The sequence below is a fragment of the Cornus florida genome, unplaced genomic scaffold (genome assembly GCF_030987335.1).
Source record: "Cornus florida cultivar Cherokee Brave unplaced genomic scaffold, ASM3098733v1 CherokeeBrave_3.0.0_Hap2_Chr02, whole genome shotgun sequence".
In the NCBI taxonomy this organism is placed as follows: domain Eukaryota; kingdom Viridiplantae; phylum Streptophyta; class Magnoliopsida; order Cornales; family Cornaceae; genus Cornus; species Cornus florida.
The window spans coordinates 6,578,243-6,721,209 of NW_026775572.1; the positions used below are offsets into that span (position 1 = coordinate 6,578,243).

General features: G+C 35.3%; 12 protein-coding genes, 1 long non-coding RNA gene, 1 other non-coding gene and 1 pseudogene across 19 annotated transcripts in view; 8 read left to right on the forward strand and 7 right to left on the reverse strand.

Moving 5' to 3' along the window:
* Positions 1 to 1,739: 1,739 nt before the first annotated feature.
* LOC132295600 (uncharacterized) lies at positions 1,740 to 2,268 on the forward strand. Its single transcript, XM_059793909.1, has 2 exons — positions 1,740 to 1,951; positions 2,055 to 2,268. The coding sequence occupies exons 1-2, from the start codon at positions 1,740 to 1,742 to the stop codon at positions 2,266 to 2,268; spliced, it is 426 nt and encodes a 141-aa protein (XP_059649892.1).
* A 3,161-nt stretch (positions 2,269 to 5,429) lies between these two features.
* On the reverse strand, positions 5,430 to 7,872 carry LOC132285189 (iridoid oxidase). The gene is made up of 2 exons (XM_059787357.1): positions 6,935 to 7,872; positions 5,430 to 6,362 (listed from the first exon to the last, which is right to left on the reverse strand). Exons 1-2 carry the CDS (start codon positions 7,853 to 7,855, stop codon positions 5,727 to 5,729), a joined length of 1,557 nt encoding a protein of 518 aa, XP_059643340.1. The 5' UTR covers positions 7,856 to 7,872; the 3' UTR covers positions 5,430 to 5,726.
* A 5,345-nt stretch (positions 7,873 to 13,217) lies between these two features.
* Positions 13,218 to 38,620, forward strand: LOC132293336 (probable 3-deoxy-D-manno-octulosonic acid transferase, mitochondrial). 3 transcript variants are annotated; one of them, XM_059790779.1, is made up of 13 exons: positions 13,219 to 13,473; positions 13,734 to 13,827; positions 16,965 to 17,007; positions 17,622 to 17,744; positions 26,704 to 26,823; positions 26,904 to 26,982; positions 27,291 to 27,407; positions 28,514 to 28,611; positions 29,973 to 30,063; positions 32,446 to 32,565; positions 32,673 to 32,743; positions 36,510 to 36,728; positions 38,486 to 38,620. In XM_059790779.1, the coding sequence occupies exons 1-12, from the start codon at positions 13,275 to 13,277 to the stop codon at positions 36,690 to 36,692; spliced, it is 1,338 nt and encodes a 445-aa protein (XP_059646762.1). In that variant the 5' UTR covers positions 13,219 to 13,274; the 3' UTR covers positions 36,693 to 36,728; positions 38,486 to 38,620. The 3 variants fall into 3 exon arrangements, with proteins under 3 accessions (XP_059646763.1, XP_059646762.1, XP_059646761.1); XM_059790778.1 differs by lacking the exon at positions 38,486 to 38,620 and having other exon boundaries at positions 36,510 to 36,894; XM_059790780.1 differs by lacking the exons at positions 26,704 to 26,823; positions 38,486 to 38,620 and having other exon boundaries at positions 13,218 to 13,473; positions 36,510 to 36,894.
* On the forward strand, positions 14,544 to 14,754 carry LOC132298120 (small nucleolar RNA U3). Its single transcript, XR_009479543.1, has one exon. It is a non-coding gene; the product is annotated as a small nucleolar RNA U3 (small nucleolar RNA).
* On the reverse strand, positions 38,581 to 39,385 carry LOC132293337 (auxin-responsive protein SAUR50-like). The gene has a single exon (XM_059790781.1). It carries the CDS (start codon positions 39,007 to 39,009, stop codon positions 38,581 to 38,583), a length of 429 nt encoding a protein of 142 aa, XP_059646764.1. The 5' UTR covers positions 39,010 to 39,385.
* Positions 39,386 to 43,008: 3,623 nt separating this feature from the next.
* LOC132293338 (leucine-rich repeat receptor-like protein kinase PXC1) lies at positions 43,009 to 46,109 on the forward strand. Its single transcript, XM_059790782.1, has 2 exons — positions 43,009 to 44,582; positions 45,149 to 46,109. Exons 1-2 carry the CDS (start codon positions 43,220 to 43,222, stop codon positions 45,826 to 45,828), a joined length of 2,043 nt encoding a protein of 680 aa, XP_059646765.1. The 5' UTR covers positions 43,009 to 43,219; the 3' UTR covers positions 45,829 to 46,109.
* A 2,552-nt stretch (positions 46,110 to 48,661) lies between these two features.
* Positions 48,662 to 52,895, forward strand: LOC132293339 (uncharacterized). Its single transcript, XR_009477821.1, has 2 exons — positions 48,662 to 48,924; positions 52,390 to 52,895. It is a non-coding gene; the product is annotated as an uncharacterized LOC132293339 (long non-coding RNA).
* Positions 52,896 to 54,477: 1,582 nt separating this feature from the next.
* On the forward strand, positions 54,478 to 64,529 carry LOC132293340 (pyruvate kinase 1, cytosolic-like). The gene is made up of 16 exons (XM_059790783.1): positions 54,478 to 54,668; positions 54,834 to 54,930; positions 55,103 to 55,200; positions 55,830 to 55,985; positions 56,470 to 56,547; positions 56,680 to 56,811; positions 59,192 to 59,272; positions 59,401 to 59,472; positions 59,597 to 59,686; positions 61,155 to 61,299; positions 61,587 to 61,675; positions 62,618 to 62,713; positions 62,866 to 62,933; positions 63,218 to 63,317; positions 63,500 to 63,559; positions 64,032 to 64,529. The coding sequence occupies exons 1-16, from the start codon at positions 54,600 to 54,602 to the stop codon at positions 64,182 to 64,184; spliced, it is 1,584 nt and encodes a 527-aa protein (XP_059646766.1). The 5' UTR covers positions 54,478 to 54,599; the 3' UTR covers positions 64,185 to 64,529.
* Positions 64,530 to 65,425: 896 nt separating this feature from the next.
* Positions 65,426 to 67,310, reverse strand: LOC132293342 (uncharacterized). The gene has a single exon (XM_059790784.1). It carries the CDS (start codon positions 67,100 to 67,102, stop codon positions 65,648 to 65,650), a length of 1,455 nt encoding a protein of 484 aa, XP_059646767.1. The 5' UTR covers positions 67,103 to 67,310; the 3' UTR covers positions 65,426 to 65,647.
* An 8,754-nt stretch (positions 67,311 to 76,064) lies between these two features.
* On the forward strand, positions 76,065 to 88,324 carry LOC132293343 (F-box protein PP2-A15-like). The gene is made up of 3 exons (XM_059790785.1): positions 76,065 to 76,580; positions 77,100 to 77,214; positions 87,623 to 88,324. Exons 1-3 carry the CDS (start codon positions 76,262 to 76,264, stop codon positions 88,083 to 88,085), a joined length of 897 nt encoding a protein of 298 aa, XP_059646768.1. The 5' UTR covers positions 76,065 to 76,261; the 3' UTR covers positions 88,086 to 88,324.
* Positions 88,325 to 91,013: 2,689 nt separating this feature from the next.
* LOC132293344 (uncharacterized) lies at positions 91,014 to 97,868 on the forward strand. 4 transcript variants are annotated; one of them, XM_059790789.1, is made up of 5 exons: positions 91,014 to 91,349; positions 91,997 to 92,980; positions 96,415 to 96,484; positions 96,840 to 96,887; positions 96,978 to 97,053. In XM_059790789.1, exons 1-5 carry the CDS (start codon positions 91,137 to 91,139, stop codon positions 97,004 to 97,006), a joined length of 1,344 nt encoding a protein of 447 aa, XP_059646772.1. In that variant the 5' UTR covers positions 91,014 to 91,136; the 3' UTR covers positions 97,007 to 97,053. The 4 variants fall into 4 exon arrangements, with proteins under 4 accessions (XP_059646772.1, XP_059646769.1, XP_059646771.1 ...); XM_059790786.1 differs by lacking the exon at positions 96,415 to 96,484 and having other exon boundaries at positions 96,978 to 97,868; XM_059790788.1 differs by lacking the exons at positions 96,840 to 96,887; positions 96,978 to 97,053 and adding an exon at positions 96,563 to 96,820.
* Positions 97,869 to 99,919: 2,051 nt separating this feature from the next.
* LOC132293345 (sulfite exporter TauE/SafE family protein 4-like) lies at positions 99,920 to 104,193 on the reverse strand. The gene is made up of 12 exons (XM_059790790.1): positions 103,745 to 104,193; positions 103,496 to 103,655; positions 103,044 to 103,244; positions 102,790 to 102,851; positions 102,550 to 102,601; positions 102,371 to 102,426; positions 102,199 to 102,285; positions 102,049 to 102,099; positions 101,593 to 101,832; positions 100,730 to 100,823; positions 100,396 to 100,536; positions 99,920 to 100,294 (listed from the first exon to the last, which is right to left on the reverse strand). The coding sequence occupies exons 1-12, from the start codon at positions 103,916 to 103,918 to the stop codon at positions 100,212 to 100,214; spliced, it is 1,401 nt and encodes a 466-aa protein (XP_059646773.1). The 5' UTR covers positions 103,919 to 104,193; the 3' UTR covers positions 99,920 to 100,211.
* Positions 104,194 to 114,420: 10,227 nt separating this feature from the next.
* On the reverse strand, positions 114,421 to 116,733 carry LOC132295601 (probable glycosyltransferase At5g03795). Its single transcript, XM_059793910.1, has 4 exons — positions 116,485 to 116,733; positions 115,627 to 115,769; positions 115,196 to 115,541; positions 114,421 to 115,110 (listed from the first exon to the last, which is right to left on the reverse strand). The coding sequence occupies exons 1-4, from the start codon at positions 116,731 to 116,733 to the stop codon at positions 114,421 to 114,423; spliced, it is 1,428 nt and encodes a 475-aa protein (XP_059649893.1).
* Positions 116,734 to 123,209: 6,476 nt separating this feature from the next.
* On the reverse strand, positions 123,210 to 125,849 carry LOC132295602 (probable glycosyltransferase At5g03795; annotated as a pseudogene).
* A 15,619-nt stretch (positions 125,850 to 141,468) lies between these two features.
* Positions 141,469 to 142,967, reverse strand: part of LOC132293346 (GDSL esterase/lipase At5g03820-like) — a 2,217-nt gene continuing 718 nt past the window's right edge. The window contains exons 3-5 of the mRNA XM_059790791.1: positions 142,810 to 142,967; positions 142,119 to 142,374; positions 141,469 to 141,845 (exon numbers count right to left, since the gene is read on the reverse strand). The exon at positions 142,810 to 142,967 is cut by the window's right edge and continues 76 nt beyond it. Coding sequence (XP_059646774.1) covers positions 141,652 to 141,845; positions 142,119 to 142,374; positions 142,810 to 142,967 — 608 coding nt within the window. The 3' untranslated portion in view covers positions 141,469 to 141,651. The remainder of the gene's footprint in view (positions 141,846 to 142,118; positions 142,375 to 142,809) is intronic.

Here is a 142,967-nt window from a genome sequence, read left to right on the forward strand (position 1 = left end):
TTCATGGTTATGAGTTATATATAATTTATCTGAGATGTAAGTTAATTACTTAGAATGTAAGTTAACTACATGTTATTTTAATTATTGTATTTGCTTAAATAAATGCAAATTGTTATCTGTATGATTTATATCATGCTATGTATGGATTAATTGATGTACTATTTTATCTGTTGCATCATTTATTGGATTGTATGGTTTAACGCACCGGTATGGAACGGTGGCATTCTAGGAACGGATTAACCAAATAAGTTAAGTCCTACCTATTTATTTATGGATTGTATGGTTTAATACACCGGTATGGGACGATAGCATTCCAGGGACGGATTAACTAAAGAAGTTTAGTCATACCTATTTATTTATAAGGTATTGGTTAACCATAGAATTAAGTCCTCCTTATTCATGTCAGGCTACTGTATCATATGGATGACATTTGTTTTATACTTATACGGATTTGTATATATATGATTATGGTGCAATGATATGAGCTTGAGTCTAAGGATCATGGTTAGGGTGCGTATATCGCCAGGGATGTGTAGCTAGATATAGTGTAGTTGTGTACCTTGATAGGCATATGTACTCATGCCCACTATATGTGCGTTTTGCATGTTGCCTACTATTCAGGTTGAGATAACCTTATAGTATAGTGAGGTTTCTATAGTGTGTATCTATATATATATACGGACTACTAGTTATTGTTGGATTGATTAGGATGTATATGTGTATCGGATCTCTGCTTGAATTATAGTAGAGTAAAACTTGTTTGTTGGCCTAACCCATCATTATTTTTCAGGTGTTCGTCAGGAGTAGAAGTTGTTCGTACTGAACAGGGATCAGTCTACATCATTTTTCCGTTTCTATTTTGGAGATTCGTTTATGTTTCAGTTTTCAGATGCAGTCATTACTATTACTTGTTTAGTTTTGGATTTGGGTCCACACAGTATGGATTCCCAAGTTGTATTAATGGAGGATTAGTTATATCAGAATGATTTTTATTATTAATAAGAATTTATTCTGAGGAGTTATTGGATTATTATTTTAGTTTTATTTCAGCAAATTATTTATTCTTATTATTTTATTCTTTTGTACTTTGTTTTTGATATCCTCGGGTATTCGGGTGTAGGCTGTCCAGTCCGCATTCGAAAATCCGGGGGTCTGACAAAAGCTATATTTTGAGAAGAGTTACAATGTCAAAATGCTATATTTTAGCAATTCTGCTCCAATGGTGCATTTTATCTAAAATGTTATTTTTTGACACAACAACCATTCTTTTTCAACTACCATTCCCAGCTAACATTCTCAACTATTATTTCTCCATCTATAAAAACTATCATCATTTACCTACAAGCTATCTTCCTTTCTTATAACTTTAGTACTACAATGAGAAATTTAAGAAAAGCGATTTTGAGATGAGATTTCAATGATTCTTCGTTTGATGAAGTTCAAAGCCTGTTACGGAACTTATAGCATCAGAGTTTCACAGAAGAAAAATGCAACGAAATAACCAACCAACTATAAGTGGTCGACGATACATCCATCGTGATAGAATCTTCGGCAACGAGTGACTAATTAAAAATTACTTCGGTGAAAATCCTGTTTACCCAGCTAACATCTTTCGAAGACGCTTTCGAATGAATCATTTATTGTTCCTTCGTATATTAAATGCATTTGAACAATATGATGACTACTTTGTCCAAAAGATTGACGCCGTTGGTTTTATCGGATTATCCAGTTTACAGAAAATGACTGCGGCAATTAAGATGCTTGCACATGGTATACCCATTGATGTTGTTGGCGAGTATGTGAGAATTGGTGAAAGCACAACAATTGAGTTTTTGAAGAGATTCTGTGTAGGAATCATTAGCATTTATGGTGAAGAATATCTGAGATTGCCGACTGAGACGGACATTTCCAGACTGCTATGGGAGGGGAAGAAACGTGGATTTCCCAGAATGTTAGGGAGTTTGGATTATATGCATTGAAAATGGAAGAATTGTCCTACTGCATGGTATGGTCAATTCTCTGGGCATGTACATAAACCAATAATTATACTTGAGGCAATGGCTTCGTATGATTTGTGAATATGGCATGCTTTTTTTTGGTATGCCTGGATCATATAATGACATTAACGTTCTTGATCGGTCTTATCTCTTTGCTGAGCTTATTGAAGGACATGCCCCTCATGCCAACTATACCATCAATGGCAACCAATGCACTATGAGATATTATCTTGTTGATGGTATCTATCGTAAATGGGCAACCATTGTCTAAACGATTTCTCAACCTTAAGGATTGAAGAGGCAATTATTTGCAACAAAGCAAGAGTCATATCGGAAGGATGTGGAAAGTTCATTTTGTGCACTACGAGCACGTTTTGCTATAGTGTAGGGGCCGGCAAGATTTTTAAGCCATGAAAATATTGGCTATATCATGAAGACGTGCATAATTTTGCACAACATGATCATTAAAGATGAGTATGATGACTCTCTAGACGACGAGTATGATGCACCCGAAATGGTGCATCCAGTTGAAGTGTCGCGGGAGCCGACACCCTTGTTTTCTGAGTTCCTTACTTGTCATTGTATGATTCGATTTCTGCAATCTATCACGCACTCCGCAATGATCTTGTTGAACATTTGTGGTCACGACAAGAAGATACTCGAAGAAGTGTGTTTCAGATGTCCTTTGTTTGGATCCTTGATTTATTAGTATGTGTGTTTTGTACACTACTATATATTGTACACGTAAGTTTATATATATATATATATATATATTTTTTCAGTGTTTGTATTTTATTTAGCTTGTTTGCCTTGTTAAAAATAAAAATAAAAAATGAATCATCAAATTCATGTTTGGCATTTTCAATACTACAATTCAATAAAATCCATAACAGTGATCCAAAATAAATACATAAGTATAACAAAAAAAAAGTAGATAATCATGGAGATGGGGGAAGATGAACATAATAATCAAGGTTTGTTGAACGTGCTTGTAGTTTGGCAAGAATCTTATCCTTGGGCAGCTAATAATAAACTTTCGCCTAAGGGTCTATGTTGGAGAGGTCCATCATCATAATCTTATCAGCTCCCTCTTTTTTCTTGGCTTCTTTCTCTTCTTGCTCCCTTTAATTCATTTGCTCCATTGCTCTAACTTTTTTTCTTCTATTTCGAAATTCTTCATTTTACTCTCACTTGCATCAGTTACATTTTTGTTAAATTTTTCCATCAAATCACAAAAAATGAGTATATGAAGTATCTGCTATCTTGTTTTTCCTACGTGCTTCTTTTGCAACTTTCCTTCCATTAGGCATTTTGGTTCTTGGGGAGTCAACAACAATTCTGGTTAGATTTTGATCGGAATCGAGAGAAATGGGTGTTTCAGGAATTTGGGATGAGGAAGAGGAATATGGGGTCATTGCAGTAGGCTTTGGCTTTTTGAGGGATGCCCAATCTTCCCACTTAATGCAATGTTTCAAGATCGCCTAACAGTGATCCAAAGAAAAATATTATTCTCATTTTCATAATACATACTTTTTGCTTGAAAAACCTAAAAAATGATATGAAACAAAATTAGATGTATAAAAATTAAAATTAGAACTAACAAGAAAAGTAGAAATCTCACCTTATCTGTTTCATTGATTCCACTTTATTGCATATTTTAGATTTATGTGAGGCCCGCACTATATTTACCACAACACTTCATGATTATGCCCAAACAAGATTATATAGAACCTTGTGTTCGTACATTTTCGTTGTTGCTGTGATCAAGATAATTTTGGAATATTCGACTCCAAAAATTACTTTGTGATTCCGAGTTACCAACAATTGGATATTGGGTAACGCTAAACCAAGCATTGCAAATTGCTACATCTTGATCCGGCGTCACGACTCCAAAAAAGCATAGCCCACAATGCTCGAGCATAACCCTAGTGCTCGAGCACTGTTCATCGAAACAATGTTGTACTCGAACACAACCCTTTATGCTTGAGCACAAAGTCGCGGAACAGTATTCGCAGATCTATGCTTAGCCTGTAAATCCATGATTTTGGTCCTATATGATCACCAATGATTTAGACAACGAATATACAAAAGATCAAACAATTTAAAACAAGTTTTATGCATCAATTCAAAGAATTCATCAGGTTGAAGAATAAATACATATAAAAACGAAATCATTCAATTCAATTCATGCATAACAATTAATTGATTAATTTAATTATCTGATTTAATCCCTAAAATTTAGTGTGTGATGGATAGATCATAGATTCAAAGGGAAAGAGATAGATAAAGAACTTGCTTATCATTTTCGGATTGAAATCAACTATATAAACTTTTCGATTTTCTTCTCCAATTCCGGCAACCTCCAAACTATCTCTGGCTACATTCTTTTTCCTTTTTTCTCTTTCTATCTTTCTCTCTCTAGATCTCTGCCTTTTTTGTAACTCACGTATATGTAAAACCCTCTTCTTCTAACTATTACATGCGCACACACACACACACAAACCCACAAATACTAACCTAAGACTAACTAAAATAAAATAATAATAATAATAATAATATCATTATTAGTCTCCAAACGTATTAATTTACCAAAACAATATCCACATGATATACATATATATGTATAAATAATATACATATTTATGTATGTATTAATATATGTACACCTTCCCATGGGCCATACTTCTATATAACTTAGTTAGGCCTTTTCCAATTAGCCCAAACCCATTCCTTTGGGTCAAGTAATTCCAAGCCCAAATCATGATTAAATTAGAATAAACCCCTGATCTGGCAAGAACTCTCAAACCTTGGACATATATACTACTTTTTTATGGACATACTTTTTCTTATTATATCACATACTAAGTTTTACTAAAAGGTTTTATATTTATATGGCCTATTTGGACTTAAAAGGTTCAAAGCCCAAACATGGCCCCTAAAAAAAATCTCACTCTTTATTAGTCACATTGGGCCTTTGGTTCAAATAAACTTAATACTTTTAGTTTCTTAAGCCCAATACCAATGGTAGTAAATCATATAATATATAGTTGTATACTTGTATATATAATAATAAACTAACTACTTTTCTTTGTTTTTAACTACTCAAAATTCTCAAGCGTCAAATCTGGGAAGAACAAAATAAGAAAACACTTCCTACCATGTTACCTTTCTTTATTTTTAAGTTGATATTTAAACATTTTTTTAATTTAATTTTGTACATATCTATGTCACACTTGACTAGATATACACAAATCTTTTTTATTATTTATTATTATCTATTTTTGAAAGCAAATAAAAAAAAGTATGGTTAAATATGTTTTTGTATACATCTAATTAATAAAAATAGAATATTATTGGCTTATAAATAATCTTGCATTAAATCCTCTCATGTCACTTAGGATTTCGAATATTTGACTTTAGTATTCATTTTTTTTTTAAATTTATTTCATAACTCAGAACTCTCAAATTACAAATCGAGGGTGTTACAACCGGTCCCATAACAATAGCACCGATTAAATCAGAAGTTATAATGGGAATGTTAGAGTTCGAAACTAAGACATATTAAAGCCAGCACCTTACCTTACCACCAACACCAAGCCCCTAGGGGCATAACTATCCTTTAATTTGGAAACATTTAAGATTGGCGCTTGAACTTACATAAATCAAAATGAATAGTTTTACAAAATACAGTAATGCAAGAACACACATGTACAAACTTAACTTCAAGCTTTATTCTGAGAACCGAGTTTGGTACCCTTTGTATGGTATTGGTATGGCCTTCAATGGAACAGCTTTCCTAAGAGTTATCCCCATCCTTTCCTTCATGTCAATATCTGCTGGTTTAATCCCATCAGCCAACACCCAATCAAACTTGTGCAGGAGTGACCCTAAAGCCAATGGAAGCACACGGGAGGCGAGCGGGACGGCCGGGCACATTCTCCTGCCTGATCCAAAAGGTATGAACTCAAAATGGTGTCCCTTGTAGTCCACCATGTTTGGTCCCAGGAACCTTTCTGGCTTGAACTCTAATGGCTCCTTCCACGTCTTGGGGTCGCGTCCGATCGCCCATACATTCACGAGAACTTGTGTTTCTTTGGGGATGTAGTAGCCCATCATGTTGCAGGAGTCCATGGCCATGTGTGGGACCAAGAAAGGGAGAGGTGGGTGAAGTCTTAGAGTCTCCTTGATCACTGCTTGGAGGTATGGTAGGTTTTCAATGTCCTTCTCTTCGAGCTTCTTGTCAGGACCGACGACACTCCTCAGCTCGGCCTGGGCTTTGTGTAGTGTTTTAGGGTTTTTAAGGAGCTCAGCCATTGCCCACTCTAAGGTGCTCGTAGTCGTGTCCGTCCCTGCAGTGAACATCTCCTGATAAACCAATATAATTAGTCTAAATTTAACTAAGACCAATTTTGCTTTATGACATATATGGTATGTCAAAATCAGGATTTCAGTTTTCTTTTCTCATTCTATTACTACGTACTTATTAGAAAACTAAAATTGACCGACAATAATTCCAAATATTATTTTAATGACAGTTTTTTGGAAACTACTAAAAAAAAACATTTCATTTTTCAAATTATAATAATTTTTATTTCAAGTAAATAATTATACATCCTAGGGGTGTTCATTTGATCCATCAATTCGTCAAAAAAAATCCAACCTATGCAAATTGGATTGGTTTTTTATCCTTACGTTTAGTTATATTTGTTCCAAAAAAAAGTTAAGTTTTCAAATTAAGAGTTGAAAATCATAGAGAAATTTATCTTTGACAGGGATTTTATTGCAACTTTACAGTCTATTATTTAAGTGTAATAAAAATATGCAGTCTATTTGTGTGTAATAGACTGTGAATCAAGGTGCAATCAAATCCAACCAGTAAGAAAGGGCAAGTGTGTGAGAGAGATGTTGCAATAGCAAATGAGAAGGAGATGGCTTACAAAGACAATAACATTGATGGTTCTCCAAGAAAACCTAGGAGGCCCCTCAACCCCATCACCACGATATCCCAAAAGCACATCCAAGTAGTCCTTTCTCTTCTCTTTCCCACAACCATTCTCATCACCACTAATTTCCGTCCTTTCTTTGATGAACCCTCCAGCAATTTCAAACGCTCTTTCAACATGAAACTGTGTCTTCTTTCTTATCCCTTGTGGATCCAACCATCTTAAAAATGGCATAAAATCTGCCACATTAGGCTTCCCAGCCAACTCCATCACCTTCCCTGCATGGTGGAAGAACTTAGCCCCTCTCTCCGATTTCGGATCCAAAAGATCTTTCGAAAACATGAGATTGCCAATCAGATTGAAACCCATCAAGAAAAAGAACCTCCCAACGTCGATCCCATTCGTCCCGGCACCACCGGCCTCTTCTATGAACTGCACCATGCGATCAATGCACCTCCCGCGGACATCTCTCATGGCATCAAGGCTGCTAGTGACAAAGAACTCCGTGGTGCACAACCGCCTCAACATGCGCCAATGTGGACCATATTGAGCTGTGATGAGGGACCCTTCGTTGCCATAATCGCCTTTCATGGCCTCGTAGATCTTCCTCCCCGCGAGGACTACGTCGTGGTTCTTGAACATATCTCGAGCCACTTCATTGGAGGAGATTACTACGGTGGACATTGAGCCTAGCCACAGGGTCATGATAGGACCATGCTTGTGAGCTAATTTGGCAAATGACTCGTGGGGGGACCAACCCAATTGGAAGATGTTGCCCACCACCGGCCACCACCTTGGCCCTGGTGGCAGCCGCCCTAGCTCCTCTAGGCGGCGTTGTTGACGTTCGGTCACCATGGCCCACGCAACCCATAGCAGTAAAGCTAGGACCAAGACCATTAGTTCACAGTACTCCATTTTCCCAGGTTGGTTGTTTGAGCTTTGAGTGTTTGGTAATTTGATGGTTTATAGTGGTCTTGATGGAATCAGTTTGTAACACCTCTTTATAGAAGTTTAAGCATAGTAAAGTGCCGAGACCATGCAGACAAAATAGGTATAATATACCAGCCAGGCTCGGTCGTCACAACATTATATGCACTGTACCCTATGTTTTTTTCTCAGTATTAACCCAATCAATTTGATGGAGTCAATAAGTCATTTCAAGACACAGTATTAAAAATATATGATCTATTTTTATCTCAATGAACGATGCAGTAAGAAAACAAACCGAAAAATAGCAGTGTAGTGCAACCGTATGTAAAATAATATACAAAAATTAAGGGGCATTTTGGTAATAAGTACTATTTTGCAATTTTGATTTTGCGTGAAGCAAAAATAGTAAATTTTTTCCTTTTTATGGTATGATTTATTTCGAAATAAATATATATTTGGTAACTAATTTGTTACACAATGTATTATAAAACAATGTTTGAATTATTTTTTAAAATGGTGTTTACAAGATATTGATTTTTTTTTTTTTTTTAAATTCTCATTGTAGTTGTTGAACTACAAGGGGGAAAAAAAAAAGAGTTTAATTAAAAAAAAAAAGGGAATGCAAATTTTTTGAAGAAACAAAATATTACTTAGTAAATATTAACAGCGGAAAGAAAGATATATTTAGAGAATTTTTTATTTAAAAAAAAAATAATTTTAAGGGCCATTATATAATTTTTTTTAAATTACTGTATATGCTTGCGTATAAAAATAGATTAATGGCCCAAGCGGAGGCATGTGCCTTCTGGGCCCATGCTGCGGTGGGGGCCATGCTGGCGTATCAGCAAAGCACGAATTCTTGAGTTTACAATAGACCATTGTGAATTTAAATCTCAATTAAAAACCTTAGTATTTAGTATGGGATTAAAGAGAGTCTTGTATCATTGTGTAAAGATAAGTTTTTGTAATTGATATCATGTTTCGTTAATAATCTAGTCATTTATGCGTTGCACACGAGTAAATATATATGACTAATTAAATTTCATGTCGGTCCATTTATGTGTTGCACATGAGGAATTGTAGGACTAATTAAATTCGATCGTCGGTGAAATTCTCAGACAAGTAGTGGAAAAAAAGAGTAGAATTAAATTCCATGTCGGTGAAGCTCTCGGCCCACAAAGTGTAAGACCAAAACTAAAAAAAACAAAACTTATATAAATTCTTAGATTAATGAGACTTATAAATTCCAAATTTTAAATGTTGCAAACTCTAGAGAGGTAATTTAATGATAAAGATTCTTATCTCATATTTTGAAGGTCGAAAATTTAAATTTCTTTTGAGTTATTCAAAAATAAATAAAAAAATTCAAGTATTATTATGTACACGTGGACACGGATGGTATGTACCCGTAGTAAATTATGATGTATTCAGTATTCTAAAAAGAGTGGCAGTAATATAATAAAAAAATAAAAAGAAAATACTTAGATCTTCACACGCGATGATATTCAAATCAATATTTCTACTTCTCCCTCTCCTTCTCTTCTTTAATTTTGTTCTTTGTTAACAAAATGAGAGAGAAGAAGAAAAAAAAAAAATCAATATACGTATTTAACATCTCTGATTTGGTAATTAAAAAATATATATTTATATATTATTAATATACATCAACAATTAGGATAGAATACATTCTCAAACTAATTATTATTCACAATAAAAATAATAATTGTCTCTAGTAATTTGATCAAGGTAGGCAATCTAGGACATTATCTTCAAGAGCCATAGAATGCAATCAAGAATCAACAATATAGACGAAATAAAATATAGAGCACCGCTTATGTGAACCGACACCAGAGGGGTGTCGGCAATTTTTTTTATTTCCGGAGGGGTGTCATCATTGCAAATAGGTCTTTCATAACACATTTAAGGTGAAATTTATTTAAATTGCCCTTATATACATATTTTATATATAATTTTAAATTACATATTTTGTGAAATGACGAAAATAGATATAAACAAAATGAGGAGTGTTTTTTATACTTTATTCTAAAAATTATTATTCTTTTGAATTCATCCATTCTAAAATTAAATCCCTATAACCAAACACTCACCTTGTTTGTCCATTTTGAAGATGACAACCTGGGCTCCACATCAACGTTTTTAGCCGAAATATTCTTGTAACAACTAATTTGTTTTATTTTGCATTGTTTAAATTCTTAATATTATCATGTTAAAAAAAGAAGAGGAAATTCTGATTTGATTCGCAAGGCATTTATATTATAAGATCATTCTTATCTCTTGTTATAAAATTATAGGGTCATGGGGTCATGGACCATTTTTGAAAATATATATTTTTGTTTGATTGTTCAAACGAATATTCATAGAACGAGGGAATCCCTGGCTCCTAGGAAAAAGTTAAAAAGTAGTCCATTGCATTGAAAAATATTTATTGGTTACGCCTAGCATCAATTAAAAATAAAATAAAATAATGAAATGTTGATTAGGATGACATCAACAAGGATTATTTTTTGTTCTCACTTCCCGCAATTAGTAAAAAAAAATCTGTGGACTCCGGAAAAAATTTAAAATTTGGATACTGTTATTCCGATTTAAGAATCTAACCAAAAGTTTTAAAGGAGATATTTTTATTTATGAGATGAATTGGATTTTAAATGATTAAACTTTTTACATTCCGGAATTACTTTCAAGGTTTTTCAACCTCGCTCTTGAGGATTTGTCACCTCACCAAGTTTGTTTATTTTATTTTATTTTATTTTTTAATTAGCACCAGGAACTCACTTAGGCAGGATCCCTTCGGAACCCACCCTAAGCTACAAACCCGGGGTGTAGAGTTTCACCCCAGGAATATACCGGGTAAGTAGGAAAAATTGGAAGGCTTGGTAGGAGTCGAACACTGGCCGATTGGATGCCAGCCTCGAGCCCCTATCATAACTGCCAAGCCCCTGGGGGCTTCACCTCACCAAGTTCATTACATGATGTGTCCATTTTAATTATGTTCTATATATTCCCTTTTACACTGTTTGGTACTAATTTAGTAATTTAATTTTGGCCTAATCATATGTTATAAGAGTCATTTGTCCCATATCGAATCTTGATGAAAAAGTGATTGGGTATAAATGAGTAGGTATGCAGTATTACCCAATAATTTAAGCTTTTGGGTAAGTAGGCAAACGCCTAACCATTACAGTTGATATTAGAGTCAGACTCAGTTTTTGATTCGGTGTCATGCCAAGCGCCAGGTCCGGAGGGTGTTATCACTACTATATAAATATATATATTTGTGACCTTCTGGTCTCTGTTTTCTTTTCTTTGTCTTAATTTTTGTTTAAACAAAAATAAAAATTGCAATCCCACTTATTCAGGAAAAAGGCAATTGGTCAGTTTTAATATATTTTGTCTTTATTTATTTATAAAATAACACATCTCTTATATTTTTTAAAGGAAAAAACAGAGGGAGTTCTACTATTTAAAATAAATAAATAACCTTAAATGAAGGACGAACATTAGAGTGGCCATTTAACATAATCTATTTTTCCTCGGAGAAAATGTGATGACTCGTAATCCTGGAGTAGATAATTTATGAAATGTGCGTAAAACCCTTTTAAAAATAATAAAATTTCAACTTTTCACTTTAAAAATATTTGTTAGCTCCGTTCTTACTGTCATATAATTGAACATCATGTTCCAATTTGCCAACTTAGGAGCACAACTTGGTTAGATTGGTGCAATTCTTATGATTTGAATTGTTACATATGATGTCTTTAATGAATTAAATAAAAAAAATGAATTTGGATAATAGAGATGAAATTCAACACGCTTATGCTTTTTCTGATTGGTGCAATTATTATAATTAGATTACTTATTTATTTTTGTTTTTTTGACTGAACTTACTAACAATTTACTTTACCAAAATACACCAAAAAAAATTATACTAGAACATTTCAATTTATTTATTTTGAATGGTAACATTTCAATTTATTCAAAAGACGTGTTTAACATATATGTTATGATTGAATTTAGTGTTATTTATCAATATTTTTTTTATTGGTTAAAACCAAATCTTAACATTGACACATCATTTATGTCCCACCTTATAGTAGCATCAGTAGTAATATTATTAGTTTTATTATTATTACATTTTTTTTGTAAGTTTCTTTTTATAATTGAGCAAAGTGAGAAAAATATCCCTAATATTTAAATTTTGGGCAAATATCACTCTTAATGTTTTTTTTTATTTATTTATTTGGATATATAAGTGTTTTAAGTTTGAAAAAATAATTAAACAAAGACATGAGGTCACTATTTCGCTTCAAATTTACATTTTTAAGATATAAAATTTCAAAAATACCTTTTTATTTTACAATAATGTCCTTATAAGATGAAAAAAAGAAAGACACTTTAATCATTTTTCATTTAATTATTTTTTTATTCAGTTATAGAGGGATACTTTAGCCTTTTCAGCATTCATGTTCTTATTTGCTTAAAAAGTAAATGTTAAAATTTTTTCAAAATATATTAAGATTATTCAATTTATATACATGCCATATAAATATTTTTCACTAGCCACTTTTTTGCAATTTAGTATAGTATTTGTGAGTTGGTTGCGACTTGCTAGGACCCATGTCACTGGCCCATACTCAAATAAGGCCCCCATCAACCCGTTCATTTTGTAATTATTTCTTGTGTCAGAACAAAGTTTTTTTTTTTTTTGGAAAGATAATGGCAGAACAAAGTTAGAGGTAATAAATAGTCTATGCTTTATTAACCTTCACATAACAAGATTTTGATAATTTTATATCCCCAAAAAAGTTAAATGTATGTCATTTGAAATTATTGATAAAATTACAGAAACTACAATTATTCGTCATTACTATAAAAAAAAATGTAATGTCAAACCCTTTTTATTTATTTATTATTTATTATTTTATTTTATAATTAAAGTTTTGATTAATAAATTTAATTATAAACTTGAAAAGACATGTTAACTTATTAAAAAGACATGCATACATCTATGATTGAACTTAAATTTGTATTATTTATTAGAACTTTTTCATTGGTTAGAATCAAATCTAATTGTTGATCCATCATTTGTGGCTTCATTATATGTGTGGTAGTAACAATTACGTAGTATATATTTTATTATTATTATCATTATTATATACATTTTTTTGTATGTTTCATTTTGTAATTTAGTATAGCAGTTGTGAGTTGGGTCATGGGTGTGACTTGTGAGGAGGACCCTTCTCAATAGTCCGGGCTCAGGTAAACCCGCCCACACTAACCCTAACTCGACCCGCCCAATACAATCTGAAAAACGGTAAAAACACATTTCAGTTCTCACCGTGCACCGACTGTGTGAGTCTGTCTTGGAGTCCAGGAATCGAAAATGGCGAGAGAGAAAGGAAAGCTATTGTACATGGTGTACAGAGCACTGAGTTACGGCGTATCACCGTTGATATACCTTCACCTACGGTGGCGCAAACTCCGAGGACTCGAACACCCCTCACGGTGGCGCGAGCGTCTCGGCCGCCCTTCTCTCCCTCGCCCTCCCGGCCCTCTCCTCTGGTTCCACGCCGTCTCTTTAGGTTCACTCTTTCTCTCTCTACCATTATGTAATATATATATTTGCTTATGTATGGATATATGTATCTATATATGTGAATTCGGTATGATTAATTTTGGTTTATGAATAATGAAGGACTCACAAATTAAAACAGTGACTTCTAATTAACAGAGATTTATAGTTCCTTTTTACTATTCAAAATCTTTTTAACTCTTGAATTTTCTTGGAAGCCAAACGGAGAATTATTTTGTTTATATAGATCGGTTTGTAATTCTTGATTAGGTGAAGGAATGGCTGCAATTCCTGTGATTAAACACTGTGTTAACCGGAGGCCCGATATAACCATCTTGATGACGACAACCACCTTGTCTGCATTGTAAGTCAAAATCTGATTCTATTGGTTTGGTTTTGTTTTGTTTGTATATGGTTGTTGAGATTATGGTGTTGAGATTTATTTTATGTATATTAAATATCTTTGATTATCCTTTAATAATAGAATATCCTTTCAAAGGACTATGTAATTTTAAAGCTTTGGTTTATTTTAAAAAATTATAAGAATTTCACTATTAGAGATTTAGAGTGAATCTTCAATATATTGAGGTGGTCCTAAGTTTGGGAGATTTTAGAGGTCCACTTTGAGGAGTGAAGTAATGCAGCCGATATGTTTGACAAGTTCAAGGAATAAATTCCATGTACAAAAAACAATGTAGGTTTGAAGCTGTGGTTTATTTTTAAAAATTATAGGACTTCCACTATTAGAGATTTAGAGTGAATCTTATTATAAAGAGGTGGTCCTGTAATTGGGAGACGTTAGAGGTCCACTTTGAGGAGTGAAGTAAATTGCAGCCAATACGTTTGGCAGGTACAAGGAATAAAATCCATGTACAAAAACTACAAGTGAATAAAATCAAAAGAAAAAGAAATAAAAAAGGAAGATGCATATGAAATTAATGGTGTGGGACTTCATGGATTTTGTTCACTATGATTTGTTTTATTTTTGAATGTTTGTGATTGTGTTGTATTTTGGGAAGCATTTACATGTATAGTGACCTCTGATTTAGCTTTTATTATATTAAATAATGTATAAAATTGACGACCTTACTTGAACAGGATCTGTTCTATTGGCTTGTACCTCTGCATCCTTGATTACTAAGGAGACAGGAACCTAAGTCTGGTGGATGAACCATGACTGTGTGACCGGAGTGTGATTAAAAGCGCCGTGGTCCATACCATCGGTGCAGTAGAGGATCATTCTCAGCTAGTTCCATCTCGCTGGGGTGGTCACACAGTCATCTGACAGACTAAATAACTAACCTTTTACTTTTCAAAAAAAAAAGTTAAGTATAAAATTGAAGGTCATGTTCCACACTGATATTGTTGGAAACATTTCGCTGTTAAAGAAGTGGTCCTTATTTGGGAGACAAGTTACGGAGGTTGGTTTGATTGAAAGGTGCAAAAATTATGATTGACATCTACAAGGATTAAAGCAAAGGATACTGGAATTAAGAGCAAGGACAATGGAGATAAGAATTGATAATGTGGGTCTTCCAGCATTTTACCACCTTTTTTTTTCTCCGAGAGGTGGGGAGGGGTGTTCAATGAACTAGAAAAAGACATTAATTTTAAAGTGAAACTCGAGAGAATAAAACACGGTGGTCCTGTGACCTCAATTTTAAAGTGAAACTTGATAGAAGAGTACACGGTGGTCCTGCCTTTGTAGACAAATTAGAGAGGTCCATTTTGAGGGTTGATTGAAAGCTGTATCTGTTACAAATGACATGTACAAGGTGTCAAGGACAATGCTAAGAGAGAAAGAAATAGAAAAAAAAAGAAGAAGAAAAAAAAGGAAGAATAATTGAGTCATGAATTGATAAAACTATGGGAGGTGAACAATAATTGACAATCCCACTTCTATTTTAAAATTTTGGATAGCATCCACTAACATATTTTAGGAAGCCCCCCCTATCAACACTCACCATGAGATTGTGCTTGGCACGTATTGTGTAAGGTGTCAAGCTCACATGATGTGTATGTTACCATTTTTAAAAAAAAAAATTCTGTTTCAGCTTCCACTTTGGCCAAATCAATTAGTTGTTCTTGCTCCTAGTTGTTTGATTTCTCCAAGCATACAATATGTAGTTGTGGTTCTCTGTTAGATTGAGACCCTGCCCAATGTACGTTGATTAATTCGCAAGGCTGCAACTTTTTGCTGAATCATCTGCTGGCAGAGAGAACCCAGTTTAGTTACAGCTCCTTTGAGTTTTTATTTCTAACATATGAATGCCTTTACCTTCTGAAAAAATAAATGATATATGAATGTCTTTGAACAGAAGGTAGCATAGTTTTGCCGAGTTAAATTGTTTCCTTCATTAGATCAAGTTGCTTTAGTGACCAAATATTGCTTCCTTTAAATATTTGGATTGAATATGTTTACTGAGACGTGGGATAAAGGCAAAGATGATGATGTTTGTTGAGATGTCTCATCAACTACCTTCCTTTGATAACTTCATATGAGGATTATATCGGTGTAACTACTAAAAATTAAATCCTAATAATTGTTGAAGGATTACGATCTTATCAACATGATTGCAATTTAACCACTTAGCTATAATTACAATTTACAATAGTAAATTCCTCAAATCACGAACTGGATGTGCACTGCAGTTCATGTATGACTTCTTCAATTTGTATACATTTTTTTTTTGGTGCAGTGATAAAGTGCTTGGGCTATCAAGCGTGAAAACGCGTGTTCGAATCCTACAGAGGCAGTCATGTCTTGTAATCAATGCCAAAAAATTGGACACCCTTGCTTGAGAAATATTATGTTTTTTTATTTTATTTTTATTTTTTATTTCATCTTCCTTCTTAAAGGGGATTTTGTGTTTCCAAGAGATACCGAACTCTTTGTGACCCGGTAGTTAATTTTTTTGGCATGACATAAAAAAATAGGGGTGGGGTTTTGAGTTTGATACTCATCGATCAAACAATAATCTTGGTTAAGAGATCATTATCGTGACCATTATAAATCTTTCTTCCTGGTAATTGCTTGGGCAAATGGAGAGGAAAATTATATTTCCTTTGTGCTACCAGCTTTTGGACTTCAAGTACAAATTTGGTGAATTTATAAGTGGAATTAATTAGCAGAAGTGAATTGAAGCCAAAAACCAAAATTTGATATCACTTTTGTCTATGTTGCTTTGGCAATGGAACTACTTTATGGAAGTTCAACTTTTAGTCCTAGGTGCAGGCATTATACATTTGGATTTTGAGGCAATATATAGTATGTTTTATGTGTTTTTTTTTTTTGACATCTTTATGTTTTGAGAATGCTATTCAGTTATTTAAATTTTCATTTAATGATCATTAACAGTATCAATTACTAATGGATTGAATTAATGAGGATAAAATGAATATTTAACTTTTTTTCTTTCCTTCTTTCCTTTCCTGTTTGTGTGCAGTGAATTAACTTTTTTATTCTTTCTTTCTTTCTTTTCCTTTCGTGTTTGTGTGCAGTGAAGTAATAAAAACACAACTTCCAAGTAGTGTCATATACCAGGTACTTATTCTATTATTGCATGATGTTTTTGTATTGATTGACACTCTAATGTTTTGTTTTTCCCATTCCACTTGATAGGGTACAATTTTTACTCAACTTGCAATTGAGTTTTAAAATTCAACAGCCATGATGGCTGCTAAAGTTGAACCCAGGACTACTTTTGATCCCAATGGATGAATGGATCTTACTGATGACACTGCACAATAGTTTTCGTTTTACTTTTTCTGGTTTTCAGTTTCTCTCTTCTTTTTTTCTTTTCTTTTTTTACTTTACTCCCTCGTGATTTATTTTTTATTTTTCCTTAAAAAAAAAACTGCAAAATCAAATGGATGTAAAAATCATCTAAATGGCTCTGCTAGAAATGACTTTCTGGCCAAGTTGAAAAGATTCAAGTTTAGCTTTGTTGCTACTGTGTCCATGTTATGAACACGTTCCTTTTTTCCTTTGTAATATCTATTTCCACACTAAAAAGGACTAGGATAAAAGTATTCCTTGTGATGATATGCAATTCTTAAATATTGATTTTGAAATTTCTTGGACTGCCTGTGTTCTGATTGGCTTGGGAAATAGATATAAGATTTTTCTCTCATGTATTTGAACTTCTGCGTGCACAGTTTGCACCACTTGATACGCCTGCTGCTATGGATGCTTTCCTTGGCCATTGGAAGCCAAGTTCAATCATTCTAATGGAGAGTGAACTATGGCCAAACTTGATTATGAGTGCCTCCAAAAATAGTGTAAGTAATTCTTCTTTAACGATAAATGTGTTTTTTAATATAGACATGCTTCTGAAATAACCCAGGTTCCAAACAAATTTACCCAGGTTCCAAACAAGTTTAGCCTAATTGCAAATAAACCTGAGGTTTGGCATTTTTTTGCAACGTGTCCCCCTGAGGTTTGTTTTGATTTTGCAAAGACCTCCTTCGTACAAAAAACACCACTTTTTGTCAGAAAATTGGTTTGAAAGGATCAAAATGCCTTTCAACTAAGTTAAAAAGACCCTATTACCCTTATTGTGTCATCAAATTAAAATAAAACCATTTTGTATATAACCATGAATATGTATATACATCATTGCTATCACTAAACCGAATTTCCCTACCAAGGATTGTTTATGACTTCATTATCAATTTGACGCAACTCTGTATAGGAGCCCCCACCATTTTGAGCCACACATCGCTATCAATTCTGTAAGAATCGTTACTAGTAGACACTCCTTTATGAGTTCTCTGAGATTTGCTCTGCCACCAACAACTTCCTGGCCAAATAGTTCGCTTCCGCTTCCTACTCCGTTGTGTGGCAGTGCGTGATTCGTAGCAAGGACGTGATTGTATACCAGAGGAAGCCCCGCCGCCGGAGCTCCGTGAACTGCTATCTCTAATCTGCAAGAGCCACCATAGCATCTTGATCGGTTTTTCCATTGAGCTAACCTTTCGGATTGTCTGCGGAACCCTAAAAGCCTTAATTTCACTGTCCTCTCGAATTGGATGTCTTGAATGCAGATTGCGATCTCTCTCAGGACCTCGATTATATTTGCCACTGATGGTATCGATGAAGAAGATGAAGAGAAGCGGCAAATAATAGGATTGTTACTCGCAATTGGGGCAAAGAGACAACAATATGTCCTCCGCAATAGGGTTGACAAACAACGAATAGAGGGAAGAGAAAAGAGGAAGGAGTGGCTATGGCGGTGGGAGGAGGTGCAATGGCCCATCAACACAAATCTTCTGCTTCCACTCTTCATCCCCAAAATCCACCATTAAATGCGTACTGTGTGCGTATGTGTTTGTATCCCTTAGGTTATTATATATGTGTTTGTATATATACTGTTGGAGAATTACGTGATTTATTAACTGTCTGATTTTGTACTAATTACAGGCTAATATAGCTGGTGTATTAAAGTTTAGGTTGACTTATTTTATTTTCTGATCTTAGGGATTTGATTGTATATTCCTTAATTTATTGGATTCTGATTTGATTGTATTCAGCCTATAAAGGTCAGGCTGTTTTGTATTAGAAAGTCATGAAATATGCTCTAGTTTTTCCCAATTTCTGTGTTATGGTATCAGAGCCCTAGGTACTCTTTCTGGGATAAAATATTTCATCATTTACAGATTTCATAGCAGCTTGGAGTTCAGTTTTTTACAGAAGAAAAAAAGAGATGTCAGAGGTTACACAAACCAGCTCTCAATCGGAGGAACCTACAATCCAACAACAGGTTCCTGGAGATCTACAGAACATTCAAGCTGCGTATAGGCTGAATGGAACGAACTATTTAAAGTGGTCCCAACTTGTTCAAACCTTTTTGAAAGGGAAGGGCAAGCTCAACCATCTTCTTGGAAAAGGGCCTAAGAAAGAAGATCCAAAGTTTGCTGCTTGGGACGAAGAAGACTCAATGGTCATATCATGGCTATGGAATGCTATGGTACCCGAGATAAGTGATACTGTCATGTTTTTGATAACCGCTCAAGAGATATGGGAGGCGATCAAACAAACTTATTCGAAGAAAAATGATGCAGCCCAGGTGTACGAGATCAAGGTGAAGCTAGCTGCCACAAAACAAGGGAACAAGACTGTAACAGAGTATGCCAACACTCTGAAAAATTTGTGGTACGAGTTGGACTATTACCAGGTTCTCGAGATGAAGAACAGCGAGGATGCTGCGTTGTTGAAGGCTTTCATAGAAAAAGACCGAATTTATGATTTCTTAGCAGGCCTTAATCCGGAATTCGATACTGTAAGAGTTCAGACTTTGGGGAAAGGATTATCCTCCCTAAATGAAGCAATTGCAACTATTCGTGCTGAAGAGAGCAGGAGAGGAGTTATGTTGGATTCGCAGCCATTGGAAGGATCGGCACTCCTTACAACCGCTGCTAGTGAGCGAACTTTGGAGAAGAAGTCTTCAGCTACTATTGATTATAAGAAATCTGACCCGAAGAGGACATTCAAAGAGAATCTGGTATGTAACTATTGCAAGAAAACTGGTCATACGAAGGACACCTGCTATAAGCTACATGGAAGGCCACAAAACATGAATCAGTCAAACTGGAATTCCGGAGGAAGAAGCTGGCAGCAAAAGGGAAAAGCCCACGTTGCACAAAATAGCACTAATAATACCAGTGATCAACCGAATTCCAGCAGCAGAGAATTCTGTAAGGAAGACATTGATCGCCTCCGATCCTTTCTTAATTCACTCGAAGAACCTACAGGTGCCTGTTCATTAGCACTTTCTGGTATGTATTCTGGTTCTCATGCTCTTAGTGTCTCAGATAATGTTTTAATCCACCCACACTCTTGGATTGTCGACTCAGGCGCAACCGACCATATGACCAACTTATCCCAATCTTTTTCTTCTTATAAACCATGCCCTAGTAATAAAAAGATTACCATAGCTGATGGGAATTTAGTCACTGTTGCAGGATAGGGGGACATATCCTTAGGACTTTCCTTGTGTCTTAAAAATGTTTTACATGTGCCCAAATTGACAACCAATCTTTTATCTGTCAAACAAATCACCAAGGATATGAACTGCAATCTTATTTTCTAAAAAAATTCATGTGCATTTCAGGACCGAGCTTCGGGGAAGACGATTGGGCATGCTAAAGAAAAGGATGGTCTCTACTGTCTCGAGCCCATGAGTGGAAAAGTGAGTGCTGGAATTGGTTGTTCATCTGTGCTTCTGTCTGATTCCTCCACAAATAAAGACAAAATTCTCCTTCATCATTTTCAGCTTGGTCATCCTTCCTTCAGAACTCTTAGTCTTATGTTTCCTTCTTTGTTTAAAAATGTTGATTTGAAACAACTTCATTGTGATATTTGTGAAATTGCCAAACACAAACGTGTTTCCTTTCCTTTGAGCAATAATAAATCATCAGTTCCTTTTTATTTGATGCACAGTGATGTTTGGGGTCCTTCACGGGTTGCTAATTATTCTGGGGCACGTTGGTTTGTCATTTTTATAGATGATTGTACGCGGGTAACTTGGACTTTTCTCATGAAGCAAAAATCTGATGGAGCCAATATCTTTCCAATATTTCATAACATGATAAAAACACAGTTTGGGGTGAAAATTAAAAGGGTGAGGACAGACAACGGGAGAGAATATTTTAACCAAATTCTTTCACCATATTTGAATCAGGAGGGAATAGTTCATGAGTCCTCATGCATTGACACACCCCAACAAAATGGGGTGGCCGAAAGAAAGAATGGAAATCTTCTTGAAACTACCCGTGCTCTTCTTTTTCAAAGACAAGTTCCAAAATATTTTTGGGGGGAAGCAGTTCTCACAGCCACTCATCTCATCAACCAATTACCTACCAAAGTCTTAGATTTTAGAAGTCCTTGGGAAACACTTTCACATCATTTTCCAGACTTCCTTACTCCAAACAGGTTGTCTCCTCGGGTATTTGGGTGTGTTGTCTTTACTCATGTTCATGCTCACAATCAAAGCAAACTTGATCCCCGAGCACTTAAATGTATTTTTATAGGTTACTCTTCAACTCAAAAAGGTTACAAATGTTACCATCCGCCTACTCGGAAAACCTACATTTCAATTGATGTCACATTTGTTGAACATGAGAGTTTCTTTCATCATCCTTCTCCTCAGGGGGAGGTAACAAGTGATGAAAAGGATGATGATGCAGATGTCCTCGATTTCGATCTTATGCCCAAATTGTCACCACCATCTTTGAGTCCAAGTTCTGCAACCGCTCCTGCCTCGGTTTCCTTTGGTTCCCCTCTTACCGCAGCTTCTCCAAGTCCGGATCACATTCATTTCCAGGTTTCACTACCTACTTCCGATCCCAGTTCTTATATTCCTCCGCTTCAAAATCCAAGTGTGACGTCTCTTGAATCTCAACCACAATCTCCTCCTAAAAATCCAACTCCATCAATCAATCCAGTAGTCACTAAACCACTTCAAGTTTTTTCGAGAAGGAAGGGAGGCAAGATTAATCCGAAGCAAGCCCAAAAGTCAGAACCTATGCTTGGGAAAGAAACCACTCAGGAGAAAAACACTACTCAAGTAAACAATTCCACTCTTGTGTTTGATGAGACTGATTTAGAACTACCCATTGCAGTTCGAAAAGGTACCCGAAGGTGTACACAACATCCACTCTCTCATTTTGTTTCCTTTGAAAAATTATCTCCCTCACATAGAGCCTTCCTTACTCAGCTAAACTCAATAGCCGTTTCTAAAACATTGTCTGAGGCATTAAACAGCAGGGAATGGAAGCAGGCCATGAAAGTTGAGATGGACGCACTGGAAAAGAACAAGACTTGGGAGATGGTCGAATTACCGAAGGGAAAAAAAACTGTGGGATGCAAATGGGTGTTTTCAGTAAAATTCAATGCAGATGGATCTCTTGGAAGGTACAAGGCAAGGCTAGTAGCAAAAGGATATACCCAGACCTTTGGTGTTGATTATCAAGAAACTTTTGCCCCAGTGGCAAAAATGAACACAATAAGAATTTTATTGTCTCTGGCTGCTAACTTTGATTGGACTTTGTAGCAGTTTGATGTAAAAAATGTATTTCTGCATGGAGATCTTGAAGAAGAAATATATATGGAAGCTTCTCCAGGATTTAGTTTTCCGAAGAAGAATAGGGTATACAGACTAAGGAAGGCATTGTATGGACTGAAGCAATCCCCCAGGGCTTGGTTTGGCAGGTTTGCAAGAGCAATGCCAGCAATGGGTTACAAACAAAGTCAAGGTGATCATACTTTGTTCATAAAACACTCTTCTTTAGGGGGAGTTACAGTCCTCATTGTATACGTAGATGATATTATTGTCACTGGCAATGATCAAGCTGAAAGGGAAACTCTTAAAGCTAAACTGGCCACGGAATTTGAAATAAAATACCTAGGCAAGCTGAAATACTTCCTGGGAATTGAAGTTACTCACTCTAAAGAAGGAATTTTCGTCTCACAACAAAAGTATGTTATTGATTTACTGAAAGAAACAGGAAAGATAGGCTGTAAGCCCGTGAAGACTCCCATTGAACCGAATCATAAGCTTGGAGAAGCTGTTGATGATGAGCCAGTTGACAAAGGAATGCATCAAAGACTTGTTGGAAGATTAATCTACCTGTCTCACACCAGGCCTGACATCGCCTATGCAGTTAGTGTAGTGAGTCAATTTATGCACAACCCAAGGGAAGTACATCTCCAAGCAGTATACAGAATCCTGCAATATCTAAAATCTAGTCCAGGTCGAGGCATATTGTTCAAGAGAGGATTGTGCTTGAACTTAGAAGTTTACATAGACTCAGACTATGCAAGTTCAGTGTCAGATAGAAGATCAACCTCGGGTTATTGTGCCTTCCTAGGTGGGAATCTTGTTACATGGAGGAGCAAAAAGCAGCCAGTAGTTGCAAGGTCAAGTGCAGAAGCTGAATTTCGTGCCATGGCTTTAGGAATATGTGAATTATTATGGTTGAAAATAGTCCTGAAGGATCTTGGAGTTTCAGTTAAGAGGCCGATGAAGTTATATTGTGATAACAAGTCAGCCATCAATATTGCACATAATCCAGTGCAACATGACCGCACCAAGCATGTGGAAGTTGATCGCCACTTCATAAAGGAAAAGCTCGATAATGGACTAATTTGCACTCCGTATGTCTCAACAAGAGGACAACTAGCTGATGTACTAACCAAAAGGTTAGCCAGTCCTGCGTTTCAAAGAATTGTCTGCAAGCTGGGGATGGAAGATATTTATTCCCCAGCTTGAGGGGGAGTGTTGGAGAATTACGTGATTTATGTAATTGTTAGATAAATTTGGAAAGTATTAACTGTCTGATTTTGTACTAATTACAGGCTAATATAGCTGGTGGATTAAAGTTTAGGTTGATTTATTTTATTTTCTGATCTTAGGGATTTGATTGTATATTCCTTAATTTACTGGATTCTGATTTGATTGTATTCAGCCTATAAAGGTCAGGCTGTTTTGTATTAGAAAGTCATGAAATATACTCCAGTTTTTCCCAATTTCTGTGTTATATACGTATGTGTGTGTGTGTGTGTGTGTGTGTGTGTGGATATGTGGACCAAGTGTTGTAATTATAAGGGGTAAAATAGTAATTTGACATTCTCAAATATTTTGATCATTTTTAATAAATAATAATGAGGGTAGATAAGGAGGAGTGCTGGATGTTAGGGATTTTCGTCCTATTTGTTTGGTGGGTTGTTTTTACAAGATACTTGCCAAAGTCTTAGCCACTAGGCTGAGGAAGGTTCTGGATGGTGTCATTTCTGATTCTCAAAATGCTTTTGTGGGAGGTCGTCAGATTTTGGATTCGGTTCTTATTGCTAGTGAATGTGTGGACTCCAGGCTGAGTAGTGGGGTTCCGGGTGTTTTGTGTAAGTTGGACATTGAGAAGGCTTACGACCATGTGTGTTGGAGTTTCCTCACCTACTTGATGGAGAGGATGGGTTTCGGGGAGCATTGGAGGAGATGGATTCTGTTTTGTATCTCTAGTGCGCGTTTTTCTGTCCTTGTGAATGGAGCTCCGACGGGGTTTTTCTCTAGTTCGAGGGGCTTGAGACAGGGGAATCCGCTTTCTCCTTTCCTTTTTCTTTTTGTGATGGAGGCTCTTAGTAGGTTGTTGAAAAAGGCTGTTGATCTGGGATTGTTGAGAGGCTTTCGGGTGGGTAGAGATGTCGCTAGTCAGTTAGAGATTTCTCACTTAATGTTTGCTAATGATACCTTGGTTCTTTGTGATGCTGATGCGTCCCAGCTGAGACATTTGAGATGTGTTTTGATTTGGTTCCAAGTCGTCTCTGGGCTTAAAGTGAATGTTGGAAAGAGTGTTTTAGTGCCGGTCGGGGATGTTCCTGATATTGAGATGTTTGCTCAGATCCTCGGATGTGGCACTGGCTCATTTCCTATTTCTTATTTAGGTTTGCCTCTGGGTGCTCCTTCGAGATGTGTGGGGAGTTGGGATCCGGTGGTGGATAGATTTGAGAAGAGACTGGCAGGTTGGAAGAAGTAGTACCTTTCCAAAGGAGGGTGGGTCACTCTAATCAAGAACACTCTCTCTTGCCTTCCCACTTATTTTATCTCCCTTTTTCAGATTCCTTCTTCGGTGGCGGAGAGAATTGAGAGTTTGCAGCGGAATTTTCTTTGGGGAGGGAGAGGAGAGGAGTTCAAATACCATCTGGTTCGTTGGGAGCAAGTGTGTCGTCCCCTTTGGAGTGGAGGATTAGGGATTCGAAGGTTGTTGCCTTTCAATAGGGCTCTTCTTGGGAAATGGCTTTGGAGATTTGGGGTTGAGAGACTTTGGCTTTGGAGGAAAGTTATTGCCAGCAAGTTTGGGGAAATCAGTGGTGGGTGGTGTTCTCTTGAGGGGCGTGGTCCTAGGGGTGTGGGGGTTTGGACTTGCATTCGAAAGGGATGGGACGTTTTTCGTAATCATGTTCGCTTTAGGATCAGGGATGGTAGGAGGATCAGATTTTGGGAGGACCTTTGGTGTGGGGATCTTCCCTTTGCTCTTTCTTTCCCTCGGCTTTACAGGATTGCTTCTGACAGGCAGGCCTTGGTGGTTGACTGTTATCACCTTGATAACGGAAGACTAACTTGGGATGTGCAGTTTAGGAGGCATTTTCAGGATTGGGAAATTGAGGAGGTCACTCGTTTTTTGGAGTTACTGTATCGTCAGGTGATCTCTCATGAGGAGACTGATTGTTGGCTTTGGAGTCCACACTCTCAGGGTCGTTTCGAGGTGAGATCCTTTTTCAGGTGCCTTTCTGATGGGGAGGGTGGCACTCTCCCTTGGAAGGCTATTTGGCGTTCCAAGGCTCCCCTTAAGGTGGCCTTTTTTGCTTGGACGTCTGTCTTGGATAGGATTTTAACCCAGGATAATTTGAGGAGGAGAATGCAGGTGGTTATCAATCGCTGTTACTTGTGTCGTTGTGATGAGGAGACAGTGGATCACCTTCTGTTGCATTGCAGTATGGCCAGAGATTGTTAGGATTTGATGATTGGGTTGTTTGGGGTTCCCTGGGTTATGCCCTGTTCCTCTAGAGGGTTGATTGAGGCTTGGAGAGGTGTCTCTGTTGGGGCGCTCATCCGGGATGCTTGGAGGGCTACCCCTCTCTGTGTTTGGTGGTGCATTTGGCTCGAGAGGAATCGAAGATACTTCGATGGCAAGGAGAAACCCATTTCTATGCTTAAGTTTTCTATTATTTCTCCTCTCTTTTGTTGGGTCTCAGGAAGAGATTTTCGTTCTGTTGAGGAGATTGTTATGTTTTTGGCCTCTTTGAAGGCTTGAAGCCTTTTTGGTTTTTTCTTCTTGTATCCTTGGGTTTCGCTCCCCTTTGAACGCTTTTTTATAAAATTCTTACTCATCAAAAAAAAAAAAAAAAAAGTAAATTCATAGCAAATTCTGACATAGGGAGGTCTTTGCAAAAAAATGACAAACCTCATGTTTATTTGCAATTAGGCCAAACCTCAGGGGAGGTCATTGTAGTTTACTCAATTTACTTTGACTATATAACAGTTGTAGTGTCTTTTTTTTTTTGGGTAGTGAATGGTGGTTGAGTGATTTCTAAAATCAATGACCTTCTACAAAGTGAACTTTTTTGTTGATTTTTGTTTTGTTGCAGGGATCAATGTTATCAATTTCCTTTGTTCATGTATTATGTGTTTGTGTTTATTTTCTTATTGATTCTTTATAATTTATTACATCCAAATTTATTCAGATTTCGCTGGCATTATTGAATGCTCGGATGTCTGCAAAATCCTTTAAGAATTGGTCTAGAGCAGTTGTTCTTCCACTGACTTCATTAATGTTGTCAAAATTTTCCTTGATTATCCCATTGGTATGTCCCTTATTTTTGTATCAAAGCATTTATCTTCTGTCATGTTGTTGATGATTTACTTATTTATTCATTTGGTACAGAGCACCATGCAGGCAATCCATTTTCAGCTGCTGCAAGCCCCACCATTTATCATCAACTTTTCTGGCGACTTGAAATATGGTATGCCTAAGTATGAAACTCTTGATAGATATTTGTATATTGAAACTATAATTGGTTCAAGACAAAAATTCTTTCCCAGAATCAGTATGTTAAAGACCAACTGGCAGGGATAACTTTACTTTCTTACACACAGGAAAAAAAATACAAAATACTTTTGCTTTCATGGTTGTTCAATCCCTTCGACAACTCTTTTGTTAGCACTTAATATGTTATTTATGTTTTCTGTCGCATTAATAATTATATTATACTGGTGTAGAAGAATATAGGTTTGGTCAATCCTTATTTGGAGTTACTATCTTCTCGTACAGCTATTGAAGTATTTAACCTCTCAGAGACGGACATGAGAAATATTGAGGACCTGCAGGTACAGCTTGCCCCTAGACGGGTTTGGATGGCTTCTTCCATACATAGGGGTGAAGAAGAAGGTCAGTTCCCCATACATCCAATCTGCCACTTTCTTTAAGTCTACCAAATTATAGTGTTCCTTGTGCTTAGGGCTGCAAATAACCCAAGCTAAGCCGAATATTAGACTGTCAACTGAGTGTGCTGAAGTTCACTCTCAAGTTTGAAACAAGCTGCGACAAATTTGTTCAACTTTTGCTTGTTTGGCATTGAATGAGCTAGAGGTGGCTCATGACTGAGCAAAATTTTTCCATTTTTCCAAGGGAAATTATATTGCCCTCCTTTCTAGTTCAGTGAAAACATAGCCCCTTGAGGTTTGTTAACTAGTAACAGATTCCCCCTTTGGTTCGGTTAACAGTCAAAGTTGGTCGACTCAATTTTGGTTTTTGTCAACAAATGAAAATTTTATAATACCAACTTTGACTTAGAATGAGTGTAAAGATATTATGATTCTCATTGGTGCCACTATCATGTTCTATTTCATCATGCCAAAATTTTTGCTTCTTTCCCCTATTCATACTTGATCATTTTGTTCTTCTTTTTTCTTTTTATACTTGAACTTCCCCCCACTACTGTAAGCAGTTCACATTGACTTTGCATCCGTGATCTGCCCTGCCCATGTGATGATATAATAGAAGTATAATATTTCTTCTTCTTTTTTTCTGTTTTATTGGTCTAATATCCCAACTCTTTTTTTTTTTGAGATTCCTAGTCTTGGTTTCTTTCTATTATAAAGTTACTATTTAACAGATTCAAACAGTATTGATTTTTCACTACATTGGAGTTAATGCATGCCCTAGATCCAGGATAAAAAAGGTTATGCGTGGATTTGTGGTGTCAAAATTTTGATAGCAAAGAAAATGTTTTACCCTGTTTGGCTTTACTCTCTTCCACCAACAGACCCCAGACCACCACCCCACCCCCACACCACCCCCCCCCCCCCCCCCCCCCCCCCCCCCCCCCCACACACACACACACACACACACAACTCCCTTTCTTTGGGTTCTTTTTATGCAAGCAGATTCAGATTTTTTCATGCTTGAGAAAATAAAATTTCTTCTTTGACTGACTAACGAATACACTTACTGTTATATATACTGATTGACGCATTCCCAAATTTGATTCACAGTAATGCTAGGAGTTCACAAAGAGTTGACACAATTGCATCCTGATTTAGTCACTATTATCGTGCCGCGACATCCGCAGCATGGACAAGAGATTGCTCTAGTATGATTTCCATGCATTCCTTTGCTATATAATAGTACGTTAATAGACTTGAATTGGAGTCAATACTTCATCATGTATGTTTTTGTCCCTGCCTGTTTTCTTTGTTTGATATATATTGATGGCAGTGTTGTGTTTTCCATCCTTTCCTGCTTATTCATAAATTCTCAGTGTCTTATTATTTTTGTAAAAGGTGCAATCCCGCAGGCATGTCTTAACCATCTTAAAGTGCTTGAGTTTGGGACACAGAGCATGCCTTTATAGGAGGCCTTGTTTTTGAGTTACACTGCAGATGGCGTTGAGTTTTTTGAATTATTGTTTAACTTGACGTAGAAGGGGTTGAATAAAACCAATTATAGTTTGTCTTTAATTAAATAAAACTAATTTATTACTTATAAAAAAATAATAATAAAAAATAATAAAACTAATTTACCAGGACAAACTGAAAAATAAATAATCTGTACACCAGAATTTTACGTAAAAATTTCAAACAGGAAAATCCACAAGACCTAGTCCAAAGCGCACAAAGCCACCATCAAGGGAGAAAAAAAACTGTATGAGTCCAGATTCCGATCCTAGAATCCCCCATAGTTGATATACCTATGACATCGTTTCCACAAGAAGTTCAGACTCTAGTCACCTTCGGAATCACCAGCCCGCTGTCATTCACATTAGCGCCATTATCTACTCTGTAATCCGATTTTCTTCACTAGTGATATGCTTCAAACACTCGCAAAGTTATGCTTGACAGAGTCTTCATTCTCCAAAACGAAGAAGAATCGTTGGTTGATATAGCAAACTTCAGTGATGCTTTGGATGTAACTCCATGCTTACTCGAAGATCACACAGTAGAATTATGGTGGCCATGCTTGACTCTTGAAAGCGTTGTTTCCTTAATTGATGATTCCTCCTATAAAAGAAGGTCCTAGGGCTTGGTCCAACATCAATAAGGTTCTACATATTAACAGGCCTAACATGGGATGTGTATCTGTTCTCACCATAAACACATAAAATGGGCTCTACACAGGCCACTTCTAATTGGTTTTGGGTTTCACGTTTCTCCAAGGCTAAATGCATTAATTAAGCTTACAATATTTTAATAGAAGCACTTACCGAAAAGAATATTGTTATAGACGGGCATACTCACTAGGTTTCATTAGCAATATGCTCTTGGCATGTGCAATACAACGTGCACATTTAAGGTTGACCCTCGGGGCACAAACCTCATATACCTGTTAAAATGCTCCACATTTTAACGTGCACATTTAAAGTTTGTTCATTTTTACTCTATGTTTTAACTGAATATTGTCTCTGGCTACAAGGTCTGCGTTTTTATATACCTTTGCCTTAATATTATTATGTAGGGACTGCAGAAAGAAGGGGTGGCTGTAGCACTAAGAACTCGTGGTGAAAAGCTTATTCCAGGAACAAACATATATGTGGTGGACACATTAGGTTTGTATTAATGTTTACATTCTGTTACTTTTTCTTTTTTCTTTTTTTCTTTTTAAAAAAAGTGCAAGTTGTACTTTTACTCTTATATATGAAAAACTTGAGTCCTGAAATCTTCTCTTCTCTCATTAATATTGGCTTCTGCCTCCCACTTTATTTTGATATATAAATTATATTTCTACTCGAACTCAAAATGCCTAATTCCATCTATTTGTGTTTAACAAATAGATTATATTTGTGTTTCGACTCCCCCTCTGGACCACCTCATTCTACATGGTCAGCTTGACTCGCTTTTTGCAACAACGTAGTCATTGAGCCTCTTTGTACTTATCGAAACCATATGCTTCAAAAACACGTGGAGCTTATGCTTAAGATTTTTGCTTTGAGGCGAAAGTTAAAGATAGTTTCAATTTACAATCTAGGAATATTGATTTTTTGAATTCACATTTTGGAGTGCACACTTTTCATCGTGTTTTCAGGATTCTTGGGCCTCTTCTAGTATCTTTTAGTGATCTTATCGTAATTAGTGTTCCTCGGTCCAAGAGGCAAAATGGCGAGGAAATCTTTCATGGTTTGCGTGGTAAAGAAATTTGCCAGTCATTGTAGGTGAATTCGTGGTTATTCATAAAGGATCGAAGTTTCATTAGTTCGGATTTTGTTGGGAATGCTTTGGAGGATGCAAACAAGTTTTATAGAAGTTGGTTTTACAGTTCAAATCATTCTTATTGGGCATGGAGATTTTATAGGCCTTTCTAATCCTGTAAACTTTTCCGGGTCATTTAATTGTTCTTATTAGGCATGGAGATTTTATTGGTTTTACAGTTCAAATCATATTTCTAAGCTGGAGTGCCAATCTGTTCAGAATATGGTCAAGAAACTAGCTTTGCTGCTGGTTTATTTATTTTATTATTATTATTATTATTATTATTATTATTTATTGCATTAGCTTTGAGTAATGCGACAAGGGTAGAGAAGTATGTACCAAGTTCTCTGTGTATAAAGAGTTGAGTGATACTATGTTAATTAAGAGTTGTGTCAAAATTGGGGCTTTTCGGTTGAATGGCATCAATAATGGATACATTTTTTGGGACAGTCTGTAATTGTCTTCTGACTTTATTTATGATTTTTGTATATTGTTTGTCAATTTGCTTTTTTCCCTGGCAGTTGGTGGTTGAGTTAGTTTAGCACTTGTCTTGTAAGTTTTTTGTCTTAGGGTGCATCTTTGACCAGCCTTTTTGCAAGGTATTGGTTGCGCTGTTGTTCTAAGAAACCTTTGCTTGAATGTGCCCCATCATACATGACCTTTGATATGTGAACTTATCTATTTGTGACTCCTTCCACTTCTGCAGGAAAATTATTTATCATTTATGCTATTCCAGACTACCGTAGAAATATGATCCAAAAGAATAAAACATGACTGCTTACTTTCTTTTAATGAATTTATAAAATGAACACCTCACTTATAATGCTATGTCATCTAGAACTTGAAAAATCACTTTTTTCTTAAAAAATAAGTAAATAAATAAATAAAATTGTAAAGGCACTTCTAAGACTCTGTATCATACTAACAATTCCCTACTTTAAAGGAAGTGGACACTCAGAGAAAAATACATAATCTACAACCTACTTTGTTATTTTTATGCTCTATATCTTACAGTTCGGTTTTTTCTCAGTTTTTTAACTGATTGTTGATGTTCTCAGCAGTATAGAGGGTTACCAAGAGTAACTCTTTAATTTAGGAGCCTTTACATAATTTCCAAGGAAAGCGTAAAAGACGAGGTTTGCCATAAACTTCTCTTTTACTCTTGTTTGAAGTACCTAGAAATGAGGTGCATCTTTTTTTCTTTTTATCATTCTTCGATATATTCTTTGCAGTTATGCATAGTATGAATTTTTCAGTATTTTCAAGATTTGGGAAACTTGTGATCAGTGAAATTGAGGGTAGCCCATTGTTAGTTACAATCTGCCAAAAACCTTATGTTAATAAGATTGGAAGCTGGCTTTAGATTTGAAAATAAAAATTTAAAATAATGAAGATAAATGATCAAGTTTGACTGAGGGGAGACCTAAGTTGGACCAACGCATATGCCACCTCCAGAACTCTTTTTAATTAAATTTTTCTAAATTCTACTACTAAGGTTTGACCCATTTTATAGAGTCAAATTCAGAAGTTTGGTTTAACATATTGACATTCTAAAACCTGAGGGGCCTAACTACAAATGAAGTTTCTGTATATGGGATTATCATGTAAAAGACAACTTCTTTGGCAATTGTTGTGCGAACATAAAAAAATTTGGTTGAGCTTGCCTCGTGCTTGCTAATGGGGAGAGTCAGAAGTTTTTCTTCATATATTTTAGTTAATTTCTTTTTTAACTTGATTTGTAGGTGAACTGAGACACATGTATACATTATCTCCGATAGCTGTAATTGGAGGTTCTTTCTTGCCTGGTTTAGCTGGCCATAATATTTCAGAAGCTGCTTCAGCTGGCTGTGCTGTTTTAACCGGTCAGTGTTTATGGCCCTTTTGATTTGCTTCATCTATTTTGCAAATGTATTATTGTTGAGATTTAAACATATTATTGCTGAGATTTTTCTGCTTGGCTAATTTTCAGGTCATTATGTTGGCCACTTTTCACACATGGTATTGGAAATGCAACGGTTAAATCCTTTGTCAGTTCTGCAGGTCTGGGAAACCTCTTCTTGGTTATGCATCATGTCCTTTCAAACTGGATATGATTTGGAGAATCTCTTCTCAATGCTTATCATTTTTTTTTAGTTCTAAATGTTAGAGTAATGTTTATAATTTGATACATTCGCATATTGTTGTCCTTTGGAGTTAAAAATTTAATTGTTTTTGCCAATATGGCGGTGTTCACTGATTTAATCTGTTCTAGAAGGCTAAATTTTGTTATATCTTGGAAACATGAGTTGTGGTTTGAAATTCTAGTATACATAAAAAAAATTTATTACTAAAATTCAAGTGTAAACTAAGTTCTTATTTTCTTCACTCAGTTATGTGCTTAGTTAGTTCAACGGTGCCTTAGTCCATTACTCCTTTTTATCCGAAAACAAGTCAGTCCAGCACTCGCCTGGTTTGTTTCAAGTTTCTATTCATAACACAAAAAAGGCTGTAACCCAGTGCTGGTTCCTCCTATGCAGGAGGCTAGGAGGGAAGACTGGCGACAGACTTAACCAATGGTATTATTTTTATAGAAAGTAACTTCACTCAGACTCAAACCTGCATCATCACCTTTGTGTCCTGAGCTTTGGCCCTGTTCCGGTACCCAAGCAATGGCCCCTTTCTGTGTATATGACTGCTAAAATATTTAAATTATGTTGCCTAATTTGGCATGTCTTGGGTCGACTAGTATGTATGATTTCCTCTTCTTAAAATGCTGGATTGCTGCTTGCTAATGCAGGCAGTGGTTGATATATATGCTTCCGCAGTTATTTAGAAGTTCAACTCAGTGTAAATGAATAATTAACACCACATCACAGGAGGCCTCTTTTTTAATATACACTCATTGGATAGGCTTCTTTTTGGAAACTCCTTGGATAATGATTAAAAGTTATTAATTGTTCAGTACTTATCAGAAAGGGGGAAATGTGTATGGTTATGTATAAATTAGTTTGTCTTTTAAACAAGTTAACTCCAATTTGGGAATTTTATGCCACTCTTATCGTCATTATTGGTTTTGGACAAAGCTCAACCCAACCCTTAAAATCTCTATGGAGCTTAACAATGGCGAATCAAAATCTGAGCAGTGCTCATTCCGAGTTGCGTTCCTGTCCAGTTTGGGCTATATGACAAGTGACCAAATTGGATACCCCAGTAGCTGGTAAGATCATTCAGTAGAAAGTTAACAAAATTCTCACTGTAGGAGCTTTTCTATTAACCAAACTATAGAAAACGTTGCTGATCATTACTAGTTCCTTGTATAATTTGACATTGTTTTTGGGTATTTTTTTCCCCTCTTTTAGTTCTCTCTCTTTCTTTTTTTCTTTTCCTTTTGGTTTTTCCATGAGCGTGATTAGTACAGAAGTTGAAATATCCACCTGGAGGATGTTGGCCTGGTAATCATGTTGTAGTGGTATTAAGGGATACCCTCATCTGTCCAGGTTTCAAGTACATGGTAGTTCAGGTCTTTTCTCAGCATCTATTTCTTCTGGCACTGATTTGCCTGCTCTTTTCCTTGGGTGGCATTCCTGTGACTACTCATTTTTATGTCTTTTTCTCTGTTTAAACATTTAACTAGTCAGCTCATTTTACTGTTTTGCAGTTCCATCACTTTGCATTAGAAGATGTCATTTAAGATATCCTATCAACAATCAACCAGATTGATTTCTCAGATTCCATTAGCAACCAAACCACCTATAAAAATTTGATGATTGTTGGCTTCAGAATCAAAAGATATAGAATACCAGTTCTAGATTTCTTATCAACACTCAACCAGATTAATTTTCCAGATCTCAATAGCAATCCCAAACCACCTATAAGATCCAATAATTGTTAGCTTCAGAATCACATGACTTTTATGGTGTTATTTCCTCAGGGTTCTTCTAGATACATTTATTTGGTTTAGTTTAAATTTGATTTCTGTTGTTAGCGTCTTAGTGAATGAGAAACGAGCTATTTGTAATGAGATACAAATGAACATGATTCCATCAGCATAACTTATATATGAAGTGGTCAGAGAGAAAGGGATGATGTGTTAAAAAAAACCTATACACACCTAAACCAGGTTACTTCTGTTACTTAAAAATGGAAAAATACTTGCTTCCTCCTTAGCTATTGTGGCTGTTGGCCTGCCCTTGGATTCAGCTTGAGCTAGGCCCTAAATAAGCTTCCGCTCAAATTTGAGCTAATCTGTACCTAACGTAAACTAAGGAAGACTCAGACTACCTGAATTTTCACTTTAATTCATGAAGTACTGCGTGTTTTGCATTTACCAGTCAATAAATAGGCTATTTCATGGGAGAAAGTCTCATCTTGGAAAGTAGCGGTGGTAGTCATCAACATCAAACATACCATGCAGTTGTAACAATAAATGACACTTTTCTGGTAGTCAAACATTTAGTGATAGCTGTCAAAATCCCGAGATTAGTAGATTTAGTGGTAGATAAGACTTATCTAGTGGTCAAACTTTAGAGGTAGCACATATTCATATATGCAAGATTTATTACCTAAGCCTTTTGGTTCAAGGTAAAAAGTGACACCTTTAGGTTTCATTTGGATTGAAGGATTTCAAATGAATGGATTTGAGAGAATTATATCTATGGATTCTAGATAACAGAGTGTAAGGAGTTACTTAAAAACCATGCCGTCAAAGATTCAAGTTGCACATGATTGTAATAAAATATTTCTCCTGTACGTCTAATCTTACATCATCTCGAACTTTGAAGTCCAACTTCAATAGCCAACCTTTTTTTTTTAAAACTTGAATCCCTTGATTTCAAATCCATTTCTTTCCCTCGGCTTTACATGATTGCTTCTAACAGGTAGGCCTTGGTGGTTGACTGTTATCACCTTGATAACGGAAGACTAACTTGGGACGTTCAGTTTAGGAAGCATTTTCAGGATTAGGAAATTGAGGAGGTCACTCATTTTTTGGAGTTACTGTATCGTCAGGTGATCTCTCATGAGGAGGCTGATTGTTGGCTTTGGAGTCCACACTCTCAGGATCGTTTCGAGGTGAGATCCTTTTTTAGGTGCCTTTCTGATGGGAAGGGTGGCACTCTCCCTTGGAAGGCTATTTGGCGTTCCAATGCTCCCCTTAAGGTGGCCTTTTTTGCTTGGACGTCTATCTTGGGTAGGATTTTAACCCAGGATAATTTGAGGAGGAGAATGCAGGTGATTATCAATCGCTGTTACTTGTGTCGTTGCGATGAGGAGACAGTGGATCACCTTCTGTTGAATTGCAGTATGGCCAGAGATTGTTGGGATTTGATGATTGGGTTATTTGGGGTTCCCTGGGTTATGCCCTGTTCCTCTAGAGGGTTGATTGAGGCTTGGAGAGGTGTCTCTGTTGAAGCGCTCATCCGGGATGCTTGGAGGGCTACCCCTCTTTGTGTTTGGTGGTGCATTTGGCTCGAGAGGAATCGAAGATACTTCGATGGCAAGGAGAAACCCATTTCTATGCTTAAGTTCTTTATTATTTCTACTCTCTTTTGTTGGATCTCAGGGAGAGATTATCGTTCTGTTGAGGAGATTTTTATTTTTTTGGCCTCTTTGAAGGCTTGAGGCTCTTTGTGGTTTTTTTTCATCTTGTTTCCATGGGTTTTGCTCCCCTTTGAGCGTTTTTTTATAAAATTCTTACTTATCAAAAAAAAAAAAAAAAATCCATTCTTTTATTTAAATGGGCCCTTAATTTTCTACGCAAGGTTTTTGATTTGGTAAGATTTCCTCTATGAATCCAGGTTTTAAATCGTTACTTCTATTGATCCTGCAGATTTCAGGGAAAATGGAACTAAAAGAAGCTCTTAGCGAGCTCTTGAGTAATGCAGAAGTTCTCGAAGCACGCCGTGTGGCTGCAAAACAAGCATTTCAGGCTCTGTCAAGTGGGATTACAGAAGAAATCTGGAGCACACTATATTTTCGTGTTGTAAAGAAAGCATTGTGTTGTGAGAAATGAAGGCTGTTTTGCGACAGATCTAAGAGTGAAGATAAGGTTTGTCTGCATCTTTAGCAATAAAATACTTTATGATTCATTACAATGAATACATCTGAGACCAGTTGCTCTTAAGCTTCGCATCTGGATGATTAGTAATAACTGCACTGTATGAATTTATTTGTTAATATGAAGTTGATGTCCACTGGACCTTTCAGTTTATAAATCATAATGATGCCATATTGTTCCATCACCAAAAAAGAAAAGAAAAAAAAGAGGGTTAACCCAGTGCACTAGGCTCCTGCCATTGCGGGGTCTGCGGAGTGTCATTTGTATGCAATCCTATTTCCTGCAGAGTAATCTTACTGTTATGCAAAGTACTGCCCTCTCATTTCCAAAAGGATAAAGAAAATGAAAATGAAAAGAAAAGAAAAGAAAGACACAGGATCGTCTATGGGTTTAATTCAAAACCCCCTGTAATATATGCTTTCTAATCCTTCAGCCCCAGGCCTTTTGGTCAACAAAGGGCATCATGATGTTACTGGTACTTTTTAATGGTAAACTGATGGCAAGGGGGGATTCTGATTCTAGGTTTTATAGTTTTAAGCATTTATTTGACAAAAAAAAAAATGGTATTAGTGTGGTGGTGTGGAAAAAATATATATAGTTCTGGAGGGTTTTGTGGAGTTAACTCTTCATTTATTTTTTATTTTTTTATTACGGAGTATTATTAATTTTATACTATACTAACTAAAAGCTATGTTCACATGCCCTACCTAGCCTGCTAAATTGATTGTTATGATCTTGGTTGAGTTAGCAGGCACTCGTAACATGCGTCTGAATATTTTAGTAGATATAACTTAATAACTATATAATGTACTTAAGAATATGTTGCCTAATTATTTTATTTCTCTCTCTTAATTCATTGTTTCATATGGTTGGTCATAATTTAATGCATTTTATATTTGTATGCTTCTTGAAGGACTTTGTTACTATAAACCAGCTCTGTTCTTGCGCCTTATCAAGCTGAACTTTATCTTGTTCAAACATGCTTCATTAAGGACTCAAAATCAAAATATGCTCTCAAACTTGGTTTATCTAAAAGGTGAACAAGCTTCTTAACAAGTCGAGCCCGCATAGATTTGGCCTAAAAGATTTGCTATCAGAGGTCCAGAGCAAACCATTATGCCAGTCTGCTTGAATCATGGCTAGTGTGATTCATGCAAACTTCTCAGTATCTAATGCTATAGCATTTCTCCAAAAGTACTTAAAAAAGTCTTTCCCAACTTTTTAGCACTGGCTACATGATACCTGTTGCATTCCACTCAAGGCCATAACTATCATATATTTACTTATTATCTCAACCAGCCCATGTTTCTTTTGGTCTTCCCCTTCCCCTAGCCACAATGTGGCGCACATCACTCTTTGTAGGTTTTTGTGCACATAGCAAACCATTTGAATTGATAATCTCATTTTCTCTTCCCCAATTTAAAAGTAATATAATAAAACTAATACCACAATGTACATTCATTTTTTTCTTTGAAGATACAAAGAAAGAATACATATAAAATATTCATTATTTTTTAAAATTAGTTGTTGGGTGGTAATCTCCAACAACACGTAAAGGGAAGAATGCAGGTTCAGGTTATAGTTAGGACGTGTGTCAGACTACTAAAAATAAATTAATTAATAAATATTGTTATTTTCTAAAGAGAGTATATATTTTCGTAATTAGTATGAATTTTGATGCAATGCATTGTACAGTGCTACTGCTAACTTGATATTCTGACTCTTTGACTCTGCTGCACTCAAAGCAGGATACAGTACTACTACTAACTTGATAGTGCAGTTGGAATAGAAGTATGACAATCACAGCAGCTGCTGCCTTGCTACCACCACTATAGCTGTTGCTCTAGCATGCTGGTCTGTTTGCAAATCCATGAAGAAGTGGTCTCGAGTCCCTCAAAAAGTTTAAATCTGGTTTCTTTTCAGCCACATGGCAAGAAAAATGGTGCGCCCTTGTACCACCTCTGAGGAAATGGATTATGTCTTGGAAGAGAAACTCATCGCAAGGAATAACCAAAGGACCATCTTTTCTGTGGCCGTACTCTTCGTATGCTTGGTCTAGCAGTTGCCGGAAAACTGGATGTTTCAGGTAATCTGCCTTTATGATAAACCTCCTGCCGGCTTCCCCAACAGTCACTGCTAGGTGACCTGGAGGGACATCTGGTGGTGGTTTATTTTCGCCAATTCTGGTTAGCTTGCGCCATGTACAAGCCATTTTTTTTAGCTTTACAATGGTGCGGATGTCACATATTGAATGATCTACAGGGGAAGCCATGAAGAAAGATTTTGAGTGTTTTTGTGCAGGATAATACTGGAACTTAGGCTTGTATTTATCTAACAAACAGACTCCAACAAGACAATTTTTTCAGTTACAAATCACAACCATCCACGTGATAATCAAATTCTTCTGGAATTTTCAGTAAATGACCAAAAACTCCCAAATTTTTGCACATATGGGATTCCTGGTAAGTGCATTAATTGTAAAATTGTGAGGATGCCTTCCAAATTATTCAGCTATTTGACAGTTTGGCCTTTTGTATTACCAAAATGTCTTGCTTGTGAATGGTGATAATGCCTTCTTGAGTTATATGGGCAGTTACTGTTGAACACAGATGGGTGCACTGGGTTTTTACGAGTTGAAGTAACTTGGTTAATGGTTGTACCATTCTGATGGAGTTTCTTAGTTAGTTTCTCAGATCACAAGCTCTAAAAGAGGTTGTATGGCATATGGAAGGGCAGACACATGCTTTTGTCTCCACTCTCCTTATGAAAAAAGAGAATTTAAGTACTTTAATGGGGAAGTGGTCCTAAACTAGTTGTGGTCACAAGAAAGTTCCAGTGTCATTAGATCAGTGGATAGTTTCGCTGTGAAGTCTGTGATACATAGAATTTGAAATTTCCATATTTTTATGGTGTTTGAATGAATTTTTATTTTTGTAAGTATTTGAAATAAGTTTGTAATGTAGTTTCATATAAAAATTTGAGTTTATTTTGTTGCAAGTTTTGGTGTATCTTCTGGGATAGAAATAGAACAGACTTTCAGGATCTTAATCTTATGAAATGATACTATTTTGTAACATATTTGTCATTGGTATTTGTATTGGTGGCTATCTTTTGCCTTTATGGGAGATTAAATTCTCCTTGAGACTTGATCAATATGCATTTTAAGTCACATGTCATTTGAGTGGGTGAAGAAGGGTTTTCAAGGTTCTTTTTGTAAAATGATCTTTGCTTTTAGGTTGCTTTTTATCAAAAAAAAGTACCAAGGAATGCAACATTGGACATTTACGAGGAAAAGGTGTCATGTGATGTTCTCTGTTCAGTGTTCTACAGATAACACAGTTAGACAAACATAATTTTGTAAAAATATTCTCATGGTATTGCCTTGATTTCAAGAATAAGCTTGAATGTTTGGTAGGGAAGAATTGAACAATTGTATTAGATGTTAGGTTTTGTTTCTCCTTTGTCTATTCAACAATTGGGCAGGTGTAAAAGCTCAATTTCAGGTAAAATATGTGATCAACTACTACCATAATTATTCTTCTTTCTCAATTTTTTATTAATTTAAACTGTGTACTAGTCTCCATTCCTGGTTAAAACCCAAGAACCAAGGTTAAGGAGAGAGAGTTTTCCTCGAACAAGGTTACTTTATCAGTGATCACTAGAAGTAAGTTTTTCACAGCCTTCTACTTTTTATGTTACTGTTTCCTTTTAAATCCTTTTACTGAATTAGTAATATTATCATTAACTTGAAATCTGATTTATATTGCCTGGATTTTGTTTGTCTTACAGTTTCAACCCTGAAGACATCATTCTTACAGAATTCTCCACTCCATGCCTGAGGTGTGAGATAGACGCACCTTAGGCATCCATGTAGCGGAGTGTTGGGCATTGAGAAAGCCACAAATACAATGAATTCATGTAGCGAAAATGAAGATGCTACGTAGGATGATGAGAATTATTAAAAGAAATAAGATAAATAACGAATGTGTGAGGGGAACATTATGTATAGGCATTACGCCTATAAATGATAAAATTAGAGAAAGTAGATTTAGGCGGTATGGTCAGATTCAACATAGGTCCAATGATACACCTATAGAAAGAGGAAAAGTTGTTTGTTTAGAAGGTAAATTACAAAGGGTTTACATGGAATGATGTAATTAAAAACGACTTAAAAATTTTACATTTAAGAGAGAACGTGGTGTATAACAGGAAAAAGTTGAAAAAGAAAATTTATGTGATCAATATATCTTTATGAGATAAAGGTATGATGATGATGTTGATGTGTGAGAAGTTATATTTGTTGATTGCATGTCAATATACACGTTCATATTAACAAGAGCAGATTATGCATGTCAATTCACATCCATCCAATTTGGTCACGACTTATCAAATCCAAAAATTGGACAGCTGACAAATCATATTAGTTCTCTGCTAATTTATACAGAATTAGAGGTCATATTAACAGGTGTTGTTACCCATCAATTTCAACATGTCAACACGAGCAGACTACAAGCCCACAATGTCTCTATCCATTTACATCCAAAATTGTGATGCTTCATTATCCTAAAAAGAGATGAATTGTCGCATTCTTATAATTAATGCTTTCCTCACACTATCGCTCTTAGCTCATGTTGGGGATAGGCTAGTTGAGAATTGATTATCAATTGTCTTAAAAGTTTAGACTATCTAATAATGACTCAAACAAAATACTGTATATGAAGCAATTTAGCATCCCTGTAATATTTTCTACAATTATATTTTTAGTTAAATATTCTGTAAGTTAAATAAAAGATTTCGGATCAAAGGGATGAAAGGTCATCATATTCTTCTACTAACTTTGTTAACGACCCAAGTTTCCTAAACCAAGAAATGGCAACTTTTTCAAAGTCCTAGAATAAAGAAACGATATATATATATATATATATATACATACGAATATATGAATGATCAAGTTGATAATAGAGCTTTTTGAACGCCAATCCCGCCTTCAATCTGTGAAGAAAAATAATATAAAAAAGCTGTAACTATTTTCATCACTTTTGCCGACAGTGTTGTTGTGCCCACTGCCCACGAAGGCATTTGTGATTCTTCAATACGACTAGATCTCTCTGTTCCAGTCCTTCAAATTTTGCTATTCCCCTACTATATCATTGAAGAGAGAGAATCGAACTTATCATTTGATGGGTTACGATAAACTAATTACACCTAATTTACAAATTACAGTGTTTGATCTATTCGATTGCCTGAAAGACAAACATAACAGTTCTGTTCAAAACTTACCATTGTTGCAATTATATGAAATTAAATCAAATAGTTTGACTTTTGTTTCTTTTCTTCTCATTTTCATCATTTTAGGACTTGGTGCTGAAATGAATGTAAAATGATGTGTTACTGCATGTTTTTACGGTGACAGTTGGCACAGAGGGAATAAAAACTTAGGGATGGTGATTCAGTCATTTTCAGTGATGGATCTTCCAAGGGTTGGGAAGACAAACTTTGCTTCCATATGACTTAAAGTTTTCAGAACCTTTTCCTTTTTGCTGTACACGAAATGAAAGCTATCAAAATTATGTACTGCTCATTTCAACACTCGGCCCAAAAGTTTGTTAACAAGGAGAATCACGATCATATCTCATTTTTAATATAACAATTGACACTTGCATCTATATGCACTTTATTATGATCATACTCTAATAAATCTATTTTATCATTTCTCTTTATTATTATTACTATTATTATTTTTTGTCACATTTGAGTTTCATTGTAAAAGTTTAATTATATTAGAGTAATATTATGCTCGATCAATTTTTTTTTGTGTACTTTTAATAGATAGTGTCACTATGATCACCTATCTGTATTACATAACATAATCTCACTTTCTAAAGTGTTTATATTTTAAACATAAGTTGATAAAAAAAAAATAATAATAATAATAAAATAACAAATTTATCTTTTACAAATGTGTGAAATAAAAAATAATTTTATATTTCTTATTTGGATGAATATATGTGTGCGTGTATATATATATATATATATTTTACCCAAATTTTGTGATGAATATTAACATGATCCTTCGTGACCTAGATGGGGGTGCCACTTTATTTGCAATGTAGTGCACCCGCAAGGTAAAAGGACTCAAAAGAAAAAGAGAGCCATGCTTTGGTGACCTTTACTCAATTTCGTTGTAAGAGTGGAAAACAGCAATCATTCACACAACCAAACACCTCTCATGCTCATCCACAGCTAATGTCACCTTTAATCATTCCCCTCTTCTTGTATTCTAAATTGTTAGAGAGAGAGAAAATGAACACCCCCCTCTCACTTTAATTATAGTCATACCATGTTCCTTCTTTAAGTATATAGAGAGCGAAAGAAAGTACTTGTTTCTCTCTCTAGAATTCAACTTCTATTTCTTTCTTTATATTTTTAAAACACAGCCCATTTTCCCACTTCCCGCCTATGCTATGCTCTAACTCTGACCTATGGAGGTTTATGCATCCCGTTTTCTCTTTCTCCTCCTTCTCTTACTTTCTCTCTCTACACACTCTCTCTCTACACCCACCAACGACACCGCTGCCCTCTCCCTCTTCCGATCCCAAACCGATGCCCACGGCATCCTTCTCTCCAACTGGACTCTCCCCGCCACAGGCGGCGACGCCTGCTCCTCCTCATGGCGCGGCGTCCGGTGCATCAACGGTCGTGTGACTGCACTTTCTCTCCCCTCCCTCGACCTCCGTGGCCCCCTCATTTCTCTCTCCTCCCTCGACCAGCTCCGCATTGTCGATCTCCACAACAACCGCCTCAACGGCACCGTTGACCCAATTGCCGATTGCTCCAATCTCAAGCTCATATACCTCTCCGGCAACGACTTTTCTGGCGAAATTCCGTCAACGATAGCCTCTCTTGACCGATTGCTCCGATTAGACCTCTCAAACAACAATCTCAAAGGCCCAATTCCCAACGAAATCGCCAACCTCACTCGTCTCCTCACTCTCCGCCTCCAAAACAACGAACTTTCCGGCCCGATTCCACAATTCTTCGACTCGTTTCCGCAACTGAAAGAGTTGAATTTGTCCAACAACGAATTGTACGGACGCTTGTCGGAGGGTATACTGAGAAAATTCAGTGATCGGAGTTTCTCCGGCAATGAAGGGCTTTGTGGGTCGAGCCCATTGCCCAGTTGCTCATTCGTGGAGACCCCTCCGGCGGCTGCTTCGGCGGGGACTGTACAATCGAACCCCAGTTCATTGCCTTCAACAACAATTATAGACGAGAACAAGAAACAGAGAAGAGGTCTTAGTCCTGGTGCTATAGTTGCAATTGTAGTTGCAAATTCAGTTCTATTACTGGTGATCACCTCCTTCGTTGTGGCTTATTATTGCGGGAGGTACTCCAGAGACTCGAATTCGAAATCGGGTAGTGAGAGTGGGAAGAGGAGGAGAAGTGGGAGTAGCTACGGGAGTGAGAAAAAGGTGTATGCAAACAATGGGGGTGGAGATAGTGACGGTACGACGGCAACTGATCGGAGCAGGCTCGTGTTTTTCGATAGGAGGAAGCAGTTTGAGCTGGAGGATTTGCTGCGAGCTTCAGCTGAAATGCTGGGGAAAGGTAGTTTGGGAACTGTGTACAAGGCGGTGCTCGACGACGGCTGTACGGTGGTGGCGGTGAAGAGGCTGAAGGATGCGAACCCATGTGTTAGGAAGGAGTTTGAGCAGTATATGGATGTGATTGGGAAGCTTAAGCACCCCAACATTGTTAGGCTCAGAGCTTACTACTATGCCAAGGAAGAAAAGCTTCTTGTCTATGATTTTCTCCCCAATGGAAGCTTGCATTCACTTCTTCATGGTATGTGCATCTCATTTAATCAATCTTGTGTTTTGTGTTTTTTTTGGTTGTATGTGGGTAAAAAAGTAAATAACCCAACTCAATGCACCCACCCATCATATCAATCATGTTTCTTACAGTGCTTTGAGTTGTTTATAAGCGTCTGCATCTTCTGCTGTTGAAATCTTTGAAGTGTTTTTGTTTATAAACGTCTGGATCTTCTGTTGTAGCGTTAGTGTTGAAATCTCTTGTGTTTTTAGAGTTGTTTATAAATGTTTGGATCTTCTGTTGTAGCGTAAGTGTTGAAATCTCTTGTGTTTTTAGAGTTGTTTATAAGATCTTTTGTTGTAGCATGTTGCTGTAGTGTTTTTGAATTATTTATAAATGTCTGAATCTTTTGTTGTAGCGTGTTACACTGATTTAAGTGTGTTGAAATCTCTAGTGTCTTTGAGTTGTTTATTAACGTCTGGAACTTCTATTGTAACGTGTTGAAGAGTGCTGTAGAGATTTCAGCACAATTAAATTATGACTCTTGTTTCTAAATGTATAATTTTGGTGTATGGTTTTGATCATGTTGATGGTAACAGGGAATAGAGGTCCGGGAAGAATTCCATTGGATTGGACAACAAGGATCAGCTTGGTGCTTGGAGCGGCTCGCGGGCTTGCTCGCATTCATGAAGAGTATGCTGCAACCATGATTCCTCATGGGAATGTGAAATCATCGAATATATTACTAGACAAAAATGGCGTGGCTTGCATTTCTGATTTTGGGTTGGCATTGCTATTGAATCCAGTTCATGCCACAGCTAGATTGGGAGGATACAGGGCACCTGAACAGGCTGAAATCAAGAGGCTGTCTCAGAAGGCAGATGTTTATAGTTTTGGGGTGGTGGTGTTGGAAGTGCTTACTGGAAGAGCTCCATCACAGTACCCTTCACCCACACGTCCTCGCGTGGAGGAAGAAGAACAGGCGGTGGATTTGCCCAAATGGGTTCGATCCGTGGTGAGAGATGAGTGGACTTCAGAAGTGTTTGATCAAGAACTTCTGAGGTACAAGAACATTGAGGAGGAACTTGTGGCAATGCTTCACGTGGGGATGGCTTGTGTGGTGCCAGTGCCCGAAAAGAGGCCTACGATGATGGAAGTGGTGAAGATGATTGAGGACATTAGGGTGGAGCAGTCTCCTTTGGGGGAAGACTACGATGAATCGCGCAATTCGCTCTCGCCTTCGCTTGCCACCACAGAAGATGCACTGGGTGTTTACTGATCTTTCAAAGCCAGTTAAAATATTACAGTGTTTGTTGATGGCTCTTACCATCTCCATTTGCACCATCTTATTGCAAATTGTTGTTGCAACTAATGGATTTTCTTGTGTATTTCCCTCTACTTTGTAATATTTGTATTGCTGCTTTTAAGTTTTTCCAGTGTTGCAGGTAGGAAGATCTGATGATCTAAACTACCAGTCAAGAGATTAGTTTAAGTTAGTCTCTTTTTATGTAATGTAATTTTTAACATTTCAATCAGCTACTAGTATTTTTTCAGAGCAAATTGATCTCAACTTTCAAGCAAACATTTTTTAGATCACTGCAGGTGCCCATGAAGATCATCTTGTTTTATAGTAATGATTTAGGAAACACCAAATAGTGACAGTAATAAAACTGGATATTTTATGGTTTATTAAACCATACTCGGTATCTTTTCTTGGACTTGTACGGGCCGTTATTCTATACTGTGTATACAAAGTGAAAGGTGTCTTATCTCCTCTCTTTTAAAAAATGGGTAAATTCCACAACAACAACCACCAGAGTTGGAAAAAAAAAAAAAAAAAAACAGTAATGGTCAGCCCAGATCCACCATAACAGGGGGAAAAAAAAACAAACAGTCATGCCGGAGATAGGGAAGAGAGAGAGAGAGTGTGTCGGTGGGGGTTAGGTACTTAAAAAAAAAAAAAATTAGAGATTATGGTAGAGAAATAAGCTTAATGATATCATTTCAAAAAAAGGAGCTTTAACGATGATGGTAGTTTCGTTAACTAACAAGCGCTAATATTTCATAAATTAATTAAATTAAATAATTAGAGACAAATATAATATTTGAAACTAAAGGAGTGTTATTATTAAAAAAATCGTTGGCCTAATCTCAAGGGGTTTTAATTTAATTTACCCTTAAAAAATTAACCCTTTTCCTTTTCTTTTCTTTTCTTAACCGAAACAAGAGCCTGACTAACTTTCAAGCTCTTCACAGAACAACCATTAGTTCAACTATAGTCATCTCTTGTTTCACGGTAATTATTTGTCTTTACACCAAACTGTGACAACAATACACTGGAAAACTGGATACTTTTATGATCCAGTAGGCCATATAGCCAGTGTTGGTTACAGCATTGGTTCACATTATGATCTATTTATACAAAGTAATTGTCCACACAATCAAGGCCCGTTTCTTATACAGTTTATACTCAATGGTTGGAAGTTCAGAACATTATCACTCACACAACCGATACCCTTATCACCATTGACCCTCTTTAGCTTTTTAACTTTCAAATAATCATGATATTCATCCATTTTTTTTTTTTTTTGGGCTGTCATCAACACATGACGGATTGAAAAAAGAAAAGAAAAAAAAAGGGGAGACAATTTGATGGCTATTCAAGTATGTTCTCTCAAAAGTTATTATGGTTTCATTTCTAAGGCTTTGTTTGGATAGAAAAGAAAGAAAAGAATAATATTAGTTACAAGAGAAAATAAATGAAATGATAGCAATAATTTACATTCATATTTGGATAAGTAAGAAAAAGAAAGAAAGAAAATGTTAATATTCTTGTTTGGATAAGATAGAAGATAGAAAACAAAAGTACGGATAACAATTGAATTATTATCATGCCTTCCATCTATAATTTTGGAGGTGGTTCTTAAAGCCAATGTTATAATTTTGGCATTATGAAAGTATCACTAACTTACTTTCTTTTTCCACCAAATCTTCTTATTTTTTGAGGGATAATATGAGAGCTATCCCTCCAAATCATTTTCAATAATTTCTTTTCTCCTCAAATTCTCCCTCCAAACACAACATTTTTTTTCTTTTTCTTTTTTTTCCTATCCCCCCAACTCCTCTCATCCAAAGAAGGCCTACAGAAAAGCAAACTAATTGGGCTCAAAACAAGCAGACCTAGTCCTTAGCCCTTAGCCCAAGGATTACCAAATTGGGTTGGATCCAGGTAGGCCGAAACGTGGATCTGGGTTTCAATTCCAGCAGTATACCAATTGTGTGAATCCCCAAAAAAAAAAATCAATGTCTAAGCTAAAGAACGGTAAGTTGTGATTCCAGTAAAACTACACGTTAACTGTGGTATATGTATTTTGAGAACCACTTTTCAATAAATATGGTGTACAAACAAATGACATTTATCTCACAAGACACAATAACAGCAAGTCAATCGCAATTGTTACACACCTAGACCAACACAATTGTACAGCTTATGGTAAAAGCACTGTGAGAAGTTGAGAGGAACTAAATCTGTCTCTCTCGCCTAACTAAAACAAGGTATATATTTTTTTTTTCAAAATATGTAAAACCCTATTTTCTGTTCTTTTTGTTCCATTTTGTCAATACTTGTCTCATTCTCTCCCTAATTTCTTCTTATCATCCTTTTCAATTAGGCCTCTTGTGTCTATAAAATTACTTATAATCACTAAAAGTCTAAGTAAGATATTTCAGATCAAACAATCTTCCTAAAATGTTTTCGAAACTTTTTCAAATATCCTTAAAAAAAATAGTTTTAATCGAATATACATTCGGTCATGTATGGAGTTGCTCTAACATCGCTCCCAAACACGAAATTCTTGTAGATGTCAAAGAACAAGATAAGTACCGAGCATTTTCAACATCCATTAACATAAGTTGTCTGGACTATAGTAATATCATCATTTTTTTTTTTAACCTCATTTATTCTCTTAATTACAACTAGAACTAGTAAGATGTCAATTATGATTTTAAATTAAACTAATAGTTAATATTTGATATTCTTTTAAGTAAACTTTTTATAAAGCTCAAAAGCATCACGTATAAATATTACTTTTTCCTTCTCAAAATAGTTGGGTGTGAGTCAGCTCCCAAAGCGCCCAACTATTCTGGGACATAGGGAGTATTGTGTTTTGCTTGCATACTTTGTTGTTACAACACTTCTGTACCATACCAATTCGGTCTCCTTAAATTGTTCTTGAGTTTATTTCTAGGGTTTAATTGCAGCTTTCAAAAAACCCTAGAATCTGTTCTGTTGATCAACAATGTCGGACTACTTACCCAAGGGAGTGATGATGGATATTCTGGCAAGACTACCGGTTAAAACTCTTCTGCAAATCAGGTGCGTCTGCAAATCCTGGTCTTCTCTCATCGATAGTGATCATTTTGTAACATTTTACCTCAATCGAACAACACAACTGAACAACATCAAAAACACTTACCTACTTCTAATTAAGCACTATGAGAAACAAGATCGTTTTTCCTTATATTTCGATAACGAAGCACTCACTCCGTACCATTTGAATATCGAAAATCTTCCAAGCGCTTCTCCACATTTCGACCTTCTTGGTTCTTGCAATGGCTTGGTATGCCTTATTTAGACTTCAATGAACTTTACTGATGATATATATTTGTGGAACCCCACTATTAGGAAATTTGGTGTACTTCCAAACCTCGCATTACCTTCGATTCACATGGCCTTTATGAGCGTGTAGATCAGTGCACAACTAGGATGACATTTATGGATACGGGTTTGATTCCACAACTAATGACTATAAGGTAGTTAGAAATGTTTACCTTTCTAGTGACGAGGATGACATTTATTCACTTAAGAGATGCTGTTGGAGGGGTAACATACCTTATATCGATATCGAGGTTGACATTTATTCGCTTAAGGAGGGCTGTTGGAGGAGAACCATCAGTGCTTCTGGTCCCATACCTTATATCGATTATGAATTACCTCATGCTTGTGTCAATGGGGCCATCCATTGGATTTCCGGAGGCCCTGATTATCACCCCCATCATTGTGTCACTCAATTTGTGTAGTGAGGTGTTCTTCCAGATGGAGCTACCGACGAGTCTACATTCAGTACCAAAACGTAGGTTATCTCTTGCAGTGTTTCAAGACTCACTCTTTGTGTTCCAAAATTATTCTTGGGAAGGCATTGCGTCAATCTGGGTGATGAAAGAATACGGTGTTGTGGAGTCGTGGACCAATCTCTTATGTCTTGAATTCGATAGTGGAACATCTTTGAAAGTGATTGGCTTGAAGAGGAATGGGGAAGTTCTTTTGACAAAAAGTGATGAGATGTTTTCAGTTGACATAAAGTTTCAAAAACCCAAGTATCTTGGGATCAGTGGATATCATTCGGCAATTTCTGTCAATACTTATACAGAGAGCTTAGTCTTAATTGACAAAGTAAATGGAGTGTTTGGGGAGCAAGCATCGTCTTCTCATTGGAGGAACCAATTGCAAGCATCAATGGAGGAACCGAGAAAATTATAGAAAGAGCAGGCAAGATATATTTATATATATATTCCCACTTGTCCATCACTGTTTTTAAGATTTCTTTTAGTAGTTCCTGTATGACATGTATATAAGTATCAATACCAGACTTGCATCAGAATGCCTCTTTTAAATGCTAGTTTTATGACAACTCTGAGTAATCATGGTCAATATAATTTTGGTGGTCATGTATCTCTACAAGTAAAGAGTAAGATTAAGTTCTCTTAGTGGATTATCAGCTACAATATCAATGTTGATCTTATTTGTTACATATCATTAGTATATCATACAGGGATGCAGTTAACACTTTATTTAGAGTGATGATGTACTTAGCCTGACTAATGGTTCGTTTGTAGCTAACATTCATCTCACATGCGACTTGACCTGAATTCTATTATCTTTTTAATGAGAATGATTTTTTATGATAGAAGTGACTGGCATGGAGAAAGACATTTTGTTTGTTCCATGGCTTCTAATGCCATATTGGAAATGTTTTTTGTTCATACTCTCTTGCTTTTCTTTTTCTTTTCTTAATGCCATTTTCTAGCAGAATTTTTTCTTGAGTGCACTAAATTGTTGCTGATATTTTACCTCTTTATATACTTTGTGTGGACTTGCATTGCTCTTTGACTTTGTTGCTTTTCTTTGAATCAGAAAATAAAATTATGTTTCACCTCATTCTAAAAGCATTAATCAAGATCACAACAAAGGTGTGCAAATTTGTTTCCCAAATCTTGGAAATAAGCTACAATTTTGACCTTTGTACCTTTGAGGAATGGTAGCCCAAGATATATAGGTCCTTTCTTTTAATTATTGCAAAAAAAATGTGAAAATTCTTCCAATATAGAAACTTACGTTTTCCTTTCATAGAGAAAATAAAAAAGCTTAGGGCATATTTACTGACAGGAAGTAATCCCGATTGGCACCCTCAAAAAGCAAAATCAAAACCAAAACCAAAACCAAAATCATGTTACTTTCCTAATTGCTTTTGTTCTTTTTAGGAAGTATTTTCATATTTAAAGAAAGAAAAGGAAAGCAACAAAATGTTACTTTCCATACTCTCACTGTAGCATAGGAATTGCTTTCGTTACTGTAGAACAACTTAATATCCCTGTAGCTCCCCAAAGAAAATGAAATACAGCTCTCCTTACTCCAATCCTTCCTGACTGGCTGGAGTATTATAACATCTGACTGTTCTCTCCCTCGCCATTCTCTCTCTCTCTACCAGTATCACATCCCACCCATTGGTGACCAATGATGGAAGACACCACCCACCACTCTCTCTACCAGTATCAGTGTTACTTTCAACCACCGGTCAATGAATTCCAGCTCATATCTACAACAATGTCATAACAAAATGCCTGGGGCTGAGAATGGCGGTGGAGACTTCGAATCTAATGATATTAAGAGTTTTAGCTCTCGTGTACACACACACACACACACACACATATCTTTGTGTATAATATTTAGGTAGGTTGATTTCTTTTTTCTTTATCTTAGATTGTTCCTGCTTTGTCTTCAATTTACTGTTATTAATTATTTCGATTGACTAAATTCTCTGAGTAGATGGTCCTTACTCCCATTATTTGTGTAGTTGTCTATAGGTTTCTGCTTGGATTTATTGTTTCAAAATGTCTCTCTATCACTGGTTGATAATACTTTTGAGTTTTGTTACTTATAAATAACAATAATTCTTTGAACTTTGAATTGATTTTAGTTTTTGGCTGTGGATTGTCTTAAACTCGGGTTGTCTTTGAATAATGTAAATTGTCTGGTCCTAAATTTGTAATCCTTTCATTTTCTTGTTTCTATGATTTCTTTTTTTCTTTTATTGCTAGTCCAGTGTGTTTCTTTGCAGGTGTGGTTTAAACCATTCATGACACTGCCCTCAATTTTATAGGAGGTTAAGAGGCGACAATTTTCTATTGATTCATTCCGCTGTCATGAACAAGTTCACTTTTAAAAATTGTTTGGGCATTTATATGAGACTATTCTCTCTATTCATTTTCAAATGTGTATCCCTCTTTGTTTTATTCGTGGAACTGGTTCATTCAGATTTATTTGGATTTATAAATCATTTGTACAATTGCTACATTTCCTAATTAGAGCATGGTTTAGCATGATCCTTGCAATAATACAGCAAACAACTTTGTTTGCCCTGTTCTTTAAATTACTATGTACTTTTTTTTGTCGGTGCTTTTTCAATGAATGAATGTGGATATTTTTAAGTGGGAAGAGCTGTGTTCAAATTATGAAATGATTGATTGGGTTGCTAAAGGGTTTACTTTGGATTTTAAACAGGTTACTTCTTTAACCTCAGTGAGAGATTTTAGCCAAAGAGGTGGGTGCAGAGTGTGTGGAATTTACCAGCTTCCATTTTCTCCTCTCAGGGCCAGTAGCAATTTCCTTGATCTTCTTCGGATCCTTCAATCTCTGGAATTTTTTGTCTGGCATTCCTGGATGGGGTTCGCTTTAGTTTGCGGCATGATAAGCCCTGGTTATTTGTGCTGGTTCTTTTGTCTTCGGCAGGGATCTAATTTTATTTTGCTTTTGATACGATGATGGAGCATTGTATCTTTTTATGGTGCTCTGTTTCTTTTGGTTCTGTATATGCCTTGTGCTCTGGTTGATTTTTGTTCATAGCTTCAAGGTTTTATGTTGTTCTTTTGCTTGGTGGATTTGGGGTTTTGTAGACAAGGCACATCCTGGGGTATGGCCATTGAAACATTTACATTGAGTTGCCTTTGTTTACAGTTCAGGGATTATTGCCTAAGAATCATTCATTCTCTATGGAAATTGAAAGTTTATCTCGGCTTTCCTTCTTTACTATAGCTGTGGGCTTGGGTGAGAGATTGAGCAGGTATATAGATTAAACGGGGGCTAAGCCATATCTAAATTCCTGACTTGAGAAAAAGGATCAACGCCATCACGGCTCAGAGCCTTTAGTTGCTCTTTTTTCTACTGGGGATCGTAAGATTGTCTCGTATTTCCTGCAGATTAAGCCTAATTTCCTAAACCTATCTCCGAATTGACCTCCTACTGGGCGAGAGCTTTCCTGTTTGGTCCAGTTACATATCATTCTGCAAATCAATATCCCGATGCAAAAAGAGGCTGTCCTCAGATCAGCATTTCTCATAATTCCGCGATATATGGACATTTAACTTGTCCAAAAAAATAACAAGAGCCGTTGAGGTCAATTTCAGATGAGGTTTGAGTTCTTATGTTCTCATTTATACTAGGCAGCTCAATTTGCAACAGAGCCGATAGTTGATTGGGTCAGTTTTGGGCACTTTTTGGCTTAACACAGTCACTATTGTAGCTCTTTGGAACCTTCATTATAGAATAGTTGCGACTAAAATCTTGTATTTTGGTTTATGTCATGTTTGGCTATGCAATGCAAAAATAGTGTACCAACATCACATTTTGAAACTCTTCTTGGAATTCATTATATATATATATATATATATATAAGTTGCATTAGAGACTATTCAAGTCAATGCAATGAAAAGTATTCAAGTCTCTAATGCAACTTTTAAGTCTTTACCAGTATTCCCTCTAGAATGTTGTTGAATTTCCAATTTCAATACTTTTCATTTTATTGACTTGAATATATTGTCATTTGTCAATGAAATGAGAAGTATTCAAGTCTCTAATGCAACTTTTAAGTCTCAACCAGCATTCCCTCTAAAATGTTGTTGAATTTTCAATTTCACGAAAAAAAAAATAAATAAATAAATAAACCCATTTGGTTAGCATAAACCGGTTCGTTTGAAGATTAGAAACTAGGGAGGGCAATTTGACCTGCCCCGCGGTTACCTGCCCCACCCCGCTCCGTTTTTGGCGATTTTGGAAGACCGTATTGCTTATTTGGACTAGGATGGTTTGGTGTAATAAAAACCCGTACGGGTTTGGTGCGGGGGCGGGAGGAGGTCGTCCCGCCCCACCCCATTTAAATAACAAATTACTTAAGTACTCTTATTTCATTAATATATATATTTCCTACTATATACTAAGAACCCTATATAACAATATTAAAATAAGAAATGAATTTCATTAAAAGGAAAGTTGCAATGGTAAAAAATTAAAGATGAGGGGAAAAAAAAAAAAAAAGAGCAAATCTATCTCAACAATAAATAAATTGTGATCTTAAACGGGGTGGGGCGGATACCCGCAGAGGTAAAATTGTTAAACGGTTACGGGGATGGAATGAAAAGTTCCCCTACTTTTACAATTTTGGGTAAGAACAGAGACACAATTTTTAAACGATTGCGAGTGTGGAGAGGATACACCCGCCCAAACCCGCCCCGTTGCCATCCCTGTTAGAAACCAAAAAGCAAGGATATTCTTTTGGACACGCTTTAAACTCCTTCGGTCCCGCACGCGTGCGCTCTTCCGCACCGAGCCACCTCCCCCTCTCTCTCTCTCTCTCTCTCTCTCTCTCTCTAAGCCTGCAAATATCCGTTCTCTTCCACTCCTGCACGAAGTTCACAGTCACATTTTGATCAGCAAAAATGCATGCGAATCATTTGCTTCTTGAGGAGCCTATCAGGATGGCCTCCATCCTCGAGCCATCAAAACCTGTAAGTCTCAATTTTTCAATTGCTTAATTTTTTTTTCGTTTTCAGTGTGGATCTGTAAATAATGATATACTTTTGCGTGTATATATATGTATCTCTTTGTAAATACATATATTTCTGCATTCTTGAATTTGATTTTATGAATTTCTATGATGTTGGATTCTGCAGAGTTTCTTTCCTGCAATGACGAAGATCGTGGGGACTTTGGGCCCCAGGTCTCGATCCGTGGATGTTATTTCTGGCTGTCTAAAATCTGGAATGTCTGGTATTACATACTTTCTGTGTTTTATATTTGAATTTTTTTCTTAACAAAAATTATAGATGAATTTATTTATATAATGTTTGAATGCATGTGAGTCTTACAGTTGGATTAGGGTTTGATTTTACTATCTAGATGGATTTTGATCTAATGGCTTGTGAATATATCTTTTTGGTAGTGGCACGATTCGATTTTTCGTGGGGAGACCCTGAGTTTCACCAACAGACTCTGGAAAACTTGAAGTTGGCTGTGAAGAGTACTAAGAAGCTATGTGCTGTATGTATCTCTATGTATTGGTCTTTAATGACAAAGATGTAATTTTTAGTAATTCATTTTTATGTGCGTTCAAATTTTTATCCTTTAATTATCAATGCAATTAGGTTCCTATCTATCTTTTACACTGCTTGTTTACTGATTGTATCCACCTGTAGTAGTGGTTTACTGATTGTATCTTTTATTTCCTTTTTTGGTTGGTAAGAACAGTAAAGGGAAGGAAAAAGAAACGGAAAAAATTTGAACCTTATGTATATCACTTTCTTGGTCTGTAATCTGTATAATGGAAAAAGGTCACACTTGTCTAGTGAAACCTTTATATTGTTTGGATGAGCTGGTTTTTAAAGGGGCTATTTGGAAATCTCAAGAAATGATATATGCCAAAATCCCAGCTTATCTTGTTATTTGGTTCAGAGGAAAACCAACATTGTGTTGTTCTGGCAACCAAATGGAAACTAATTATCATTAATTTTTTAAGTTGTTTCTTATTAAATCATCCCATGTTAGTTTAGTCTCTTAATTTATGTTACAACCAAATGGAACTTGTGCTTAGTACATAAGAAGAAAAAAAAAAATAATAATAAAAATAAAAATAAAAGACATTGAGAGTGTAATGTTGTTTACCTTTTCAGGTAATGCTAGACACGGTGGGTCCTGAGTTGCAGGTTATTAATAAAAGTGAGAAAACTATTTCACTTCAGGCGGATGGCATTGTTGTTTTGACACCTAATCAAGATCAGGAAGCCTCGATAGAAGTATTGCCCATCAACTTTTCTGGACTGTCAAAGGTTAGACACTTCCATCTCCCTCCCCATAGTTATGAATTGTTTCCATTAATTACATCTTTTGGTAAAATAGTGGTTCAATTGTACATAACGAATATTTCTTGCCTGTAAATTGACACGATAAACTTACATTTAGATTGACACGATAAACTACCTGTTAACATAATGAATCAGGAAAAACACACTGTTGACTAGTAATTTCCTATTCAAATGAAAGGTAGTTTAACTTTGGAACCCCAAATTCGGAACCAACTTGTCATTTTTTTTTTTTGTGGTTTTTTATTTTTATCATACTTTGTTAAAGATTAGCAACGCATATAAAAAAAATGGCTAGCCCAGTGCATGAGCCCCCTTCATAACAACACATATGTCCCGGAACTATATTTGGTTCAGTAAAATTGCATGATAAAATTGGTCGTGTTCATACTTCATATGATCTTTTTAGTACAATGTCCAAACTTACCAGACCTTCAGTTGCTTTTTGCAGGCAGTCAAGAAAGGAGACACTATATTTGTCGGTCAATATCTTTTCACAGGAAGTGAAAGTACTTCTGTTTGGCTGGAGGTAGGGGTGCAGAATGCCTATCAAACACCCCCTCAAATTAAAAATAAATAATTAATTAAATCTGCACTCAAGAAGCCAAGATTTAAAGTATGAGTCAGAGTTGACTAATATTTTTTTATTGGATTCATGCAGGTAGATGAAGTGAAAGGTGAAGATGTGGTTTGTGTGATAAAGAATACTGCAACACTGACTGGGTCATTGCTCACTCTACATGCCTGTCAAATTCGTATTGATCTGCCTACTCTCTCTGATAAAGATAAGGAAGTGAGTTATGCCTTTAAGCAATACATATTCTAAGCGTCTATTTTCTTCATTGCAGTGAAAAAGGTTGAAACCTATAATTGAGGAAAAAGTTACCTGAGATAATATCTGTTAAGTAAGACTTCTTCATTTTATGTGGACATCCTTGTTTGTTTATGCTTGCTGTTGGTCATATCAACAAGGGCAGCCCCCTTCATGCACTGTTTTTCGATGTTCCTTACGTTTTTGTGGATGTTGGTTTGTGTATTTCCTTTTCCGTTTCATGCAGAGAAAAAGGCTGAAACTACAAATGAGGAGAATTTGTCTTGGATAATCTTTATGGATATATTTTCATCTTATGTAGACACAATCACATGTTTTTGCTCACCAGAAGGCCATTACCCATTGGTCTCAATTAATTGAGGGTACTGAGAGGGGTGTAGTAGGTACAAACATAGCCTTTGGAACTATTTGTATAAAGTGGCTGACCTCAATCTCGAATCCACACACTAATGCTTAGCCCAAGCTTTTACTATTGTACCAAGCAACGGTCCTTGATGGATGTGTTAGACTGTTACCCAAGGTTCTGGTATGCCGTAGTACAAACTGTGATGTTGGGGGAGGGGGGTGGGTTTAATACGTCTTATGGATAGTATTTTACCCTTAACTAACTTTTCTAATCATTGTAAATCCTTATGGACCTTATCTGAAATTGAGTTTGTTAGTTGTGATGATTGATATTCAAATAACAATTTTATGCCTGTTAATTTTCAATTTCCATAATTCATAAATCAGATTCACAATCATGCATCAATCGAAAATAAAGTAAGAGACACCAATTTTTGCGTGGAAAGCCCAAATGGGAAAAACCACAGGATCTAGTCCAGACAAGCACAATCCATTATTCGAGAAAGAAGTTACAATTAGGTTGACAATTCCACAACCTAGAATCCCTAGTAATTTCTTGACATACGCTCACGCCAAAGTGCCAAACCTTTCACTCAAGTATCTAGGCCATTCGTTTTCTCGTCAACAGACTTCGCTCCTTATGAATCTATTTCTCTAGTGATTGTTTGCCCTATATGCTATGACAATTAATCGGTTGAATTCGATTGGATCATTGAATCCCTCCTTGATGAACACTCAATCACATATGATGTCTAAGGAAAGCCTAATTTGAGTAAATTGGGAATTCTCCTTCCTCGAGCAAATATTCCTCTAGATGATCAAAGACTGCAAAATCATTCCTAGACTGACTATAACCCCATAATTATAGCCAAATAGGTAGTTCATACGTTTTAGTTAGTAGAATCCTTGTTAAATTGTGTTTTGAGAGAGTTTTCAAAAACTATGCCTGTCAAGTTCTATTGATTAACCCTTCAATCGAAGCCTACCGAACAACCCTTCATTGATCAACCCTTCAGTTGAGATGTAATGTTTTTCAAAATTATTTTTTCGATCAACCATTAGATCAGTGGCTACTAGAAGATATTCGATCAATTGATGCTCACCATTATTCAGTTTAAAACATAATTAAGAAAAGTGTGTAAAAAAACTTTGAAAAAACCTTTTTTCAAAAAAAAATTTTAAAACAAAATAGGGAGCCTCTCCAACATCAATCTAGGTCATATTTGGTTTTTCTAAGGTCAATTTACTTGTGCCCTAGATATGTGATGAGGATCCAAACTTCATGTCGTGTTCTTCACAATTTTGTGTCTGCCTTGTCTTCTATAGATGTACTTGAACAACTCAAGGCACTTTGACACGTTACAAGTTTTAGGTAGGAAATTGTTAATACATGACTGATATACCTAACAGTTTGCTTACTGCTGTTCATTATTCCTAAGGGCTGCCTCGCACTTTATCTTTCTGCTCTGATGCAGTGCCTTTAGCAGCCATACTTGAATGAATTTTGAGCGAATATATAAAACATTTGGAGCATAAATGGTGTTTTCCAGTATAAGGTAGTTGATACTCATATATTCAAGCACAACAAAGAACAAATGAAGCTTTTTTTCCCAATTACGTGGGTTCGCTGCTACATAAATCTCATTCTTCCATTTCTTAGTATTCATGCTCATATTTATCATGCAAAAATTTTACACTCTTTGGCAAGCTACCTAACGCAAAATAGAAAAGACACCAGGTTAAATTCATCAGCTGTTGCCAAAGATAGTGGCTGTGCATCTCTAAACTTTGTACAGCTCCTGTATTTTAGATCCTGATCAATGGTAATGGGTGCCTTGCCTTTTTGAAATTTGCATGCTATTATTTGAATTTTACCAATATATGTCATTTGCAGCAAAATATTAACTAGGTTTTGAAGTTCCCTCCAGTCAAGTGTTGCTTACTGCCATAGCTGTATTACCAACTGCTTTTGGTGTTAATTCACTTTTCATTTCAGGCCATAAGTACGTGGGGTGTTCAAAATAAAATTGACTTCCTCTCTCTATCATATACTCGGCATGCAGAAGATGTTCGTGAAGTAAGGATCATTTATGATTTACTATATCTTAGTTATCCTGTCTCTAAATTTTCTTATATTCTTCTTATAGTTAGTCATTCTGATTGTTTTATAGCTCCAATAACATTCTGCTTTATGTTCTAATGCAGGCCCGTGAATTTTTATCTAAGCTGGGTGATCTCAGTCAGACTCAAATTTTTGCAAAAATTGAAAATGTAGAGGTAAGTTTCAAATCTTCGTAGCTCATATGAGGTTGCCTCTGCTATTCAGATGTGATCCCATGGAAAATCAGGGCAATATTGCGGAAATTTGAATGTATATATGAATCTCATTCCCCCATTTTAGGGTTTGACGCATTTTGATGAGATCCTAAAAGAAGCAGATGGTATAATCCTCTCTCGTGGAAATCTTGGTATAGATCTCCCACCACAGAAGGTTAGTTTTTAAATTTTTTTCAAGTTCTGCACAGGGATATAGTTAGGAATATAATTATTTCAATGGTTGATATGGCTCCAATGTTCTGAATTTTTTTTATTTTTTGTTGGATTAAGGGCTAAATATTTCCCTTCCCTCGATTGTGTATATTACAGTGTTACAGGTGTTTTCTTTTTTTCTTTTTTTTCCCTTTAAAGTAAGTTGGAGTAAATATAAAAGTATGCGTGCAATATCTCAAATCATTCCATGTTCAATATTTGTTCCTTCATTTCTACTATTGATAATTAAGGATTTAGATAAAAAATTATTTTAGAAAGCATGAGATTTGAATTTATTTATTAACTAGAGACATCTCTCTTTCTCTTTATGTGTGTGCGTACATATCTATATCTATCTAGCTATCTTTTGCTGTAAACTTATGAATCCCTTCTGTTGTCAATAAAGAAAGAAATGCCTCTCGTTTGGGATGACTCATTCTAAAGTCATGAATGTGGTGGCCGTAAAGTGTGTTCCTCAAAACAAGAAATGTTACCATGCCGTCAAGCCACTTTTCTACTAAAAAGAAAGAAGTGGGCGCATACGTTATGAAGGAGGCTCCGGACCCCATGATTGAGAACACACAAACACGCGCATATGTATATATATATATATGGCAGGGAACAAAATGTATTGCCTAACAGTAACAGCTAGCTCTTATAACTTTGATTGATGCAGTAGTAAATATTTAACAATAAATGTCTTACCTACATTGGAAATGCTGAGGGGAATATTGGGGACATATAACCTTTGGTATCATTTTGTATAAAGTGACTACTTTGAGACTGGAATCAATCTCATCGCACTTGCTAGCTCTAATTTTTAACGTTATGTTAATTTAGGAAAATGGGTAATCTGTGTAGAACATATACCGATTCATGAATTTAGGGCAGATACATCGGTTGGGAATAAAGCCCATTACCTCCTTTATTTTACCTTATTATGTGTATTCCTTTTTAAGTATGTCCTTCATTTTTGTACCTTTTGTTATTCTTGATATATATATATGCATAATTTTATAAAATATAGAAAAATTGGGCTTTCTTTTTAATATTTTTAGGTGTGTTTTAGTATTTATTTTTCTTTTTCTTTTTTGATAGTTTTGAAGGAGAGAGTAAGTAAAGTCTCGTTAAGAACCTCCAAAACCCTAGTCCTATAAATTACCTGGGAAGTAAATTCGTTCTATAATCTATCATGTATTATACGATAAGAGTCAGGGTGCATTATATATCACTGATTCATATAACTTTACACGTGTTGTATATGGTTTATTCTGTATTGTAGTTTGTCTTATTGGTACCAATAACTCATGATTACGCTTCACGATGGGTCAATGTTTTTACTTTGTTCAATTTTGTGGATCCACCAATATAGCGTTGAACTGACTGTTACACTGAACCTGCTGCTGAGCGCACATTTTTGTAATTTGCAGGTATTCCTATTTCAAAAGGCTGCTGTTTACAAGTGTAACATGGCTGGAAAGCCTGCAGTGATAACTCGTGTTGTGGATAGTATGACTGACAATCTTAGACCAACTCGTGCAGAAGCAACTGACGTTGCCAATGCTGTATTGGATGGTGTGTCCCTTATTGTCTTTGTAGATGCATGTCGTGATCCTTATTAAATTCACTGTTTTTTTTTTTTTGCATATTGCATGTAACATGCTACTGCATTGGGATTCTAGATGTTTTCTTGTTGGTGTGAGGCTCTTGTATGAGTATTCCTTTTACTTTCTCTTTTATAGTTCATGTCTTTGTTTACTTGTCCAAAATATATATATATATATATATATATGGTATGCAAATATAATGTGGAGATACTGGACCTTATTTTCTTGCTTTTCTGATTTTATAAATGGGTGCAGGAACTGATGCAATCCTTCTTGGTGCTGAGACTTTGCGTGGCTTGTATCCTGTTGAGACTATTTCTATTGTTGGTAAAATTTGTTCTGAGGTAATTCTTTTTTATCTTGACGTTGCTAAGAATTTTTCTGCTAAGGAACTTCGTGTCTAACTGCAAGCTCTAAATGTATGTTACCTGGAATTTCAAACGTTTGAACCCCGTATGCATCTTAATCTGTACAATGTGAAATGTGTGCTACATAGGAAAGTTCCGACTTCACAGCCTTCTATAATTTATTGCTCTGCTGCTTTGGCTATCTGGCACATGTTCTACACTAACTGCCTGATTGGTTGGGCAATTACCCTTATGGTCCCAGTCAGTAAGATTTTTGTGTTTTCTCTCTCCCCCCGTCCTTTTGTTTTTCTTTTTCAAAGTAAATGTGACACATATGACATCTAAAATGCAGAGCATTTTCTTGCAGGAGTACTTAATTTGTATTTGCAACATCACAAAACACACACACACTCTCTCTCTCTCTCTCTGCACTCGTGAATTTTATTTTATATGCATTTCTTCATTTCTGGTTTCTGTTTTATTATGTGGGTTTAGATGTTGACTGCTAGACTCCAGGTTCACGCCTTAACATCAGGGGATATCTTATTATGTTTAAACAATTACTCAAGTAAATAAATCCTTGTTTTATCTAATTGCATTTCCCGCCAGCTAATTTTTTTCACTCAGCTATATGATATGGCTTAGTTCTTACTGTCTTTTTTCAGTAATTACGTAGTTCTTACTGCCGACTAGCATAATCTCTTAAAGTGCTGTTGGAGTAGAAGATATGAACAAGTTATGTTTTATAAATATGTGTGTACAATCCTTCATATTCTTAAAGTGCTGTTGGAGTGGAGATCATAATGCCCTGAAACTTGTAAATATGTGTGTACAATCCTTCATGTTCTTCATATAATTCCATTAGCATCATTTCTTATGGATTTATTGTATTTGAGCTCTTATAAATGACAAACATCACATTCTCAAATTGCTATGTAGGCGGAGAAAGTTTTCAACCAGGACCTGTACTTTAAGAAGACTGTCAAATATGTTGGAGAACCGATGACCCACTTGGAATCCATTGCTTCATCTGCGGTATTTTCTTTTAGGTTTTTTTATTGTACCGTTTTGTTTTTTAATGATGAGGTTACTGAGATTTCATTGATTTTGGTTTCCTCTGTTTGAAACAATTGTTTACGTGAAATTGGTTTCCTCTGGTTACAATCGTATTTCTACTTCTTGTTTAGGTGAGGGCGGCTATTAAGGTGAAGGCATCTGTTATTATTTGTTTCACTTCATCTGGAAGGGCTGCAAGGTATTTAGATATTTGGAAGGCGAGAGTGTGTATTTACTTGTAACTCTTTTGGGGAACACATTACAAGTCTGTTTTTAAGAAACTACCCAGTTAGGGTTCAAGTCCTGATTTCTTGCTTAGTGAACCCTAGTGTAATCAAGCTGTAAATTTAGATGGCCCCTTTTGAATTATTATATGTGATTCTTTACCCATATGTGATTCTTTACCCACATGCAACCAATCATATTTACTCATTTCCACGATACTCAATATGGTTCATATTGTATATGTGTATGTATATGCAGATTAATTGCGAAGTATAGGCCGACAATGCCTGTTCTATCAGTTGTCATTCCTCGTCTCAAGACAAATCAACTACGGTGGAGTTTTAGTGGTGCATTCGAGGTGTGCCTGACTTTTTTTTTTTTTTTTGCCCAACTAAGTTAATTATAACTTGTCCACCACAGGATAGTTTCTTGTTACCATAGGGATTTATATAACTTCTCTTTTCCTTTCGTTTATGCCATGTGGTTGATATTCAAGCTAATAAATTGATACTATTTTTTCCACTTCATATGAATGTTTAGGCAAGGCAATCGCTTATAGTCAGAGGTCTTTTCCCCATGCTCGCTGATCCTCGGCATCCCGTAAGTTCTTATTTTGCATAACTTTGTTGTTGATGCTGCTATTCGGTTTGAAATTATATTTGTCTTTGTATAGTGGGTTTTCTCTGCACAATGTGTTGTTGGTTATCTGTGAGTCCTAGAAGATTTATTTGCTGTTGCCCACAAATTTCCATCTTCAGGCCTGCATGGCTGAAGCAGGGAACTCCGTTTTTCCTAATGAATTATATTGTCAAACTGTCCTGAGCTTGAGTTCAACGAATGGCTGCCATGAGTGGATTGTGCTTTCGTTCTTGATGTAATGCACATACAAGTGTTAAGTTTTTTCATAGGTTTATGATAACCAAGATGTCTTTATAATCTAATTGTTTACAAGGTCAACAATGGCAAATTAAACATTTTTGACTGAAACGTGTCTTGTTCATGCCATTTCTATTAAATTTCACTATTTCCATCTACTAAATTTCACTAAATCTGGTGTCTACCCGCTTTGCAGGCTGAGTCTACAAATGCAACGAACGAGTCAGTTCTAAAGGTTGCACTCGATCACGGAAAGACCTCCGGAGTTATAAAGTCACATGATCGAGTTGTTGTTTGCCAGAAAGTTGGGGATGCATCTGTTGTCAAGATTATCGAGCTTGAAGATTAGAACATATAGCTACAACTAGTTTCAAGCCATTCTGACGGCTTACCTCCGATTTTGGAAAGTGGCGGTGGACTGTTGCCATCACCTGTGCGGTTCAAATCTTGTGGTCTTGGAGATTATCTTACAAAGTCGCATATATTATGAATGTACACTTGAAAAATTGGAGTGGTGTAAAATAAGTCCAATTTTTGCTTGGATATATGAGTGGGAGCTTTCAGATTTTATTCTCAGTAATTTTATAAATGGACAGCTCTGGTGTTGAGCAGAAATGGATCCTTTTTGCATCAATAAATGTTTATCCCAATATGGATGTTTGGGTGTTGAAGGTTTTCAACTTTCATTTTATAATCGGTTGTGTCTTGCTCCAACAACGCCATTTGAAATTGGATATTGCCATCATGAAAATCTTCCACCTCTTTCCACTTCTTTTTGTTTTTTTTAAGTTAAAGGTAAGCTTGTATAAATAGAAATGTGGAAAGAATATACATGAGGGCACTAATAGCTCCCCAAAAGAAATACAACAGCAACCAAGATACAAAAGGAACAGCAAAGCAAAGCAAAGTTGCAGACAGCAGAAAACAAAGCTTGTAGCAAGCTATAAGCCAACAGTAAAATGAACCTTAAACAAAACAACCCTTGATCTAACAGGAAATTGGACCTTAAACAAATCATCTCTTGAAACAACCAGGTGGAAAGCATTCCAAGTCCTATTGTGCCAAACTTGAATGACCTCCATAAAGAGAGCAGCCTTTGTAATAGAGGTATTGCAAGTCATTGAAGGACAGTACTTGGCTTAACTGTGAGGTGTTTGTAAGAATGATAGAAGCTAATCTTGAAGGGATGGAGGATTTGATCAGTGAGATGATGTGTTAAGGAGGAGCGGATTTGTTCCTGAATGCTCTTGAGTTCCTTTCCATCCATAAGAAGTAAACTGCAGCAGAAAAAAGCAATTTGTGCACTAGAAATTTCTGTGATGTCCAATGTGAGGAGCACCATGCAACCAAATCTGTCCAAGAGTTGGACTGTAAAGAGAAACTTGAGACCCCTTGAATGAACCTCCAAATGTGAGAGCTGTACTTGCATTTAAAGAACAGATGGTCAAGGGATTCAGACCAAAACATGCAAACCAAATGCATTGATTCCACTTCAAATAGCCTTTGGCGGTGCTCAAGCCAGATTCTTATGAAAAAAAGTAATGCAGAAGCAAACTTATAAATCATCCTATTTGCCTTGGAAACGCTTGCTGCCAACAAAAATTTAGCTTTCAAGAACTTACATAGAAAATAATAAAAAGAAGCCTGACTTGTGCATCATACAATACCAATCTACAAGAAGCAAAGCAGAAGAAGAGAAAGAATTGAAAGGGCAAGCCCAAGACTGAATTACATGAAGACATGAACAAAATTTGGAAGAAGAACAACCAACCATATATAAATATGTCTAATGTATCTAATCTACTATACAATTCATCCGTTGATGGAAGATGGGTCACTCCTCTTGTGGGTACAATTTTGTTGTTGCTGTTGTTGAAGATCAATCAAGTCGAGCTCTTTCTGGCGAAGGAGGAGGACCATCCTCTCATTCTCAAGCTTCATTCTCTCGTTTTTAAGCTTGTCTCTCTCCATCTCCCTCTCCTTCTTGCTGCTAAACTTCACCCATTTCAACCTCTGCTTCTCGAGTTCAAACGCTTCACATTGGTACCCAACCCGTTGCTCCTCCAATTGCATCAACCTCACCTTCATCCACTGCCTTTTCTCCCAAGGACTTTTAGTCCCATCTTGAACCACACTCATCATTTCAGAGCTCAATTGTTGAATCAATTGCGAGGGTGAGGGCGAGGGGGAAAGCGAGAGAGACACTCCCTTTCTCGCCCTTTTCTTCGAGCACCTTTCATCCTCATCGTCCTCCTCATGGCCGTGCTCATGGCTTCTCAGACCACCTTCCACCACCTCGTCTTCCTCTTCCTCATCATCGTCATCATTGTCATCCTCCTCGTCATCATCCTCCTCTTCGCTTCCCACTTTCACCATTTTCAGTCCCTCTGACTCTGCCCTAACCAAATTAGCCGCAATTGGGGCATTCTCTGTCGAGTGAAAACACCGCTGCTGCTGTGGCTGCTGCTGAACGTGAGATGGCTCAGCTGCCACTTCTGGTGAACGGTGGGCACCCGAACCACCACCACCGCAGCTATTATGATAAGCACACATTTCCCTGAAAAACAAGTGCTTGGAATTGAGTAATTTCCTAACTTCTTCCCTCCTTTTCGGCGTTAAATGGTCCATGGTTTCGAGCAAGCTCTGGTTCTCAACAACTTGACAAGCTGTTCCTTTCCCTAATATATCATTAACCCTCTTGTACCTCTTGTTCAAATCATTGAACTTGTCCTCACATTGCTGTGGAGACACATAAAACCCTCTCTCCATCATAGCCCTCGACACGGATTTCCACTTCCCCTTCTTCTGCAACAACCCACCGCCCTTCTTCTTCCCGGCCGGATCGTTCCCTTCGGACCCGGCTTCATCCCCAATATAAAACACCACCATTATCAACAACCTAACCATGTTATCGGTCCATTTCATTCTCTGCCATGGAGACACTTTCCTACTCCCATCACCAGCACTGTCCTCAGCGGTGAGTCCAGGCTCATCCTCATCACTAAGTGTCAACTGGGATTTGGATTTTGGGGCATATGGGTAGGCTTGTTTCACAGGTCTCTGAGATTGTGGGTTTTGATCAGCCTCATGGTGGCCAAAGCCAACAATTGGGAGGTGTTGGTGTGATTGCAAATGGTGAGGGTTTTGTTGGGGTTGGGATTGGGATTGGGATTGGGGTTGGTGTGGGTGTAGTGACATTTCTAGCTCTAACATTCCAGAACCCATATTTGAAAACAATCCACCAGATAAACCATTACTAGTTTCCATTAACCTAAAAAAACTAGTTCAATAACCAAAATCATGAGGACCCAATTGAGTAAAAAGTATCATTATACGCTGTTTTTCACATTATATAAGGGATCAAAATATAGATTACAAGAACAAAACCTAATAATAAAAGTTGCCTGAATCACAAGTACTAAAGAGATTGAGATTGAAGTGTAACATCACCAATTTCTGAGGCACCTACTTTGATAGTCCAGAAAAATTTAGTGCTTCACCAGCTTTTGCAGCATTATCTGGCTAATTCTGGAGAGAGAGAGAGAGAGAGAAAGGGTACGATATGATGGGTGAATTGGGGAGCAGTACACCGAGTGGTATGGATGGATAGAGACAGTGCGTGTGTATATACATAGGGTGGAGCAGCTGGTTTTAGTGTGGGAGGTTTTGGTTTGGGGCTGACAGAAAACTGCCCCTGGTTTTGCACTCTTCACCAGTTTTAGAGAGAGAGAGAGAGAGGAGAGAGAGAGAGAGTCCACAGGATTTTGCAAAACTGCAACTCCGCTTAACGTTGTTTTGACCTTTCTTGGAATGATAGAGTAAAGTTACAATGAGGTGCACATCATTTTAGCACCCGTGAGCTTCTTATTTTTTTTCTGTTTTTGAACATACAAAATTTAAAGAAGGATCTTTCAAAATTTGGCATAAAAAAATATTTAAAATAGATTACGTGTTTTAATTAAATTTTAATATTCTCTTTCGGTTGATCAATTTTGACTTACATTTGACAAGTTCTTATCATTTTATTTTAAAATATTTTATATTAATTTTTATTATAGAACTCTTTTAGAACATTGTCTCTTTTTTTTTTGTTCAATTTTTTTTGGTTAAGGTTTTAAAATAATGTCACGATGTGATTGACGCCTAAATTTTATTTATTAAGTAATGATATAAGCTTATTTAAGGGACGACTTAACCATAAGATGAATAGGTAAGATTTTAAATAGGATCGGATGTTACATATCTCATCATATTACTTATATATTTTTGTAATGAATTAATTATGTTTTGTATATTATTTTTTTGTATTGGTTTATATAAATTTCTTTTATATATATATATATATATATATATATATATATATATATATATTAATAAATTTATTTGCTCAAATAAAAGAAGAGGCCACATATCCAATGGACTAGCTGGTGTTGGTGTTCGCCCCCACCCCGTTTCTCTATATTATATATATATATAAATTATTTATGTTTTGTATATTGTATTAGTTACTAAATAAATACAATTCCTCTTCTATTAATTAATATAAATTACTTTTAATTACCTCAATTTTTTCTCTCAACAATTTTACATATGTTCGACTCCAAATTTTAAAATTCTCTTATATATCAATCATTGTTTAAAAAAATTGTTTTGTAATTTATTGACTCTCTTTCACGTAAATTTTAAGTACAAAAAATTATTATCTATTCAGTTAAAAAATGGAAAAAAAGTATTTTCATATTTCCTCTAGCGTAATGCAAGTTAAGTAGATAAAAAAAAATAAAAATAAAAACGATTGGTAATGTATTACTATAACCAGTGTGAGAAGACTTAATTTAAAATTTTGGCTTTCCGCCTCAAATGGGGTCAAATCGGCTCTGTCTATTTGTCCAATGGAATAATATAATTTATTAATTTTTATTCACTTGATGTAGTAAACAAGTTCAAGTTTGGATCTATCTGATACTTAAGTTGTTGCTTATTTAAAAGGTGACCTAGCGATATTAGGTTCTTAGAAAAAATATATATATATTGTAAAAAAAAGTTTCATAACAATTTATTACTCCCTTCGTCCCTAATTAGTAGTCTATTTTTTTCTTTTTACATGTCCTAAAGTAGTTGTCTTATTTAAAAAGTCAAAGTATTTTTTTATTATATATTCATCATTGTCCTTTATTTTTTAAAAACATTTCAAATTTTGTAACTATATATATTTAAATTAAAAAGAATAATTTAATAATTTACAAAAAAAACTTTTTAAATATGAACTCCTGTCTAAAAATAGGAGGGAGGTAGGATTATTTTTTCATCTCAGTTGAGGACAATTATATGAGCTACCTTAAGCCAAACTGGTTCAAACATTGAATCTAAGCCGCCAAGGGAGGTCCAGAGTTGGCAGTGATTTGACTGACAAACGGAGAGATAAAGTGTCAGTTACACGGTTTTTGGCAATTGAGGAAAAATTAAAGAAATACGTAGTAAATAAGAAAAGAAAGTTTGAAATAATTCCAAAATTCTCACCGGCTACTTTTACGCCAAATTAGTTTAGCGAGGGATAAAAAAATTGATTTGTCCATTGAGTTAAATCCATATTTATTAAGTTTTTAATATATACATTCAATTTCATGAATTTCAGTTGGTTAAAATTTAAACTCTAAAACAGAATAAAAACTCGAAAAAGACGCAGTAGAAGGAGAATTACATGAAAATACACATATTTGCTAATTTTGGCACATGTGTGTATATAGAAGGAGAGAGGTGGAAAATAAAAATAAAAAAAGGGAAGAACACGTAATAGTAGTAGCGATCATTTTTTTTTTTTTTTTTTTTTTGGTTGCTCAACCCTTCTCTTTAGGACCATTGTGTTTCAATTTGTAGGACCCACATATGAGAAATCATATTCTTTTTAATAACAATATTCTGTAATTCATGAGATGAATATACGGAGTATATAACTATATATATATATATATATTTGCTTTTTTCTGTTTTTTGGGACCACTTGCTTTTATTTTATCACATGAATTTTTTGAATTCAAATAAAGACTATCAAATAACAAATTCGTCAAGAAAAATAATTACTAGAAAATTGTTCACTTTATTTATGCATTAATGTGTTGCTAGTTGGTAACGTTTTAAGAATATTTTAATTTTAAAATTATTATTATTACTTTTTTTTTTTGGTAAGAAAACACGTTGTAAATTATAAGTTATAGGTCTTTCAAAAAACGTCACATGTTAATTTTTTTAACAATTAAACCTAAAACACCTAAATAAATACAAATACATTTAGTTGAGAATTTTGAGATAAGATATAGTAATGAAATGAAATAGATTACTCTTCAATGGTGTCGCTATAAATTACATAAGCAGATGCCTCGATAAATTAGTAACTCTGGTGAATTTTGAAGTGTCAAATTTTTACTTTTTACATCTACTAATCAACTTCTAACATTAAATGAGGCAATTTTGAAGTGTCAAATTTTTACTTTTTACATCTACTAATCAACTTCTAACATTAAATGAGGCAAAGATATGCAAAATCCAAGTAAATGGTGGGTGAACGTGAATACAAAAAGGGTTTTATGGTTCAATGTTATCTCTTTTATATTTAAAATTGAATGATAAATGTTTGAATTTTCAAAGAAGTAAGGTGAATGTGTGAGTGAATATGTACGACCTTCGTGTCTAATTTCACCTCTGACTTCAAAGTTGAACCAAGATCTCACACTACCGAATCTACTAATGAAGTTTCCTAATTAACAACTACTATAATAAAAACTTGGTACCTAACAAACTTTAATATATTTTTATTTTTTTATATAAATAGAAATACGTTAAATTCACTCTTTGAAATCAGATAACGAAAAGTTTCCTAATATATATAAAAATCAGATAATGAAGTTTCCTAATATTTATTGGACCAAATGGGGGACTTTATCCAGGTCAAACCCAAAATAGAAGGTTGTCTTCTTGTTACGGAAAATAGGTGGGCCTGTAACATATATTGGATTTGAAGTGAAAAGTAAATTGTTCTAGAGTAATGAAAGGCCGTGGAAAAGAAAAATGTCCCGAATTTGATTTGGCTATATCAGAGTTAAAATTTAAAAAAAAAAAGTCTTCTCTTATATCGTATAACTGAAAAAAAAAACAAAAAAACAAACAAACATGGGACTTTCTCTTCTCTCACACAAACAAAATACTAAAAACTCTAACAAAAAAAATAATCACAAACTTGTTCCTGTGTTCCATAAATCTAAATTTTCAAAGTAAAAATTTCTAGAAGTATACCGTTTGAATGTATCAAATCATTTTAACAGTCAAAACTTTCCTAATTACTTATTTTAACAACACAAATACAATATTATCTATAATTTGTTATATACTGGGATTTAAGATTTTTGGTAACGGAGAATAGGGAAAGTTTTTAGTTTCCACTTAGTGAGAGGATTTAGGAAGTACCATGACCTAATATAGCCAAATAAAATTCCGAAGTTTTTGCATTTTCTCTTTTGTGTGGCCAACATTACTCATTATTCTAAGTTCACTCAGATATATATCTAAATGTTTAGAATTTCATTTAAATATGAATCAAAATTCAAGCCAAATCATGTGGACTTTCTTTATATCACCCATGTAATTCACGGACAGTTCAAAAATAAAAAGTTTTATTTTAATTTTCCAAGTTATCTTCAATTCTTCTGAAAAAAAAAAAAAAAAAAAAAGGTAGAGAGAGAATATTAACCTTGTACAAGCAATAAAACACCTAAAATACTTTTAGAAAAATAAAATTAAAAATACTTAACGTAGAAATGAGAATGAATTGATAGTGAAGTAGTTCCAACCATAAGTATACAGCCTTAGAATTGAATCCCTTATGGGCTACTAAATATCCAGAGCATTAATGATTTTTTTTTATTTAAAATTTTAAAAGGTCAGCTTAAAATTTTTATAGGTGGTTTGCCCCAATTGGGCCTTCAATTAATGCACTTGTTACGATCTTTGCTTACTTGTTATCCATATGCTTGACTTTGACATCCAAGTATCTTCGTGTCAAGGTAAAATTGTAAATACCTCACCTTGACTCTCCCACATACCAACATGAAAATAATTTATTGAAACCTTTTCTTTTCAACTATCTTATATTAAGAGGTGGTGATTTAAATAAATTAAAAACGAATATTTATTAATTTTTTTTTTTAACCACAATATTTAATAAGTGAAAGTACTAATTTTATCACTAAAAATTCAACCACCCACACATTTATTCAAAACTGATTGATCTGCAAATTAAAATATTGGATAATGCCCTATCACTTTAATTATGTTAACCATGTTTGTTTTGGACGGTAATTCTTCCAATTATTCAATCATATAAAATGCTGCAAGACGTGTCACATATGCACGTCGTATAAAATTAAGCATATAATTTGGGTTTTTTTTTTAACCGTCCAAATCTTCAAACTTAAACCCACCATAATTAATGGATTCAAACTCGCATGACCACAGGGACGTGTTAAAAATTAAGTGCTTCATGACATGACAAAAGCCAAACATAGATTCTTTGTTTTACTTCCATTTTCTACTACGTACTTATTAATTCGTAACTTTTTAGACATATATATACACACACACTAGTGTTGGACGTATGTTAAGCTACTTGCATTTAATTCGGTCGGTCATAATCGAAGAAGAAGCCAAACTTTGATGAAGATTTAATTAATAATAGCACGGATTTCAAAGACATTAAAGATAATATTGCTATATACTCCGTAATAGACTTTCCTCATACATGTGAAGAAAAAAAAAAAAAAAAAAAACACTAAGCAATGCTGAGAATCCAGAGTTGAATCTTTCATATTAATTTTTTTGTTTTAAAAATTTATTTTATGCATCCCATGTTATCAATTTTCTTTAAATTTAGTTATGTGTACCCATTATTGAATAGTTGCGCAAGTCTGTTTAAAAAAAATTAGTTTTATTTAGTATTTATGAAATGAGTTAGAGATATTTAGGCTCCATTTATTTAGATGTAAAATATTTATCTATTTTTTTGTGTTTAATTTTTGTAAAATATTTATAAAGAAAAAAATATTAAAATTTAATAAAAACAACTTAATTATTAATTTTCTACTAATTATTTTATACGCTTTGTATCTCAATCTTTGTCAAATATTAAAAAAAAATTTACATAAAAAAAAATTAATAAAAATATTTTATAACAAAACAAATGAAACTTAAAAAAAAAAAGTTACGAAAAAAATTCAAATCGGACAATTTCATTTAACTCCACTATTCTCTTAAAAATAACTTAGAAAAAAGAAAATGATGGCAATAGTTGGTGGTGGCATCTAAATTGTATAAAGTCAGCATTATTATTAAATTCAAGAGATTTCGAGGTAAAGAGAGTGAAAGCTGAAAAACAGTGGTATCGGATATTTTGGTTGGACTTCAAGCTAATTGGTTTCATAAGTTTTCACTGTTTCTTTCGCAATCACCGATTTGATGTACATCGGGCGAATCAAAAGTGGGCTCCACACGAAACGAACGGCTATGATTTTTCCTTACTAGTCATATAGATATAGGCCGCATTACCGCTCATTTTAGGACCCCTAACTCAACTCCTCTAGTGCTCAGCGCATTCTCCTTACCCCTCATTCACGTCTAGCCCCCACAACACACGGAACTCATTTGGCTTTATCAACAATTTACCTTTATCGCCCATAGTTATCCTTATTATATGGTAGATTGTTTGTGTGCATTGCCTTTTAACTTCTGAAAATATAAAATAAAAAATATTATTACAAGGGTTTTGTCCTATGTCATATATGAATAGGTATGAAATCATCTTCTAAGACTGGTAGTTAGTATCTACCAATTGTTGAAATTTTTGAGTTATATCACAAATATTTTAACCGTTATAATTAGTATCAGAATTTAATCTTTTATTTAATGTCATGACATTTTTTGCGGCAGCGAGAATAGTTAACCGATTATAAGTTACGACAATCCTTAATGATTCTTCATATTTTATTTAAAATCTAATAAAATAATATTAAGAAAATAGTTTTATGACAACTTTTATCACAGCGAGAATAGCTAACCGATTATGACTTATGACAATCCTTAATGATTCTTCATATTTTATTTAAAATTTAATAACATAATATTAAGAAAATAATTTTAACACGGAGAATAGCTAACCGATTATGACTTATGAGAATCCTTAATGATTCTCCATATTTTATTTAAAATCTAATAAAATGATATTAAGAAAATAATTTTAACACGAAGTGAAGTCCGTAGTCCAATTGTTCAGTTGAAAATATTCATGTCATTGATGACCTGTAGTGAGATCCAATTTGTAATAATTTGTTAGGAATAAACTTGTTAACATAAAATTTAGGACAAATTACACGAAGGACCCTTCATGTTTTCAACTTATACATGTAAATAGAAGATGGCCACAGTATAACATAAAAGTCCAAATTAATGTTTGTGATTAGTGGATTGATATGAATTTACATTTTTGTCCTTAGAGTAAAACTATTTGTTTAATGAAATTTTTTTAAATTTTTTGTGTGTTGTTAAAGTTACGATTTTACCCCTAACACTCCATCACAACCAATGCAGACCAAATTGCAAAAATTACAAAACTGTCTGCAACAAAATCAATCACAGACCCAAATTCAACCACAGAGCCACAAATCATCCCGACCTCATCACAGCCGATTGGCCCAAGTCCTCTGTTCCAAGTGCACCGATCCGTCACCGCCATCACCACATAGCTCTCCACCGTCCGAGCTCAACCTTGCTCACCTCATCCGAGCTCATTGCCGCCTCCATCATAACCGACATCCTCCATGGCCGAGCCCATCAAAGCGTCTCCATTAAAGCCGAGCTCACCGCCATCATCCTCGAGCTCACAGCCGATGCCGCAACCAGCCCATCATCGTCACAGTCATCCCATATCCACCTCAGCGTGCACAAACTGCTTTCGCCAAAGTCGAATCCGTCTCGCTGTGCACTGCCACAGTTTATCTACAACCGCAGCCATCGTGAGTCATCTACAGAGATTCAGTTCTACCGCCGTTCCGACCCACCACTGCATTTCATTGTTGAGAGTCCTTTTGCATTTCAAACCCATTTCATACCCTATGCAACTTCACACACCCAAAAAAAAAAAAAAAACATTTTGTATGTATATATGACACACACACACACACACATATATCCGGTGGTGGTAATCGGTAAGGAAATAGTGACAGCGGCGGTAATGAGGAACGACGGTGTTATTGATGATAAGGTAGAGATTTGCTGGTTGTGTTGTACAGCAGTGAAACAACTTTGGGCTTTTGCTGGAGTTGCCGATAATGGAGTTTCTGGCTCTTGCCGTCCGGTAAAGTGAAGGACCAGAGATTTGGTCAAGGACCGGAGATGCCAGAAGACTACTGTCGCTGAAGCGTGTTGCACATGGAGGTGCCGGCACCGGAGGTCTGTAAAATCTTCCAATCGTAGCATTGTCCTGTTCTAAAGACATAGAAAGCCTATAATGAATTCCTAAATTGTCGAAGAGAGAACCAATTCAACAATTTCATCTTTTTCACATGCTTCAAGGCCCTTGCCCTCATCTAGATCTCCTCCACCACCCCAACCACAGCTGACACCTAAGAACTCCTACGGGTTAAGGTCCTGGTCATTGCGGAGGGGTGTACTTAGGGACAAAAATGAAACTTCTTAATATATAATATCTTTTAATTTTTTCATAAAAAATAAATACTTTAATCTTAAGGTCAAAAGTGTAAATTTATATTAATTTTTGTGGTCAAACTATCAATATGAACCTTTCTGTAATATTGTTATAACTTCTATCTACATGCACAAAATAAAAACCTCATAGGTGGTTTGTATAATTTGCGCATAAATTTACTTTCGGTAGCAATTCAGGACAAACATTAATAGAAATACACAAATAACATATCTTATCCATTACATTTAAGAGTTCAAGTTGAATTTTATCTATTCCACACTATACCAAAATAATGGATTCCAAGTAATAATTACTCTATTTATGTATATTTTTTTGTATTTTTGCATAGATGTTATTTAACTTATTTGTCACTAGAGTCTTGACACGTGGCCTCTATTACATTAAAATAGCTTTATTTTCTTATTAGAGATATCAAATACTACTGTATTATCCATATATAATATGCTTGCATGACAAACAAAGAAGCATGGATGAAATTCTCTCTTCTCAGTTCCAGTTATTCCTACCCTACTAATCACCGCCCTTTACCACACGTACTCCTCGCGTCTTCTATCACCAACTCTCCACCACCACCGTTCACGGCGGCGACACCACCACCACCGTTCACGACGGCGACACCACCACCGGGTAAATGATTTGAGCAGCAGAAACAAGAGATGGGGGCGTCATTGTCGAACTTGACCGAAGGGTCAAACGGTTCGGCCAACGGTGGACCAGGGCTCGGCGACATACCGGAGAGTTGCGTGGCATGCGTCTTCCTCTACCTGACGCCGCCGGAGATTTGCAACCTCGCGCGGCTCAACCGCGCGTTCCGCGGTGCAGCGTCGTCCGATGGCGTCTGGGAATCGAAGCTGCCACTAAATTATAAAGATCTGCTTGACCTAATGCCTCCCGAGAGGCACCGAAATATGTCTAAGAAGGACATCTTTGCCCTTCTCTCTCGCCCTGTGCCTTTCGACGATGGTAACAAGGCATGTATATCTCACACTTTCTTAATTTCTAAAATATTTTCTTTGTAATTCTTGGAAAATATTGAAAGTTGTGTGTCCTCTTTGATCAGCAGGGCTTGGTCGCGAGCGTTGGGTGTTTCTTAATTTGTGTCTTTTTCTTATGTAAGGTTGGGGAAAATTAGGGTTTAACTGAGTTTTATTCTTAGTTCGAACATGCTGAGGTTTATTTATGAAAATTTTGGGCCAACTCTATTTTGGGTTTAGATAGTTGTGTTACTTCTCATTTCTCTGTGGGGTCTTCTTAAAAATTATATGTGTAATTTTTGGGGAAAAAAATTGAAAATAGAGTTTGGGACAGTTTAATTTGTGTTTTCTTGATACGCGAGGGAATTGGAGTTCTACATATGTTCCTTTTGGGTCCCTTTTACTTTATGTAGTTCGTTGGGAAAGTTTAGAGATTATCTTACGAGAATCGTTTTTTTGTTTGGTGAATTGGCAATTTATTGATCTGTGCTTTATATGATGTGGGAGATATTACAGGAAGTATGGTTGGATAGGGTTACCGGAAGGGTTTGCATGTCAATCTCGGCCAAGGGGATGGCAATAACTGGGATTGAAGATCGAAGATATTGGAATTGGATTGCTACTGAAGAATCAAGGTTAGATTCAAAGAATTCTATCTGGCGACAAGCTATCTGTTCTACTTAATGTGGCCATGTAAAGAACTTATAGTGGGGTGATTTTATATTTTTGTGATGTCACCAAAAGTTTCCACTTTCAAGTTTGTCTAATGGACGTTAGGATTTTGGCCAATTAATTTGGATAAGGATTTTATATTGATACCTCGTGGGAGCAGAAAATTGGTGTTAATGATTCTTCATATCCCTTCTATATGGAGGGCATTTTTAATAGTGCTTTAGTCTCATTTCCCGACTCCCTTTTTTTTTTTTTTTTTTCCTGGCATGCTCAATTCACGTTCTAAGTTCAAATCATATAGATTGGTTTTAAATTCTTCTTCTTCTAATGGAACGGGATACTTTGATTTCTCGTTGATAGATATTATACTCCCACTTCATTTCTTATTGCTTATTTTGCTTAATACTCCTTGAAAAGCTTTAGATCTTCTGGACACAAATTTATCCCTCTGACATGATGGTGGCGATGGCAGCCGAAATGCTTGATGCTTTTAAGCATATTTGATAGATTGGAGGTGTTGGAATTGGATGTTGGAAATAGTAATTTATTTATCAGAATGCTCTATGTTGAATGATATTTTTGTTATGATTGGACAAATATCTTATACCAACCTTTTGGGGAAAAAACTTCAATATTTGAAAGTTAGTTTATCACTTGAGCTTTTAGGTTATTTGAAGAAGACTTGTGGATTAGTTTGTCAACTGAGCTTCTAGGTTTTCTAGAGAAAGCTTATGGGTCAATTTGTCAATTGAACTTCTAGGTTTTTAGGGAAGATTTGTAAGAAATTAATTAGTGATGCACAGATTATCTGTGTCATAATTGCAAATTTTTTTTTTGGCAAGTGTGTTGTAAATGCAAAATTGCAACCAAAGTTTGCAGACATTATGCTGATCAAGTGGGTGGCTGGATTCTAGTGTCTTTGGAATGTTTCGGTAAAAGCCTCGTTGCATATGACAATGTTTTGTGGTTACCTGTTTGTTGCCAATTTTTTACTGTGGATGTTGATGCTTCATTAGGTCCTTATGATTGCCTATTTGTTAATGGCTTATTCAAGGTGGAATAGAGTGTCAATTATTTCTTTGTCCATTACATCTCTTTTGGAGTTGAAGGTTGTCCTTTTTATGCCAACAACTTTATCTTGATGGTGATGCGTAATGCAGTTAAACCACTTTGTTTACTCCATGTTCAATGGGGAATAAACAGTGTGGGTTTTCTTTATGCTTTTTGCAAAATTTTGAAAAATATCTTAGTCCATTGTTATGTTGATGGATTGGTGGTTTTTTCAGCAACTAGATACTTCATCAAGTTAAGGGAAAGAGAATTTTTGGGGATGAGTAATGTTGGTTTTGTTTGATATGAATATAGAAATGTGTTAGGAATTGAGAATTGATTGTTATATAAAATGTAGCTATGTAGTATGTATCAGATTATGCAGGACTCATGGTGAAAAAGTAATGTTGGACTTTCTTAATTTGATTTTGGGTGTCAGAGTGTGGCCATGTGTAGATTATAATGGCACGTGGTTTGACGATGCTATGACTTTAGATGGAACAAAATGGAGAATGGAAAAAAAGGGTTTATGTAGCCGACTCCTAGTGGTTGGTAAAAAACATTGTTGAGTTCAGTTTGAGTATTGACTATTAAGTAGTAGATGAGATTTTTATGTATGAATTCACACCACTATGCATAGAGTTGCTCAGTGAAGATTTGATGCTAGCATATAGCAAGCATAGTTTTGATAGTCATTTGGACATACATTCTATAATGATGCCTCTAGAAATTATATAAATCATGTTTCCTCTCTCTCATTCTTTATGATCTATGGCTATTTGATTGTGTATATTCTTATCATTTTCTTTATTTATTTTTTATTTCCGAGAATGCATAAATGGTGAAACATTATTACTCTGGTAAAAATCACTTGTGTAGAAAGCTAGAAGCTACAGTAGCAAGGCATTGTGACCATTGTCTGAGTGATGCCAAGTACGGTCAATGCTCAATAGTTCACTTTATTTTTAAGTGGGTGCCTGTGATGAGGCAACACCTTGGTGGGCCTTGGGCAATTTTTGTTGCATGTGTGTATTGTGACATGGTATCTAAAAAGTCCTTAAGAAAGGGGAAAGAAACATATTTTGCTTCAAGTTGATGGTCGGATATATATGAGGTGGCACTTATAAAAAGAGGGATATATATATTTTTTTGATAAGTAAAATTGTATTAGAAAGCGTTCAAAAGGGGAACGCATCCTAAGAGCTGTACAAGAATCAAGAGCAAAAAAGAAAGCCTAAGGATCCAAAGACCCCAAAAAGTCCAAAAAACTCTTTAACGGACGAACAATCTCTCCCCATGCCCCAACTAAAAAGAGAACAAATAATAGAAAAGTTAAGAGCCCCAATTGGTAACTCCTCCCCAACAAAGGATTTTCTATTGCGTTCTTTCCATAGACACCACCAAATGCAGAGGGGAGTCGCCCTCCAGAAGTCGCGAACTCGAGCCCCCACCCTCTGTCCCCTCCAAATATCGATAAGACCTCGTGAGGTCCAAGGCATAACCCACTGAATGCCAAAAAGACCTAACATAAGGCTCCAATAGGCATGGGCTACTGGGCAGTGCAAGAGAAGGTGGTCCACAGACTCTCCATCGGTCAAACACAGACAACACCGATTAACAAAGACATGTCTCCTCTTCCTCAAATTGTCCAGAGTTAGGATCTTGCCCCAAGCAGCAGTTCAAGCAAAAAAAGCCACCTTAAGAGGAGCCTTCGAATGCCAAACCGTTTTCTATAGATAAGAGGGGACCTGAAAACTGGAAAGACAGAAGAAGAAAGACCGGACCTGAAAAGTCCCCTGCGAAGAAGACACCCAAGTGAAAAGGTCCGCCCCAATGCCCTCCACCTCCTGTCGAAACAAAAAGGTCTAAAAAAGAAGTGACATCATCCAGCTCCCAATCCTGAAAAGCTCGCTGGAACCGAACATCCCAAGATAACCTACTGCTATCAAGGCGATAGCAGTCAGCAACCAAATCATGGCAATCCACAGCAATCCTGAACAACCTTGGAAACCGTTGACAAATGGACGTTCCTCTCACCAAGGATCCTCCCAAAACTAGACACTCCGACCTTCCAGGACTCTGAATCTTATATGCTTAGAAAACTCATCCCAACCCTTCCCAATTGACTGCCACACACCCACGCCGATAGCAGATCTAGCCTGTCAGCAGGCTAGATCCCCTCTATCCTCCCCAAACCGGCAAGCAACGATCTTCCTCCAAAGTCTATGTTTTTCACTGCCAAACCTCCAAAGCCATTTGCCAAGAAGGGCCCTGTTGAATGGGACCAACTTCCGAATCCCAAGGCCTCTTGACTTAAGAGGCTTGCAGACCAGCTCCCACCAAACAAGATGATACTTAAACTCCTCCCCCCTACCACCCCAAAGGAAGTTGCGTTGAATCATCTCAAGTCTCCTGACAACAGAAGAGGGAATCTGGAACAGAGAGAGGAAATATGTTGGGAGGCTGGACAGGACACTCTTCACCAGCGTAACTTTTCCTCCCTTTGAAAGATATTGTTTTTTCCATCCAGCTAACCTTTTCTCGAAGCGCTCAATAACTTGTCCCAGCAACCCACCCTTCTTGAGGAGACCCCCAAGGGCAAACCCAGATAAGAAATAGGGAAGGAACCCGTCCTACATCCAAGAACAGCTGCCAGGGAATCCACCTCCTGAACCTTCCCCACAGGGACAAACACACTCTTGCCCACGTTGATTTCAAACCAGAAACAACCTGAAAACAAACCAGGACACATCTCAAGTATCTCAATTGGGACACCTCTGCCTCATAAAAAACCAATGTATCATCCGCGAACAGCAAGTGAGAAATCTCTAATTGATGAACTGCCTCAGGACCAATGTTGAAGCCCCGAGTTAACAGCCCTCCTTAGCAGCCTGCTAAGAGCCTCCATAATAATAATGAACAAGAAAGGGGAGAGGGGGTCCCCTTGCCTCAAACCACGAGAACTACCAAAAAAGCCCGAAGGAGATCCATCAACCAGCACCGAGAATCTGAGAGACGAAACGCAAGTAACAATCCATTTCCTCCATCTCTCACCGAAACCCATCCTCTCAAGCAAATAGAACAAGAAATTCCAGCAAATATGATCATAGGCTTTCTCGATGTCTAGCTTTACACAAAAGTCCGGGAACGCCGCTACGAAGCCTAAAGGCCACACATTCACTGGCAATAAGAGCGGAATCCAGAATCTGTCTGCCCCCAATAAACGCATTTTGAGACTCTGAAATGACTCCGTCCAAAACCCCTCTCAATCTTGAGGCCAAGACTTTGGCGATGAGCTTATACAAACACCCAATCAAACTGATAGGTTGAAAGTCCTTAATATCAGAAGCTCCCCCCTTCTTAGGAATGATGGAATCAAAGCAACAAAAGAAGCATTCAACGACTTTTCGAACTTCCCAGTGGAATGAAACTTATGAAAAGTGCCCATAATCTCCTGTTTGACCACCTCCCAGCTTTCCAGGAGGAAGCTCATAGTGAAACCATCCAGGCCTGGAGCTTTATCACCATTACAACTCTTCAAAGTCGTCAGGATCTCCTCCTCCGTAAAAGATCTCTCCAACCCATCCCTATCCTCCACTGAAATAGAGTCAAAATGAAGACCATCAAGTCTTGGCCTCCAGCGTAGGGGCTCAGTATATAACCTCTGATAAAAAGAAACAATCCCCGTTCGCTCCTCCTCATCAGAAGTCAACAGCGAACCATCCACTCGAATCTAACCAATATGATTGCCCCCTATGTGCATTGGCCGTTCGGTGAAAAAACTTAGTATTACGGTCACCTTCTTTGAGCCACAAAGCCCGAGATTTCTGCCGCCACGAGATCTCCTCCATCACCGCAATCTCGGCACATTCAGCCTGACAAGCAGCTCTGCTAGACCGTTGAGACTCCTCAAGGCCTCCCGCCGCATCCAATCTATCAAACTCTGCAATATCAGCGAGAGCCCTATTTTTCCTCCACTCCAGATTCCTGAACACCTTATTCCATATTTTAATTTTATCCTTCAGAATACGAAGCTTTCTTGCAAGGATAAAACTCAAAGTACTCACCACCATGTCCTCCCACCAAGTCCGCACCAAACCCTGAAAATCCGCCGCTCTAAGCCACATATTTTCAAATCTGAACGGAGTGCGACGAGGGCTCAAACCTCCACAATCCAAAACCAAAGGAATGTGATCCGACGTCACCCTAGCCAATGCAGCCTGAACTGCATCCAGAAACTGCTCATCCCACTCTCCGGAGATCAAGAATCTATCCAGGCGTGAAAAGGTAGGCGTCTCCCTACCACAAGACCAAGTGAATGCAGCTCCCTCCAAAGGGAGATCAATAAGCTGATGATCATTGATAAACTCTGAGAAAAGCCTCATAGCCGGAGTCCATGACCCACCTGTAGACCTCTCCATCGGGGATCTTACCACATTAAAGTCACTTGCCACACACCAAGGAAGAGACCACATCTCCTGAACCGCACTAAGGTCCTCCCACAACACAGGCCTCTCACGGTCATCCACCGGCCCATAGACACCTGAAAAAGCGCAAGGGAAGCCATCCTCTTCCAACACAAAGGCACAAGACAAAGAGAACAACCCCCTACACACATCCACCTTATCCATCCATCTCCTATCCCACATCAAAAGAATACCTCCAGAAGTGAGCGCCTCCCATATATGATGTGGCCTTTGCTAAAGAATTGACATGTCAAGAGTGTGCCTGATGAGACAAAAGCTCCCCCTTTCATCCCCCCTCCGCCCCCGTTTTGTCTTCACATTGTCTTTTTCAGGGGTATTAGTTTTTTCGTTCCCATTTTCCCTCTCTCAGATATCTTTTTAAAAAATGTTGCCCATTTTGGAATCTCTCTCTCTCTCTCCCCCTTCCCTGCGCCTCTTCCAATTAAATGTATCTCAATTTTGTGAATATTTGTATTTATTTATTGTTTTGGAGTGATAAACCAATTTCTACATCTCTTTATTGATCTATTTAGTTCCCCATTTTCTTTTTGAGTAGTAGTGTTTTCAAATAGTGTGCAATGTTTGCTTATAGAAAAAAAGAGAGTGTGAATTGTTAATGCTATTTGCATATTTTACATGAACCCTTATAGTCTTTCACCTTCTCAAAGTCACTTCTTTTTATTAGCTTTGCCCTGTACTTACCTCATGTAACTGCTTTAATCGTGTCTCTCATATGTTGCTAAATTTATCTTTTTTATTTTAGTGTGAATTGTTAATGCTATTTGTATATTTTACATGAACCCTTGTAGTCTTTCACCTTCTCAATGTCACTTCTTTTTATTAACTTTGCCCTGCACTTGTCTCATGTAACTGCTTTAATCGCGTCTCTTATATGGTCATGTGTTTTCAAATTTATCTTTTTTATTTTATTTAAAAGTGTACCTTGATCCATTCATCTATGGATGGAAATGTTTTGGCCTACTTGGTCCACTCTTCTAAAAGCATTTCTCTAAGAGCTCAGAAAACTATTTTCAGGTTTTTGTACAGTTTTCTGATTTTCACTCAGAAAACAGAACATTGTTTATGATTTTCACTTATGGTTGGTTTGACTAGCATGAACTAGCGAGAAAGGAAAAGAAACATAAATTTTTTAAAATTTTTAGTAGTTTGGCTAGCGTGAAAAGGAAAGTTTTCAGGAAAGTATTATGCTCGCAACCTTGATTTTCGTTAAAATGTTTCCTCCATAAAACATGCGAAAATTTTAGTTTCGCGTGAAAGTTGTATCATTAAATATTAGTTTCCTCTAATACCCCTGTAAGTTGTTTCTCTTTGTTCTTCTTCAGACTCACAAAAGGAGAGTTTTCTTACACAAATTAATACTCCTAATTTGGTTACAACTCTCTTACTCTTCAAATTAAAATTCTTCCCAAAGTAAACTAATCTAATAGCAGAGTCCTAATATATAATGCAAACTTCCCAAAACAATAAAATAAAAAAAAAAAAACTATATAAAGAGACAAATACCAACTTCGTATCTAGACATATATATTTATTCATAAATTCAATTGTATATATTATTTTATTACTGTTATTATTATTAAATTCATTATTGTAATTTAATTGTATATATTGTTTTATTACTATTATTACTATTAAATTCATAAGGGTAATTTAATTGTATGTATTATTTTACTACTATTATTGTTATTTAATTGTATATATTATTATTATTATTATTATTATCATTATTATTAAATTCATAAGTGTAATTTTGACATGTAAAATCATTTTCCTTTCACTTTCTTGTTATCCAAACTAATTAAACAATATTTTCTCACAAGTTTCTTAAAAAAAATCTTGCTAATCATTTAGAAGAACAATACTTTCTTTCTTTTCTTTCACTTCACTTTCTTTTCTTTCACTTTCCATCATCAATTTCTAGCTAACCAAACGGACCATTAGAAAACAAAAAACTGAACCAAGCAGGCCCTTTATCTTTCTCTTGATTTTGGTGGATTTGTTGGCCTTTGCCATCTTTTTCTAGATGCTTTACATATAAAGTGAGTTGATCAGAGAGGTTCTAGCTTTTACAATGTAGGTACCTAGTACCCGGGGGGTTCGAAATTATAATGAAGTAACAAATTGTGAGGTATAACTCGAAATATAGTAGAATCCGAGGTGGATTGAGAGAAGTGGAAGCCAAGGCAAACTCGAGAGAGAGAGATATAAAAAAGATGGCAATGTGCAAATACACCATTATTGACTCCCTTGGTGAAGGTGTGAAGTGTGGGGAAAATCTGAAACTAACCTTCTACTTTCTTCGAAGCTCACCCGCGTAGGAGGCCACTATAGGTCAGGTACCTATATATTTATGGTTCAAATCATATCGATCATCAGCTGATGGCCCACAATCTTGACCCGGAGCATCGACTAGACTTCACCATTTGAAATCATCGAGTGACCTAATCTCGAACTGAGTCACTAGTCGATCGAAGGACTCACTCTCGATCCACAACTCCCATTGAACGACCCAGAGCCTCAGACTTTAAACAAACCCAGTCCATCGAGTGACTCAGAGCCTTGATCTTACTTTGAATAAAATCAAGTCCATCAAGGGACCCAAAACACTTACCCGCGATCTACTTCCTTCAGAATTATCCCACTTAGGGATTTCTCGTTGCGTAGGTTTCCTTCCAAAAACTTCCACAAGATATCTCACCATCTCAACGAGCTCTTAGCCTTGAGTCCTACCTCAATGAGCCGTATTCCTCGAGTCCTGCATGATATCTCGTCGCTAGTCTTTTTGCTGAGAAACCTCCACAAGATGATCCTTTCTGAGATCCCACATCTAAGGATACGTCGTTGCTTAGAAATTTTCTCATATATATTCCACGAGTGTCCTCCATTTAGTTTTAACATATGTACTTCTTGGCTTACTCTTCTTGAACTTGTGCCATTTGCTTGAACTCTTCCCAAAAAAAAAAAAAAAAAAAAAAAAAAAAAATAGTAATAATAAATAAATAAAATAAAGTAAAAATTACATATATTCTATAAAGCACTTGTATCCTCCAAATTGTATCTGCTTTTGATTATTGATACAAATTAGATATTAGTAAATCGAACTTCGTATCGTGCTAGTGTTTTATCTATCTAAAAGATCAGCAAGTTGAAACTTTGATAGTTAACAATTTGTCTCCTGCCTAATACAATTACGATTCTTAAATATGAAGCTCAATTTCTTGTCATGACTTTATTCTTATTTTGTAATGTGTTTACATCATGTCTGTATTCCTTTGTTTACAAATGAACTAGTATTATGTGTGTACTAATATTATAAACTGGAAACAAATCAAAGTTTTCATAGAAGAGGAAAAAGAATTAGTTAAATCTTTCATTTGTGCTTCTCATAATGACTTGTCCTCTTTCTTGGGGTATGCCTTATTGCTTCACTCAAGCATATTTTTGCATCTCTTTGAAACTTGTGTTGTGCTCAAGAAACAAGAAGAAAGATAATTTTTATTTTTGGGGCTGATCCATCATAAATAATTTCCAGTTAGGTTCATTTGGAAGTTTCCAGCTAACAATAATATATTCTTTAAATTCCAAAAAAACAAAATGTATCTGACAAGTTACCTGCACATGGAAATCGTAGTGCTGGATCCATCAAGAAGTCAGAAATTTCTTTCAGACATCCTTGATGGCTGATGGATTAAACTGTTATCTGTTGGCTACATCTCCTATCAATTTCTGTTCACTTGGAGAAAAAAAAAGAGGATACAATTGGATCGACAGTCAGGATTGAGTAAAGAATGTTAGGATTTTGAACTGCTAATAATAGCTTACTTATGTGCACTTAGTATTTACTTACACAACTTTTTCGTCTTGGAACTTTTTGTAGTAGTATGTTTCGTGGCCCAAAAGGAATGGCATAGCTTGTACGGGTGGAGTGATCTCTTTGTTCTCCTATTAAGCATTTTTGAGCATCTTTTTAACTTCATTTTGGTACATGAGATCCTCTCTTGTCAGCTTATATTTACCTTAAGTTTCATCTGCATTATATTAGTAGCTAAATTGGGTACTTGGAATCTTTTCGTGTCACTTATGAAGCCCTACTTCATTGCAATTAGGGTGTTGGTTGGTTAGTTCAACTTGATGACATCAATAATAGATATGCGCTGCTTCTGAAAAATTATGTTTTATTATTTTAGTTGTTATGCATTTGCCTCTTTCAATAAGATAAAAAATTGGAAACTGAGTGTATTCTACTCATGCTCTTCGTCATGCCATCTACCTAACAAATGAGTGTTTACACTGAATTTTATGGAATTGGTTCAAACATGCTGTCCTCTTACTCATTTATTTAGTATCAGACTGTGTGACTGGATGATGGGATGCCATTGACTTTAAAATTTTATACTCACCTTAATAGAAATCCTTGATTAGTTTCTCTGATAGATGATTTGGGTAATGCCTGCTACCAAATACGCCTTGAGTTGATGCCTTCATGAGAATGCTGATGATTCTTTCAGAAATCGGAGTCTAATTTTGCTCCTTAGTGTGTATTCAAAAGAGATGACAAATTTTCATTGATGATATTCGTTTACTAGCAAAGGAATTTGAGAGAAGGGCTTAAACTTGCAATAAGCCCATATCTAATAGAAACTTTTTCCTTTGTTTTCTTCACCCCCTTGCAAACTGCAAATAATATACTGGGTGAGAATTTTATTCCATTGAACTGAAATACTGTTCGTCAGTTAGGGCCGCTTACCACGATTATTTCTTCTGCTTTAGTTGACATAGAATAATACTGTCACACAATTGAGTCCATAGCTTTTATGTTGCTCTGTGTTTGCAGGTTCCATGTTGTGGCCTATTTGCAGCAAATATGGTGGTATGAAGTAGATGGGGTGGTAAAGTTTCCTTTTCCTGCAGATATCTACACGTTGTCATTCAGGATTCACCTTGGGAAATTTTCCAAAAGGCTAGGGCGGCGTGTCTGCAATTTTGAGCACACCCATGGTTGGGATATAAAGCCAGTACGATTTGAGTTGTCAACTCCAGATGGTCAGCAAGCATCAAGTGAGTGCTGCTTAGATGAGACTGGACAAGATGAGGTCAATGGCAACCACAAGCGTGGGTGCTGGATAGAGTACAAGGTAGGTGAATTCATTGTTGATGAGCAAGATCCTGCTAAAGAAGTTAGATTTTCAATGAAACAGATAGATTGCACACACTCCAAAGGTGGCCTTTGTGTAGATTCTGTATCCATTATCCCCAGTAATTTGAAGCAGCAGAGAAGAAGAGGGGTTTTGAAGTAGACACAATAGGTATGTTGTTTAGTATTGTCAGTTTTCCCAGAAGGTTCTAGTGGGGTTTATCATACAGCTTATGCTTCTGAAAGCATTTGATATTGTCGAGGATGCCATCTTAATTGTTTTTTTTATTAGTCATGTGTCCTCTATGTCATTGTAATTTTTGCCAATCTGCTTGTTGTTCAGTTTTGTTTAATATATAACCCTTTGATGAAGATAAAGAAAATATGCTTTCATTATCACCACTTTTTCCACGCATACTTTCTTTCAAATGTTTATAATCTAATTTAGATGCAAATGGGGCATTTATATATTGACAAGTGTGTGTGTATATATTCTAAAATCTTATCAAATCTGCTGTTATTGCATTTGTTTATATGATATATGCTTGAAGTATGCATAAATTAGAATGGCAATGGACAAGAGATTTAACCTATTTACATTTCCTTGCCATTAAAATATAGCATCTAATGCAATTCTGCATGTCTTTGGGAAATACGCTGGTCCTTACCACTTAAGACAATTTTCTTTCTTGTGGTGCATCACTTCATTTGAAACGAGCTTTGAGTTGCAGATGATCCTAAAAGTTCAATTTGAGAATTAAACTTTTAAAACCTCCCATTTGCCTCTCGCTTTGTCTTTTAGTTTAGTTTGTTGAGCCTGTTACTTGGTAGCACTCGAGACTAATGGTAGAGTTGCAAACAGGACTGGACCATAGGGAGGGAGTTTTGGCTACTTCAAAAGGTAGTTTACATGTGTCAGGAATAGGAAATCCCTCATCTTTGATGGACCTGAAAACTTGATTGGAGTCTTGGTAAACAGATATCCGTATCTAGCATTTTCCCTTGTGTTGTATTATGTAGGAGTTGGTACTTCTCACCATGAAAATACAGTGAATTGAGTTTGCAATTCATGTGCGCGTGCACAAAAAATATAACGAGTGGGTGCTCGTTTGACAATCTAGTAGACACACCATAGTCTGTTTCATAGCAGGTCAAGTTGTTTAGGGACTCTTCGTAATTGCATTTAATAGCATTTGCTGTTCTAATTTTATTGTGCTACAGATCTCTGGTAGAACTTGCATATCATGACTTTCCATTAGTACTGTTTGATCATTGAAAAATGCCTCGACTTCGACTGTTCCTAGTTTGATGCTGCCTGTATTTGACTATACACCACCCTTGTGCTGGCATTGTTTGTAATCTAAGCATAGGAATATGTTACATTTAGCGTGACATGCCAACCGATTTAGGACCACTGATCATTTATAATGTTAGATGACCAAGTTTACGGGACATCCTTTTGTTTATTACATTTTGTGCGTTTTTGGTGTAGCTATTTAATTACTATTGCATGCTGTGTGTGTGTGTGTGTGTGTGTGTGTGTGTGTGTGAGGGGGAGGGGGAGACAGAGAGTTTTGAGCGTAGTACTTATTGCTACTAGTTTTCAATTCAATTATCCTCTAGCTTCAATTCAAATTTGGTTACGTAATTTTAATAACGGTATACTATCAATATCATATGCTGCAAAACTTGTAAAAATGCAGGGTTTGTGATTCATGAACCAAAAGGGTTGTTAAGGCTGAGAAGATGTTCTGGACTCTCAGCCTTGTTAGCCTCCTTGGTATCTTCTGCTAAGATTTGGAGAAGAGTGTGTTTTGCCAAACATGGCCCTGTTATGACTCTGAAGCATAAATATTAATATTTGTATATATTTGTTTTTACAAAATGACATTGTCCTATTGTCTATCACTAATAAAAACAGACAAGAACAAGTTTATGTTTTTGGCTGTTTGAAATATTTACCAAATTAGAGAACCTTCAACGAAATTGCGAGATGGTTATTTTGAGACTCATTCAACTGGCTTGTCAACGTCGGATTTCAGAAGACAAGAAGTATTAGATGGTTATAAATTATTTTTATTAGTATTAATTGTTATGATGGTGATGGCGGTGATACCATGAGATTTTGTGGAGTATTAAGATGAGACACCATACCCACCACCTCTTGATAGATATCCACTGTAATTTGATTAAAAAAAAGAAAAGGAAAAGGAAAGTGTAAGAAACTATAGTCAACGTTTAATTTTTGACAACTTGTTCTCTTAGCTTTCTAATTTGGAACTTCCTCCATATATATTCCTTGTTTGATGCACTGAAAAAGTTATTTAAATTGCGCTTTTTATATGGACCAAAATGCATTATTTTATGTGACATTTTTGGTCAATAAAATTGGTAAAATGGATTTCAATAATGACTTGTAGTCTGAAATTCACTTTTATTTTACGGGAATCAACTCTAAGATATCATCGATGACTAGGAGCCAATGTATGTCCAGGACATATGCCTCCCTAGTCTTGGCCACTATAATATAGTGAGTATATGGTAAAATTTTATTTTTCTCCTTGTTGAATCAAACCCCCTTTTTTTTTTTTTTTTTTTCAAAGTTCTCTCATTTTTCTTTCTTTTTTATATTTATGAAATATTTATCTTTTTTATGATATATTAATATGTAATAATAATTTTTTCTTTTTGTCTTTTAATTTTAATAATTTATATTTGCCATGTTTATTAATTTTTATATTTTTTATATCTGCCCTTGGGACAATTTAGTTTTGGGAAATTTAGTTTCATGAAATCCTAAAAGTTTGGGAAAAAAAAAAAAGTCACAAAAAAAAAAAAAAAACAATCATTTTATATAAAAGTAAGTCATTTCAATCTTTTCATTCCAAACCTTATTAGCAGACATATTACATATACTATTAAACAATACTTTTTGTGACAATTCACTGAATTTAGTTGGTCCATAGTCCATAACTGTGACCCAAACCCACCGCATAGGAGTATCCAAACAGCTGACCCTGACCCTGACCCTGACCCTGCTATATAAAACTCCGTACATCCGCAGACAAACTTTGGTAACTCAATAGCGCTCTCTCTCTCTCTCTCTCTCTCTCTCTCTACACAGAAACCCAAAACGACACTACTTTTCTCCAAAACCCTCACAATCCAACCAGCGATTGGCCAAATTCTCGGAAACACTGATTCATTCTGATCAATGATGGATGGGAATAGTAATCAGGAGGATATGGATCGGAGCGAGAGCAGCGATTACACGTCGGAGGACGAAGGGACGGAGGACTACCGCCGCGGCGGCTACCACGCCGTCCGAGTCGGCGACACTTTCAAGAACGGCCACTACGTCGTCCAAAGCAAGCTCGGCTGGGGCCACTTCTCCACCGTCTGGCTCGCTTGGGACACCCGTAACTCCGTACGTCTCTTTTTTTCTCTCTCTCTAACTTCTTACTTCAAATCTTTTTCTTGATCTGGTGATTTTCTGTAGTGTGTCTACAAAAGAAGCCTGAACTTTGATCTGATGTTGATTTTTGTGTTTACAAACATTTTACTACGATTTAATTATTGTTATTGGTTGTTTAGAATGGGGGAACCAGAATGAGCAAGGTTCGTAGTCTTTAGTTTTGAATCTTAATTTTTTTGTTGAGAAAATGTAATTTCTTACTTGGATTCTTTATTAACTTTTGTTTGATTCACACAAATAAAATAAAATAAATAGAACAAAATAAGAAAATGTGCGTGAAGAAGTGCAAGGAAATATTGGATTTTTATTTACCAAAAGTACTTGTATTAACTTCAGTTCAGTTGCGTTGCTGGTTTTCTTCTGTTGGATTAGCATATCAGAAGACGTACTTTTCTTGCTTTTGTGAATTTCCAACCAACATTGCTTGGTTTTTGACTCCCAAAAGTAAGCAAAGTACTTCTGCTTTTATAACCAATGAGGTACCTAAGATTCATAATTTGACTTTCCTTTTATCTCAGACTTCCTGAGAATTCCATCTGCTGCATTAGTGAATTGCTTCTCATTCACTGTTTACCACATAAAATTCATGAACACTGCAGCGATATGTAGCGCTGAAAGTACAAAAGAGTGCGCAACATTACACGGAGGCAGCAATGGATGAGATTACCATTTTGCAACAGATTGCAGATGGAGATCCCGAGGATAAGAAATGTGTAGTCAAGCTTTTGGATCATTTTAAGCACTCGGGTCCAAATGGGCAGCATGTCTGCATGGTTTTTGAATTTTTGGGGGATAATCTCTTGACACTTATCAAGTATAGTGATTACCGTGGAATGCCTATTCATAGGGTCAAGGAGATATGTTTTCATGTTTTGGTGGGTTTGGATTACTTGCATAGACAGCTCTCTATTATACACACCGATTTGAAACCGGAGAATATCTTGCTGTTGTCCACGATTGACCCGTCTAAGGATCCAACAAAGTCTGGTACTACTCTTATTCTTCCAAACAGCAAGGACAAGACGGCGTTCGAGTCTGGGGTTTCAAAAGATATTAAGACATCCAATGGCGATTTGACTAAGAACCAAAAGAAAAAGATCAGAAGAAAGGCTAAGCGAGCAGCTCAAGGTTGCGCGGGAAAGGAAGCTTCTGCAGAAGCTGAAACAGATGCTGAAACATCTGGTGCTGTGGAGTCTTCTAAAATTTCAAAATCAAATGCGGATTCTGTGGAAGAGCAGCCTGATAGTTCTGTCAATGCAAATAGATTGTTGAATTCTGATGGGACAAGGGGCACTGACCAAAGGAATCAGGCTCACAAGAGAGGAAGCCGTTCCACAAGACAGAAGCTTTTGGCTTCGGTTGACCTTACGTGCAAATTGGTTGACTTTGGGAATGCTTGTTGGACATACAAGCAATTTACGAATGATATCCAAACAAGGCAGTATAGGTGTCCAGAGGTTGTCCTTGGAGCTAAATATTCTACTTCAGCAGATCTTTGGTCCTTTGCTTGCATTTGTTTTGAGCTTGCAACTGGTGATGTTCTTTTTGATCCTCACAGTGGTGACAACTTTGATAGGGATGAGGTATGGATGTGTTCTTCCCATAATAATCATTGTTTAATATGCTCTTCATTCTTCGAATATTCATTTCATTTCTTTATTTTTTCATTTTCGTTCTTGTTCAAAATAAGAAATCCATTAAGACATGCAAACATTGTGTAAACAATGTGCAAGTATGTGTTTTGAGAGAGAAAGAGTGAGAGCTCGCGATACATATAACATTGCAACAAGTTGAAAGTAGATATGTGTCCTGAATGAAATTTAAATGCTAGCTCCATTCATGGCTGTCTTTTTAGAGCATGATCTGAAACATTGGAGGTTATTCTATCCTACTCTATGGTTTTGTGTGTCTCATCAATGAAGTACAATTCATCTTCTCATTCCAAGCTATTAATATATCTTTATTTTTTTTCTTTCTTTCTTTGTAATAATAATTGTACAAAAGCTTTCAAAAATTCCAGTTTTTTGTGTTTCTCAGGTATGATGGTTAATATAGAATATTTCTTTCATCGCAACAATAATAATATAATTTCTCTAAAGAAGAGAACTTGAAGGTTTAAGAAGAAAAAAGATAATGAAAAATTTGTTGAGACTGGAGAGAAACCAAGGCACTTGCACCTAGGTTCTTAAGCACACACACCTAAAGAAAGGTGCATTGCACGTTACAACTTATAAGTAATAGGCTTAAAAGGGTATTTTAATTTCATACTACAAAACGATCCAATTTGAATCACTTTATTTAGAGGACTATAGCTTGGAAGGCAAGGAACTTGGTGACCAGGTAAATGTGGTGCCAACTGCCAATTTGCCAAGTAAAATTGATGACTTCGGAATGGCGGTCTACTTCTCATCCAAAATTGAAGTTCCTGAAATATCCTAGCACGAAAAACTAAAAAGTTAAAATAGCTATAAAACTTAAAATACTATAGCTTGGAAAGCAAGGAATTTGGTGGCCAGGTAAATTGATGCCAACTGCCAAATTGCCAAGTAAAACTGATGACTTTGGATGGCGGTCTACTTCTCATCCAAAACTGAAGTTACTGAAATATCCTACCAAGAAAAACTAAAAAGTTAAAATAGCAAGTTCTCAAATTGAGTTTTGCCAAAAAAAGTGCATTGGCCCTTGAATCCAGTTGCCTTTGCAAACTTATCTGGCATGTTTTTTTGCATCATTATTCATATAATTAATTTGTAACAAATTTTAATGGATTTGGTGATAGGACTCCCTAAGCAGACCTCCATGCAATGGTGTCAGGGCTAAATTGAACCAAACATGGGGTCCTTCCGTCCTGGTATTGTGACACATCTTTGTCAGTACCAACTGAACCTAGCTTAGGAATTTGACTATTCCACTCAAGTTCAACCCAAAATTGAGAATATATTTTCCAACCATGCTCTGAACTTATCGTGCATAAAGAAAGGCAAAATTGGAGGGTAATGTGTTGAAAACTGTCTATCAGCCATAGTCATTTGTAAATTGTAATAATGAGACTAAATACGTCCATTGGACTTAAATCTGTTCCCATTTTGAACTCATTTTTTGGTTTTGAATTTTCTGCAATGACCTGATCATTATGTTCAACACCTACCTGTGTTAGAGGTTTGGCCAGTTGGATCAGGTAGTTGGTTTACCTGATCTTGTTGGATGGACGTGGATACTTTTATGAAAGAGTCATACATCAGTATCACAGACTAATGCTTCTTGGTTATGTGCTTGTTCCAACTTGTATGGGAAGGCAGAAACTAAACTTGGTGAGGACTACATTTGCTGCCATGCTACGCGAGACATAGTAGCATTGAAGTAGATAAAGAAATAAAGCACTCTCCATCAGGTGCAAAAAACAGTTTATATATCTTCCATTTCAAGATGTGACTAATTATTGGAATTAGTCATTAAGTAATCAAAGTCGTGTTTTTAGACTATGGTCTATTTTTATGATTGTTTTTCGTGCATGATATGCCAGCGTGCATGGGATTTTGGTTAAAGTGAAGTCTTGTCCAACAGTGAAACTCTTTATGTCACGCGGCTGGTTTAGATGGGTCCTTGACTCTTTTCCTTTCAAGTTTTAACTGATAAAAAGGTGCACGCCAGATAGTAGCCTTTACGTCATGAAGGGGAAAGTGAGGACCCTTGCCGCTCCTTTATTGAATGGTAAGATGACAGTGTTTATGAAAATAGAAACTTGTAGTTAGAGATTGTGCTCTATCTCCCTTTGCAATACAAAAGTAGAAGAAAAACCTCTTGTGATCTGATGGCTGCAGATTGTTAGTGGAACTGAAGATATGTGAACCTCTTGCTGAATTTGGAAAGTCTAATCATGACATGAATTTACGTAATTTCTTCCTCCCCACCCAAACTCCCTGTGCTCATTTTCCCCTTTAAGTTTCTCTTTGATATTCTTGACTTGGCTTTATGTTGGGTCTGTTATTTGAGTTCCAATTTTGTTTTTACCCTTTCTGTAAGGAGTTATTGTTATTCCTTCCTATGCTGCGTTCTTGGGTTTGGATTCCGTCTATGCTATTTTAGGGTTTTGTGTCTGTTGTCAATAGACTGGTGTTTTATATGGTTTTTGGCATCTTATTCTATTGTTTCTGTTTTTTGAGTTGTTATTTTTGTATATACCTTTTTTTGATGTAGGCAGCGTTTGTTTTGACGTAAAATATTTTCTTTGGAAAGATTTTCCTTTTTCAGGTAAAAATATATATATTTTTATTTTTACTTATTCGGTGTTTGGCAAAGGTCTAGGTTGAGGTCGAGTCCATCGAGTGGGGTGTGTAAAATAACTTGCTGAAAATTGATGGGTAAATTATTTTTGTTAGGTTTTTTCTTTGTAAATGTTTTATGACAACCAAACACCAGAAAATAAAAAAATATTTTCTGAAAAATATTTTACATCCAAACAAACGGAGCCGTAGTTGATGAAGCAACCTTTTCATTGGGGTGATGTTGCCCCTTCTGCTGTTTTAGAGTTTTGTTAGAGGGAGGAAAAAAGTGTTCTTCAATAACCTGGCATTTTTCATATGATTTCTTTCACTTCTTTTTTGTTGGGGGGTAAAATTCTAGATCTATTATGGCATACTTTTCCAGCCTTTCACATTTCCACTATACTTAACTGTCCTTCTCTAAATAGATATGTTCAAATATCATTTCCACAAGATACTTCATATTCGTTATCGGGAACTTTTGCAAAAGAGTTCCAATTCAGGAAGAACTATTCATCATTATGGAAACACTCTCTTATGCTTGAAATATGTAAAAAGGCACACCCTCTCATTGTTCATATACCAGTTGAATAAAAGATGTTGCTATTGTTTTAGTATCCTTAATATCAAACTGGTGATGTTACATGAAATGAATAGATTATGTGATTGAAGGTTAACGAGGCAACTAGAAGGCCAAGAAAATTGTGGTTTGAAGTGGTGATAAAAACTTGATGTATTACGTTTTGTTTAACTAGGCCAACAGGAAGGCCAACTTATATGATTGGGATGAAGGTCAGAATTCTGTGTCTGCTCCAGTCAGTTGGGGTAAGCATTCATTGAGTTAATAAAATAGCATCTATCATCTTTCCTTTTCTTTAGGTCTCATGCTTTCCCGTTTACTAGGAAAATGTCCCCAGTTCTTGCAAGGAGGTTTAAAACATGTTCTGAGGAGGAATATTACGTTGCGTCCTAATGATAGTATTAGTGTCTGATTTCTCTCTGAATTACTTTTGGAAACAAGGTTGAGTATGACATTATGCAGCTTCTAGGATCTACAGAAGAAAATTTATCAGTCATTTTTACATGCATTTTTTATCTGCAATAAGCTCTTAACCAAGTTCCTCTTTATGGTTCGGTCATAGCTGATCAAATATAAACCAGGTTATTTTTCTGTTTGCAGGATCATTTAGCACTAATGATGGAGCTTCTTGGGATGATGCCGCGGAAGGTAATAATATCATCTTTACAACCTTCAAAAATTGGTTGGTAATATTAGGCTCTCACATCTAACTTTCAAATTGTTGGCTACTGTACTCAGATTGCCCTGGGGGGCCGTTATTCCCGTGACTTCTTCAACAGATATGGTGATTTGAGGCACATCCGTCGGTTGCGCTTCTGGCCCTTAAATAAGGTTCTCGTGGAAAAATATGATTTCAGCGAAGAAGATGCAATTGACATGGCTGACTTCCTGATTCCAATACTTGATTTTGTCCCTGAGAAGCGACCAACAGCAGCACAATGCCTTCTTCATCCATGGATCAGTACAGGTCCTCGTCTTTTAGAGCCTTCAGTGCCTTCTACACAATCCCAAGCTGCAGTTGGTGTAAATTCTGAGAAAAAGAGGAGGGAGAAAGAAGAAAGGGAGGCAATGGAGGTAGGTATGGAGAACATTGCCATCAATGCAGATTCTAAACTGCTCAAAGATTCCCAGTCTAGTAGTGAGTCCTCCAAGACAGTCGTAAGTAGTTCATCTGGGTAGGATTCTGGCTTATGTTACTGTATGCAACCTCTCCCTTCATCTTTCTCCAGATGTTCGCAATAGCTGTTTGATTCTTGCCGAGAGTGATGTCTTCTCCCATTAGTTTGGAATTTCAATTTGCTTTTTCTGGATGGGTGTGGTATTATGCGGATGAGAGCCGGAGTAGTTCAATAGTTTAAAGCGGTTAGAATCCCGGATTAAAGAAGAATCATTTTCTATAGCACAACTATTGGACAGTGTACACTTTACCCATGTATGCAAGGCGACTTTGTTCATTTAAGGGGATATATTGATATTGAAACTTTTTTCCACATTCCGAAATACTTGGCATAATTTCTTATCCTATTTACTATTTAATTTAAGGACCTGTTGATATTCGGCACTCTAATTTGTCTTGGTATAAGCTGTTTGGAATTTTGAAATATCTATGTTTCCTTTGTGTTTCTCGGATTCTAGTTTCCCTTGAATCTTGTTTTCAGATTGGTTCCTTGGCATATTTTAGGAAGTTTTTGCTTCAATGAGTTCAGCCAATGTGAGTTAACTATTCCCCGAAACAGTGAACGGTTTATTGCCATATTTCCAGATATGTTTCCTAGGTGTTTCCCTGTTTTGAGCAGCGGAAAAGAAAATGCGTGTGTTGGAGGGAACACCCGCTCTATTGGGGGGTTTCTGAGCTCTGCTCTTCTTAGTTTAGTTTGTTGGATCTAAGAAATTTTAATGGCTGTTTTTACCAGGTCAGCTCGGATGCTGAGTTCTTCACGAGGAACTGATTCCCTTTCTTGGTATGGTTAGATTGTGTGGGTACTCTAATCATTCCAAAACTCGATTGTATCTTTATCTGGGTTTTTGATCAATTGGACTCCACTTACTCCTGTTGTAATTATGTCAATTTTTTTAACATAAATAATTTTTATTTGATTTTTTTTTTTTTTTTTTTTTTTTTTTTCGGGATGGTATAGTTGATCTTATTTTTGTTCTTGGCATCTTTTGAAATGAAAATTCTTGACTGAAAAAAAAAAAAAAAAAAAAAAAAAAAAAATTTCTCAGACGGTAAGTTCAAATATTTTGAGGTGTCACTGTTTTCTTTTGTCTTCATTTATCATATATTTATTTTCACAACGGCTGCATGGTTGGTTGTGGCTCCATATTGTACTGATGGCCTGATTAAATTATTTTTGTCCAATATGTAAACACGAATTAAAATCCTCTTCGGTGTAAGACAACGAAAAGCAATCCTAATTACGAACAGTGGTATTGGAGTAGGGAAAGGATGATCCAAAAGGTATTAGAGATACTGCTGGTATGACAATATGGGTTCATAACGAAGGATGATGATTAGTGGGACCTCCCCACTAGTTTTGTAAGGACGTTGATGAGGAGGGGTCGAGAGAGCTTAATTGTCTAAATCAATCCTTTTCAATTCACATTGAATTTTATTTATTTATATTTATATAGTACTATATATATGTTAACCTGAGATTCAATGAGAAGAAGTGTGGTTGAATCTCTCCATTTGAAGAGTAGTTAAGACTAAAGAAAAAGGGTCTCATTGTTAATAGAATTAGATCAAGGGACAAAAGTGATTTGCCCAACTCATTTTTTGTGTAATAGACTAACAGATGAATTTGGACTACTGCACGTGTCGTATATTTCTTCTTCCTCTTAATAACATTATTAGTTGACACCTAATACTAATAATGGTCATAGTTGCTTTGTTTTTTTTTTTTTTTAGGTTAATTACACGCAATCTTTATTACTAAAAGTTTGCAAATAAGACCAACATCCAACGGTTGAGGAAAATTCCTAAGATTTATACCTATGCCTAAGATTAATTCTACAAAATTCCCTCAATTAAAGAAAGTTGCTATTCTTCAGGAAAGATTTAAGCAATTAATCCAAATTACCTTATTGTGAAATGTGAATCCACCACATAAGATTCAATTCCAATCATTGATCCATCAACAAATGGGATAATACTTGGGTCTTCAAGACGGGTCCTCTAATTTGAAATATATTATGAAATCTAACCATGTTTCATGATAATTTAAAACAATACATTTTGGAATTTGAAGTCCCATCAAATGCATTACTTCCATCAATTGCAAACAACAAAAATACATTTTAGAATCTTAATTCTGTCAAATCTGGTCCCATGTGTGGGTAATTTGCAATGCATAATCTGTTAAAATACCCCTAATCTATTTGATTTATCCTACCATTCCTATAATGTTGTTGACCAAGCAAGCATAAAATGTTATCCCAAAGCAATGTTACAGATTTTTGATTAATTATTTCCATTATTGCATCTTGTATCAAATTATATCCATATCCCCGTTATCGTTATCTTACAAAATGCATAAAGGAAAAACAACACGAGATCAATCAAGTATAGTTTACCAAATGCTGCATCCTAGTGGTACACCATTGCCTTTCAAGATAGAAGATTGAGGGTTCAAGTCCTTAGAAAAACAATTGGGTGTGTGAATGTGTTTCTTGTAAGGTTAAAAATAAAAAAATCATTTTTATTGACAACCTTAAATAAATTTCTATTACAAGGGAAGAATCAAATGCTACAATCAAGGAAAAAAATGTGGCTGTGGAGCTTAATTGTTTCATGGCATTGTGGTTGGGGTTGGTCAACCAGGCATTGGCCAAATACCAAACTCGAACAACTCAAATTGTTTCATGGAATTGTTATTGTCGTTGGTCAATTAGGCATTGGCCAAACACCCCCTGCATTGCTTCTTCCACTTTCTCAATCTTCTTCTCTGCAATCTTAGTTGTTGCTGGATATCATTGACTGCTGCAAAACCCTAAAAATCCCATAAACTCGTGATTGTTTATCATTTGGATGCTCTTCTCAATTCCAATGACCCCTGTGAAAATTTTCCGGAAACGAGCAAGTTTAGTCCATTAGAACCTTTTTATTTAAACTTAACACCAACATAGGATTGAAAATTTGTTTTCATATATTTACCCATTGTGAGAGCACTAGCAAAGATGACAGCAGAGAGGATGAACACAATGATTGAAGCTCTTTTTAGAATTGCAACAAGTTTTCTTACAAAGAATTGTCCCCAGAAACCAGCCAATATGGACACTGACATAAGATATAAAGCTGCAAAACAGAAAAACAAAAGCGCATCATTTATTATACTTCAAGGAGTCACTATAGGATTGGCCTTACAACCAAGTATCTTATTTAACTGCTATTTAGGCTATTTCTGGTCAAGAAATAGAACGTTTGGATGAAGAAGTCAATCGTTATGAATGAAAAATCAAGCAAATAGATGATGAAATAAAAAATATACCGTAAGGAATGGGGAATCTTTTGAGGAGGTAAAACTCCACTACAGACAAGGATGATGAAAACATCATCACAAATGTTGCTGTCGCGCTAGCAACCTGTGAAAGAAACAAACAAATGGTGTAATAATTCTGTCAATTTTCGAAGAAATCACACACTGTATTCGAGTTTTCTTGAGCTGTTCATCAATATTGTACGAGAATTCTTGTGGAACTGCTGAGACAGATTCATGAAAGTAAAGTCTGAATTTTCCATGGAAAAAAACGTGCTGTCATTGTTGTGGTGGAACTTGGGAGAAAATTCAAGAAAGAATAACCACCAGGCATTACAATTTAACTTTCAGCTTGATGGCGGGAAAACATACGTAAAAGAAGGAAATCAAAGTACTTTACAGCCATCATTCATGACTCAACCTCCATTAGTTGACATGAGAGTTACAAAAGACTAAAAACAGTGTCCAAAAGAGAATTGCAAGTTATTTTTTTTATTTATTTATTTTTTTTTGTGGTTTTTAGAGTTCTCAAATCTTAAATTTTATGAAACGTGCAATTTTCATGCTATGTGAACAGAAAGAAATTTGTCAAATTGAAGAAAAGTTTTCTATTTTCCCTCTATCTTGCACTATCATCCTAAACAAAACAGAGTAATAATTAAAACTTTAAATCCTCCCTGTTTACCCTCTGTTTTCTCATGACATAAAAAGTAGTGTCTGGCAAAGCAAACTCAAACCAAATTAGTCATTTGCCCTCTATAAACAAAGCACCTAATGCCACATCTTGGGTGCAATTCATAAGGAATAGAAAGGTCATCAATTTCATTTTAATGCATAATCCATAATCAGGAATCATGATCAATGAAAAAACATACCTGAGGGATGACTCCGATCTCGAGGAGCAGAGGGCCAAGAATAAAACCACCACCAGAACCAAGTAGACCCCCAACAGTGCCCCCTAAGATGCCACAGAGTGCACAGAATGCAAGATTCATTAGACTCCAATCAATATTAGCTTCACATATTGATTCAGTGTTCCCAGTACTTTTCCTCTTCTTGCTCTCTTTGTACAATTTCACACATTCATATCCAAACACTCCAATTGCCACAGGTAACTGAAAAACACAACTAAAGGAGCTAAGATTGACCTCCACATTCCCATAAAAAAAATAAAATTAAAAGAGCACCGGGCCATTGTCCTAAGTAGTATAATCTCTCCCCTTCGGAGGTTCAAGCCCTAAGTGGGGCAAAAAAATGTGCGAGTCATCTACTTTATTAAATATATATATATGTGTTTGTGTTTGTGTGTGTGTGTGGTAGGGATCGAATACCTGTACACAGTTCAGCAGCCAATACCATGGACTACAAACCACTACATTGTTCTGCAGATGAAGTAACAACCATATAAATAAATTAAAATCACATACTTAAATAGTAACAGATATAAATGTAATTTGGAAAGAGACAGAGAGAGCACTTACCTTGATAATCTGTAGAGATAAAAAAGAAACCCACACAAGCATTAACACCATAATCCTTTTCCAGCTGAGGTTAGATGTCAAAATTTCCTGAAAACATATCGCAAAAGGTTTAGGATCACTAACATAGAAGATAAAGAACACCATACCACATATTAAAGTAGGATTTACTCACCATATCCGTTTTCTCCTCTTTAGGTACCAGTGGTTCGAACATGGAATCAACTAGAACTGAAAAAGTTACCCCAAACGCAAAAGAGAAAAATACATATTTTTAAATCCACATACACAAAAAAAAGAAAAAAAGAAAAAAAAAAGAAGGCGTTCATGGGTTTTAATTTCTGGGTGTCTTACGTTCGCCATGAGAGTTAACTGTTGTTTCTTCTTGTAGCTTTTCTGCTTCTTTCTGTAGTTTTACAGAAAAAAATAAATAAGGAAAGGGTTAATATGCATCATATTCTAAGTTCGTCAGATAAAAAAGTATTTTGTGATTTTCTTTGCCTTTGCATTTTACTTTTAAACAAGATTGCTGGTAAATATACCAAAAAATTATTTAAGCAAACTCAAAAGGGCCTTAATTTTAACGCAACTAACCTTCAAAATAGTCTCTTCCTTCCACATCTGCTTCGCCTTAAAAAAAGACCTTGAAGAAGTTCCTATTAACATAAAATTGAAACAAAACATTAAAAAAACAAGGGTTTTACTGTGAACTGTAAACAAAGATGTTCCTTTTAAAAAAAAAAAAAAATTATGTAGGGATATATGGGTCAACTGTCATATATTAACATATGTTAAACCAATGATCGACTTGAATTACACAATCAAAAAAATAAAAAAAAATTGCATACCCAAGAAGAGAATGATGATGAGGACTGTGATGAGCCAATAGGGGAAGACAACACTGAGACTGACACCAATAGTGATGCCTAGCATGAGCATGGGCTGGAACAAGAGTGCCAAATCATAGTCTATGATGGGCACTTCTCTGCATGGATGGGGCACCCTTAAATTGTACCACACTGATGCTGCTGAAGCCCCCATTATCATACCTGCAAACAAAATTCCCCAAAAAAAAAAAAAAAAAAATTGTACTGCACCATTAAGAACATTAGTTACAACTACAATTTGCACATACAAAATATACATATACATATATATAATGAGGGCCGGCTGGCCTCCCGAGGCTGCCTACACCTAACTCTCCGGACATTGCCAGCCACTGATGGGAGTTTGGTGCGCTGGGTAGCCCTTTACATGTACACACATATAGAGAGAGAGAGAGGAGAGAGAGAGAACGTACATTTGGAGAGAGCAGCAGCAGACTTGGTATCAAATCCAACAATCAAAGTAAGCATTGGAACGAAAATGCCGCCTCCACCCACACCACCAACCGTCCCACAGGCAGATCCCAGAAAACCAATCACTGTCGCCACTACAATTCTCCAATTAAGCTCTAAATCCTGCCACAGGGGAGAGAGAAAAAGAAACCCATTAAGCAAACAAGAAGAGTCTTCTCATATATATATATTTGTGAGAGAGAGAGACATACAGGCCAAGCTTGTGATTCAGATCCATATGAGTGTTTCAAAAGAGTGGAGTTTTGATGTAAAAGACGAGGTGGGTTTGTGAATTTATCATTTTGGTGGTCGTTGATGAAGAGAACTGAAAGAACAGCCACAGAAAATCCAGAAAGCAGATACACCACAAACCCTCTAGTCGCCATGACTGCCTGTTGCTATGATGATCAATGTTCAAAACGCCACCACCTCTCTTCTTTCTTGCTTCAAAACTGTGTTTATTACTTTAATGTTCTTCAAGACAAAAACAAGTTCAAAGACTGCCCAAATGTGTGTGTATATATATATATATATATAGAAAGAGAAGAAAGTTTATTAGAGAGAGAAATGTCAATTACGAAGCATGTAGGTAGTAGCTGTATCCTCACATGTGCCTCACGGGTCTGAGAGCGCTCACACTTCACAACTGGGAAGGACAGTTTCCAAATCTGATTTATAAACATGGTTAAGCCACATAACCACTTTTCTACGGTGCCATAGTCAAATCATGTTCAATGTCATGTTTTTTTAAATGCTGAACAAATTGGGAAAAAAAAAGTGGCCATAGAATTGGATAAAAAAAAGTGGTCATCATGATTGTTTCACTTATGATGCGATAAATTGGAGATCATATGCAGCACCAATATTTTTACTAGCCACAAGTTTATCACATGTAAATTAAAAAACTCAAGCAAATATAAAAACACACACACACATCTATATATATATATATTAAATTCATAACTGATTTATGGCCTTATATTGGAAAGAATATTAATTTGTGTGAATCAACATAAATTTGACAAAATTACCCATCAAAAAAATAAATAAATAAATAAATTTGGCAAGTTATAGAAAACTGAAACAGCATAACTTTTTTTTTGAATCTTGAAAGTTTATCACATGATTCACATATTAATTAAAAAAGTCAAACAAATATAAATGCATCTATATGTATACATTAAATTCATATGTTATTTATGGCTTTTTTTTGAAAGAATATTAATTTGTGCGAATCAACGTAAACTTTGAAATTACTCCGTAATTGAAAATTGAAACAGCACAATTTCCTTGCTTATTCAAAACGGTGATTATTATGATCTCTATAGACAGATTCAACAATGTAACCAACTTTTGGATCATAATTTTATTTATTTATTTTTATTTTTTTTATCATAAGATTATTGGCTGCACACTGATGGCATCAGCAATGGTGGGCTTTTTCAACTGTGATATACATTCGTTGTTTCCACTAATATTTTCCTCATCAACGTGGAATTTTTTTGGCTTTATGGTTAATTGCCACAACCAAATCTAAAGTTTCTATATTAGTTTTCTTAAGGTTTTAATTTTTGGGGGTTCAAAATTTTAAAATACTTGTCAATAAGAATACATAAAAACAAAATTTCTCAACAATTGTTCCTTTCCAATCACAAATTTTAAAATACAGTGATAAAAGAAAAGAAAAAAAAATAATAATAAAAACCACAATTATGAATTTAGGTAATTTTATGCATACAATTCTTTATTCATTTAAATGGTTTTAGATCTCATCATGACATCTGGCTTTGCTTCAATTAAATCATAATCAACCAATAAAGATCTAAAACATATAGTCATTTAGTGTCAAACTATCATATAAATTGCATACGAGGCATTGAAGCACATGCAATCACTTCCACTTTCACTTTAGTTTAATTTTTATAATTATTATTTGTACATTGACAACATGGTTAACAAAATGGGATTGGCTAAACGACAATGTCCATATAACCTAAGCACGTCAACTAGACAAAATTTGTTTTTTTAGTTATAATAATTTAATAAATATAAGTATTCTATCTTTAAGAATGGTATTTGTTTAAAAATCCAAAAACCATACACTTTTCTTTAAGAATGCAATATCCTTTTGTTTATTATTCTCAAACATATCTACTTCTCCTTTCTTTAAGAATGGTACTTTTGACTTTTATTATATATTTTTTCTCTTTTAGTTTCTGTTTTCTATTCTCACGTCTTATATATGATAGATTTTTAATTTCTTTCATGCTTACAAATATATTATTATTATTCATTGATTTAGTAAAAAATATAAGTATCATGTTTTTTTAATAAGAATTACTTAAAATTTATAAACAATTCACCACTTATCTTATATGATTTTCAAAATTCAATAAAAATTACTAAAGTATACTAAAAATTCATTTTATATATATATATATATATATTTGTAAAAAGATAGTGTATCTATAAATCTTTTTGGCTTATGAGTGAAATGGTAGAAAATTCATGATTGTAATAATTAATTCTGTTATGTTATGTTGATACAAACTGGAATTCGTTACACGAACCTAAGACACTTGCTATAATCTACACCACAATGGATCACTGGTTTGCTTTATATTAAAGGAAAAGATACCAATACATAAAGATGCTAAAACAAATGTATTGCTTCCGAAGCTAATACTGTAGCAAATTGCTAAGCCAAGTCAAGCTTTTTTTTTTTGGAGTATTAGCTTCGGAAGCAATACATTTTATATATATATATATATATATATATATATATTCAGCAGTGTTCAGTGTTCAATTGCTGTCTCGGAGCAAAAAATTATATACTCATTTTACGGCAATTAGTTAATTGACTTTTATTCTATTAAATATCGTTAAAGAAAAATGACAGAATTAGATAATTTATTAAAGGAAACAAAAATAAAATAATTTGGCTACTTTTTTGTCTGGGTTTCTCTGTCCAGTTAAAAAACACTTCCCCATCACTTCCGATTGTTTATTCAACAAATTTGCAAGCAGCAACAAAAACCAAATAAAATTAATCAAAAGAGATAAATAAAATGGCCATTAAATAAAGATTGCTTGTAAAGTATTGATTATAATCAAAACTCAAATTTCAAGATTGATCCATGTTTTATACTCAATTTAATAAAATATTTTGAATTTGTTCAACAACTAATTTAGAATTAGGAGACTACTATTGGTTTCATAATTATTTTAGAAAGATCCTACAAAACAACTCTTAATATATTATTATATATCCATCTAAATGTTCTCGGTGTTTTTTTATCTTTTATTTTTTTGGTAAATTAAATGTTCAAAGCATTGTTCAGTAAAAGCAAGCCAAAATATGTATAATATCATTGCAAATCCTACGTTTGTTCATAATTTATCAACAGAATTGATAAAGTGCGAAAAAAACTAAAAATGATGACTTTCAATTTTAGATTAATTTTACTTCGTCCCAGTGGCTACTTGCAAATTTTGCAAAAAGTTGCCAAATTATTTTATTCTTATTTCCTTTAATAAATCGTCTAATTCTGTCATTTTTCTTTAACGAAAGAAAATGTAAGTTTCTTAAAATAAAGAAAATAAAAGTCAATTAACTAATTGGCGTATGATTAGATCCTAAGATTACAATTAAAAGTGAATATATAATTTCTGACTCCTAGGGAGCAATTGAACACTACTGATATATATATATATATATATATATATATATATATATATATATATATATATATCATAACTTTTATATTACTTCTTAAGTTTCGTGCTACTTCTAAAGAACAAAACCAACACGCAGTGCGACTTAAAAAACTTAGAGGTATCCTTAGATGAAGTTATTGTTAGTAAGTACTCTGTAGTCTTAATCCCACCCTTCCCCTTTTAGAAGTCATAGTAACAGCAATTCATTGCTGTAATGATGTTTTTGTTACCACTAAGTTCCCTAGCCAGTTGGCCACCAGTGTTTAAATTCTACCTAACTAAGAGAATGATGAGTTTCGTTAATCTAGCGTGAAAGAAAAAGTATGAAAAGATAATGATTCTCGGACCTAATAGTTTAAAACTCTAAGAAATTTATTTTTATGAATTGAATTTGACCTTATTCAATTCATTTGAGGGAAGAAAATTCCTCGGTTATTTGTCTTGTGATTAAATTATTAGGTCTCAATAACATTGTTCATATAGAAAAAGTCACAACTTACATGCTCTTACAAGCTTGAAATCCGGAACACTAGTGGTATAAATGAATCTTTGAAGAAAAGCCAATTTTACACCATGGAATATCCTCCTCAACGTGATTAGAACTGTCTCAGACCCATGTAAGTTACAACTTTCCCCTCCTGAAAAAAGGGAATGCCAATTATCCGAACCGGGATAACAGTGCAATAAAAACATGGTAAATATAGGAAACACTTGTTAAATTAAGTAGTTAGTTATGGAATCTAAATCAAAGTTATGTAATATAAATTACTATTTACTGTGGCCAGTGGGATCAAAGCTAGTTCATATGACAAATGTGCCATTAGTTCAAAAGTATAACCTCTCTTCTCTCAAAGGGGATATGAGGGGTTTGAGCCTCGTATTTATGAATGGTGTGTGTGAATACTTAACCGAAAAAAAAAAAAGGAAGTTCATGTGGTCCTAATTTCTATCACGTAGAATGGACTTGATACCGATGTGTATGGACAACATAAGCTACCTTCACCCCTTTTTTCATCAGCCTCTACATTATCTGTGGTGTGTTGGTTCCTATACATCAATTATGTGTGACAATAACATATAATAGATACCCTTCTCAATCTTTTTCGTCTCTACTAGATGTTGTGCAGCTTCCTAAACTTTGTGTATCATAAGGTCAATTGTGGAGCCCCTGGAATGCCTACTTCAATATAGTATAAAACTTGGATATTCCTTATTAATGGCAAGGGAATTGTCAAATACACTTTTCTATGGTTTTGTCACTTGTCAAGTCTGGGCTCGAATCCCTCCCCTCCTCCTTGAAGATAAGGAGGTTATACTCGTAGGCAGTTTGTCACTCAACAAGTTGAAGACTGAAGAGCTAGCTCTTTTTGGCACTAAATTGTGGTTGATCCACTTGGTGGAAGGGTTAAACAGAGAAAATGTTACAGGTTATTTTGGCCATGTATCAAATAGTGTAGTCTAGTCATGGCCTAACTCAGATACCTATAGCCTTAATTTAAATACCTTAAAAGTACAACATTATTAGTATATAGGACACAACTCAAGCCAAAAAGGACCAAACAATTTATGAAATCAGAGCGATTTACAAAAAACTAAGGACCTAATCTTAGCAAAATTACCCAGCTAAAAATTTTAAAATTTGAAATTTAATTATAGTAATCCTATGTATCCATTCAGCTCTATCCAAAGTTATAACTTTGGTCAAAATCATATATCAACGTGTATTATGTCACTCTTCCTCCCCTCTATTTTCAGAAAAATTACAATATACACACTACTCATGCTTGCTAGGTGTGTAGTATCTCTGAAAATAAAGGGGAGGAAGAGTGACCTTCGGTCAAAATCATATATCAGTGTCTTATGTCACTCTTCCTCCCCTCTATTTTCAGAGATACTACACACCTAGCAAGCATGAGTAGTGTGTGTCTATATATATATATATATATATATATATTATATTCAATCTGTCCATTAATCACTGAACTTCAAAACTATAACTAAAGTAATGTCCAGAGTCCTCAATCTATTGCTCACCACAAGCCAAAAAAAACGAAAGAATAAAACACTAGGAAGTTATGGGCAGCCCACGTTTTTTTTTTTTTTTTTTTTTTTTTGAATGGTATGGCAGCCCACGTTCCATTGCTAGAACGACAATGCTAATAGAACTGTCTATGTGTGTGTGTGTGAAGGAGAGAGAGAGGAAGTACAAGAAGATAAAATAAAAAAAACAAAGAAGCATAATTGATCAAAAAGTCCAACACTTATTGATGCATAAACAAATACGATGATCATGTGATTGTGATGGGCCTATAAAGAAGCCAAGTTATTTTTGTTCTCTTCAAATGAAAAGAGAAAGACACACTAGTAGGCTGGCATGGTCAAAGTACAGCTACCTGAACAAATTCGAGGTTATATATACCCGCGTAATGAATTGTGTCTCAAATTTCTATTATAATCAGCTTAAAATTTTAAAATTGTATTTGTATGATACATTACATGGGTCATAAGAAATTGTATTATAATGAAGTTTAATTAAGATTTTATAAATATATACGTGGGTTAAGACAAGGTAAAGTCTGGTTAAATTTTGATGTATCACAAGCATGAATTCTTATAAATATTCATCAAACTCACACCAAAGTAGTCAAGTACAAACTTACATAAGATTTCTGGCATTCTTAGAAAAAATAGAGGTTTTTTTTTTCCTCGGTAAATGCATAAATAAATGAATTAGTTCAACACTAATAATGCCCTTAATTTAATTACATGGGGTCGATCTTAAACTCTCACACATGTAACAAAATAAAATGCAAGAAATAACATTATAATTAATCCTCCATCTATAGAATGTTTATTTCATTACCAATTTTCCTAATCAAAAAGTAAGATTTCCCTTCTATGATAGTACTTTATGATCCTTTGGCTTGGGGGACTTTCATTATATGTTCCAAGAAGTTTTAAACTCTTGACTCTCATCTAATTTAAGTCATTGTTGAGACTTGAGAATTCATGATCCTAAAAGCAAACCAATTCATTTGCAGAAATCATTATATTCATTAACTGGGGAAGTGCTTCGAAAAAGTTTAAAGTTTAAAAGCAAATGCATTGCTTACCTGATTAAAATTAGTATTATTGTTCCTTTTCCTATTGGGGTGTGAGGAATTAAGAAAGCTGATGATCTATCAAAAGCAACATTTGGGAAGTCAATTCACGACTATGAGAGTTTCAAATTGCTTAGTATCCATTGAGAGAGAGGAAAAAAAAAAAAAAAATTCACATGTTACTAATATGAGAAGATATACAAATTGAGTTGACTTGTACCGACTATACATAAAGGGTGTAGCCATACAAATCAAGACAACGCTCTTTCACAAGGCATGATGAAACAGTGAGAGAGTATTTTATTTTACGGAATGTTTTGTTTTTATAAGTTTCTATTGCTTGTGAGACAATTGACTCAAGTTAATTGAATTTATACGACAAACTTCATGACATGAGAAATGGTATTGACACGTTAAGAAAAGATTGAGACATTTCACTTTCTTGAAGTCCTAACATCGCCCTGTTGGTATTATTATTGTTGTTACTTTATTTTATTTATTTTTTAATTTTTTTATCGTGGGTGTGTCCGGGCCCACTTGAGCAATTGTTGTTACTACTTTGACTTTTAAAATCGAAAGTTAGCAGTAATATATTGATGTGTTTATGTCTTTAAACTAACCCTAGGCCGTAGTGCATTCTAACTTCTTTAGGGGGAAAAAGAAATCCTTAGACATTTCATCGAACAGATGATATTGAACTTTATTTTAAATAAAACTAAATATTTTTTTAACTATTTGAAATTGTTTAAGACATACTATACTTTTTTCCTCTGAATTTCAAATTTCCGAATATTCCCAAATTGCTAAACAACGCGAACAATTTGAACTTAGATAACCAACTTCATAATTTGAGAAATGTCTACTAAGAAATAATTTGAGACATTTCACTATCTTGGAGTCCTAACAACATCTTTAGGAAAAGAGAAAAAAAAAAATCCTTAGACATTTTATCGAACAGATGATGTTGAACTTTATTCTAAACAAAACGAAATATTTTTTCAACTATTCAAAATTGTTTAAGACCTACTATACTTTTTTTCTCCGGTTTTAAATTTCCAAATATTCCCAATTTGTTTAAGACCTACTATACTATACAACACGAACGATCTGAACTTAGAGATAACCAATTGCATGATTTGAGAAATTTCCATGAAGAAATAATTTGAGACATTTTACTATCTTGGAGTCCTACTAACATCTTTAGAAAAAGGGCAAAAAAAAAAAAAAAAAAAATCCTTAGACATTTCATCGAACAGATGATGTCGAACTTTATTCTAAAAACAAAATTAAATAATTTTTTGACCATTCGAAATTGTTTAAAGACCAACCATACTTTTTTCCTCTGAATTTAAATTTCCAAATCATTCCCAAATTGCTAAACGAACCTAACAATCCTGAATACTCTTTTCATATTTCGAAGTTGGTCCTAAAAGTTAAATAACAAAATATCCACGCTAATTAATTGTTTCTTAACATGTACTCTAAATTTGTAAAAATATTCAATAGCATTGAATTGGTTTCTTAAAATAAAAAATTATAAAAAAGGAAAGAAAAGAAATTGATTTAAACAAGAATTTTTTTTTCTCTAATTTCATTTTCATGCCACACAACATTGTTTCTTTCAATATCCCCATACTTTCATTAAACCCAATTAATGATTCCCAGAACTGTAATCATTTCTCTGTCTAAAGACACAAACCCAGATATTAATATTCACAACTACTCCATATATATAGTTGTATCGACAGGTTATATACATGATAGTATTATATACAATTGCATGAATTTCCGAGAAAAAGGAAAAAGAAAAAAGAAAAAGAGAGTGACATTCTTGGGACAGACATGACGTACCTTTATTAATTAATGATTCCAACAGTTAACAATGTGTTCTTCGTTTTCCCCTAGAGAATGTTCAGGAGGGGAGAGAGAGAGGTGGTGAATGAATGATTGAGAGCGTATTTTGGGGATTCGAGCAGTTTTAAATGTGGTCTCTGGCTGGAGGGAGTCATTCTGATGGATAGGCTTGAATGATCGGTGGGTCGGGTCTTAATTTTTTTTTTTGCTTTCTTCTTATTATTAATTTTAATTTAGACTAATAAATCTTAGATTTGCTAGGTAAAATATACAGTATATATCTTACATTTCCATTAATTACACATACCTTCCTCTCTCTCTCTCTTTTTTTCAAAAAACCAAAAAAAATTTACTTTCTTTCTTATCACATATTTCACTCCAACGCCTTAACGGAATAAGCAAAGTCACTATTTTTTTCTTGACAATACACAAATATAATTTCTTTTTTATTTTTAAGCAACAAGAATTAATTGGTTACTTAAGTAATGTGTGAATCATGCATTATATATTAAGAAAAAGGAAACAAACTCACCCCACGAGACTCTTATCATTGTCTATCATCGAATCTTGGAAGATCAAATATATATATATTCTTAACTTTGGGTGCCGAGAGATTGTTTTCTATTTTTTTTTTTGACGAAACACTAATGTAATTTCTTTTTTATTTTTAAGCAATAAAAATTAATTGATTACTTAAGTAATATGTAAATCATGCATTATATATTAAGAAAAAGGAAACAAACCCACTACACACGAGACTCTTATCATTGTCGATCGCCGAATCTTGAAGGATCAATATATATATATATATATATATATATATATATATATATATATTCTTAGTTTGGAGAGACTGTTTTCTATATAAATTATACATGTATTAATTTTAGATAACTCATGAGAATAAATCTTTTGCAAAATTGATATTAAAATTTAAAATCAAATTACTTAATTAGATAGAGGTTCAGATTAAAAAAACACGGTCAAAGATTGATGAAGAAATGAATAAAAATGATGCAATTGCATCCCAATTCTCTCTGTCAGCCTCATATTTGAATATAGGGCCAACTTAACGCCCATACAATAATGGTTTTAACCTGCTTGACAACTTATTTTCTAATTTTAAGGATGCCAATTTAGGTATTTAACTAATTTCAATAAATAGTTTTTTTTTTTTTTTTTTTTTTTTTTTTTCCGAAATTCAATAAATGGGTTGAGTAGAGTAAAGCTTTTTACATCAGTTCATCTCTCATTACATAACACTACGTTATTTTCAAATATAAATATATATATATTAATAAATAAGATAGTATTCTTTAATAAATACTATCTTATATATATATATATATATATGTATATCTCAAAGCCAAAATTAATCCCACGTAGAATGCTGTGAATCATTGGATCATACATAACAGAACTCTGTGTAAAATCAGAAAGTTTTAATAGGACTACACGGGCTGAGCCAGCACGAACCCATCCTAATGTCATCTACAATTTTGAAAGGCCCGAGTTTCCCATCCTCTTTTCGAGGCCCACACTACTAAGGCCTGAACCTAGGCTCCCAGTTCATCACCAAATGAGCCCACAGACGTATTCGAATAGTACATGTTAATCGCACTCAAACAAGTCAAAGTGTCACAAAGTCTGGCATTACTCAATCCGAAAATGTATCCCAATGAACCTCAACCATCACTTGATCAGCTGGGTCAACGGTAAGCCTATCATGAAAGTAGATTTAAATTTATAATCATATGAAGAGTAGTAATTAAGTTTTCCTTCCAAGTCACCAAATAAAGAATAACGAAGCCTAAGTATCATTGAGCCCATAATGTTCCAGCCACTAGATTATCCCTTTACTGATATTGGAATCCCCATAACCCAAAACCACGAGGATTACCAACTAATCAATCAATTCATTTGACCAGCTCTTCTTTTTTTACATACTAGTATTTGTTAAGTTATGCAGCCTGTGCTTACAAAGAAAATCTGAAGGAAAATGATTCATGAGACGATTTCATAAATTGTAACAATTTATTCGACTTGGATAGCATCGTAATCTAAACGAATAATGATAACGTCATCCGAATCTGACCAATCATTTTCCAACCTAAATACTTTCAAATAATTTATTGAATGAAACAAATTTGCACAATATCACAACTGAACCTCTACAAATCAATCAGACTCATGGCATAAATAACTAGTACTATATATCAACTAATCAGTGAATTTTGTTCCTCAATGTCATGGACTCTGATGTTGAGTCTTCTAAGCCAGATTGAATGAAGTATCATGTGAAACACATCATACCTTTTTGGAGGTGAATTGACCTCAAAATGCCTCCTCATTTGCATTCCTCTCCTCTGCAACCTTATGTACTGTTTTTGAGAGATACCCATTAGAATTTTCTTCAGATTGGGAATGTCCTCAACTGGGATTATAACAGAGAATGTCTTCCAATTTAGAACGTCACTGAATGGTATCACATAATGGTCCTTAATGAGCACCGGTACACAACCCATGTAAAGTCCCTCCACCATTCTCGGGCTCGCCACTTCATAGCCACTCGGACAAATGCAGTACTTGCTCTTTCTCATCATGCCATAGTATGACACACCCTTTGGAAGGTACTGGTGGACCTGCACATCTTTGTCCTTGTTTTCCCAATGCTCTAGTAGAATTGGCCTGATGGGGCCGTGAACACCTCCGGCATAGAAAACCAGGACTGAACGTTCTGACGGGGGCGGACCGCCCATCATTGCATCTGTTTTACCATTTGGGAGATGGATTTCCGGGATGGACACATCTCTGACGGGGTTGAATCTTTCTGAGGTGTTTGCGTTGCATAGAGCTCGAATGGCGTTCTCGTACAAGTAAGGAATGGCAAAGGATATTTCAGGCCCCTACAACACTGACAGTTTTTTCAGAGAACTATAGAAGACACGGTTATATGATAATACACTTTTAAGCAAAGCAAGGTTGTCTTACCCAGTCATGGCAAGCAAGCATGAAGTGATCAGCTCCAAGGCTTCGATTCCAATAGTGATGTTTATTGGCAATAACATTGATATAGTCAACAGCTGTATTTTTCATGTCACCCCATTCATGGGTTTCAGCAACATAAATAACTTGAGTAATCATTGTCACGCTGAATGGAAGGAAATAGACATGAGCTTTTTCGGGATCTCTAGTCCGAAACCGACTGATCTCCATATTCTGGATAAAGAATCCCTCTATTGCATATGTGTGCATGCAGGGACCGTAATGAAAAACCGGTGGTTCTCCTTCTTCATAGATAAATACTTTAAATTGTTTTTCCATTTCCGAGTAGCTCCTGCAGTAAGTTGCAACGAAGAACAAATGGTGAGATCGAATACTTAAATCCAAAGCTTAGTAGGCTTTAATTTTCAAATGGGTACCTGTGAAAGGCAGTGGCATTCCAATACATTGGACCATTTGGGATGTAGTCAGGGTCTTGTGTTTGATTTCCATTTTTGGCTTTTCTTATTGCAGCTCGAGCTTGTCCAAGACCAGCCTCCAGCCTCTCTAAATTGCTGAATTGCTAGTGACATTGACAAAGAAGCAAACATTGTTTAATTTCATGTATCACTAATTAATTATTTACAACATTAAATTAAAAAAAAAAATGTTCATACTAAAAAATCAACCGTCCTCTACTGTCTCAGGGGGCTTTTCCTCTTCGTCATTTCAGGACCTTCCACTGCCTAGGCGGAGTTCATAACCCGTTTTCTATTTGCTAATCAAGCACGATCAATTCGAAGAGAACCAACACTGTCAAAGAAACAATTACACATTCACAAGGAATGGTGATTGAGGGTGTTGTTCCACATCGGATTTGGAAAAAAAAGTTAGCATTTAAAGGCACGTATATAGCACTGTCTAAAAGTTTAAACTTTTTAATCAGATGACAAGTGTTATTAATCTTTAATCCGTTGATCGTCCTTTCGAGTGAGCCCAGTGTTACACCAAGCACTGCATCCGATGTGTGACCCTTTGAGGAGTTGAAGGTTCTTGTCAGCCCATTACAAATGTTCCAAAAGGGGTAAAATTTACTTTTACTTTTACACGACAAATAACTATGATGAATCAAGAAAATTAAAATCAAAATTTTCTATTCATTTCCTCATTGAATCAAGCACTATTATGCAGTACAACTAATCTATCATCACTGAAAAAGCGACTGAAAAACCATAAAAATGAATTCAAATTTGGACATTGGAACTGCAAATAAAATAAATAAATAAAATTAAACATACCATCCTGGGCTGCAAATCTGGATGTGTATTGTCCTTTTCTTTTGTTGACGAAACAGAAGATGAAAGAGGAGGTACAGAAGACCTCCATATCCATGGACTGTAATGAGAAGTAAAAACCCAATTGGAGGTCTTTGGACCCAGTAAAGCCACTAACCCTGCCACCACAACCAATGGTGCCATAAACAACAGCAGCCTTGACGATGAAGATGATGACCACCATGAACACAACCTTCCCTTACAATCCCCCATTTCTCTCTCCCCAAAAATCTTTACTTCACTGCTGTTTCGGACCCTTCCCTCTCTCTCTCTCTAAACATTATATATGTTCATATATGGAAGTAACTTGATTGGTGGGATTTTCTCTCTCTTTCTTTCCTGACAATGTGAGAAGAATGGAGGAGGAGTTAAATAGATGTGGGAAGAGCAACGGGTAGTCGCTAGCTGGTTACACCATTGCAAGCGTTTTAATGTTTGGTGACTGTACTCTGTTTTTCTACACTAGTTTTTCATGCAAAATTGGAAAAAAACATAATACCGAATCTATCTTTGACTGTTCAATTCATAGTACAGATTAATCCATCCTCCACAATACCATTCAAAAAAAAAAAAAAAAAAAAAATCCATCCTCCACAATATAAAATCATAAGATACTTATTTAATTGACATAAAAGTATTAATTAATTATATATATATATATATATGTAGAGCCTTTCATTGCAGAGGGAAAACATTGATACTCTTGTGTCTTGTTATTCTTGTGTTTGTACCGTTCACGTTCAATCAAAATAGAGAGGAGGCACAACAAAATATATAGATAAGAAGTGATGAGATAAATATAAAGATTATGTTAAATACCGTTCACGTTCAATTAATAATATGAGCACAAGAGAATAAAAACATGCATTAAGGTATTCTAATTTTGTTTAAAATAAGGGTAAAATTAGTATTAGAGAAATTTCATTAAAGGTTGTAGCTATTTTCTTTCTATTCCTCCCTTCTTTTTTTCTTTTTTTTAAGGATGGCAAACCTATTTATCATACTTAATTTGTATTCGTCCAAATTACTCCATTTCTATTTTTTATTTTTTTGTTCTTAGCATTTCACAAAAGTTGTCATAATCTAAACACCAAAAAGGAATGCTACTTATGGTCCCTCTTTAACATTTTGTAGACAGAATTTTATATGGAGATTCTATATTGGCGTTTAAAAATAATAATAATTATTAGTATCTCAAGCTACGTATTATTACGACACACTTTCCGTTTGGAATATTGAGTTCTTTTAAATTTGAAAAATGATTTTGCATTTGAATTTGAATGTGTCTCACCTCTTCACTATTAGGGGTGTTTAAAAAATTCGGTAAATTGAAAAATCGGATCGGACCGAACTGAACTAGGCCATTTAAGCTAGTTATATAGTGGTTTGGTCCGGTCCTGGGTTCAAAATTATGAAATCGTAATTTTTTGATTCGATCTTGATTTGGGATCCTGCAGGACCGGTCCGGCATAGACCGAACCATTATATAACTTTTATATATATATATATATATATATATATATATATATATATATATTCTTTTCAACTTCATAGTGGTTAGTGAACTAAGTGTATATACTTTTTAGTCATGACAAGAAATAGTTATAATAGTTGGAGATTTGAAAAATTAGCTATTCCGTACTTGATCTCTCTTATTTTTTGAAATTTTGAGTTGATTTTTTTTCTTTTCCCAATACCTTGTAAATGGTATTTTTCTTTTTCTTTTCCCAACCTCGTAAATGGTAAACAAGGAATGTTGTATTTTTTTCCTTATGGTCATCTTGTCACTGTCTGTTTGTTTCTTCCACATGTGTTTGATATTATTGACAATGCATATGTGATTATCATCTGGTCACAGTCGGTTCCCTAATGTATTATAACCGACAAACTGAACCGAATCAAATTAGTTTTTCGTGGTTTAGTTTGGTTTGGTATCATGGGCATTATGGGTCGGTCTGGTTTTAAAAATAGTAGAACAGTTATAAATGATTTGGTCTAAAAAAACTCCCAATTCAATCCAAACTGAACTGTGTGTATCCCTACTCATCACTCACATTATTTGAGGTTGACTCGTATAAATGTCCAACTGTGTATCCCTAATATTTTTAAGAGAAGAAGATGTTTAGTCGAAAATAAAAAGACACACAATAGTACCAGCACTCACAGGCCTCTGCGAGCCCATTGGTGAGTATTGACTTGATCTGAATGCAAAGCAAACATCATTTTTTTAAAGAGAAATGATATTTTAATTTCATTACATCCTAACATGTAATTATTTTTCACTTTCTTCATGTTTATATGAGAATAATTTCGTGAAGTAACCAATTGTTTTTTGTCAAAGAAAGATTTCATTATAATTTGATAGAGATATTATAATGATAGAATATATTTTCACTACATATCACCTTCACAAGTATGTCTTATCGGGTCTCAAAACTAACATGTGTATTCAGTAGAATAGATATAAAATCTCACCCACCCAAAAATACAGAAACAAAAACTTAAACTCTAAGCATTAAACACATGATAAACATGAATGTTGCTAAATGACCCCTTGACTTTTTACAGGAAGGCTGATGTGCAATTGCTATAGTCAAAATAAAATAAAAATAAATAAAAAAACCATAGATATCTCTAATTTTCAACAATAAAATGATAGATATTTTAGTACGTAAACATAAAGCAAAAAGGGGTTGAAGTAGCCATTAGTCAGATCCGTCGATGAAGCCAAGTTTTCGTGTATCAGAAACATGCACACTTCGTAACGTAAACGTTGGTGCTTCATTTGGGGGAAATCATTTTAAACCAAGTCAAAAATATAACTTTGCTTATGTAATGTATAAGGTTTGGGGAAGTGGATTTGATATTCTGAATCAAATTGGGATTGACGCCAGGACTTGTTACTGCCTAGAATACTGAAAAAATATATAATAATTGATATAAATATATATAGAGAGAGAGAGAGAGAGAGCAATTTATACTTCTCTAGCTCCTGCTCTCTATATAGAAAATAAAATTTCAAAAACCAAAAATTTTAAATTTTCAAAAAGCCAAGAATGCAAGAATTCATGTTCTTTCACTTGCTAATTGGATTTTGAACCTGTTTGTTGTTTCATGTTATCATACATAACTATCCCTTGCTTTCCTAACCTCGAGGTGTAAGAGCATTATTTCTATTGGTTGCATTTTTCATCTCTTCCGAAATACAATTTTTTTTTTTTCCTCTTTTTTTTTAAAGATATATTTGGTTAGATAGAAATTAATGATGGGAAGTGCAAAGTAAAAGGCAAAAAAAAAAAATTTTACATCTAACCAAATCGAGCATTAGGTGAGATTTAAAGTGTTTAGAATTTTTTTATTTTTTATTTTTTTTATTATTTTCATCTAACCAAACAGAGCCTTAGGTGAGACTTAAGTCATATAATTCTTTTAAATAGGTGCTGCTCTCACGCTCTGCATGCGTTGCTGCTCCCGATCCCACTATGTATAACTTAGATTTTGTCACTTTTATTCTCCCGCACCTGCATCCGCTCTGTGTGACTTATGCTTCGTTTGATAGGAAGGATGAAAGAGGTGTGTGGAGGAAATATAGGAAAACTTCATTCTCTAATTAGACATATACAATTATACATTCTATATATATATATTATATATAGTCTATATTCTATATAGACATTAGTTACATTATTACTTTACTTATGTATTATATATACATATTGCTTATATATTATTAGATTATGAGTTTAATCTAATTAATTAATTAGAATTACGTTTGGTAGGAAAAAAAGAAAAAATGAATGAATCATCTTTCTCTTTCACAAGTTTTTATCCTTCTATATTTGGAGGGAAGACGCGAGAGAAAAAAGGCAAAGCTATTATAAAACTTTTTAAACTACAAATTTTTCTTTATAATTAACACTTTCTCTTTTCTTATTTCCTAGCAAACAAAATAAGGTATTATCTCACTCTATTATCTTCCATTCAACCAAACAAAAAGATGAAGGAATACAATCTATTTCATAGGGATGTTTCTTTCATTTTTTCTTTCTTTCTTCCATCTAATTTTCTTCCTTTCTACCAAATGGAGAAGTGTGAGACCACAAGAGTGTGTTATGATTTTAGAGTATCTCCAGCAGTGTGTTAAGAGACCTTTTTGTGTAAAATATATACTTGTAAAACTCTTTTTTTTTTTTTCTTTTTTTTTTTTCAGTAGTATGTTAAGATACATTGTCACCTTACCAATGTGTAAAATTGTTGTTATTTTGTACAATCCTTTTTACACAGCCACATTAACATTTTTTCTCTCTCCTCTCTTTTTCTCATTCCATTAACAAATCAACTATATGTTAAGTCGGTTTGTAAAAGTTATGTGAAGACTGGGCATTGATTATTATTTGACAAATATATTTTTACAAAAAATGTATAAAATAATTACTAGAGTTAAAAATAATTAGTCCAAAAAAATAAAATATAGACAACCATTAGAGATGCTCAGAGCATCTCCAACCGTGGTGTGTGTATATATATATTTTGATGGATTTACACAAAAAAATTTGGATTATTTAATTTTAGCTACAACGGTTATTTTATACCTTTTGTGTAAAAATATATCTCCCAAAAATAACCAACCATGTGTCATGTCAGGACTCCACATAATTTTTACAAACCTACTTAATATATAGTTGATTTTTTAATGGAATGAGAAAGATGAATGAGAAAGGAAATATGTTGATCTGGTAGTATAAAAAGGTTGTGTATTTACACATTGGTGATGTGTCAATGTATCTTAACACACGGCGGCTGGAGATGAAAAATATTTACATATGGGCGGTGTATATTTTACACAAAAGATTATTTTAACATATCGTTGAAGATGTTCTTATATACCATTTGTTTTAACTTTTACCTTCTATAATAATACTCTACTTACCAAAAAAAATATCCTAATTATGTGGGAAGGGATATCCAAAAATTAAAATCATAATCCATTTTTTCTTTACATAATCATCGTAAATGTTGTCCGATATATGTAAATAATGTAAAATAATCATCTAGATTTTCTTCAATTGGATGAAAATTACTTCCTCTTTTCTCCATTAGTTTGGATGAAAATTACTTCTTAATGTTAATAATAGCATCTTCAAATGATGAAATGTGGAGATATAAAATGATTTTATGCTGAGTTGTGAATTAAGATATTATGAAGAAAAAAGTTATATATTCAATGATTCAATTTATCTTTAAACTAAATTGACAAATTGTTGAATTCCAAACTAGGCTTATATGGGACAATTTTATTTGATGAAAGGAAGAAAAAGAAAAGGCAAAAACAGATAATAATAATAATAATAATGATAATAATAATAATAATAAATGCATGATAACAAAGCTCATTAAATGGTGTAGAATACTTGATGCATTTATCAAAATGGCGGGTGATCCAATTCAAGGGCTGAGCCGTTGAGCACTCGAGAAACTAATAATAAATGCATTTTTCTCGTTTATGGGCCTTGGAGCCCAAAGGTTATCTGCAGCAGGCCTTTTTCAAAACCCACTCTCTCATAAGGTTTCTTTGGGAAAACAAAACCAAGTTACAGCTTAAGTTTATTTTGTTTATAGGTTCTGGAAATAATATTTCTTGGTCTGGATTGTACTCAATATCAATATTCAGTTTTTTTTTTTTTTTTTTTTTTTTAAGGCAAATACAGAGAGTCAAAGTCTAGCATTCTAAGATTCGCGAGAGGCACTAATTTACTGAACTATGGAGGCAACTGCATCAATATTCAATATAGAGGCGTTGTTGGTGCACAAATTCCATGCTTTCAACATCTTAAGAAGAATATTACAGCATCTTTAAAGCCTCCAGAAATAAAAAGTGTGAAGTTTATGTAAAAGCCCAAATTGCTAAAAATATAATGATTTAAATTTTAATCAGAGAGGTCCAGAATTTAACATTATGATGTTATTATAATTAGCTTGAAATTACACTTGAATTTAAGGAGAAGAAATATAACATTCCAGCAAATTTGAATTGAAACATGTGAGGCCTTGTCATATCATGAAGGCATATTAAGACACAAATCACATTGTTTCTAAGTATAAACATTATCCAATAATGTCATGGTTTGCATTCACCAATATTCTTTACAATCCATGGCACACTTGCTTCAGTGTGTGTATATATATAATTATATATATATTTAAGCAACAAAATTAACTATTCTTATACAGTGCAGCCATAACTATTATGTTTATTGATGTGAGGCTTTACATGACAAATTTTCTTGAATGAAAGCAACATAGATCATCTGAGACCCTGTACCAGAGCTAAGGAGGTTTACACACATATAGTTAATAGAACCTAAACTCTTAGAAAACTAAAGCCACCCAGATAATCTATGCATTCCTAATAAGATCTATAAGTTTAGGTAGATGACACAAGTGGAAAAGTAGAATATAGCTTCTAGTATGATGGGCATATATATATATACACACACTATATATATATATATATATATATATCTTTAAGAGATGAGGGAGAAACCCTCCTTGATTCAAAGAACCCCGTCAATATGTTGCACCACTAATTTTTCTTTAATCAGTTCCTAGTAAAGATTGATTTATCAGCTTCAATGGTTAATTGTACTTGTGGAACTTTATTTTTTCTTCTTTTGTACCCATTAAATCAATTAACCAGAAGATTGAAGCAGTCAATGTTCGTCAATGTCATAGACTTTGATGTTGAGTCTTCTAAGCCAGATTGAATGAAGTATCATGTGAAATACATCATACCGTTTTGGAGGTGAATTGACTTCAAAATGCCTCCTCATTTGAATACCTCTCCTCTGCATCCTTACGTATTGTGTTAGAGAAATACCCATTAGAATTTTCTTCAGATTGGGAATGTCCTCCACTGGGACTATAACAGAGAATGTCTTCCAATTTAGAATATCACTGAATGGTATCACATAATGGTCCTTAATTAGCACCGGTACGCAACCCATGTAGAGTGCCTCCACCATTCTTGGGCTCGCCACTTCATAGCCACTCGGACAAATGCAGTACTTGCTCTTTCTCATCATGCCATAGTATGACACACCCTTTGGAAGGTACCGGTGGACCTGCACATCTTCATCCTTGTTTTCCCAATGTTCCATTAGCACTGGCCTAATGGAGCCATGAGCACCTCCAGCATAGAAAACCATGACTGAACGTCGTGACGGGGGTAGGCCACCCATCATTCCATATGTTTTTGTTTTACCCTTTCTAGTTTTACCCTTTTGGAGACGGATTTCCGGGATGGATACATCTCTGGAGGGGTTGAATCTTTCTGAGGTATTCGCGTTGCATAGAGCTCGAATGGAGTTCTTCTGTAAGTAAGGAATGGCAGAGGATATTTCAGGCCCCTACAACACAACAATTGCTAAGCAATTCAGAAAATAAAAAATTATTTTCAGAGAACTAATAAAAGACAGTTCTCAAATGAGTTTTCACAAAACATTTCTCAAAAATAGTAGCGGCCCAAACACATATAAGAGTAATGGAAGCAAAGCAGAGTTGTCTTACCCAGTCATGGCAAGAAAGCATGAAGTGATCAGCTCCCAGGCTTCTATTCCAATAGTGGTGTTTATTGGCAATGACACTGATATAGTCAGCAGCTGTATTTTTCATGGCACCCCATTCATGGGATTCAGCAACATAAATAACTCGAGTTATCATTGTCACACTGAATGGAAGGAAATAGACATGAGCTTTTTCGGGATCTCTAGTCCGAAACTGACTGATTTCCATATTCTCCATGAAGAATCCCTCTATTGCATATATTCCCGTGTTGGGACCGTAACGAAAAACAGGTGGTTCCCCTTCTTCATAGATAAATACCTTAAATTGTTTTTCCATTTCCAAGTAGCTCCTGCAGCAAGTTGCAACCAAGAATTAATGGTGAGACTCGAAATCAAAAGGCTTTAGTAGGCTATAACATTCAAATGGGTACCTGTGAAAGTGAGTGGCATTCCAATACATAGGACCATTTGGGATGTAGTCAGGGTCTAGTGTTTGATTTCCATTTTTGGCTTCTCTTATTGCAGCTCGAGCTTGTCCAAGACCAGCCTCCAGCCTCTCTAAATTGCTGCACTTTTTTTGTAATCTCGCAGTAATGGAATTAGAGTGAGTCTCATTCATTAAAGGAACAGTGTGAGGTCCATTCAAGATCTCCTCCTCCTCCTCTCCAACCTATTCAAGTAAAGAAAATATCAATCCCACCACAACAAAATGCTAGTGTCATTGCCAATTAAAGACAAACATTGTTTCACGTGTCACTAATTATTCATATATAACACAAGAAAATAAAAACTAGTTTATAGTTAATCAACAGTCATGTACTCATGTTCAGTCTCTAGGGGCTTTTCCTCTTCGTCAATTCAGGACTATCCACTGCCTAGGAGTTCATAACCCATTTTCTATTTGCTACTCAAGCATGATCACAACTTGGAGAGAACCAACAATGTCAAAGAAACAATTACACATTCACCAAAAGGAATAGTATTTAAGGGCTCTTGTCCCATGCCGGATACAGATGAGAATGCGTTGGGGGAGTATACAACACTATCTTATAATTTAGGTTTTTGAGTCCGATGGCAAGTGGTCGTCCCTTTATTAGTGACATTATTAGTGACATAAGAGTAGGCTCAATCCCATTTGGTGTCACGCTAAACGCCAAATGCAGGTTGTTACTATATCTTCCCGCTTTTAGGAAGACAATTTCTGGTGGAATAGAATGTTATAGAGTTTTTGTACCAAATTCCAAAAGCTTTGAACATATGAGGCGAGTATGCAATATTTTCCGACAGTTTAAACTTGTGAGTTGGATGAAAAGCCTTAGGCCCTTACAAATGGCATTGGAACTGCAAATAAAATAAACATACAAAACATTGAAAGGCTGAAGCCTACTAAAATTACACACACATTCATACACTTTTTATAGGTGTATTTATAATAAATTCATGTGTGCATATATATAATTACTGGTGGTTGTATCCCTGTGGGTTAAGATAAGATTTAATTGACAGAGGTTGTTCTATATGATTATCACTTACCATCCTTGGCTGCAAATCTGGATGTGTGTTGTCCTTTTCTTTTGTTGATGATACAGAAGATGATGAAAGAGGAGGCACATAAGAGTTCCATATCCTTAGACTGTCATGAGAAGTAAAAACCCAATTGGAGGTCACTAACCCAGCCACCACAACCATTGGTACCATAAACAACAGAAGCCTTAACGATGAAGATGATGAACACCATGAACACAACCGTTCCTTACAACCCCCCATTTCTCTCTCGCTCTCTCTCTCTCTCTGTCTCTTCAAAATTATTTACTTCACTGCTGTCTCAGACCCCCTCTCTCTTTCTCAAAACATATATATGTTCATATATAGAAGAATATCATTGACCTAAGCTACATAATCCTTTTCAATAGGTATCACTTTTATGTTCTTAGTGCGTTTTTGCTTTCACGCTTCGTTAAATTGTCCCTTCTATGCTTCTGCTGTGGAATTCGATCCGGCTTCGGAAAGTTTACATGACTTAGACCTTTGCTGGTGAGATTTTCTCTCTTTCTTTTTCAATGATGTGACAGCGGGGTGGGGTACTTGCTTGCATGTGTACGGGTTCAATGAAAAATCATGAAAATTCTCCATATCCATTGACCAAAAATAGAGTACTATTGAAAGTTGGGCTCAATTCTTAAAAATTAATTATTTGACTTACAGTTTATGATTGATCAATATTTATCAAATATAAGGAAGTATAAGATTTTAATAAGTCAAATAAATTTCTTTTAAATAATAAAATAACTTACAGAATCGATATTGTAAAAGTTTTATTAATATTTATTACCTTTTTTATTTTTTTATTTTGATGTATAACAACTTTATTTATACCTAATTTGTATCTCGTTTCCTTTCAAAATTCCGTACCAAATTACCTTTGCTTTTATTTTCCTTTCAAATGGGAACAAAGTGATTGGAGGTTGTTCTGAGCACTTCACTATTTCACAAAAAGTGGTCATAATTAAAAGACAAAAAGGAAGGCTACTTATGGTCCCTCTTTAACATTTGCAGATAGAATAACTCGAGATTTTATATAGATATTCAATATTGGCTCTTAAATAATAATAATATATCACCAGGTACATATAATTATTACATACTTTTTGGTTTAGAGTATGGAAGGGCATTTTTGAATATTAATGTAAGTTCTTTTTAATTTTTATAAAACACAGCCCTAATATATTTTAATTGTATTACACCAGAACGTGTAATTATTTTGCACTTTCTTGGTGTTTATATGAGGCATAATGTTGTACTATATATATATATATATCACCAGGTACATAAAATTATTACATACTTTTTGGTTTGGAGTATGGAAGGGCATTTTTGAATATTAATGTAAGTTCTTTTTAATTTTTATAAAACACAGCCCAAATATATTTTAATTGTATTACACCAGAACGTGTAATTATTTTGCACTTATATATATATATAGTACAACATTATGCCTCATATAAACACCAAGAAAGTGCAAAATAATTACACGTTCTGGTGTAATACAATTGAAATATATTAGGGCTGTGTTTTATAAAAATTAAAAAGAACTTACATTAATATTCAAAAATGCCCTTCCATACTCCAAACCAAAAAGTATGTAATAATTATATGTATATATATATGGCAATCATCCTTTGTACCATCTTAATTATTGAATATTCTAGAGATACGCAAACCTAATTTGTAAAAATGAAAAAGAAAAATTTGGAAAGAGTTTGATTTTCTATTATTCTAAATAAAATAAAAAAATTCATAAATGAGATGAAATTTTAGAATAACAGATTATGGAAAGAATCATCTATGAGAATACGAGATGAAATTTTATAACAACATATTATGGAAATATTATTTTAGGATAGTCATGTTATGATTATAATTATTGAATAAAAAATATATATTATAATGATTATTTGTGTGATACTAATTAGTAATACTACCATCAATTATCGTAGTCCTACTGTAATTTGAAGTTTTGAACTACCGAGTCAATCCGTGCACAATTACTCGTAGGAAAAATAAATTGTTAAAATTTCCATTATCTAATTGCTTGAATTTGAGCTAACAATAAATTGAGAATATAATTACTAACTCATTGATTTCTTGAACAAATTTTGTGGGGAGATTAGAAATACGTAAACATGAATATCAAATAAAAGTGAATAAAGCAATTGCACACAAACATAAGATATGTCGTGTTTTTTAAATTAAATATTTGATCTATTCACTTTTTAAATTAAATATTTGAAACATAAATTGTGAGCACTTGCATTTTTATCATTTTTTTTTGTCATTTTGATATTCATGCATTTTTATTTTATTGCCGGAAATTATGATTTGAGTTGCAAATGTGTTTAATTTAGTTAAATGTCATTTGTTTATTTCATAAAGGGCATTATGGACTTTTTGTTTTACAAATGGTATATATGGTATTTGATTATTTTATATAGGGCAAAGTAGACTTTTAGTAGGCACATGGCATAATTGGCATTTAGAAATAATGGAAGGACTTTTTGGTCATTTTGCTTGGTCTTGCATTTGACTAATTGTGAGCTTGACACATGGGGGTTCACATGGCCACATATTATGTGTGTGTATGTGATGACATATAACATTACAATTGAATGGAATAGACACAAAACACAATCTAGAGAATGCCATTTTTCGTCCCTTTTGTTTTCCTTCATAGTAGTCTTCTTTACATGACAGTTTGAAACTTTTGTGTTGGGAGTTTGAGAAGGGTTTGTGATTGAAAAGTATAGTTGATGTCTTGGACTTCATTTTGGTGGCAAAGTTGCAATCATTTCTTCACTGCTGGGATTTTAAAATCTGATTTAAAAAGGGAAGGGTTAGTTGAATTTCAAGAGGTATTCTTCGTCTTTTTGCAAAATTGGTATCTTACTTTGGATTGCTTTAAATTATTAGTAGCTGGGTTTTCAAGCTGCTAAGAGGTAGCATTATCTAACCCTCAATTCCTTTGCCTTTAGTGAGTTAATTTCTTTCAAATTTTGAGTTGCAAAGTATATACAAATAAAACTGAAATTCTATGCTACTGAAACTTACATGCTACTGTTTTGCTCAAATTCATGTATATTCGTAATTTATCTTTTAGAGATGATTTGATATTATAATAATATAGTTAATTAGCTTTCATTGAGAATTGGTTTCATTTAAATTGGTTGAGAAATGAATTTATTACGATTTTTTGAAGTTATAGTGTTTTTGCTGAAAATTCTGGGTTGGGGGCAGATTTTGTCCGATTTTTCTCATCAAACCTGATTTAAATGGTAAGAGATTTTGGTGAAGTAAGATTTTATCTTGAAAATATAGTCTTTAAACTTTTAATGGTTTTGGATTCACTCAATTTGGATGAGAACTGAATTTATTATGATTTTTCAAAGTTGGAAGCAACAGGCTGGAAATCAGTTTTCTGGGCAGAATTTATTTCGAAATTTGGGTCAAAACTGTTCCAATTGGGAAGGGATTTTGTTAAACTAAATTGACACTTTCAAAGTACATTGTTTAAGCTTTTATTAGGATTTGGAATCACTCAATTTGATATAGAATTGAAATTATTATGAATTTTCAAAGATGGAGGTAACAAGCTGCGTATGAATTGTTAACAACTAGTAGGGATTGTTTTAACTCTCACACCCTTTGTTTCCTTGTGAATTAAATCCTTTAAATTGAACCATTATATGACTTGAATTAGATTTTCTTTACAAGCATGTTGTGTAATTAAAATCTAAAATTTTGTAGCGTAGACAGAAATGATGCGTTATATGTTTTAAATATGAAATTTGAGCTCTTAAAATGTTGTTGATGTTTATGTGCCTAAAAACTGAAATTCTAGTAATCACAATGATTGTATTGTTATTGTTTGACAAGCTAGAAATTATATATTTAGTTCACTTCAATTATGGGCTATTTTGTTATAAGTTTAGTGTTGTAATAGTGTTAAAAAAATTACATTATCCTTGAAACATGCTGCCATGATAAATTTGCTGTCAAAGTGTGTCCATAGAATTTCTATATGTTTTCTATGTCTAATAACTTCTATGTTGTATAGATTAGATGACAACATGCTTATGTTGATTTTTTGAAGGCTGTGATAGTATGTCATTGTGAAGCTTGCTGCCATGATAAATTTGTTGCCAAAGTATGTTTATAGAATTGGATTTTGATGTGAGTAATGATGTGGTATTATAATATTGTGAAGCATGTGTATGCATCCATAGCATTGGGCATGAAAGAAAAGGGGAAAGTGTTTTGAAATGAAAGTGAAAGGGATTTTTGGGAGAAGAAATTTTGATAAAATAGTTTTTATGAAAACCCAGACGCCGTGGGGGTACCAACGGTATGTGGAGTTAATGTAACCTAGAGGGAATTAGGGAGATCGCCCTAGTGTGGTTGAGCTATCTGGGCCCTAAATGACACCGCGGGGGTACCAAAGGTCAGGGACAGTAGCCAATTTTTCTCTCGGCGTTGAGGGGTTACCGAAGGGGGTTACATTAACGGTTTGAAAAGTGAAGAATGTAAGTGATTTTAAGCATGGGGAGCGACATCGCATGACATTGCGTGGCATGTCCATTCATGACTTGGTTTATAAATGTCATATTGTGATTGTTTTTCTCCCAGCATAGCATAGGACCAGCTAAGAGATTTATTGGAAAGAATGTGGTAATTATGGAGTAATAGTAGATGAATCTTATCAGTTTATGTTTGTGATTAGACATGAGTGGTTATCCTTTTGTCTAGGTGCAATAAATCATTAATACTAAAGTGTTCCTTAGGTATTAATAGAGGGATAGTCTTTTCACGGTACAGGGGCATACATTTAGACTGATGGTTGTGATAATGAGAAATATGATTCTTTGTATAGAAAGTTGTAATAAGGGAAATGGTTTAGACTCTGTGTATATGTTACTTCATATTCTTCTGTGTTGACTGTTTTGTGAGATAGCATGATGATGTGATGATTATTTTTCCCTGATTTGTATTACCCCCTTTCTGATTCATATTCTTTGTTTGGATTCATGAAGGTATTTAGGAGTGGTGATTAGGTATTTCCTGCTGAGCTGTGGTTGCTCATTCCTATTTTATATACATTTTTTTTAGGTTATGGACAAAAGGTCGTAGAGGGAATTCCTCCACAGCCATGGATGGATGTTGGGTTCTATTTGGTTATATATCTTTGTATAAATGAGAAATGTATATTTTGAGACCAATATGTATATTTGTAAATATTTTTCCAAAACAAGTCGTGTTAAAATATTGTAATTAAAGGGGGCTTTTAATTATAAAACCTACTTTTATATTTTCAGATAATGTATGGCTAGGGAAATGGATTTTGTGTGTGCGTGTTGGGACATGGTACTTTATTTAACATGACTTTTGAAATAAGGGATTTTCTTATTATCAGCTTTGAGTATTGAAGTTTTATCTAAATTTTTTTTGACATTGTTCCAGGGCTCGGTCAGACATTTCTGAATACGAGCATTTCTTTATTCTGTTTTATATTCACAACCTGGATTACGGTCTAGGGTCGTGACAAAAGTGGTATCACAGCATGGTTCGTCTAACCTAGGGACGACGGGTAATGGTCTATCTACGATGAAGGGTTTTCTGGTTTGTGTTGTCTCACATGCTTACGTGCCTACGTGTTTCTTGTTTTGCAAGCATGCTTATGTGCTTACGTGATAATTGTTTAATTGTTAAAAAATGAAGCATACTATGTGTTTAACGGCTTGTATCCATGTGAGTCAGTTTGGGACTATGGATAGTGTCATTTTGTTGACTTGTATTTCGCTGTAGTATGTCACCTCGTAAGAAAGGTCAGGCACTTAGAGGTCTGGGAAATGAGTGGTAGGATTGATGCCAGTAGCGTTGTCGTTTATGGATAGCTTATCAGCATAATCATGTGTGGGTATCATGGCATTTTGCATCGTTGTCAGATGTCCTTATTGGACACAACTTGGCTGGTATTGTGAGGTTCTACCAATGAGGATATAGTTTTGATGTGCACTGATTAGTGTTTAGCATATGTGGGTGTTTCGTGCATGTAACAGCGGAACGTTCAGGTGTGATTAGTGGTAAGGAGTCTAGAGTTGGATCATGATGTTAGAAAAGTTTTGATAGCAGTTAATGCTAGAATTGAGTCTTAGTGACTTGGGATTTGATTAAAAGTGGGTCAGTGATAATGTAATTGTTGTTTGGGCGTGGGATGACCAAATGGACCGGCTGGACATTATGGACCATACCCAGCTCTAAAAGTAATATCAAGATACTGACAAGGATAATGGTTGGTGTGTCATGGGAGACACTTACGGTTTCAGGTGACGTTATGAGATTGTATTAGGCACTAGTGATGCCACATTACCTGTAAGGACGTTGTGGGCGGGCGCTAGTTGCTGATTATGCTACCATGCTGACGAGTATGTGTGGGCGGGCTCTAGATGCCGACGAGGCTACCGTTCTTATGAGTATGTGTTGATAAACACTAGTCGCTAGTCAGACTAACAGATCATGGTAAGCTGTATTCCTTAATGATTATGATGGTTGAGGATTGACAGTTTTTCATTGGTGTTATGCTGGATTGGTGGATTGCCACATTGGTATTCATGACAGGGATTGTGTTATGGATTTCTTAATTTTGTAGAATGTCATGATTATGAATTCCTGGGTTGGAATATAGGTAAGGATGGTGACGATAATAGAGTAATATGGTGATGTTTTGGGTTATCATTTAATTGACTTGCATTTCGGTTGAATACCGGTTGTTAATAAGGACTGATTGATGCTAGAGATTAATTTTACCTTAACTGGTGATAAGAATAGACGTCAGGAATAATGTTACGAGTATCTTGACAGTTATGATTTGCGTTAGCTCAGTTTTGTGGGATTCGAATCCATTATTGCTTGAGGGCACAGACTTGTCAGGCTTTGGATTCGCAGATTAGAGTCAGTTGATAGTAGATGCATTTTATCACGAAAGTTTGTGTCCACTTTTCCTCATTAGTAACTGGAGAGCTAGAGGGGATTTTGTAGACTGTTATGTCTATTGTATGATGTGAATCCATAAGCTTTGCGGATTGTGTGGTGATGCTGGTTAGAGTTTTTGGCAAGTTCTGTGAGTGTGATAGGCGCATTACCTTTTCTTTTTAAGGTGGGTAGATTTCGGGGACGAAATCTTTATATGTTGGGGAAATTGTGAGCACTTGCATTTTTATCATTTTTCTGGTCATTTTGATATTCATGCATTTTTATTTTATTGCCGGAAATTATGATTTAAGTTGCAAATGTGTTTAATTTAGTTAAACGTCATTTGTTTATTTCATAAAAGGCATTATGGACCTTTTGTTTTACAAATGGTATATATGGTATTTGATTATTTTATATAGGGCAAAGTAGACTTTTAGTATGCACATAACATAATTGGCATTTAGAAATAATGGAAGGACTTTTTGGTCATTTTGCTTGGTCTTACATTTGACTAATTGTGAGCTTGACACATGGGGGTTCACATGGCCACATATTGTGTGTGTGTGTGTGTGATGACATATAGCATTACAATTGAATGGGATAGACACAAAACACAATCTGCATAATGCCATTTTTTGCCCCTTTTGTTCTTCTTCATAGTAGTTTTCTTTACATGATAGTTTGAAGTTTTTGTGTTCGGAGTTTGAGAAGGGTTTGTGAATGAAAAGTGTAGTTGATGTCTTGGGCTTCATTTTGGTAGCAAAGTTGCAATCATTTTTTTACTGCTGAAATTTTAAAATCTGATTTGAAAAGGGAAGGGTTGGTTGAATTTTAAGAGGTGTTCTTCATCTTTTTGCAAAATTGGTAGCTTACTTTGGATTGCTTTAAATTGTTGGTAGCTGGATTTTCAAGTTGTTAAGAGGTAGGATTGTCTAACCCTCAATTCCTTTGCCTTTAGTGAGTTAATTTCTTTCAAATTTTGAGTTGCAAAGTGTATACAAATAAAACTGAAATTCTGTGGTGTTGAAACTTAATTACATGCTACTGTTTTGCTCAAATTCATGTAAATTCGTAATTTATCTTTTAGAGATGATTTGGTATTATAATAATATAGTTAATTAGCTTTCATTGAGAATTGGTTTCATTTAAATTGGTTGAGAAATGAATTTATTACGAATTTTTGAAGTTATAGTGTTTTTGCTGAAAATTCTGGGTTGGGGGCAGATTTTGTTCGAGTTTTTCTCATTAAACCTGATTTAAATGGTAAGGGATTTTGGTGAAGTAAGATTTTAGCTTGAATCACTCAATTTGGATGAGAATTGAATTTATTATGATTTTTCAAAGTTGGAAGTAACAGGTTGGAAATCAGTTTTCTGGGCAGAATTTATTTCGAAATTTTGGATCAAAACTGTTCCAATTGGGAAGGGATTTTGTTAAACTAAATTGACACTTTCAAATTATATTGTTTAAGCTTTTATTAGGCTTTGGAATCACTCAATTTGACATAGAATTGAAATTATTATGAATTTTCAAAGATGGAGGTAACAAGCTGCGTATGAATTGTTAACAACTAGTAGGGGTTGTTTTAACCCTCAAACCCTTTGTTTCCTTGTGAATTAAATCATTTAAATTGAACCATTATATGACTTGAATTAGGCTTTCTTTACAAGCATGTTGTGTAATTAAAATCTGAAATTTTCTAGCTTAGACAGAAATGATGCGTTATGTATTTTAAATATGGAATTTGAGCTCTTAAAATGTTGTTGATGTTTATGTGCCTAAAAACTGAAATTCTAGTAATCACAATGGTTGCATTGTTATTATTTGACAAGTTGGAAATTATATATTTAGTTCACTTCAATTATGGGTTGTTTTGTTATAAGTTTGGTGTTGTAATAGTGTTAAAAAAATTAAAGGATACACTGTCCTTGAAACATGCTTCCATGATAAATTTGCTGCCAAAATGTGTCTATAGAATTTTTATATGTTTTCTATGTCTAATAACTTCTATGTTGTATAGATTAGATGACAGCATGCTTGTGTTAATTTTTTGAAGGCTGTGATAGTATGTCATTGTGAAGCTTACTACCATGATAAATTTGTTACCAAAGTATGTTTATAGAATTGGATTTTGATGTGAGTAATGATGTGGTATTATAATATTGTGAAGCATGTGCATACATTCATAGCATTGGGCATGAAAGAAAAGGGGAAAGTGTTTTGAAATGAAATTGAAAGGGATTTTTGGGAGAAGAAATTTTGATAAAATGATTGTTTTGAAAACCCGGACGCCGCGAGGGTACCAACGGTCCATGGAGTTAATGTAACGTAAAGGGAACTAGGGAGATCGCCCTAGCGTGGTTGAGCTATTTGGGCCCTCAATGACGCCGCGGGGGTACCAAGGGGCCAATCCTTCTCTCGGCGCTGAGGAGTTACCGAAGGGGGTTACATTAACGGTTTGAAAAGTGAGGAATGTAAGTGATTTTAAGCATGGGGAGCGACATCGCATGACATTGCATGGCATGTCCATTCATGACTTGGTTTATAAATGTCATATTATGGTTATTTTTCTCCCAGCATGGCATAGGACCAGCTAAGAGATTTACTGGAAAGAATGTGGTAATTATGGAGTAATAGTAGATGAATATTCTCAGTTTGTGTTTATGATTAGACATGAGTGGTTATCCTTTTGTCTAGGTGCGGTAAATCATTAATACTAAAGGGTTTTTTATGTATTAATAGAAGGATAGTTTTTTCACGGTACAGGGGCATACCTTTAGACTGATGGTTGTGATAATGAGAAATGTGATTCTTTGTATAGAAAGTTGTAATAAGGGAAATGGTTTAGACTCTGTGTATGTGGTATTTCATATTCTTCTGTGTTGACTGTTTTATGTGATGATTATTTTCCCCTGATTTGTATAACCCCCTTTCTGATTCCTATTCTTTGTTTGGATTCATGGAGGTATTTAGGAGTGGTGATTAGGTATTTCCTGTTGAGCTGTGGTTGCTCATTCCTATTTTATATATATATTTTTTTAGGTTATGGACAAGAGGTCGTAGAGGAAATTCCTTCACAACCATGGATGAATGTTATGTTCTATTTGGTTATATATCTTTGTATAAATGGGAAATGTATATTTTGAGACCAACATATATATTTGTAAATATTTTTCCAAAACAAATCGTATTAAAATATTGTAATTAAAGGGTTATGAGATTTTAATTATGAAACCTACTTTTATATTTTCAGATAATGTGTAGACAGGGAAATGGATTTTGTGTGTGCGTTGTAACGACCCACTCCACCACATAGTATGATATTGTCCGCTTTGGGCCTGAACCCCCACGGTTTTGCTTTTGGGCTTTATTCCAAAAGGCCTCATACCAATTGGAGTGACACACCTACTTATAAGCACTTTGCCTTTCCTCCACCCAGGCGATGTGGAACTGTGCACCCGTAGCTCACCAGTGTGGTAGCCTATCAGTGTCTCTCGCACCCGCTCACAGGGTCATCACAATCCACCCCCCTTGGAGGCCCAACGTCCCCGTCGGCGCACTTCCGGCTGGGTCAGGCTCTAATACCATTTGTAGCGACCCGCTCCACCACATGGTATGATATTGTCCACTTTGGGCCTGAGCCCGCACAGTTTTGCTCTTGGGTTTTACCCCAAAAGGCCTCATACCAATTGAAGATGGCACACTTACATATAAGTACTTCACTTTTCCTCTACCCTGGCGATATGGGACTATGCACCCGTAACTCGCCAGTGTGGTAGCCTGTCAGTGTCTCTCGCACCTGCCTACGGCACACCCGCCCACAAGGTCATCACAATTCACCCCTCTTGGAGGCCCAACGTCTCCGTCGGCACACTTCCGGCTAGGTTAGGCTCTGATACCATTTGTAACGACCCACTCCACCACATGGTATCAGGCTTAAAACGGACAATATCATACCATGTAGTGGAATTGATCATTACAAATGGTATCAGAACCTAACCCAGCCGGAAGTGTGCCGACGGGGACGTCGGGCCTCCAAGGAGAGTGGATTGTGATGACCCTGTGGGCGGGTGTGCCGTGGGCGGGTGCGAGAGACACTGACAGGCTACCACACTAGCGAGCTACGGGTGCACAAGTCTCACATCGCCTGGGAGAGGGAAAGGTGAAGTGCTTATATGTAAGTGTGTCATCTCCAATTAGTATGAGGCCTTTTGGGGTGAAGCCCAAGACCAAAACCGTGCGGGCTCAGGTCCAAAGCGGACAATATCATACCATGTGGTAGAATGAGTCATTACAAATGGTATCAAAGCCTGACCCAGCCAGAAGTGTGCCGACGGGGACGTCGGGCCTCCAAGGGGGGTGGATTGTGATGACCCTATGGGCGGGTGTGCCATGGGCAGGTGCGAAAGACACTGTCAGGCTACCACACTGGCGAGTTACGGGTGCACAAGTCCCACATCGCTTGGGAGAGGGAAAGGTGAAGTGCTTATATGTAAGTATGTCATCTTCAATTGGTATGAGGCTTTTTGGGGTAAAGCCCAAGAGCAAATTCGTACGGGCTCAGGCTCAAAGCGGATAATATCATACCATGTGGTGGAGTGGGTCGTTACAAATGGTATCAGAGCCTGACCCAGCCAGTAGTGTGTCGACGGAGACGTCGGGCCTCCAAGGGGGTGGATTGTGATGACCTTGTGGGCGGATGTGCAGTGGGCGGGTGTAAGAGACACTGTCAGGCTACCACACTGGCGAACTACGGGTGCACAGTCCCACATCGCCTCGGTAGAGGAAAGGTGAAGTGCTTATATGTAAATGTGTCATCTCCAATTGGTATGGGGCCTTTTGGGGTAAAGCCCAAGAGCAAAATCGTGCGGGTTCAAGCCCAAAGCGGACAATATCATACCATGTGGTGGAGTGGGTCGTTACATGCGTGTTGGGACATGGTACTTTATTTAACTTGACTTTTGAAAGAAGGGATTTTCTTATTATCAGCCTTGAGTATTAAAGTTTTATCTAAAATTTTTTTGACATTGTTCCAGGGCTCTGTTAGACATTTCTAAATACGAGCATTTCTTTGTTCTGTTTTATATTCACAACCTGGATTACGGTTTAGGGTCGTGACATAAATTATGAAAAATATATATATGTTTGAGACATAATTCTTAACAAAAAAAAAAAAAAAAAAAAAAAAAAAAAAAAAACTAATAATAATAATAATAACAATAATGTAATAAATAAGTATTAATAGGTGTCCAAGAGCCAAGTTGGTTTAGAAGCTTTCTACGCTTTTATTAGATGGGGAGGAAGTTGGCCATGGACAGTGGGATAAATGGTGGAGATCAAAGGAGCACTCGATGAAGAGTATGGTTGCTTTTCTTTGTTAGCAGATTTAGAAGGCGCATAATGCTTGGGTGTTCGAGCAAAAATGGTGGAATACAATGGAGATAGTTAGAATTGGAGAAACTCATTGTTTTGAATTTTTTAATTGTACTGTTACTCCTTTTGCTACTATGAGATCACACTGTTCAGGGCAAATCAGTTATGGAATCCTGTTAGGTGGCAAGTTCCTCCTGTAGACGTGATTAAAGTTAATACTGATGCATCATTTTGCAAAGTATTCTGTGAGGCAAGAGGTGGAATGGTTATGCGTGATCATAGGGGAAAGGTGTTGCGATTGGCATCTTTTTTTCTTTCAAAGAGTTTCAGATCCGTTAGTGGCTGAAGGTTTGGTGCTTCGAAAGGTTATGGACCAAGTTATTCATTGGGGCTACAGTCATATTGTGTTTGGGATTGATGCAGAGGTCATTGTTAAGGCTGCGATGTTGGATGTGTCTTCATCTCTTTTACTTAGCCTTCTAGTAGAAGATATCCGTGAATGGCTTCATTATCACCCTGATTTTGATTTGGTGTATACGCCTAGAGCAGGGAATGAGGTTACCCATGCAATGGCTATTTATGCTTTAAAAGAGAAAAATACATGTTTATGGGATGATAATTTCCGAGAAATTGTTTTACATAAAGCTCGTTTGGATGTAATTTCTGATTCTAATCAATAAATATATTTTTTTACTTGTGGGAAAATAAATAAATAAGTAATAATAATTAAAAAAAAAAAAAGTCTATGACTTGGCATTTACAAGTTTTATAATCAACACACCTAAAGTTAGATCAAACACCAATAAAGTTTTTGCAAGGTGTTTTTTTTATTTAAAAATAATAATAATAAATAAATAAATAAATAAAACCTTGATACTGGATAAATGGATTGGAGACTGGAGTGTTGAAGCAGCCACTAGCCAGATCCGTGGATCAAGCCTTCTATAGCGTCAACGATGGTGCTTCATTATACTAAGGTGTAGGGAAATAATTCAATTGATCTTTAGGCTATGTTTGGCAGCTGGAATTAGAGCCTTTCAAATTGGATTTGAAAAAAAAAAAAAAAAATTGATTCAATTTTTTTGAGTTACTTTACTTCAATTCTAAAGTTCCAATTTTATTCCCCCCATACATAACCTTAAACTAATTTGACTAATAGCAAAAGTTTGTTGAATGGTTGAGTTGCTTCTGTCTTGGAGTTCCTGTTTGAGTCTTCCTCCTTCCCCGTAACAATTAACCACTAACATTCTTGTTGTGGATAATAATAATAATTTGACTAATTGTAGAATTAGAGACTAGACTTATTTGGGACAATTTTAGTTTATGATAGGAAGAAAAAGAAAATAAAAGAATGACAACTTATCAGTGTAGATTTACAAATATGACCGTATTCAAATAGCAACATGGAAGAAAGAGTCCATAAACTTAAGTAATTAACAAGTTACAAGTTACCGAGCATATGATTAACCTCATTCTTATAACCCAAAAAAGTTTGGTTTTTAAATGGGTTAATTTTTTTTTTTAGGACAATATAATGCTTAGGTACTTATTAGGGAGGATGTACAATATACATATGGACTAATAATAAATGAACATGTGATCTTTAATTATCAAATCAAAGATGGTGGGTAAATATTCACTTACCTAATCAGAGATAATGATGTGATTACCATCTATGATTTAGTAATTAAAATAGAACATATCCATTTATTATTGGTTCACATCAACGATGACTATGTTGTAAATCCTCACTAGTGAGGACCTAAGTATTGTACTTTTTTTTTTTTTTTTTTTTAATATGCAACTTATTAATTGGAAAGGAGCAAATATAAAAAATATGATTAAAATTAAAATCATTCTTATTTTCATTTTATCTCACTCAATCTGAATAGCTCATTTATCAACAAAGGTTGTAGACTAAAGTAAAAAGTCCAAGGTTTAAATACCCTTGGGGCTAGTTTGGTGTGGTGGAATGAATTAGAATGGAATGGGAATGGAGGTGGGAATGGAATGAGAAGAGAATGGAGGTGGGAATGATGATTCTTATTCTATCATTTGGTTACAAATATGGAATATGTAAAAATGGAATGCTCATGCGCCACCTGAAGTTTTGCGTGTAGATTTCACTCGCCCTACGAATTTTTCGATCATTTTTTCTGGTGACGTTCTCTGATGACTTTCAGCAAACTGGTCCAGATCATTCATAGTCGCCACCGTTTCAGTCCACTTCATCACTGGATCAAACCCTCTTCTTGCTCGTCGGGGCCGGCTTTGCTTCTTTCTTCCTTGTTCTTCGACGGTGTGTTTACAAGATTGATGTGAGTTTGTAATTTGTTAGGGACTTAGTTTTATTTTTTAATTTTTTTTAGCCCCTATTTTTTAAAAGTGGAAATGGAATGGTCATTCCTTTTGTTTGAAGGTGGAATGATTTTGATGGAATGGCCATTTTTCAATTAGGGAATGATGATTACAACTTTAAAATTGCGTATTTGGTACGAGAATAGAAAAAAAACTATTCTATTTTACTCCACTTTCTTTTATTCTATTTCATTGCACCAAACTAGCCTCAGAAACAAGTGAGTATTCAAGTTTTTATAATAAAAAACGCGTGAGTATACTTCTTAACAATAATTAATAAATATTTATGACTAGCTTATTTTTCATAACCAGTTAAGTGGGCTAGAATTCTTGATGTATCAAAAATGGTGGATGGGCTAAGCCATGTTGAGCACTCGAGAAACTAAAGCTACCATATACTGCATATTTTTTGTTTATGGACCACAGGCCTTGGAGCCCAAACATTATATGCAACGGGCCTTTTTGGAGATCATGGTTTCAAGCCCACTTTCTCACAATGTTTCTTTGGAAGAACAAAACCCAAGTTGGAACTTGGAGCTGACACTTCCCAAACAGGGACTAAGTTTGTTTTGTTTTATGGGTTTTGTGGGATTTGTATCAAAATAGTGGCGTTCTTGGTGCACAAAATCCGTGCTTTCAAAATATTTCGAATAATATAATATTATGTTTCCGGCATCTTTAAAGTCTCTTAAGAAAAAAGTGCAAAGTGAATGAAAATAGGCCCAAATTGCTAAAATTTAATGATTTATTCAGAGGGGTCCAGAATTAAACACTATTTTGTTATAATGAGCTTGAAATTACACTTGAATTTAGGGACAAAAAATATAATATAATTAATATTCCAGTGAATTGGAATTGAAACGTGTGAGGCCTTGTCATATGATATCACGGAGGCATATTAAGACACAAATCACAAGATTTCCAAGTATAAACATGATCCAATTACCATGTCATAGTTTGCATTCAATAGAACATTTGCTTCAGTATATATAATACACACACACATATAAGCAACAAAATTAACTATTCTTATACAGTGCAGCCATAAGTTTTATTTTTTATTGATACGAGGCTTAACATGATAAGTTTTATTAAATGAAAGCAACATAGATCATCTGATTCTGTGTACCGAGCTAAGGAGGTTTACACACGCATATAATTAAAACTTGAAGAACCTAAATTCTTAGAAAAACTAAAGCCACCCAGATAATCTATGTATTTCTAACAAGATCTACAAATGTAAGTAGAAGACACAAGTGAAAAGTAGAGAATAGTTTCAAGTGTGATGGGCATATATATATATATATATATTTGTTTAAGAGATGAGGTCGAATCCCTGTTCAAGGAGATCCTGTGCCAGGACTTGGTTAGCAGCTTCCGAGGGATGGAAACCATCCCAGAACACATACTCTGTAGCATTGGAGCATGTTCCTATAGACCTGGAATTGCAAAGCAGAGATGTTTCTATCGTACCCGTCCCACAGCAAGCCCTCCTTGATTCAAAGAACCCTGTCAATTTGTTCCACCACCACACAGTTTTAATCAATATGTTTAAATGCTTGGACTTGAATTTTGGTTTATTTTTTATTTATTTGGGTAAGATTAGCTTTAAAGTACTCTTAAGGCATTAGATTTTCCAAAAAATAGTCTTTATCATCACCCGGTCAATTCAATAATTGGCAGGTTCCTTTAAATTCTTAGTTTGGATGCTGCAACTATAGTTTCATGACATGTTCATATATTGGTTTTAGTTGTGGAAAATAAATAAAGATGATTAATTACCATTGTCAGTGGGCTTAGTGATCATGTCCATGAGAGGCTGGTAGATGTCGAAGACCACAAGCTTGAGACCAGGGAGCTTGCTTACAAGATCCTGAGATGTGCTATTTAGTTTGTTGTTGAAGGAGAAGGCATCTCCGTTCAGTCTCGGAACGCATTGGTTGATTCCTGAGCCAAATAGGGTGATGGCTGCTGGCAAACATCCAGTTGGTGGTAGGTTTGTCACTCCTATCTTCCTTACTCCCAGTCCATACAGATTCTGTCACAAAGTAATGTTGTTCATTTCAAACATACTTATGAAATATATCCTTTCATTAACAAAGTAGCAACAACACATTACATGTATACACACATACTACTAGATAGCGGATAGATGCTATAAACGCAGATGTACATAAATGTTTAATTGTTCTTTGGTGTGCAGGAAAATGCATGCACACCTCAAGTATTAATCGTCAAATTTCATTGGATAGTTAAAAAAGTAGTTTATGTTTTAATTAATTCATAAATTCTTTGCACATGCACCAATGAGCAGGCGAACAGTCCTATGCAGATGTATATTAAGTATATCATCTTATATATTTATATATAATATTTATATATGTGTATCATATTATATACTAATTTATATGTAGATATCATTTTGTAAGTGGTTGTAGTGAAGCACGAGAGTATTTGAGAGAGAGTAAGAGACCTGAACAAAAGTAGTATAGGATCTGATGAGAATGTCTGAGAACTGATCAGGAGAGTAGGCTCTGTTGAGAAATGGATTGATGTAGTAGTTCTGAATGAAGTCGCTGCTGCCTGCACTCAGAAGGTGGATTGCACCTGAGAATATGGCATTCGCTCTGT

What these genes read in the sequence shown, in the direction of transcription:
- LOC132295600 (XM_059793909.1), top strand. Translation starts at nt 1,740, where the DNA reads ATGACTGCGGCAATTAAGATGCTTGCACATGGTATACCCATTGATGTT. An exon ending in AAACGTGGATTTCCCAGAAT is followed by an intron (nt 1,952 to 2,054) that starts GTTAGGGAGTTT and finishes ATTATACTTGAG; the next exon opens with GCAATGGCTTCGTATGATTT.
- LOC132285189 (XM_059787357.1), bottom strand. Translation starts at nt 7,855, where the DNA reads ATGGAGTACTGTGAACTAATGGTCTTGGTCCTAGCTTTACTGCTATGG. An exon ending in CCATCAATGTTATTGTCTTT is followed by an intron (nt 6,363 to 6,934) that starts GTAAGCCATCTC and finishes TTGGTTTATCAG; the next exon opens with GAGATGTTCACTGCAGGGAC.
- LOC132293336 (XM_059790779.1), top strand. Translation starts at nt 13,275, where the DNA reads ATGGCGAGAGAGAAAGGAAAGCTATTGTACATGGTGTACAGAGCACTG. An exon ending in ACAACCACCTTGTCTGCATT is followed by an intron (nt 13,828 to 16,964) that starts GTAAGTCAAAAT and finishes GTTTGTGTGCAG; the next exon opens with TGAAGTAATAAAAACACAAC. An exon ending in TGAGTGCCTCCAAAAATAGT is followed by an intron (nt 17,745 to 26,703) that starts GTAAGTAATTCT and finishes AAATTTATTCAG; the next exon opens with ATTTCGCTGGCATTATTGAA.
- LOC132293337 (XM_059790781.1), bottom strand. Translation starts at nt 39,009, where the DNA reads ATGGCTTCCCCTGTAGATCATTCAATATGTGACATCCGCACCATTGTA.
- LOC132293338 (XM_059790782.1), top strand. Translation starts at nt 43,220, where the DNA reads ATGGAGGTTTATGCATCCCGTTTTCTCTTTCTCCTCCTTCTCTTACTT. An exon ending in CTTGCATTCACTTCTTCATG is followed by an intron (nt 44,583 to 45,148) that starts GTATGTGCATCT and finishes TGATGGTAACAG; the next exon opens with GGAATAGAGGTCCGGGAAGA.
- LOC132293340 (XM_059790783.1), top strand. Translation starts at nt 54,600, where the DNA reads ATGCATGCGAATCATTTGCTTCTTGAGGAGCCTATCAGGATGGCCTCC. An exon ending in TCTAAAATCTGGAATGTCTG is followed by an intron (nt 54,931 to 55,102) that starts GTATTACATACT and finishes TCTTTTTGGTAG; the next exon opens with TGGCACGATTCGATTTTTCG. An exon ending in TCGCTGATCCTCGGCATCCC is followed by an intron (nt 63,560 to 64,031) that starts GTAAGTTCTTAT and finishes CCCGCTTTGCAG; the next exon opens with GCTGAGTCTACAAATGCAAC.
- LOC132293342 (XM_059790784.1), bottom strand. Translation starts at nt 67,102, where the DNA reads ATGGAAACTAGTAATGGTTTATCTGGTGGATTGTTTTCAAATATGGGT.
- LOC132293343 (XM_059790785.1), top strand. Translation starts at nt 76,262, where the DNA reads ATGGGGGCGTCATTGTCGAACTTGACCGAAGGGTCAAACGGTTCGGCC. An exon ending in CGACGATGGTAACAAGGCAT is followed by an intron (nt 76,581 to 77,099) that starts GTATATCTCACA and finishes TATTACAGGAAG; the next exon opens with TATGGTTGGATAGGGTTACC. An exon ending in ATTGCTACTGAAGAATCAAG is followed by an intron (nt 77,215 to 87,622) that starts GTTAGATTCAAA and finishes CTGTGTTTGCAG; the next exon opens with GTTCCATGTTGTGGCCTATT.
- LOC132293344 (XM_059790786.1), top strand. Translation starts at nt 91,137, where the DNA reads ATGATGGATGGGAATAGTAATCAGGAGGATATGGATCGGAGCGAGAGC. An exon ending in CTTGGGACACCCGTAACTCC is followed by an intron (nt 91,350 to 91,996) that starts GTACGTCTCTTT and finishes TGAACACTGCAG; the next exon opens with CGATATGTAGCGCTGAAAGT. An exon ending in ACAACTTTGATAGGGATGAG is followed by an intron (nt 92,981 to 96,839) that starts GTATGGATGTGT and finishes TTCTGTTTGCAG; the next exon opens with GATCATTTAGCACTAATGAT.
- LOC132293345 (XM_059790790.1), bottom strand. Translation starts at nt 103,918, where the DNA reads ATGGCGACTAGAGGGTTTGTGGTGTATCTGCTTTCTGGATTTTCTGTG. An exon ending in TATCTCTACAGATTATCAAG is followed by an intron (nt 102,100 to 102,198) that starts GTAAGTGCTCTC and finishes CTTCATCTGCAG; the next exon opens with AACAATGTAGTGGTTTGTAG. An exon ending in AGATCGGAGTCATCCCTCAG is followed by an intron (nt 100,824 to 101,592) that starts GTATGTTTTTTC and finishes TTTCTTTCACAG; the next exon opens with GTTGCTAGCGCGACAGCAAC.
- LOC132295601 (XM_059793910.1), bottom strand. Translation starts at nt 116,733, where the DNA reads ATGGGGGATTGTAAGGGAAGGTTGTGTTCATGGTGGTCATCATCTTCA. An exon ending in CAGATTTGCAGCCCAGGATG is followed by an intron (nt 115,770 to 116,484) that starts GTATGTTTAATT and finishes CAATGTCACTAG; the next exon opens with CAATTCAGCAATTTAGAGAG. An exon ending in TGCTTGCTTGCCATGACTGG is followed by an intron (nt 115,111 to 115,195) that starts GTAAGACAACCT and finishes TCAGTGTTGTAG; the next exon opens with GGGCCTGAAATATCCTTTGC.